This window comes from Brachyhypopomus gauderio, chromosome 11 (genome assembly GCF_052324685.1).
Source record: "Brachyhypopomus gauderio isolate BG-103 chromosome 11, BGAUD_0.2, whole genome shotgun sequence".
NCBI lineage: Eukaryota > Metazoa > Chordata > Actinopteri > Gymnotiformes > Hypopomidae > Brachyhypopomus > Brachyhypopomus gauderio.
Genome location: NC_135221.1, coordinates 7520271 through 7661206, shown reverse-complemented (window position 1 = coordinate 7661206; position 140936 = coordinate 7520271). Strand labels below are relative to the sequence as shown.

The 140936-nt window shown below is 44.6% G+C and overlaps 9 protein-coding genes across 26 annotated transcripts in view; 6 read left to right on the top strand and 3 right to left on the bottom strand.

The window, feature by feature from the left end:
* Nucleotides 1-3838, top strand: part of cplx3a (complexin 3a) — a 5454-nt gene extending 1616 nt beyond the window's left edge. Inside the window, exons 1-3 of the mRNA XM_077021582.1 lie at nt 1-1345; nt 2828-2915; nt 3067-3838. The exon at nt 1-1345 is cut by the window's left edge and continues 1616 nt beyond it. Of these exons, the coding sequence (XP_076877697.1) occupies nt 1188-1345; nt 2828-2915; nt 3067-3285 (465 nt within the window). The 5' untranslated portion in view covers nt 1-1187 and the 3' untranslated portion in view covers nt 3286-3838. The remainder of the gene's footprint in view (nt 1346-2827; nt 2916-3066) is intronic.
* Nucleotides 3839-4134: 296 nt separating this feature from the next.
* Nucleotides 4135-8828, top strand: mapda (N6-Methyl-AMP deaminase). The gene is made up of 9 exons (XM_077021581.1): nt 4135-4652; nt 5831-5958; nt 6204-6264; nt 6367-6454; nt 7261-7342; nt 7460-7667; nt 7774-7912; nt 8057-8157; nt 8282-8828. Exons 1-9 carry the CDS (start codon nt 4608-4610, stop codon nt 8486-8488), a joined length of 1059 nt encoding a protein of 352 aa, XP_076877696.1. The 5' UTR covers nt 4135-4607; the 3' UTR covers nt 8489-8828.
* Nucleotides 8829-15779: 6951 nt separating this feature from the next.
* LOC143526854 (carbohydrate sulfotransferase 8) lies at nt 15780-51896 on the top strand. Of its 5 annotated transcripts, none has more exons than XM_077021577.1 (5): nt 15780-15918; nt 24698-24897; nt 41657-41793; nt 46963-47003; nt 49589-51896. In XM_077021577.1, the coding sequence occupies exons 3-5, from the start codon at nt 41739-41741 to the stop codon at nt 50657-50659; spliced, it is 1167 nt and encodes a 388-aa protein (XP_076877692.1). In that variant the 5' UTR covers nt 15780-15918; nt 24698-24897; nt 41657-41738; the 3' UTR covers nt 50660-51896. The 5 variants fall into 5 exon arrangements, with proteins under 5 accessions (XP_076877692.1, XP_076877688.1, XP_076877689.1 ...); XM_077021574.1 differs by lacking the exon at nt 41657-41793 and adding an exon at nt 17514-17631 and having other exon boundaries at nt 15796-15918; nt 49589-51895; XM_077021575.1 differs by lacking the exons at nt 15780-15918; nt 41657-41793 and adding exons at nt 16839-16853; nt 17514-17631 and having other exon boundaries at nt 49589-51895.
* Nucleotides 51897-55914: 4018 nt separating this feature from the next.
* On the top strand, nt 55915-67056 carry kctd15a (potassium channel tetramerization domain containing 15a). Of its 2 annotated transcripts, none has more exons than XM_077021579.1 (5): nt 55915-56210; nt 57930-58105; nt 59450-59594; nt 62616-62921; nt 65140-67056. In XM_077021579.1, the coding sequence occupies exons 1-5, from the start codon at nt 56199-56201 to the stop codon at nt 65296-65298; spliced, it is 798 nt and encodes a 265-aa protein (XP_076877694.1). In that variant the 5' UTR covers nt 55915-56198; the 3' UTR covers nt 65299-67056. The 2 variants fall into 2 exon arrangements, with proteins under 2 accessions (XP_076877694.1, XP_076877695.1); XM_077021580.1 differs by lacking the exon at nt 55915-56210 and adding an exon at nt 56236-56528.
* A 316-nt stretch (nt 67057-67372) lies between these two features.
* Nucleotides 67373-95516, bottom strand: LOC143526852 (transcription initiation factor TFIID subunit 4). 5 transcript variants are annotated; one of them, XM_077021571.1, is made up of 15 exons: nt 94116-95512; nt 93714-93862; nt 93536-93625; nt 92985-93149; nt 92458-92580; nt 92056-92145; nt 91706-91885; nt 91535-91610; nt 91227-91341; nt 90320-90489; nt 88372-88502; nt 87221-87346; nt 86453-86509; nt 82485-82607; nt 67373-68987 (listed from the first exon to the last, which is right to left on the bottom strand). In XM_077021571.1, exons 1-15 carry the CDS (start codon nt 95347-95349, stop codon nt 68832-68834), a joined length of 2985 nt encoding a protein of 994 aa, XP_076877686.1. In that variant the 5' UTR covers nt 95350-95512; the 3' UTR covers nt 67373-68831. The 5 variants fall into 5 exon arrangements, with proteins under 5 accessions (XP_076877686.1, XP_076877687.1, XP_076877685.1 ...); XM_077021572.1 differs by having other exon boundaries at nt 91227-91338; nt 94116-95371; XM_077021570.1 differs by lacking the exon at nt 67373-68987 and adding an exon at nt 71996-72975 and having other exon boundaries at nt 92985-93146; nt 94116-95516.
* A 335-nt stretch (nt 95517-95851) lies between these two features.
* On the top strand, nt 95852-99190 carry dnajb9a (DnaJ heat shock protein family (Hsp40) member B9a). Of its 2 annotated transcripts, none has more exons than XM_077021565.1 (3): nt 95852-95931; nt 96529-96759; nt 96972-99190. In XM_077021565.1, the coding sequence occupies exons 2-3, from the start codon at nt 96543-96545 to the stop codon at nt 97400-97402; spliced, it is 648 nt and encodes a 215-aa protein (XP_076877680.1). In that variant the 5' UTR covers nt 95852-95931; nt 96529-96542; the 3' UTR covers nt 97403-99190. The 2 variants fall into 2 exon arrangements, with proteins under 2 accessions (XP_076877680.1, XP_076877682.1); XM_077021567.1 differs by having other exon boundaries at nt 95910-95994.
* A 191-nt stretch (nt 99191-99381) lies between these two features.
* On the top strand, nt 99382-109459 carry dnm1l (dynamin 1-like). Of its 4 annotated transcripts, XM_077021561.1 has the most exons (20): nt 99382-99614; nt 100401-100545; nt 101026-101061; nt 101710-101756; nt 102190-102261; nt 102356-102442; nt 102577-102739; nt 102868-102988; nt 103118-103249; nt 103366-103572; nt 103649-103769; nt 104068-104223; nt 104705-104794; nt 104892-104984; nt 105092-105145; nt 105388-105459; nt 106330-106488; nt 106740-106849; nt 108221-108380; nt 109081-109459. In XM_077021561.1, the coding sequence occupies exons 1-20, from the start codon at nt 99513-99515 to the stop codon at nt 109135-109137; spliced, it is 2184 nt and encodes a 727-aa protein (XP_076877676.1). In that variant the 5' UTR covers nt 99382-99512; the 3' UTR covers nt 109138-109459. The 4 variants fall into 4 exon arrangements, with proteins under 4 accessions (XP_076877676.1, XP_076877677.1, XP_076877678.1 ...); XM_077021562.1 differs by lacking the exon at nt 101026-101061 and having other exon boundaries at nt 99383-99614; XM_077021563.1 differs by lacking the exon at nt 105388-105459 and having other exon boundaries at nt 99383-99614.
* Nucleotides 109460-109753: 294 nt separating this feature from the next.
* tnnt2d (troponin T2d, cardiac) lies at nt 109754-113296 on the bottom strand. Its single transcript, XM_077022913.1, has 10 exons — nt 113264-113296; nt 112548-112621; nt 112382-112439; nt 112177-112293; nt 111932-112009; nt 111713-111826; nt 110865-110977; nt 110373-110463; nt 110163-110200; nt 109754-110041 (listed from the first exon to the last, which is right to left on the bottom strand). The coding sequence occupies exons 1-10, from the start codon at nt 113294-113296 to the stop codon at nt 109996-109998; spliced, it is 762 nt and encodes a 253-aa protein (XP_076879028.1). The 3' UTR covers nt 109754-109995.
* An 828-nt stretch (nt 113297-114124) lies between these two features.
* On the bottom strand, nt 114125-139959 carry cald1b (caldesmon 1b). Of its 5 annotated transcripts, XR_013133969.1 has the most exons (18): nt 139813-139959; nt 131925-132032; nt 127546-127671; nt 124946-125387; nt 124748-124792; nt 124055-124657; nt 123301-123342; nt 123117-123181; nt 122633-122891; nt 120827-120964; nt 120392-120435; nt 120193-120268; nt 119166-119309; nt 118796-118990; nt 117033-117101; nt 116888-116930; nt 116079-116112; nt 114125-115188 (listed from the first exon to the last, which is right to left on the bottom strand). XR_013133969.1 is itself a non-coding variant. In XM_077021556.1 (17 exons), exons 2-17 carry the CDS (start codon nt 131996-131998, stop codon nt 115175-115177), a joined length of 2370 nt encoding a protein of 789 aa, XP_076877671.1. In that variant the 5' UTR covers nt 131999-132032; nt 139813-139959; the 3' UTR covers nt 114125-115174. The 5 variants fall into 5 exon arrangements, 4 of the variants coding, with proteins under 4 accessions (XP_076877671.1, XP_076877672.1, XP_076877673.1 ...); XM_077021556.1 differs by lacking the exon at nt 116888-116930; XM_077021557.1 differs by lacking the exon at nt 116888-116930 and having other exon boundaries at nt 123117-123178.
* Between the last annotated feature and the right edge of the window lie 977 nt (nt 139960-140936).

Below are 140936 nucleotides of genomic sequence, written 5' to 3'. Positions count from 1 at the left end.
CTCAACTTCCCTGTGTATGATCCACGTTGGGAGTGGATCTAACGTTCATAATGGTCACCAGCTTCTGCCACTTCTCTGCTAATATTAGTCATTTTTATAATGGTTTTTATCTCCGGAGTGCCACGCAGGCTAAGACCATCCAGGTCTCTTAACAGCTGCGTCAAGGCAGAATACGTGCGAGTCTTGGCCTGTGCGTGGAAGGTGCGGATGGTGTTAAAGGGGCCGGCCTGCGTTACTCATCAGGTTCTCGCCTCCACAAGCCGGTCTGTGTCTGTTGTTAGCCATTAGCAAGCTCTCAACAAAACAAGCATGCCTGTTTTTTTTTGTTTGCATATTTATATTTTTTAAATAGTTGCAGTACAATTTGTGGTTCCTACAGGAAACATGAGAGGGTCTAAACTTTTTAAACATTTTATTTCAAGTAACTGAGCCTTTGTTGTAGCTGAGAATCTGTACGACACATGGCAAAAAAATACAGGTTACATCATTCTACACACTGCTGTGGCACTGTTATTCCAATGTGTTACCCAAGGCATCAATAAAACTAGCAGGTGAGCGTAATAACTTGTTACTCAGTTAAATAACTGAATAGACTGTACCGAAAATATATCAGTCGTTGGGTTATTTCTGTACAGGCCAGCAGCTTCAGAACCATGTGCATCTTCTGTAGGTTACTAGAACAAGGTTAGGCTTTTATTGAATTACTTGCAGTAACCATCGCCACCTGATGGTGCTGGGACAGCATTGCTTCTAATTGCACCAAGGTATAAGTAAATTACCGGAATTACCCGTTTTCCCATCTCGTTAACACAGGACAACATAAAAACACTATTGTAATTTTATCAGGTGTTCTTGTAAAGTATGTTTCATATTTAAAATTAAGTTCAAAATCGCGAAAACATTTTTTAAGGGAGGCGCAAAGTCAGTCACGAGGTGCGATGTGTAACTGAATAGCACATCTTAGTATCATATAAAGACGCAAACTGCAAACGATCAGCACATTCGCACTGAGCAGGAGCTGTCCGGAAGAACCTGGTGCTGAAAACCTAGTTCTCGGGATTCTAGTCAAAAGGAAGGACGCTTATTTGACCTAATTCGATTCTATTAGAGTACAGACCCAAAACTACATTTATTGAAGTTTTCCGAATTCTAAGTTTTGTGAAGATTTGCTTAACGTCAGAGGAGCGATGGCGTTCTTGGTGAAACAGATATTGGGCGATAAACTGAAGGACATCACTGGGGGTCTTGCAGAGGAAACACCTGAAGTTGAGAAGTCCGAAGCAGAAGCAAAGGGCATGACACAGGAAGAGTTTGTGCAATATCAACAACAGTTGGCGGAGGAAAAGTGAGTGAACTCGGCCCCTTATTTTATTTAAGTTTCTGTCTTGTGAAAATGTCGAAAACGCGCGGGAGACCTCAATATTTTGGCTGTGTGCTGAGATGACAGGTAGCCAGCCAAAACGCAAGGAACTTCAAATCCAATGTTATAATAATAGGGTGTAATAGGGTGTTACAGCTTAATAAAGAATGAAAAAGTTTGCATGGATCTTTCTAAGCTGATTTAACTTTGTGTTTTTAGGAAAATGTAGCATATCTGAGCGCCTTGGGAATTAATTACCATAGGATAACTAAATTCACAAGTTTATATATATTTTTTGTTTATCTTATTTTTTACCACCAACTCCAAATATTTGTGTATATATATATATATATATATATATATATATATATATATATATATATATATATATATATATATAGTAATAACAAATAATGTATTTGCAATTCACACAAAAAGATCCATGCAAACTGTTGCTTTATTTGTTTTCTTTTTTTTACATGAAGCCATTCACCACAGAAATAAATATTATTTTTACATTTCAACATACGTATTTATTCATTTTGCATATACATACAATCCTGAAGAAACAAATGTATGGCATCTATAAAGTCAATGTAGCCAATTAATTAGCTCGCTAGTGTTTCAGCTTGCTGGTTAAATGAGGTGAGGGTCGGGCAGGCCTCGCCAAACACGCGCGTCCACTGCGCCTTCCACTGTGGCTATGAGCCTCCAAACAAATTCATCCCCCTCGTACCGCCGATATCTCCTAAACAGAATGCGTCAGCTAATATTGGCTATCTAGCCAGTAAGCTAACAATTTCACAAGTAAATTAAGCATTTCCACGATTTTTCTACTACAAATTTATTTGAGATGTTTTTACATTGTCTATTAAGGATTTACTGATATTAGATCGTCCAAATCTGAGCGTGGTTGTTGGCGCTCTCAACCATAGCGGTGGTGTTGCACTGGCATATGAAGAGAACGAAACAAAATAGCCTAGTTTTAGTTTATCATTTAAGATGTACGTTCAATATTTTTAAAATAATGTACAGTAACAGGTTAGAGTTGTGTACCCTACACGTATACCATAAAATAAACAGATCTGTAAATAAAATAAATAAGTAAACCTTCTGCGGGTGGTATACAGTATAAAAATAGAGTCATATGTAATATAAGGAGGATTCTGGAAGTGTGGATTCATTTTCAGTTCACCTTACTTCCAATCAATACCACCGCCACATTGCCCTCTACGGCCATGTTGGGACCTGATTGAAGGCCATGACTTCTTTCCAGAAATACACAGACAGCTTTCTTTCCTTAACATACGATTCAAGTCGTGTTACATTTTATTGTTTTGCATTTGCTCCGGACTGGGAAAAAATGCTGGACACTAAAATTGCATTCGGTTGTTGAGATGGGTCACATTTACTTTGTGCCACATGAGGCATCCCAGCTGTTAATTACAACATGTCATTCTCACTCAGGATGGAGCGAGATGCCAACTTTGTTCAGAGGAAGGCGGAGAGAGCCACAGTTAGGACTCACCTCAGAGACAAGTACAGGCTCCCAAAGGTAGGTAGCATTACACAAGCTAGCCCAGACCACGCCAGATCACTAGAGTGACATGCTTAACGCGCCTACCTTTTGGCCTTACGTATATGTCATCGTTCTGTCCCTGCTGCTTTGTCCTTCATCCACCTGCATGGGTTTCTCCACGCACAAGAGTGTGGTAGATGAAACTCAGATTGGGATGGCAGGCAAGGATGTGGAGCTCCCCGAGGAACTGGCTAAGATGATCGCTGAGGATGAGGAGGAGAACCAGCTCTCCTTCTTGGGTCAGTTGACCAACATTCAAAATGTTGATATTGACCAGCTGAAAGACAAAGCCCAGACCACCCTTGAAGAGCTCAAACAGTCGACTGAAAAGTGTGATGTCATGTGAAATAGACCCATAAACACAAGCTTCAGGATGAGAGAACTGATCTAGGATCAGATGTGTCTTAGCTTTCATGATCGATAATTTGCTTAAACATAACAACAGATTCCGAAACAACACACTCCTTGCAAAGTACTTTAATCCTTTAGTCTCAGGGTTTGTGGTAATGACTTTAATGTAAAAGATGCTGTAATGTATTCAATACTGTGGCTCTCTCAAGATCAAATGTTTGCTAAGAGATAAAATGAGAAAAAAGGTTCTTAAACAGGGCCATTGTAATTTTGTTGTATCAGCTGACCAATTTCTAACAATCATAGATACACAGGCTAATTAATGATTAATGAATTAATCTTTTATTCACTTGTAATCTGTTATTTAGGATATAATTTGTAATTCAGTTTTTTAAAGAAATCTGTATTATAGCCTTATATCAGCCAGTAGGCTACCCTATGCAAACATGTTTTGGGAGTTAAAAATGTTTGTGATGTTTGTTTGTTTTTGTGTGTGTAAAATTAATTATATGTCTTTGTTGTTTTATAAATATTATCTGTTTAGGTATTTACCTGCTGAGTGCACCATTATGGACAAATAAATTAAGATGTGTAATACTTCCCCAAAATCTGAGTCATTTCGGAACACTTTGAATGCTGACTATTGTAGCTAGTAAACCGACTCTTGTTACATCTTACTGAAAATAAATCTTATTGAAAATAAATATATATCGCTAGTCGAGTTTAGCTGCGGAAAGTTAACAAGTGTTTTTCAGGATTTTCTTATCGTGAAAGAGAAACTAATAAATGTACTGTGCACTTCCTCCTCCTGACCGCTAGATGGCGGTCCGCGATCGGTTTGAATTCTGCTCTAGAAGTAGGAAGTGAGCTGTTATGGTGTGTAAGGTGCGAGATTACGTTCTGCTTCAGGATACTAGATTAAATTAGATTATTGCTTTTATCAATTTGTCTATATATAAGAGTGTACAATGCTTGTAGACTCAAAAACGTAATTTGATAAACACAAGGTCAAAGTAGTTGTATTTTTTTTTGGCTGATGTTTTTATGGAGTTGCTCCCGCACACTTTATTTCCATTTGTTAGAAATTGGCTTTTACCAAAATGCAGTGAGGCTTGTTTGTAACTGTATGAAGGTCTCCTGACTCTTAACTGTAGCAAATTAAGCAAAGAAGCCTATTTGTTAATAGAATAGCCTACTAGTGGTACTGGGCTTCACCATTTCTCACACAAACTCAAGGCAGAGGAGAGGTACTGGGTGGACTGAATGTGCGGGTGCCTCGGTGACACCAGGTAACATAAACACTAAACACACACAAGAATGGAGACTGAAGCTGATCTCTTCTACCGGCTGCTGCCTAAAGTGGTAAGTGACCTTAGTGAATTCAAGCAAGTTAGCTAAAGTTTGTTTCTTGAATTAAAGATGCAGCCTGGTTCTGTAATTTAAATATCAAGCTAGCCAGATACCTATCTGCCAATTAAGATGAAGTGGAAAAGTTCAGGTGTCCACATGGTCCTTTGGTAGGGAACTGGTCTTGTGACCGGAGGGTCGTGGGTTCGATTCCCAGACCTGAGGCCATGACCGAGGCGCACTTGAGCAAGGCACCTAACCCCAACTGCTCCCCGGGGGCCGGGCTAGGGCTGCCCACCGCTCTGGGCACGTATGCACCACAGCCCCCTAGTAATCACTAGTGTGTTTGTGTGTGTGTGTCCTAACTACTGTTGCGCTTTGATCCTTTTCCACCTTAGTGCAGCATGTTCGTTGATGCAAAAGGAAGATCACCAGTCTTGTCTTTAACTTTTTATTAAGAGCAAATAAAAATACAGTGCTCTGGAGAGAATACACAAAACCTACTTGTACACAAAAGCTACTCTACTCTGTAGCTTTGTGTGCCGGTCTCTGAAACAGACACTTTTCCACCTGTACTTTATAGTATGATCTGGGTATAAGCCCCCACCTTTGCTACTCTGCGATGGAATCTCCCTGTCTGAAAACTTGTCTGCGTATTCCTCTAAATAGACTAGCTGTCAGCCGCTCTACCCCCAGTGCACTTGATCTGACCTTTTACTGTTTTACACTTTGTTCTCTGCCTCCATCTTGCAGATGCTGACGACTTGTTTTCAAGTTAAAACATATTCTTTGAACTTGCACAGGTGTTAAAATTCTGTGGAACATCCTGTTTGTCTTTTGCAGAGAGCACACTAATATGCCGCTTAACTCTTGTAATGCCCCCTCCAAAATTATGAATATATTTTTCTAGCTTAATGCACCTTATACAGCATTATAATCTAACTTTAATATCAAGTTTATTGGTAAGCAAAATATATTGTTGCTAATGTTACTGCTAAGCAAAAACCCATTATCTCAACACTACACAGAAGGGTAAATGTGGAGGACAAATTTCAATTGCGGTGAAAAATCACAATTGACAAAAATGGCACATTTCACATTTTTTCCACTTCACACATCTGATTTATGAAGTGTGTAATGAATTGAAACAAAGATTTAACAACCTGGCTGATCATTATTATTTTGGCTTGCAGGAACTTCATGCACATCTCAATGGCTCCATCAGCAGTGCAACTATGGAGAAGCTCATTGCCAGAAAGCCGCATCTCAACATCGAACACAGTATGACGGCCATTAGAAGCGGACAGCGCACCCTGGATGAGTGCGTTCTTTCACAAACTTGTGGCAGCGAATACAAGCCCTACATTACTACTGCGGCTTAACTGTTATTTTAACAGTAAGGCTCCACAAAATTAATGTGTGGGGGGAAAATCCACAGATGTCATCGTGGATTGCAAAAGATATGACTCACTCCATCACTCTCAAAATGAGCAACTTTAATTCTGTTGTGTGAACAGTCAAATAATACAATAAATGAGAGAACCGTCGTTGGGCCTCTTTACACAGGTGCTTCCATCTTTTCAAAGTGATTCATCAGCTTGTTGACTCGGAGGAGGATATCCTAATGGTAATCGCTTTGCTTTGAAGTTCACAGCCTTTTCTAGGCTCCAGGCCGTAACACAACTGAACCCTGGTGAAAGATTTGGTGAGAGATCTTTTACTTCAACAGGTTGCTAAGGATGTTGTTCGGGAGTTTGCCGCAGATGGAGTGAAGTATCTTGAACTGCGCAGTACCCCCCGAGAAGAAGCAAAATCAGGTAGCTAGTGCATTGGTGCAATCCAGCATGTAGGGGAGGTACATGCTCTCTTCATTAATGACTTCATTATGCGAACGTCATGAGTTCATTTTCATATGTTGTTAAAGAGCTGGACAATATGGCCAAAAATGTGATCACGATAATTTTTTTGTATTTTGATCTATCTCAATAATTATTGTGATATTTTGTAACATTGTCACAGCTTTCAAAAACATCCTTCTAAAAAAGGCAGACTGAATACATACAATGAGTATGCAAATTACTCAAATCTACATCTGAAAGAAATGTAAATGTACATTTTGATAACCATGCCCAAATAATAAACACCTGACTAAAACTTTTCTGTTATCTTTGTCCTGAGTCACGAAACCACTACTGTGGCATAACATGTAGCCTAAATAATAATTTAAAGAAGTATAAATAGTAACATGATAAATTATTACCAAGATAAAAAAATAAAACTCAGTACAAAGATTTGAACTGTTACGCTTGGATGAATATCTTGCTTTGTTTTCTACTAGGTGTGATAGGGAGGCAGGTCAGTGAGAACCAAATATCTGTACATCCTCTTGTTCTAAAACACATTCTTTTGGAGAACCTTTCAGTTTTCATTTCTTTGGTACGGAGTAAAAGTCGCTATTCTGTTTAGAAGAAACGACACTTCTTGATGGCCGACTAGGGCAACTATTTAGCGGTTGACTTTTTCACTTTCTGTGCACTCGACCAGATGGAAGGTATTTTTTCAAATGTTAAAACAAAGCACTGATGTTATTTATAATGATTTAAAATGCTTTTATTTTGTCAAGGTCTGACTAAGTCAAGATATGTTGAAACTGTCATAGAAGCCATCCGTCAGTGTAAACAAGATGGAGTTGACATAGATGTCAGGTTAGTATATCACTCCAAAGCAGTCGAAATACTGTAGTACGTCATCTTAAATAAAACAAAAACACTATCTTAAATCAACAAGAATTGCGCTTATCAGGATTTTTTTTTCTCAAATAGATTTCTAGTGGCTGTGGACCGCAGAAATGGCCCTCAGGTAGCTATGGAGACGGTGAAGCTTGCTGAGGACTTCATGTTGTCCAGCGACGGTTTGGTGGTAGGGCTGGACCTCAGTGGTGACCCTACGATGGGCAATGGAAAGGATCTGTTCCCTGCTCTCCAGAGGGCCAGGAACAGTGGGCTTAAGTTGGCATTACATATGTCGGAGGTTTGGCCACAACACTACCCCACAATAATATTACTTACTGTATTTCCATTGTATTAGACATTCATAGAATACCTCACTGTTGTGGTATATGCCCGTGTTGTTACAGGTTCCTTCTCAGAAGGAGGAGTCTGAGATACTGCTGAACTTGCCTCCTGACAGAATTGGACATGGCACATTTTTGCACCCTGAAGTTGGAGGTTCGGATAGCCTTCAGGATAAAGTTTGCAAGCAAAATATTCCTATAGGTCAGTAATACCTATAGGAGGTCATGTTTGTTGCTGATGTTTTTCAAATTGCAGGTTTCATGACATTTAGACAGTGGCTTTAAGTAATCGTAGTGTTTCTGGACACTCAATGCACGCCTTTGCTTTACTCTTACACCTTCACAGAGATGTGCTTGACCTCTAATGTCAAGGGTCAGACCGTGCCTTCATACGATAAGCACCATTTTCAGTACTGGTACCAGCAGGGACACCCGTGTGTGCTTTGCGTAAGTCCGTGTTTTCTTTTTGTGAGGCGAACTGGTGCTGGCGAGTTTGAAATAAACAAGCCTTTCCAATTCCACCTTTCCAACTCCACCTTTCCAACTCCACCTTTCCAACTCCACCTTTCAGACGGACGACAAGGGGGTGTTCTGTTCTGACCTCTCTCAGGAGTACCAGCTGGCTGCCTCCACCTTTGGCCTGGGTCCGGGGGCTGTGTGGGACCTGTCCCAGCAGGCTGTGCGGTGCAGCTTCGCACCAGAGCCCCTGAAGCAGCAACTGGTGCGCAGGTGGGCGGAGCTCAAACCTGGTGTCCTGCAGCGACCTCCGCCCCAGTGAGAGTCCTTCCAGGCGAAAGGCTTAATCAAACAGGCAGAGTGACATACCTGTCCAGTGGACCTACGCTGACAGTACACAAGTTTTACCTCAAGAAAGTGTGCATCTTGTGCACTGACACACTGACTGAACTTTTTTATCGGGATTTATTTTGTCTGCCAAGACTCTTGTTCAGCATTTAGTCATTCACGCACTGAAATACAATTGAGCAGCATATTGAGATTATTAATGTGTGTACAAAACATGGTTTGATCTCATTGTCCTACGAATTAATTCACAACAAGAACAAAACAAAAGTCTTCTTAATAAATAAAGCCGTTCTTAGAGAGACTTGCTGTATATTCTGGTAATTGTGTTTTTGTCTCTAAAATGCAAATATAAGTTCTTCCACCAGGGGTCAGCAGTGGAACGAAAATAATTCTGCTTACATCTCCTGCACAATTTCTCCTTCAACACCCTTGGTGCTGTCTGAGTTTCTTGCTGTTTTGTGCAAATACACTCCGGACCAATTTCAGCCTGTTTGCTGTTGACTCTCAGCAGTCTGCATGCGGGCGAACGCAGCTGGAATGAATATCTACTGTCCATCCGCAACGCTCCACCTCCAGTAACCTCCAGACATTAGACAACAGACTGAGCGAGGCGTGTTGGGGGGTGTTGGATGCCACCACGAAGCGTCCAACACCCCCCACAGGCACTCCAGCACTCGGGCCTGACGTCTGAGGGCTGCTGTGAAGGATCATGGGTGGATCTCGGGGAAGTGGACGGACCAAACGGACCAGTTCACTGTCCCATAGGTCCGTCAAACACTTTTGGCTGAAGCTCATCAAAAAAGTCCACACGTATAATAGCACGGCTGTAATTGTGTTTCTGGAAGTGGGAACAGTTGGTGCTGGAGTGTGTTTGATGTTTCAGACAGCATCAGGCCCATCTCCTGTTGCCATTCAAACATATTGATTTTTTTTCCTTCTGTCTCTTCTTTAGCTAGAGGCAGAATAATCCCACAGGCTGCTCTAGTCACTGCAGCTCTGCCTGCTTGTTTGGAGATGCGGGCCCACCCTGCCATTCTCCTGCAGCAGTGCAGTCTGGGGACAACCTCTTAAAGAGCCAATCTCCTACGTTTTTACGTGTTGGGGTGGCACAGTACCAAAAGTTCTGGAATTATTTTGATTTTCAATTCTAGACTGTTCTTCCTTGCGAAATTTAGTTTGAACCGTTTCTGCTTCACTTCAGAGTTCTTCATAGCTCTCTGTATTTGAGGCATTTTGAATGATGGGCTTTGGGAAATGTCAGCAATTGTGCCAGTCGAGGTTCTTTTTTCTGTTGTTCCGTTAGCCCCTCCTCTTTTATTTTGCAAGATGATCCGAGAGGCATTTTATGGACATATAAGAGTATAAAGTATTTAGGCAAATAGGTAAAGGTACCCATAGACCAGGTTTATGATCATCCATATTTACATTTACATTTACGGCATTTAGCAGACGCTCTTATCCAGAGCGACTTACAAAAGTGTTTTGTCATTAAGGCACTGCAAGTTGTATGTGTAGAATATTTGACTGGCTCCTTATTATGACGAGGCATGTACCTCTTCACACAGTGTAACTCAGAAGATACTTGTTTATCCAGATCAGCCAAGCATCATTGTTAATGTGTTAGTGGAGATCAAATGGTTGCCAGATGAAAAGCTTTCAGGGGGATTCAGTCCTCTGTGTTTGGTGTATGTAAATCAGCTAAATACAGTCATGTGGCGTAAAGTAGTGAGAGGAGCAACATAGAAATCCAGACTTCTGTAGTAACTGTTGTAAGTCTGGTAATACTTTATCGTCCTCCATTGATGTAAGTCTGCGGTGCAAAAACACAATTCACTGATAGAGTGCACACAAGTGTAGACTTGTAAGTGAGTCTTACGCAGAGATGGGCATGTTCTTTTAAAGATGCTTAAATCTGGTTTCTCTGTGGATCACTCATACTGACAGATAAGGCTCACTATCCCTTAGGAATGTTTCTCTTGTCACAAAAGACACAAGATGTGCTGTGGAACATCTCAGCACACACCCCTGTTGGTGGTGATGGGTAAGAAACCAGCATTGACATTTATCATTCATGCAAGATCTGTAGAGTTTTATACATTGTGTCTGTTTAATAGCCAAGATATGATGCCAAACTTCTCATTAAAACACAATAGACAAGACTTGATTCCTCAGCTCAGGTAAAATGATCTTTCATTACAGTGTATACAAATGCAGCTTTATTGAACTTATTGAAGTACAAAGAATTTACCCTTGAGGTTTAGATTGAAATTGAAATCGAGGAACAAATGCCTCAAGCCCTGAATAAAACAAGGAAAACTCAACAGTGCATACAGCTACATAGACTAATGAAGCACAGTGTGTTAATACATAACTCAGTACAGTGTGTTTACTAATACACAACAATACAGTGTTAATACATAACTCAGTACAGTGTTACTAATACACAACAATACAGTGTTTGCTAATACATAACTCAGTACAGTGTGTTACTAATACACAACAATACAGTGTGTTGCTAATACATAACTCAGTACAGTGTTACTAATACACAACAATACAGTGTGTTGTTAATACATAACTCGGTACAGTATGTTTCTGCTATAAAGTAGCATCCTGAGGCCAGGCTTAGTCTTTTATCAATACCAATTCCAGGCTTGACCTACGCTTCAGGCTTGACCTGAGTGATGCTTTGTTTTGAAACAAAGTGTCTTCTGGAGAGCTGCTTGAGAATGTTTGGCTGCCCTTTGAGCTTATAGTCACTGTAGCATGTGATTGTTGCTGGAGTGCCAGTACTTGTGGGGGGGGGGTTGACTGTGTAAAGGCCCGAGGGGGATACTGGCTGCAGAGTTCTCCGCAGTAACAGATATCCTTTAATAAAGCGCCGTGAGACCGCTGCTCACCCTGAACCTGGTGTGCAGCATCCCAGCACTGGACATCGGACTCATACTGCTGGATCAGGACAAAGTAGTTTACTTCTGCACCATATTTAAAAGGACTTTGACATGACAGTCATGAAGGGGGAAGAAACTCCTTCATTAGCAGTAATGGCTGAAGCAATTTCAGGACGCCTAATGTATGTGTTAAGTCCTGTCACCGCTGGTCATGGGTGGGACGTGTATGGAGAAGATGGCACGTCCCGCAGAATGGCCTCGGGGTGTTCACTCACTCTCCGTGGCAACCGTCGGCCGCGGTCACATGCTGAGGCTCCCTCGCGGGACGTCCAGCATCAGCAGGACAAAAAGGGGAAATGGACAAGCGGATAGAGAACAGGGGAAAGCACGATGAGAAGCTATGAGTGATCCATGTCATAGTATACAGAAGACGACATTAATCTGAAAGATTGGAGCTCTGACAAACGCTCCTAATGCTCCACAGAACAGAGAATTTGCTGAACAATGCTGAACACAATCTTTATTCGTCCTGATTCAAATGCATCATGTCATGCACACTCTGGCTAAGTGCTGCAGGACTCCGGCTTGTAATGGTACACGCACGAGGCAGCCGTGATGCAGTCGTGTTGTGGATTGGTCTCTTTATTACCACGCGTGTTTGCAAATGCTTTTCGTTCAGTAGGCCTACTTCCTGTTAGCAACCTCTAATCTGGCTAGTGATGTGATGTCATCCTGACGTCTGGGCGCTGATGATGGGAGATGTCATCAGGGAGATGTCAATTGCACCACAGATTGGATGTGTCTATTTTGTTTCCACTTTTGTATACATTTCAATACATTACGTATATGATATACGTAATGCCACGTTCCTCACCCACCAGTACCCTGATGACCTCACCAACCTGTCTGCTTATCCAGGAGTCCTTTGTCCACCTCTGCGTTAGTGATGCAGGCACGCAAAAAGATCTCCAAATGAAGGCAAGGCATTTCAACAATGTCTTGCCACTTAGTAATATTTTGACTTGCTAATTGTTCACACTTAAGGGTATTTTTTTGCAAGCCTGTATTTAATTTTCCTGGAGTGTGTATTATTTTTTACTGTTCTGCATAAATTAAAATGTGACATTTTCTTTCAGGTGCTTTTGCCTTTGCAGCTCGAGTATTCCGCTGTGTTTCTTCTCTCATAAAAAAAAGTAAAATGTAAATAATTAAAATGTAAATAAATGTTGACTGTTGATGGCGTACAACGTTATACAGGTTTGGGATGATAAAACGCTATAAAAAAAATGAAAACACATTTGTCTGCTTTATTGTGTGTAGATAGTCTTGCAGCTGCAGATCAACAGAGGGCTTTGGGTGTTCCAGCAGGAGCGATATCAGCCTGATGCAGTCTTGTTACTACAGACCTTGAGGTGAGCCCTAAACCGGAATGGGTATAAACTGATGGACAGACTGACCTGCTGGCAGATAGTGTCTGCTTTCCCTCACAATACCGAGATTTTGACACCAACACCATCAATGACATTCTGGCTCATTTGACCCTAGAACTGGTGGAGTAAGGCCTGGTGTAGAAAGACGATTAGCCCTCTGCACTCGTGTGCTTGGAAGCAGGCTGTATTACACCATCCTGTTCTGCTGGTGGCGTGATGAAGAAGCGTTTGATGTAAATTATCTGTTAATTTAAATTAACTTGGTCTGAATTCATTTTAAATTTGTCTGTGTAGCAAAAGCCTTAAACCCGTGTATATCTGACTTGCCCGGTGTGGGCGTGCTGAAGCAACACCCACTGAAGACGCTCAACTGGGATCTTTTCCACGTTTTCAAGTGGGGATAAGTGATGAAATTTTTGCCTAAAAAGTGAAATCAAAATAAAATATAATTTAAATATCAAGCTTTTCATAACTCACTCAAATATATAGAATTATGTAATGTGTAACTCATCAGGCATCCCAAAAGCTCACTTCAAAAATGGGTAAGAAATCATCTTTGTACTTGGTTACAGGAAAGAAGTGACCGGTATTTGGTTGTATGCCAATATTATGTTTATGGAAGTGATCAATGACATAGGTTGATGTGAAGTGAAACGGATTCATTTTCTTCTTAATACCAAGGGCATTGATATTAAAATGTAATTTGAATTTACAATTTAACTCCATGCACATGGGTATCATTTTGGTGTACTGAGAGAATCCGATTATCTTGGCATACACTGTGGATATTTCTCAAGGCTTTAAAAAATCTTAAATGTTCTGGATGTTCTCTTCATTTGAGGTCACTGTTGATTATTGTGAAACTGACATACTGGTGTTGTGTTTTGATGTAGTTATGAGTGCCTGTGTTCCATCACCACGCTGCCACCCAGCTCTGCATCACCCTGCTGAGATTCACGCAGGTGTCATGTTACACTTGCTAGCACACCATGATGTAGCAGTTCTTGGAGCACTCTCTCTAGTGGTTAAAGTGATCGTGCATCTCAGAACTGCCATCACCAGCACACATACCAGGATGATGCTTAATAAGACTTTTATTAGTAAGACTAAATAAAGCTAGCTCAAAATAAACAACTAAAGATAAAAAAAAATAATTAAAGCCCCTACTCAGGGATGTAGCAAACAGTGGGGTGGGTGTTTCAACATGGTTCCACCCCCCCCCCCCCCCCCCCCCCCCCAACCTCCCACCTTGGACAGATTAAAACGATACTAAAATAAGCTACACATGCTATGACATCCCAGAACACTTTTTAAAAATGTCATACACCCCTGCCCTTACTGTTGGATGAAAGTCCCTTCCCTGAGATTTTAGCTGAGCATCAAAGGCTATAGCCCTGCTTCCCTGTTCTCCTTCTGGAGACCAAGGAACAGGATCAGCTGCCAGCAGAACATCTCTGCAGGATGTAGTGCCTGGCCTGCCCTTCCCGCTCTGAGCCATTTGCCTTTTGTAGTCCGGCATTGGGGAGGGGTCAGAGGTCAGTAAAGGTGTCAATACGAAGCTCATGCAGGGCGGATAGTCCCAGGGGGGTTGCCCCGGCTGGAGACAGGCGATATGCTGTGAGGGACACGCCCACTCCTGAGTGACGGCTGAGTGACAGCTGTCAGTCGGAGTGTTTTTGGAGCACCCCAGTGGCAGGCTCAGCTCAACACCAGGATACCCTTTGCACACAGACAGGTTTATGGATGTTCGTGCCAAGCATTTATTATTCTCAATTATTTTAAACTATATTCTGGAAGCAAAGGATGTTTATTAATCTTTAATTCCAAATTATGTTTAGTCAAAACCTAATATTAAAGTACTATTTGTTCTTGTTGTTATTTGTTATAGGATCAGGGTTTTTTAAAGGGGTGAGAAGTCCACAAAAGCCTCTGGGGCACAATGAACTAAATCTAAACTGCCTCGAGGCACTAGCTTTTGTCGGCGCTCCCTGGAGTGTGGTGCAGCCAGCCAGCAGAGGGCGCTGTTGTGTTGGCTGAAGGCTAAGGAGGGGCGCCCGATCGGTGCACGTCTGAGTAGAAGACTCATGGATGTAATTTGGGGGATTTTTCAAAAGTCCCCTCCAGTTTTTACGGTTAAAACCAAATATTTATATAGCGACGAATCCATGTCCCCCCACTTTTGAAATCAAAATTACGTCCATGAGAAGACTCATAGCCATCAGAGAAACCACATCTGACCCTGCGGGCCATACTGATATGATACTGATTGCAGGTGCGTGAAATGACTTTTTTTTTTATTTACACGTAACAAAGTGGGCCTCCTATGGGTTTGCTACAGTGATGGATGGATAATCTCTGATAGATGGCTTATCAAAAGACCGAAAGAGTTTTGCTCAAACACACTTATCGGTTTACTGTGTAGCTTTTCATTTTGTGATTTTTGATTTTGTTGTTTTTGATAGGTTTATCAAACATGCAGGCTTCTGAATAGACTGGTGTGCGGCAAACATTATGACAAAGTGCCAGTCTAAGCGTCTGTGGGTGAATGTTAACAGTCTGTGAGATTTAGGCAACCTAAGATCATTATTAATACTTGGCTAAACCATATAATGAAGATTTGATATCATGAGTAAATGTGATATATTCTGCTCAGACAAAACTAGCAAAACTACATGAGTCAAAAATCCAGCAGTGTGTGATTTAGACTTTTTAAATTTGACCTCAAATCGTTGGTTCTCTGGAGTCTCCATTCATGCATGACGGTGTTTAAAATGGCAGCACCCTTTTGTGATTTTTAGTTCAAATATTGCGAAATGTCAGTACTTCTTACACCCTAGAAGAGACGTTTGAAACAACTGATGAGGGCATGTCTGTATTCCACGTGACTGTCCTCATTAGCCAATACCTGAGTATAATATAACCAGAGAGAGAAAGCATGACTGTTCAGAGTTCAAGGAAGGAATGCTGGGAAATGTTTGTCAAATCAGTGTGCGTATGAGTGAAGAAGAAGAGAAATCATCTGTGTTTGAGGAAGAAGTACGAGGAAAAGAGAAATTGAATGGAAGTTTCCAATGCAAAAAGAGGTACGTTTACCTTTCATAGAGGTGCATTTCTTTAACCTCTGCAGAGGTAAAACCATTTATTAGAACATATGTTAAGTTAAAAGGAAATTAAACCAAAATGTCTGTCATGAATTCGAGTTACAGCGGTTCTAATTCTCTCAATGTGCAATGCGGATTACAGAGCTTAAAAAAGAGAAATTAATTTGGTTTATTAATCCAGGTCATATTCCTAAGTGGCGGGAACCTTTGGGTCAGTTACCATTCCTCACTAGCTGACATCCTTTTACAGCAGAGGTATGGGGGATTATGTAAACATGCAGGTCAGGTGTGCAGAACGTAAGTGATGTGTACCATTCAAGGGCCAGTGCTGTGCTCAGACATCTTATTGCAGTTCCAGAATCTCAGCCTTCTCAGAATTCTTGATATGAACGATTTGTTTGCCAGGTTTATAAGGTTGTACTGCATTTGTTAATCTAAATATGAAGATGAATGAATTCCAAGGGTACAGTAAATCTGAAAATAAAAGTGACCTTGCACAATTGATGACAATGGTGAAATAAGGAGAAAAGCATATAAAAAGAAACCTCATCAGAATCTCAATCCACCAGCCACCACTCTTCATTTAGAAGAGTGGAGCACTGGAGAGATAGCTCCGCACGGGGCCATGAATCACACAATCAATACCCTTGTCTGTTTCCGCCTCAACAGAAAACAGTTCCTTGTCTTTTGGACCCTTGTATGAAATTCTTCCGGGGGGGGGGGGGGGGGGGGGGGGGGGCTACTGACTACTGATGGGTAGTTATAAAGCTGGAAGAAACGTATTAAAAAGTTAATAGACAGAGCAGAAACAGGCGGTCGCTAATGAACCGTTTAAGCATGTTGGATATTGAGTCCTATTGTTTTGGATTTATTGATGTAAGAGTTTAGTGTTTGCAGAAGAGAGATGAATAAGACTGGTGGGTAATATAAAATATTGTGTCTTATTGACCTAAAAGTCAATGTGAGATGAGTAGACCACGTCGAATGCAACAGTGCTCAGGGATTTAGTTACTGGTGAATTTTACAAAACACAAGTATCGAAACCATGCTTTCTTGACTTTTCTTATTAGCAGTGAATACTTGTTTTAAATTACTGTTTGCTACCAGTTATACGTTGGGATTTGAAATCCATTTAGTTACAGTTTTTTTTTATTCCTCAGCTATGCTATTTTAAGTTTAAAGTATAGAACTTTGTAACCTATTGCCATACCCTGGGTATCACGGTCAGTTGTTTTTTAATCCCATATTAGGATCTATTAAAACTGTGAATAGTTATATTTAATTGAAAGAGGAGTGCAGTCCATTAGCAGTGAATGCAAACTTGGTTCTCAGGCGTTTCGGGCTATTATTGTAGCTGTTGCTTGGCAATATCAGCAGCATCCGTCCCGAGGGAGTGCCGGAATAGCACAAGGATGCGCGCGTCTCCAGCTTCAGCTCAGCCTCAGCATCACTACGCGGGGAACATGCCTCGGGATCGCCTCACGCCCAACGAATTAAAGTTGCCTCTGCGTACTTGTCGTCACTGACTGGATGAGTATTTATGCTCAGGTCCTGATTAGATGTTTTTTTTTTTTTAGCCATGCTTCAGTTTTGAATACGCGGAAGGTGCCGAGGTGCGTTGTGTGACTCGCTGAATGAATGGAAAGTGGGCAATCCAGGTGTGCCGACTTTGTCACTCTTATGAAGACAGTTAAGGTCAGTTTACGCTGTTTTTTTTTTAAATAAATGTCCTGTGTGTTTAGCAGGTTGGTTTGTTCCGTGGGGTGTGTTGTCATGTGTCCTTGCTTTCACTATGACTGGCTTACAGGGGACTCTGGTAATATAGATAGATAGCACTGAGTTTTGAATCAGACGAAACGATGCGAGTACAGTCGACATGCGGTCAGTTCGTTCATGCAGCCTTGTCCATATCTCGCTCCAGATGTTCGCAATATGATCGCGACCTTCTTACATTTTGCCTTGTCTGCAAGTTTTCGCATTGTGTCAGTAACTGGTTATCATGGCATACGGAAGCCAAGTGTCAGATGTGTGGGGCCATTATCAAACGAGGAACCAGGAAAAAGCTCAACGTCTTAATGTACTAAATCCTGGGAACACCTAATTCCGTCATGGGACCACTCTAGGATAACCTGTAACCTATAATAAAGTAGTAATGTGCGCCAAGGGCTGTTCTCTCTATTTAAACACATTGCAAAGCTTCACGTGTCTTAATGCACTAAAACAATTACGCACCAACACCAAACTATTCTCAAAAATTACTGGTCGTTCTCCACAACCAAATGCATGAACCTACAACCTGAGAATAAAGTAGAAATATTTACGTTGAGTGGATATTTTAGCAGATTAAGACACGTTAAGCGGTTTACAGTGTGCTGACAAGATTGTTAAGATTAAAATAGCGTGTAGTTGTGATCCAGCGCCAGGCGTTTCTGTCTGTAAATGTTCCTAGAAAACCTGGTTGCCAAGTTGACATATTATCACGTATAAATGTGGCCGAGGATTAATGTACATTGGTATAAAATTGTGTATTCAATAGCAACATGAGGCAGTAATGGGGACGAACAAAACTACGAAACGTGCTTGACTGGTTTTAGTGTCTGGGTGCGATGTCACCCTTGACTCTGATGGGCGGATCTTCATCCAACTTGTTCTTTGTAATAATAAGCACAAAAAACTGACCGCTAAGCCTGTTGCAGTATGAGATTTTTACTTCTTCTTTGCACCCGGGTTCAGGGATAAACATACATAGCTCATAAAGACCAGTACGGACAAGCAAAGCACATTACACAACGTTACTTTGCTCTGTTATCGGGACAGACAAAATACACATATCCTCACTCATCCCCGAGATCTTCTCTCAGATTCCTTTGAATTATTTCTCACCAGGCTATAAATAGGGCGGCGTACTCCCAGTACTTAATCTTTTGGAAATGGAGACAGTGTAAGCACCAGGCTTAGTGGACCAGAGCTCTGTGGCCAGACAATCAGCCACTCTGATTCTGTTGTATGCATCATCTAGTGTGACGTTGTGACCTGGGATCGATACAAGCACCCAAAGTGTTGTGAATAAAAAAAGCAGTTCATATACTGTGTAGTGATAGTTAAGTATTTTCTGTTCTGTACATTTGACTGTTTAAGCTCAAAGGCCAGTGTCATGATATGACATTTAACATTTTTTGGTGCTTATTACCATAATTCAACAATGTGACCAAGCAACATGGTGATCACTTTAATAATATTGTTTTATCATGTCACTGTCACACACTGTCTTGTTGGTTTGTAAATGCCAACAAGAAAAACAACTTAAATTCTTAGTGATGAGCACATATTTTGCTTTTGAAGAATAGGAAAGAGGAATTTTGTGCCTTCTGTACAGTATACCAGACTTTAACCCTGCAAATGGGTGCCAGGCTTGGTTAGTTTTATTACAAATTTCTAGATCAAACTGGTCAGTTCTGTTAGCTAGTTAGGTTACGGTTTTAATTTTGTACATTGTAGTGTCATTTTCCTGTCCTGCTTTAAGGGGCTATTCAACAGAAAACAACTACCAGTTCACTCCAGATTGATGACAAATAGGAATCTGGAAGCAGCGCAAGGAGCTGAGAAATGGACCAGTAGGCCTAAAACCAGACATGTGGCCACCAAGCTAAGACTCCTTTACAAAATACATGTTTCAAAGGTTTGGCTTACCTCCCAGGGACACTGGTTCAGAGGGACACTGCCCCACAGGGACACTGGTTCAGAGGGACACTGCACTACAGGAACACTGGCTCAGAGGGACACTGTCCCACAGGGACACTGGTTCAGAGGGACACTGCCCCACAGGGACACTGGTTCAGAGGGACACTGTCCCACAGGGACACTGGTTCAGAGGGACACTGGTTTCTAAATGATCAACAAAGACCCCCCCTTCCCAAATAAATAAATAAATAAATAAACGAACACATGACATGAAGCTCATGCCCTGTAGAAAAGTATAATAGATTTATTAGAAATTACTCTTAGCATATATATATATACTCGTAGCATAGCACTCCTCAGAGGCCGATGTCTGGCCTATCAAACACCGGAAATGGTATCTGTCTCCCTTTTAATGAGGAAAAGGGCACCTTTTAATTATTCATCTGGGATGTCAAACTATTCCTCAAAGGTGGTTATTCAGAGTGCAACCAGTGAATTATGAATGACCAGGAAGCGGCTGCCCCCAGCAGAGGCTCAGAGCGTTTGGCTGCTTGGTGCACCATCGCTGTGCGTACAAACACCCTTCTACCAGCTGACAGTTCCCATTTGGCTATTTCAATTGAAGGTGATTTCAATTTCTGCTGCCATAGCATCTGATGGCCTACTATAATTCTGAGGAAACAATGCTTGGAATCTCTAATGTGTTTTATTTTAGCTTTGTGCTACTGGATGGATGCTGGGTGTGGAGGTTGTGTGTCATGTTTGAAAACCATTGCGTGAAGAATGGGACCAAGACTGCAGCTCCTATATGTGAGGCTGAGTGTCGGTGACTTGGCAGTGGTGTGGGAGACTGTTTTTACTTTTTCATTGGTTGCTTGGGAATGTCGATATATGAATAAATATCAGGTGTGATGTCAGGGCTGTTGCATGCCTACTTTACCTGACTCTAAACAATGAGATAAATGTATGAGCACACAGGTCTCTCATCACATATACATCTGGTGAATATGATGGTGATTAAGTTACCATTAATCACATGAAAGAGGATGTTGTGTGAATCAGAGTTATGTAATTAATATGGGGTCATAATAGAGAGGTGAAATACAACTTAATATGTATTGGGTTTGTCATATGATTGGATGTTCTGCAGTAGTGGATATTAATAAAAGGATTAATGCTACACTAGTTGGTTGTGTATAAAATCTCCTGAAAACACCATACTGTTGTTTAGCCTTCACAGACAGTATTATTTAGTCTTTTATAGCAGAACTCAGACCTTCAAAACTGTACGAACACACACACATTCAGACTTCTTTAGAATATTGGGAACATACTCTCCCAAGAACCCACACAATATTCCGTAGTGTGTTTCTGACTCAGTCTTTCCGACTTCCTGTGAACCTGAATGTCAAGCACAGAGCTAGGCAGCCATGAGTGAAAGCAACTAGACATCTTCTCACTCTCTGCGATTAGTCAGGTCTGCGAGAATGAAGGGTTTGACATTCAATAGGCCACTAAGCATTGCACACTGCATGAAGCCCAGCTGATGTACAAGGGCTGAGCTGTACCAGGTGGGGGGGGGGGGGGGGGGGGGGGGGTGCGCAGGTGTGTGTGTGTGTGGGGGGGGATGCAGGTGGGGGAGGGGGCAGGCTAGGTTACGCGGTCAGTGGTAGGCTCTCTGGATCTGTTGCTTTAAAGCCTAACAGGTGCCTGAGAAGAAGCTGCTCACCCCTGCCCGGGCCGTTATTAGTGTGTGATTGATTTCCCCCAGGAGTGGGCAGACCTCACGTGTAGGGGAGGTCAACATATGGCACTAAGCCTGTTTCTCAGTGTACGTGTGTGAGTTTGTGAGTGAAAGAAAGATAGAGAGGTAATGCGGTGGCACATTAGTGTAGCCAGGTGTTGTGATGGAAGAGAATTGGCCTCATGTAAGTATGACACACATATCAAGTAGCAAAGCGATGGTCAGACTTTCTGGGGGTTTTTGTGCATGTGTGTGTGTTTGTAACCAGTTGGATCCTGTGACTGATGTAATTTTCACTTTCACAACATGATCCAGTTTAGAGCGCGATGAACAGGACCCTGTCAGCGCTGTTCTTGCTGTTTGTCTCGTATAGCATGCAGAGTGAGTAGAGGACCTCTTAGAGAACATTCTGTTCATTTTTACTTAACGGTTTATATTCTGTTCATTTTTGCTTAACGTTTTACATTCTGTTCATTTTTACTTGACGTTTAGGTCCCCTGAGAGCATCCTTGTAGAATGTTGCTTAGGTGTAATGTTGGTGGAGAGAAATATAAACATTAATTGTGCGCACACAGTCAAATCTATCAAAATGCAAACTCAAAAAATGTCTGCATTAAAGAACAGTGTTTGGAGGTAATAAATGGTTGTTGTGTTTTTATGTGAAAATGAGAACAGAAGGGACAGTTGAGACTTTGATTTGGGCCACAGGCTGATCAGATTCTTTCAAGAAGTCTCTAAGACACAATCATTGCAACTTAATGATAGTTTCTAATATAAGAAAAGATCATCTTCAACAATTTAGTGCAGTCTACACTAATTTACATTAATCAGAGGAATCCTTTAGAAATATTCTGTGTTAATGTACCTGCTTTAGATAACTCCATGTAAAATCTTTGCCACTGAGCCCACAATCTTTATTTCATAATTAAACCAAATTAAATCGATTTGTCTGAGTAAATAAGGTAAATTGAATTTATTCATAGAGTAATTAAGCACATGTGTAGCACGCAAACCTGTGATGTGGTTTCAGATTCGATCATTAAATTTCCACTGAGTGATCATCATAATTAGTTATGGCAGGGGCAGACGACAAGACCTGAGTTATGATCTCATTATCATTAATATGGGCCCTCTCTTTGACTGCATTCCAAAAGTGCTATCTATATATTATTAAAAAATATAGAATAGACCCATTCTCATTGCCATGGAAATCCCTGGTAGCGACACATATCTGGTAAAATCACCAGTATTGAAGTAATGGTAACACTATCATACTGCCTGTGGTTTAAACTGCCAAAGTGTTGAACAAACTCTTACAATAAGTCTTAAAATAGCTCCCGCAGTGTTCAATGAACCCTTCCATTGTTGAACTAACTCCGTGTTGAATTAAGGACAGTAGAGTTTGTTTCTAGGTAGACCTTTAAACACTGGGGACTTTGCTGTGTAGCATGAGGAGAAACAGAATGATTACATTCTTCATACGTTCTTTTGCCAATCACGCTTTAGGTCACCCCGTATGAATAAAAATCTCTGTCTCTCAGGATCTGACATGCTTGCACCATTTCTGTTAACCTCGATCTCAGCTCATCTAAATGCAGTGTCAGTAGTCCTGGTTAAATGTTGCAGGTTCTGACAATTGTTCCCCATTATTATTACCTTTAATGTAGTACTTTTAGTATGTGAACATACAGAGCTGAGGATGTCTGTCAGTCTACACCAACTGAGATTTAGAGCCCATCAGAAAATATATCTACCAGCTGGTAGTGGAGTCCAATCTGTGTCTACACAGGGCCAAGACCTGGGGGAGACCTCTGTCTCTACCTCTATTTCTACCACCCACATCCTCATTAGACAGAGTTGCCCCACTTCCCAAGAGAGCAGAAGATTCTAGATTACATCTACTGAGTTTTTTTGGGTGATGCTCCAGATACCTTTAAATCCCTGTATCTCACAGGTCAGGGATCAGGGTTGCTACCAGACCCAGAGTAATGAGGCTGGTGGTTGGATCCAAGGGAAAGCAATCAAGACCAGATAAAAGGATGGAAGAGTAGATGCAGGAGGAGCAGGTGCACTGTTTTTATTTTTTATTTTTTTACTTAGAGTTGTTGTTAAAGAAAGCGAACCTCATCACCTCTCCAGTGATTGCCTGCAAAAATGCGGCTGCACACACCAAGGAGACAATTTTGGTGTTTCCATCTGGTAAGACGACAGGACCAATGGCGTCCAGCTGGTGAAGCTTATGCTGGATGGTTCCAGTGGAATAGGTAACACTTAAATATAAGACTTGGATGAGATCATATTTAAGCGTTGAAAAAAAACATCAGATCAGGAAGTTTTTAGTTGTACTATATTTTGACATACTGATGTGAGGTATAGAAATGCAACCTAATTAAAAGAGGATTGTTGAAGGAACAGAAATGGTGTTGTGATTAGGAAATAATATACCACTAGCAGTGCTAATTTGCTAATTTCCCCATGTTTATAGGTACTAAGTACAGTATTTAGATTTAGATACAAATTGAACAAGCAGCACATTTTGGTCCATAATTCCATACATTTGTGTGGATGTGTCCATGTACGTTTGAAAAATAGCCGAGTACTCTCCAAATTCCCATATGATGCTGACATAACAGCCTGATTTATGTGTGTCCTTCAGGGCAGAAGGGTTTTTGTGGTACACGGGGTTTCTGTGGTGTCATCTCGGGCCCGGTCTCAGTCTAATCACGCAGGGGAACGTGTACGGTCGGAGCTGCATGTCCCAGTAGCAGCCAGCACTGTTCCCAAAGCGTCTTACTCACCGCCAACAGCAAACCGAACCCGCATCAAACTAACAGCTTCACTTACCTCTTTGTGTCTGTGTTTCTCTCTGATTCACTCCTGAGTAAAGAGAGCTTCCTGTCAGCAGGATATTAAATAGATAAACCAGAGAAAACATCTTATTATGTCTGTGGACATGTGCAAGGATGGTATTAAAGGAATAGTTTGGTTAAAAAACGTGTAAGTTAGTTGATCTTCATCTCACCAGAAATGATAGTCTTTATTGGTGCAGATTGAATCCTGCTGTTTGGTAGGAATAAGCTTTTTAAAAAAACCTTTCTAGCTGTTAGACCTGTAGTTAAGAAGCAAAAATCTAGACATTAAACATGCCTTGTCTAGTGAGCTGCATTTGGGATAAAACTGTGTAAATCTCTACAATGGGTCTTCCAGTTTCAGGGTAATTTACTAAAGCTAAAGTTTGCATGTTTCAGAACAGATTTCAGAACGCGTGTGTGTGTGTGTGTGTGTGTGTGTGTGTGTGTGTGTGTGTGTGTGTGTGTGTGTGTGTGTTCATTGCAGCCAGGGCTGTGCTCGGCTGGTCATGCTGTGGCAGGACTGTAAGGTGGTGGAGGCGGGCCGTGGAGGCCGGCGGTGTGTGCTCTCCTCCGTCAGGAGGCTGCCCTTCTCCTTCTGCTTCATCCTGCTGGTGGGCATGAGTGGTCTGCTGCTCCTCCCGCACCTGCAGGATCTCCCAGACACGCCCCAACAGCAGGTCCCAGGTCAGTCAAACTCTCAAACTACTATAATAACAAACTTCTTACTTGTTATTGTTATCCTACTAATTCACAAACTACTAGCAATTTATCATATGCATTTTCTTCTAGTCCTTCTAGTTTTAAAAATATTCCAGTCTGGCTTTCAGGCTCTTTATAGTGGTTTGGTTGGTTGGTTTCTTGGGAGCCAAACTGAACCTGTCTAGAATTTGTTCAATACTGTCAACCATTTTCATCTGTCACTACAATTGCCTGTGGGGTTCCTCAAGCATCTGTATTAGGGCCATGCCTGTTTTCACTTTATGTGCTCCATTTAGGCAATATTTGCATAGCAATGTCTTCATTATGCAGATGATCATTTCTTTGTATCCAGCTAAATTCATATGATTTGTCTCACTAAATGCCCTGAGTACATCCAGACCTGCGTGGCAAACAAAGTATAATTGAAGTAAAACTGGAAATCTGGTTAGGAACCTAGGAACATCGACAGGTGCATCAAACCAAAAGATTTAATGTACAATCAATCTGTTGTGAATCTGTCTTATAACAACTATTGTTAGAATTTTAAAGTTCCAAGACCTTGAATATGTAATTCACGTTTTTATAACATCTCTGTTAGATTGCTAGATTTCCTTGCATATGGGTGTAAACAAACGTTTATTGGCCCTATTACAGTTGGCAGAAAATGCCCTGGCTCATAACTGGCTCCAGAAAAGGGGATTTGGCGATATCAGCAATGGATTAACCTCACTTCACCCGCTCCCTGTCTGTACACGGTGCACTTTAGTCATTATATTTGTTTCTAAAGTCTCAAATGGGCTAGCTCCATCTTATTCTGCTGACCTGCTCTGTCCGAACCCTCATCCCTGCTATGGATCCTCAGTCTAGCTGCTGCTAACTGCTCTGCACTCCTGACTTGTGCTAAAGTGTGAGCGCTCGTTAGCCGTTTCTGGGCTGAGGATGTGAAGCAGCGTCTTACTGTACCTTTGGTCTGCGTTTCTCTATCACGGTTCTTAAGACTTCAAACATTCCTCATTACTTCAGCGGTGTGGTATTACAGATGAAGTGGGCGTGTGCTTGTTGTCATTTACTTCCTTCTATTCTTAAATGTCTACAGCACTTGTACCAGGTTCAGTAGTTTTTAAACTTGTGATCGTTCTTTCTTTAATCACAGGTCATATCAGTTCAAGTCATTTAGGATTCTTTCACCGATTTCCTGTTTTAAACATTTAACAGGGGGACTTTGGGGACTTTTAAACTGAATGGTAAAATAGGCTAGTTGTCACTTTTTTGCTACTACAATCAAAATGTTACATATTACTATAAATTCCTGCTTATTATCCAAATGTCTGCAAATGGAGAAACACACTGCATTCTGCTTTTTTGCAAAATTGTCTCTAGAAATTCAGTTGGGAAAAAACATCCATCACATAGTAGCTTAAAGGGCTAATAATGATATCTGTGAAAATGTTCGGTTTGACTGAGGAGCCATGATACAGCATGTCTAGTGGATTATAATGCACCTCGTCTTTCCTGCTGAGTCCTGTTTGGAATCAGATATGAGGAATCAGATATGAGGAATCAGATATGAGGTCTGTTTTCACCATTCCCATGTAGAGCAGACTAACTGAGAATAGAGCCTTATGGGAAAATTATATTCTACTGATGTAGAGATGCACAGGGGAGACATGTGGTTTGTTTTGTAAGAAATACATCTCTCTCTCTCTCTCTCTCTCTCTCTCTGTATCTCTCTCTGTATCTCTCTCTCTCTCTCTCTCTGTATCTCTCTCTCTCTCTGTATCTCTCTCTCTCTCTCTCTCTCTCTGTATCTCTCTCTCTCTCTGTATCTCTCTCTCTCTCTCTCTCACTCACTCTCTCTCTCTCTCTCACTCACTCTCTCTCTCTGTATCTCTCTCTCTCTCTCTCTCTCACTCACTCTCTCTCTCTCTCTCTCACTCTCTCTCTCTCTCTCTCTCTCTCTCTCTCTGTATCTCTCTCTCTCTCTGTATCTATCTCTCTCTCTCTCTCTCTCTCTCTCTGTATCTCTCTCTCACACATTCACACACATTGACTCTCATAATGTACCTCTATATTTAATTCTCTCTGCAAAATGTAGGTCAGTGTTAAACTCATGGATCATGCATAGAGAATAACCACTGTTTCCAAAAGGTTTAGTTTGTGTTATAAAACCTTGATGACTACAAACAATTGTTTCTATTTAGAAGAGGAGGTTGAGGCCATGTTTAGTTTCTGATTACCAGCTCAATCCTACAGAGCCTCCAGTGGAAACAAAATGATGACGAAACGATCATCTCAAGATTGCTGGATTTCACAAAATGGAGGGTTTTCTTTCTCACAGGAATTGATTTCATTATGTGCTGTATTAAGAAGCTTCACACCTGCTGCCTTCATTAAACCGATGAAACACTGCAGATGTAACAAGAGACGTAAATGTAGTACCTCTTACACTCTGCTCTGCACAGTAGTCTGAAACAGATACTTGAAAGGCCTTACAAAAAACACAGCTATTACAGTATCGCCTTACTCTTAAGAGTCTATAGTGAAAGTGGCTACAATTAATTAAATAATGATAGACATTGTCCAGACTGTAAGGAACTCCACCAGACAAGTGGTGAGCAAATCAAATAATTCACTATTGAACGTAGATGTGTGTAAACACTCAGAGGAACGAAACATGAGGAACAGTTCAATAGTGTGTGTGTGTGTTTAAAAGGGGACATCTTCCACAGTTTCATCTCATTGATCACTCTCTCAGTGCCTGTGAGAATCTAGCCTCATCATGTATGTTTACACACTGCTTGCTCCTCTGTGAAATATACATTATTCCACTCAGTATAACCACTATCGCAATATTGTTCATATCAGATGTACCAGACGATGCCTTAATGAATACAACAGACGTATGAGCAACATCTTTAAAACATAGAGCTTTTAAAGGCTGTGTTAATGTGGCCAGTGGAGGATGTTGAGAAGTGAACCATCTCGGTCTGAGTCTACATCATGCCTGTCTTGCTCTCATAATGACCTTTCCCTAATTCACCAAAGGAGTTGAGAGGAAGTTCTTAATCCGTCGAGCTCTTTCTGTCTGAGTGATGCGTTGAAGTTGTTCACTCTGACAGCGAACGGGGACGGCGGATCATGCATACAGATATGAAAACTCATGGGAGCTTCCTGCAGCGTTTCATTTAACGTATCCTGTTGCGTCCCGGTGTGTTTCATTCATCATTAATTTACCCCTTAAGTGAAAAACACACAGCACTGCTTCCAGCGTCTCCCAGATCTGCACTGGTAATCGGTTATTGTGCAGTTGCACAAATTACACAGTGGCAATTCTCCTGCTCATCTGTGTCGCATTTCCAATTTGGACCATCAGTAAATGAGTGAACAGCAAAGGCCTCTGGTGCCACACGCTTCCCCTTCTATGCAGGCCGTGATGAAACGTGCCCAAGAGGATATCAGGTCCGGCATTCGTTTGGCTAGACTGCCGTCAGATCCGAGATGTCAGAGCTGCTGAGCAACAATGTTAGTAAACAGCTAAGCATGAGCTCATATAATGTTTCACTTGAATTATTCATCCTTAGCATTATTTATCCAGGTGGTGTTCCCTTCTTAAAAATTCGCTACAATAAAATAAATCTAAACATACAGAATAGGAAAAAACAATCCCAGTAAAAACGCCAGAAGGCATGTTAGAATGGACTGGTAATATGTTCAGTCCTGAACTGTACGGAACTACAGGAAATGTACAGTGTTCTTGGATTTTGGTTTGATAGGCTGACTTGGTTGACTTTGCTGTTCAAAGTTTAGTTGAATATCTAAAAGGGGTTTTTCTAAGGGGAGCCTCCTGTTGATGTGATTTGCAGTGTGTGGCCGCTGAGCCTGCATGAGTGGCCGCGTCCTCTGTGATGTAGGTGAAGTCATTGTAGTTCAGGTTGGGATCAGGGTTTGTTCTGACACGTTGTTTGGATACAAGTCTTATTTAAATGTCTCAAAACTTAACCCAAATTCTCAAGACCTAGAAAAGTCAACCTAGTGCATCTTAAATGAATAAAGTACTATTGCAAAAACTGGAGGTTTGTAGTAATTTTCCAAATATCCACTGCATGTCTATAAGCAGGCACAGACATTCTACTCCACAGAGCTCAATAATTCACACAGAGTGAATGATTTATCAGTTAGCTGGATCACAGCGAAATACCACACCATTACAATCATATAATCAATCAGTATATAATAATATAATATTAACATATAATAATCAGTATTTGAACAATATGACTTGGTCTCAGCGAGAGTGCTGGTGCAGTTGTTAGGACGAGCTCTCAAGTTCTAAAGACCAGCCATCCAATTTAGTTGCTTTCAGGCTGCGTATTGTGGTGTAATGTCGGAAGTGAGCTGGGGGTCTACATTACCACGTTGTGCTGACCAGACCTCCCTTTTACTTTAATTGCTGTGGTACTAGTTTAATATGCTGCATTACACCCTATGTCAGGAATATGAAGGCCCAGAGGAGGGCGTGGTGCTGACACGGCCTTAAACGCTGAAGGAAGGTCTAGGCAGCGTGAGATTGCAGTATATTTGTGGATCTCGTAAAAAAGACAGATAGTAACAGCATTTTTTTTGACAATGATATGAATGCAAAATACATTTTGTCAATAATGTGAATAATTTCAGTGGTAGAAATAACAAACGCTAAAAATCTTTTAATATTTTTCTCTCCTGCTGTTATTGTTGGATTATATTATTGTTATTGCCAGAGAAACTGAAGATATGCCACTAATGTTCTGCCACTAATGGTCTATGCACCATTTTGCTTTACTCCCACAGGATATCAAAACGGCAGATTCCTTGAAACAACATGGAAAAGTTATGAATATTTCAGATTTAGAGCAGGGGTTGGACTGGTGAGAGCTTTGACTTAAAACTTTGTGGGAGGTCCAGGAAGGACAATTTGTTTTTCCTAAAGTAAGATGATTTCTAATTAAATATATTGTAATACCTATTTGTGAGATCTAGTTGGTATAATACTTATCTTAGACTTCGACTAAGTCTTTGATTTCCATGTATATTTGGCAAAAATTCTTACATTCTGCATTGCACAAACCACAGTGGTTTATACATCTGCATGTGGTATCACCTTAGTCATTAGTGAGATGTTAAATAAGATGCCTCTTATGAATAAGGTACCTCAAAATGAGTAACATATTGATACCATCACTGATAAATAAGTATCCTATTCCTATCTAAAAAGCCAGTTGATCTCTTCGGTTCATATCTCCAGACACAATGACACAGATTCTGGCCCACGGCTGAAGCAAACAGGTTTTATTTAGTGTACATTGACAGTCACTGAATTAAAGTGAAGTATGGATGGTGAGGCCTGCTGTATCACATCTGAGTCGGTCCGCATCCCCCCCCCCCCCCCCCCCCCTCCGATGTGCAAAGCTGCAGATTACATTTTTCCACCCCAAGGTTCCAGGCTCAGAGGGGAGGTGTGACATGCGTGAAAAACCTGCTCCGTTTGAGGCGTGGGTGCACTGACGCACCTCTGAATGTAGGAGCTCTTAGCAGAACTCACTGGGATTTTCAGACGAGGTCAGGCAGGCTACGCTGCAGAACCGTGAGCCTTTCGGGACCGGGCTGCACCTGGAAACCTGAATACCAAAGCATGGTACGTGCCACTAATGTTCTATGCAACATTTTGTGTTATTCCCACAGGATATCAATATTGCAGATGCCGTGGAACACAATCATAAAAGTTATGAATGTTTAAGCTTAGAGCAAGAGTTGGATCTGTGCTTGGGGGCTTTGCCTGCATAAACCGGAAACTTTGTGGGAAATACAAAAATGCTGTTCTGTCTTGTAACAATTCCTCCAAATTATTTGTGAGGTCATGTTCATGACCAGGAAGCGTTTGGATAGAATATAGATAAGAATGAACTAAAAGTCAAAAGAGCTGGTGAGGGTGAGTTAGTAATCTCTTTTACTTAATGAAGCTTATCATTACCTTGTATTCAGACATGGGGAGGTGATCTTGTGATCAGAGGGTCGTGGGTTTGATTCCCAGCTCAGCCGTGACTGAAGTGCCCTTGAGCAAGGCTCTTAAACCCAGCTGCTCCCCAGGCACCGGGCTAGGGCTGCTCACCGCTCTGGACATGTGTGCACCACAGCCCCCTAGTGTTCACTTGTGTGTGTGTGTGTGTGTGTGTGTGTGTGTGTGTGTGTGTGTCTTCTCACTGCATGGCTAGGTTAAATGCAGAGGACAAATGCTGATTGGATGAAAATCACAATTGGTAAATTAACTATTCATAATTAGCAGTGATTGTTTTGCTAGACTGAGTGATTCTTGGAAAAGTGAGAAGATCTGAGTTTCTGTGTGAAGTCCATGGAAGTGTGTGTCAAAGTCAAATTTATTTATACAACGCATGTTGTCACAAAACATCTTTACAGTCATATGTGTCTAGATGCCTAATGAATAAGTCAGAGGCGATAGTGGCAAGGAAAAACTCCCTATGATGGCAGGGATTAAGAAGAAACCTTGGGAGGACCGAGACTCAAAAGGGAACCCGTGTGCCATTTAGCCGGCCCACTAGCAGAAGTCCGTATTTATAGTTCTAATATAGTTCTATAGTTATAGTTATAGTTCTAATATAGTTCTATAGTTATAGTTATAGTTCTAATTCCAGGCTGAGTAGTCACAGTCCCTTCAAAGCAGATGGTGAGCCTCAGGTAGGAGTTGGCATCAATGCGTCCTCTTACGGCAACGGCACATCCATCCACGACATTAGCACATAAATGGCAAGCCAGACCATCTTCTAGGTGCATGTATGGAATTATCTTTGGTAGAAGCATGTAACTAAGATATAAAATACAGGTTGAGTATGTGAACATCAATTTGACCAACCATCAATTTAAGCAAACGTACATAGCTCACGTGCCAGTGATTAGTGACATAACTAAAGGGAGAGGCCTGGCGGTGACTACAGTCATGAGGGCTCACTGAGCCATTGCTTTCCACCCAAATCATTATCACAACTACAGTGATCACATGACATGCCTGGATGACAGCATCAACATCTCAGATTACCAGAAGATTCAATGACTGGGGGTCCCCAAGCTCCACACCTTCACATTTATATTAACTGAATGCTTGATTTAATTTAGGTGAGTCTTAAGTCTAGATTTAAAGATTGTAACTGTGTCAGAAGCTCGGATCGGAGCTGGAAGGCTTTTCCAAAACTGAGGGGCTTTAAAAGAGACAACTCTGCCCCTGACTGTAGTCTTGCTCATTTTTGGAACCAAGATTAATCCTGCATTTTGGGAGCACAGAAGGTGAGATAGGTTATAGCATGCAATGAGTTCACTCAGATATTGTTGAGCAATAACGCTTTATATGTCAACAGAAGAATTAAAAAATCAATTCGATATTTAACTGGAAGCCAGTTTAACACTGATAGAGTAGGACTAATATGATCGAATTTTTTAGCCCTAGTTAGGACTCTAGCTGCAGCATTCTGTACAAGTTGGAGTTTCTTAAGGGACTGTTTAGAGCATCCAATTAGAAGACCATTACAGTCCAATCTTGCACACACATGCTTAACTTGAAAGAGGATTTTGAAGGAAGAAAAAGATCAAGAAAAGCACAGTTCAGTTCTCAATTGGAGATGAAGTGTATTAAGCTCACAAGGGTGGGGAACGCTGTGATGTCAATCAGCTGTGGGTGAAGATGTTTGATGGCAAACTGGTCCAAGGTCACAGTAGCAGCAGGATTGACTCACCCTTCTCAACTTCAGCTAGACGTGGATAGGAAAGCCTACAGTTCAGTTGTGCATGATTCAAAAAGACCCAACTTACAATATAGGTACCAGTGTGCTGAATTATTTGAATTCTGTGTTTATAATGACTGTTCAAATGTCATATTAAGTAATGTGTTCGTCTTTCTGTAATACCTTGGTATAGTATTTGTTTGACATGTTTTTATAGACTAAATATAACTCTATTTAAATTCAGATATGGTTCAAAGAGAACGGGATTCCTATATAGTTAGAATTATGAGTCTGTGTGAATGTCTTTGAAGACATGACAGTACAAATATGTGCTGTCTACAAGTATGTAACTAGCTGACACTTATTCTGCTGAGTGAGTGTGATGTGTTAGAAAAACAAACACATCATTTACATGATTCTGAACTGAATGTTGGCTCTAAATTGACTTGTTTACAGCTATAATAAACCCCCTTATGCTCCTAGTAGAGGCAGTTTTGCCTAGTTGCTGGTTTGGTTTATTAGGTAGTGAAGTGTACGTGTGGATTTTCCGTAAAACCCCAGTGTGACTTCAAACCAGACAAGTGTTGCCGTTACATAAATTAACATGTATTTATTTATTTAATGGAACTAATGATCCAGTGAAATCTGATATTCTAGTGAAACCTGTTGAACTGAAATCGTATATGGCTGTTAAACCATAAATTAAGCTTAACTCCTTACACTGAAGGCCTGCTAATTGCTCCAGACCCTAATTTCTCACTCTTATTTTTCAGTCTTGTAAAGACATACCCTTCATATTTGTATTATTGAATGATTTACAGTACTTAGGAGATTAATTGCTATTTAGGATTCTAGACTAGTAAGCCTGTAGTAAGCCTGAAGTTTGAGAGGTTAATATTTTACAAGGCTGAAGGTATTTTCTTGGCTTCTGTTCTACCGTATAATTGCTGTCGTGTTTTGTGTGGGCCGGTGATGCGGACTCCTCTGTCTGTGGTGTGATGTGGGTGAATCTGCTGGTTTCATGACATTACTGAGGTGACGATGGTTTATGCTTCTCTGGCTTTCTCCGATGCTTGTGCAGTGGTGTTCTGGTGCTCTGGGCTACCCCCTGCCTGCCCAGGGCAAGACAGAGCAAAGGTTTCATACACCGCAGAGACTCTGACATAATCAGGCCAGGGCTGGTCTCCTTACACCACACAGTTATTTTAAGGTGTGAAAGGACAGAGTTTGCACTGCATGTGCAGAGACTTTGGCTTTCCGGTTTTTGCTTGTTTTTAACATTGGGAATTGCTGTTGTTATCTGAGGCCACATGCTCAAACGTAGACAACCATGTGCTCTATGAACACAGAATGCAATCTGTAGACATACAGTCTCATTTAGTAACATTGGTGGTGTGTGTGTGGTGGCTCATTCGGGAGAGATTTTAAAAGCACAGCTCAAGTTCTCAAACACAGCCTCAGTTTGATCTCCGATGATGCCACAGCCATCCATGGCCGGGAGATCAAAACCCCCTCTGCTCTCGGAGAGGGAGGTGTGGTATGCTTTCTCTCTCCTGTCAATTACAGTGACACTGTCCAATCATGGGTGTCTGTAAGCTCATGCATCAGAAGGGGGTGGATAGCAATGTCCTGTGAGCGTGTTACACTGCCCCCAACATTGCATGAGACACAGCTTACAAAAAAATGTGGCAATTGGCTGCATGTGACTCAGCAGAAGCATGTGACAGGCTTGGTCTCCCAGGTTAGCAGCTGTCAGGTGATAAGGTGGCAGGGGAATTACTTGACGGGTGGGAATTGGCTCTTCCCCCCCCCCCCCCCCCCACTGAAAAAACCCCAGTCTCATGCCCCTTAAGGCCCACTGTGCCCACTAAGCCCAGTATGTGTTGCAGTCGTCCATCAACGTATCAACGTTTTTATATGGTGTAGATGTAATCGTGCATTTATGATGTGGATAATTATTTGCTCAAGGCCGTGGGAGTGAGCAGAGAGGAGCATCTTGGGTGTGATGCACTAGTGTAAAGGGCTTCCTATAGCATTTTCAGGTAGCAACAGTGTCAAGCTGAAGTTACATGGAAATTAATGAAAACTCCACATTTAATATCGTATTTTACATTTTAATATTTTACATAAGGATCCGTCTCTTTCTGCCCAATGTAATTTACAGAGCTAGCCAATCAGCTGTGCTGACCTGTGAAGGCCAAGGCAGGGATAACTGCAAATCTGCGGTGTCAAAGAAGTGTTTGACATAAGAGTGTGGAAGAGTAGAGGCTGTAGGCGGGCTGTGATACTAGAGGAGGTGAGCCCTCTGAATGGAGACAGGTGGACGTAGGTCAAGGACTTCAGTGGCATTCATGAGAAAACCACTTGTTTGCTCTCAACCAGTCTGTGCCGTGTCACAGCCTATTCGATCTGATTCATCTCTAGCATTCAGAACACACCCCCTATACACACACACACACACCCACACACACACACACACATTCTCACACCATGCTTCTATGCACAATTCAGATGGCTCTATATGGTGTCAGCAGTACAGCACTGACTTTCTCAAACCCAGCCTCTTGGTAAATTACATTTTGAATGCCCTGATGTAGTGAGTTGGCCAGATGCACAAGGTTCTGACCCAGTATCAAACAGGTTTATAAAACGTCTTTTTAAACTCTAATGAACATATCACATGAATTACAAAAGATGTGGAAATGCAAAGATTAACTATATTCCAAACACATTTTACCAAAAGGATCATTTATCTGTCTTGCATTTCTTTTTATGCTTAACTGGATTAAATAAATGTAATGTAGTGGTATGCTTTTAATTGCAGTTGCATGTATGAATTCAAAGGTAGACTGTTTTCTTTACATTTCCTAAGATAAATAACTGAATGCTATAAGCTATATAATCAAGCTATAGTCATCCTTGTTCCTTTTAGCAGGACATCTTGTAAAGTGCTTCACTAATTTTTAATTGTACAAATATATTCATGTTCCTGGACCTTGCAGCCGCAGAATGAATCTTAATACCAATATCACATTTCATAGTCGTATTTATTTGTTTGGATATTTATTTATTTAGGAACTGATGTGGCTTTCTTTGGTAATTCAGTGACATTTCAGACCTTAATCACAGACAGAATATAACTTCCAATATTACTGCAGCATAAGTGCACACAGGGCAGACAAAATCAATAAAGTGCGTCTGTAATTGCCAACGCTGAGCTCAGTCTGTCTCTGTCTCAGACATTGCTTAATCTCTTTTAGGTGAAATCATTTCTGCGTATATCTACAACTATGTTAATACATCAATACAGCTATAGATAAGCTACTGAGTACCATTTGATGCTGACGACCTAATGTGTGTGAGTGTGTGTGCACAGTCCTGAGTTGTCCATCTTCCTGCGAAGAGTTTGTGAGCTGAAGCTGTTTACAGATTCCTTGCAGATGCTTGTGTGATATAAAGCAGTGAGCCATCACTGGGTAAAATTGATGAATGGGTGGCTGACCATAATGGCAATAGTATGAAATTGGATACTTGGCATTTCTAGATTTAATTTACTGTAGGGCCTCCATTGGAGGAACACTGCACCACAGTCTGTGTCCTCGTGACAAGCACCTAATTATTTGAACCCATCCAAGTGAAGACCTTCCCGAGACGAACAAGCGTGCGGTCCGCAGCCGGAGTGGGCCGGCTGGCTGGGGAGGATGGATCTCTCACGCCGATGCATTATACATACAGCAGTGGAGGAGATGCAGATGGTTCCTGGAACTGCCTCTGTGTGTGCGCTCACCTGCCTCATACTTTCTTCAGTCTCATTTCAAAGGGAGTTTCCTAGCATTGAAGTGTTTATGTTGGGGTTTTATCGCTCAGGGTCAGCTGAATTCATGATGGATGTCAGTTTTAACGGCTTGTATGCCAAAGAGTAGCATGCACAATTCAAATAAAGACATGGGACTGTTATAGAATATGTACGGAATATTACAACTGCCTTCTCTCTATTTCAGGATAGGCAATTACAGGATCCGCCTACTTAGCAATATTTCAATGTAATTGATTTAAGTTTAGTTTTATATAACATCAATGTCTTTTCCATTGCCTGATTTTACACATACCTCATGTTTACTTGGGAATTTCTTCTGGTGTTGCATTCTTTAGTAATTCAATGGCAAAAGGTGCCATACACATCTCAGATCTTAACACACATACACAGACTCTTAGATATGTCACAATAGATAGGAATTCATTTCTAATTCATATCATTTCGTAGCCCTAAAAGTTTCACAGTGCTTCCAATCAGCATATTATTGGAATCGTGCAATTCATAAATGTCCCTTATGCTGGAAAAAAACCAGAGCAGATGTTTTATGTGACTGCACTGTGAAGTGATGTTAGTAATGTCATGATGGGTACTTTGAGAAGTAGAACATTAGGGAGGCCATTAGTGTTGTGTTACGCACCAGCTTCTATTTCCTTTCACCGCTGAGCAGATGTGATGCTGCTGTTTGTCTGTCTGAGGTTTTTAACACGCATCAAGGAGAAAGGCGGACCAGAACCAGCCGTGCTCACGGGCACAGACATGTTCAGCTTCCACAGGCTTCTGTCAGCCTGCCCTGAGAAATCGATTCAATATAGGACCTGTCTGTGATGACATATCCACTTCCTCGCAAAAGAAATGTAGCAATTACCATGTCTTGAATGTTTTGCAAACTAGAATTAACTTGTTTGCTGAATGAGTCATTGAAATAAATGGCTTTGTATGATAGGATGAACTCTGGATGAAGTCTGTGTCACTGCTCACAGTATTAATAATAATACATTTTTTTATACAATATTAGCCCAGTCTAGCATCTCTGGGTTGGCAAGGTTAGGGTGACCATATTTTCATTTAGGAAAACCAGGACACCTTGGAGCCGGCCGGGGGGGGAGGGGGGTTGCGGCACATATACTGTGGCATGCACTCACTTAACATAGGCCCACGCAATCCTATTTACATGTTATTTACAGTTGGTTTATTAAAAATGTTTTTCAGTAAAAATCAACAACAAAAACTCCAATAACAAATTATGCTGATGTCATAGCAACCGAGTCATCCACCGTTAATTATGACAGCGAGAGCACATGACATCCTTGAATGGAAGCGCACAAGGTGTCGCTCGGGAGTGTTCCCGCTGGGACACAGCACTGCATGGATTACTGATACCGGTTCTGATCCGGCACTTCGGATTCAGCTCATGGAAGAGCACTATATGAATATTAGAAAGTTTAATTTAGTGTGGATGAGCACGAAAAATATCATAGCAAATCTATTCAGCATTGAGTTAGCCAGCCAAAGGTGGGCTTTGAGAACATCTTAATAGTAAAATTTCTTTTTTTCTTGAGAAGTGCGACATGCTTAGGAGGCTTACACTGCTTACACTAGTCTCCAGCTAGTCTCTAGTCTCCTGCTAGTCTCCAGGTTTTCTCCAGCTAGTCTCCTGCTAGTCTCCAGCTAGTCTCCAAGTAGTCACCAGTAGCTGACCTAACACATCTAAAATGACTTGCAGGTGAGTTTTGTTTTTCAGTTTTTCTTATAGTGAGACGGAATATTTAGCTCACAATAATGATCATTTTATTGAAAAGATATCCATGATTTCATCAAAAGACCTGACATTAAAGAAGGTGCTAGTAGTCTTGTTGGCAAAGTCTTGATCACAAACACAAACTGAAATTGCTTGGCGGGGGAAATTCCTCCTGCTTCCTATAGAAAGCAGAGATTCAATTTCACATCAATGTAGGAGAATTGTACCTCATTTGATTTCTCCTGCTCTTCTTGTGTTGTTGTTCTGACGTTCTTACACCAAACCTCCGTCCCTCTTTTGGGAGGACAGACACATGCTTTGTCTCAGTCAGCTTGCTAACTGTCCTACTCGCAGAGTGAGCTTTGGGTTCCTGTACAGCAGTGCAGCTCTCTGGCGAACATTTTGTTCACGTCTGGTTGTGAAATTGGATGAGGGTGGAGGTGGGGGTGGATTGAGTACTAGGAAATCAGGATGGAGCTGTTCTCCACCACCCTCATTCTACCTCCTGGAGCGTGGAGGTGAGTTCACGGCAGACGGTGTGAAAGACAAGCGAGACACCGGTGTTGTGGAGGGTTTAGTGTGTGTCAACAAAGATATTTCTCATTCTACATTATTGCTCAACGCTCGTTTGCGAGACCTAACTTTGGTTGAGCTCCACTTCCTGCACCCCCGTGTCAGCGTGTCTCGCGCCAGACAGCCCCCCCGAGCACGGTTCCTTTTTGGAAACTAGACGTGTCTGAGCTTGTGTGTGCGCAAGTGCATTCAGCGCATTCTCATCATTGGAATAAGACACTCTGCTTAGAAGCGATTTCAGGAACAGCGTGAGACACTGAGCACGAGGCATTTAATAGCAAATCCGACCTCAGCAACATGAATGCAGGTTTGGCCATGCAGCCAGACGCAGTTCTCTGTGAGGAGGGCCGTCAAGGTCAGCGCTGGTGTGTCGGCACGTGTTCTGTCATAAACACCATAAATGCCCAAATCCTTGCTCACAGGCATTTGTACAACATCTTTCGAGTGCTGACACAGAGCACCATTCCAGAATAATCCATTTTTATATCCATTTTAATAGGAATCTATGCAAAGCAAAGATCTCAGGATTCACCGAGCAGGATATCTCATCTTGGAAACTAGAGACAAGTGCATTGCTGGAGGTAGAGACTGGTGTCAGATTGATTAGTCAGGCCTGATATTAGCCAGTGCATGATGTGTTCCCTAAGGATCTATGAGCACTTGCAGGTGACCTTTTGCCTTAATGAAGCTCAGAATAAAATCAGAAGAGAATCTCCAAATGAATCCTTTACTATCAACTTCAAAATGTTAACGCACATGATACGATAATGGGTATTCACCTACAGGATGTTAACGCTAGATTTGCACATGGCATCAATGAACGAGATAAACAAGAATGAGCTATAAACTCTAGGCATCTTAAAGTAAGATTGCTACATGACTCTTTTCAATGTGCTAGCAATAAAAATTCTGGGGGGAAAAAATCAGAAATTCTTTCAGATCGACAATCTGTGTATGTAGCTTCCAACTCCATACTGCTAATGCTATCTACATCTGCATATATAATTGACTATGATGGGAAATATGATAGACTAATGCAGATTATGAAAATACAAAATAAAAGATTTAATTTTGTTAGGATTCTTTTTTGTGTGCGTGTCGCAGTTACAGGTGCAGTTGAACACTTTGCCAGGTAGGGGGCAGTGTGCCTTACGCCCTCTCCCTTCATGCTTCCCTGGACATCGAAACTATTGAGAGAGGTACAGTATGTTTTCACAGACTTCAAACCTCCCTGGCACTCGGTGCTTCAGTTCCTCTGAATCTTTCCATCTCAGCAAGCGTATGAAAAGTAGTCTCGGCTCTCTGTCGCATTGTCCCATGAGGCCAAGCAGCTGTCTGTGACTCAGCAGTGAATCATACCTCCAGCACTGTACCACATGCATAGGGCCTGTAGACAGGTGGGTACATTAAGCAGCCGACCAGAAGGGAAGTACTCGGACTTAATCCAAGTGTGCGTTCACACACACACACAAATATCTGTAAGTACTAACCCATATAATAGGGGAGAAACACCCAACACTGTTTAATTTCATCTGTATCTTCAGTTACATGCTTGCCGCTGCTTCTCCGTGTGATTCAGGGGTGTTTCTGATTTATTTCTTGCTGATCCACTGGGATTTAGGCTGAATGCTGGATTTTGGTCTTTTGTCTTCTGGTTTTCTAATTTATTTTTGATGTATTTTTGTTTTGTTATAAACTTGACCGGAGATGTTTCAAGGGAGGAACGTGGGGAAAGCAGCTATGAACCGTGATATGAACCCAGTAATGAATCCTGATGAATACTGGTCAGCCGAGCTTATCTCTCGTACCCCACCCATTTATTATGGCCTCCTCTTGCTTTTCGAGCATAAAGATCCATCGCCACTGAAGTAATTACATTTGCTCTTACACAAGGTTAGCGCACTGTGTGCCGCCTGCCATTTGAGCACCAACTGCCAGCATGTTAGTGAGTTCCTCTTTCAGAGGAAGGATGCAGAGGGGGGAGAGAGTGATGCACAGAGCTGCATGTTAATAAACATAATGAAGAGTTGTAGACTGTGTGGACCCCTGCAGGGGAGGTGTGTGTGTGTGTGTGTATCTGTGTGTGTGCGTGCGCAGGGGAGGTGTATGTGTGTGTATGTGTGGGTGGGTGTGTGTGTGTGTGTGTGTGTGTGCAGGGGAGGTGTGTGTGTGTGTGTGTGTGCAGGGGGGTTGTGTGTGTGTGTGTGTGCAGGGGAGGTGTGTGTGTGTATGTGTGTGTGTGCAGGGGAGGTGTATGTGTGTGTGTGTGTGTGTGTGCGTGTGCGCAGGGGGGCACAGTGATAGGGAAACACGTGCTCTCTTTCAGCACAGCAGCCTGTAACAGACGGTGGTGGCATCAGGGGGCCCTGCTGCAACACAATAGGAGTAAACATGAGAAGTGTCTCACACTGATTGACGAGACTCATGTCAAGCGAAGGCCCAGGCTGCCTGCCTCTTTCACTGTAGCGGGGAGCATCTTGGCCTTAAAAAAAAAGTATTTTGTTGTTGTTTTTATTTTTACGGAATAAATCAAGTTTGAGTCTGATCTGTCCATAGTCTGGTAGGAGGGTGACAGGATGGTTGGGCCAGCTCAGGATTTTAGGGGGAAGTGTCCTTGGTCAGCACATCACTAACAGCTGTATTCAATTAGCCCATCCAGCCACGTACATACCCATATACACATCTGACCACCTCTGCCTGATCCAGTCGGTCAAAATCTACCAGTCAATACTCCTTCCATCTCTTGTTTGCTCATTAATTCTATTTCTTTGTCTCAGTTCATTCCCACTTTCCCTCCATGCACTGCTGGCTGGGGTGTCTGGAGATGTTAACTATTCTTCTGTCTAGCAGGTATAAATATTGATGTGCAGAGAGGCAGTGTGGCTGTCAGAGGGTGTTCAAATAAAGACAGAGTGCAGGCGAAGGAACAGGGATGTTTGGAGTGCACATCCTCTATGCCCTTTGGAGTTTCAAAGCTGCCACACAGAGTAAGTGTTTCTCATCTCACAGGCTTGCCTAAAGAATCCCTTATCATAAATCTAAAGGTGCCAGAGGTTATAGTGTATTGGCATAGCAGCATCCCTAACACTGTGTGTGTATGTCAGCTATTTAGTCTCAGTTACACATAATAAAAAAATTAATAATCTTGTATTGGTGTAGCCAAGCCAACTTGAGTTTGGAGTTCATATGTGGTGTCTTGGTACGTGTGTGGCTTATCTGTAAGAAAATGGTGAGCAGTTCTCAGTTTTACATTCTGTACTAATACTCAGTAGGATTTCTGGATTATTTTCATTCAACTCTGCTGAAAAGAAATTACAGTTTAAGATAATGAAGATTTTGAGTACTTTCTACAGTCTCTTATTTTAGAGTAACTTGACACGCAGACTCAAATTCTCTCTCTATCTCTGTTTCTCTCTCTCCCTACCTCTCTCCCCACACACACATACAGTCCCCATACAGACACCACAGAAATGCATAGACTCAAGCAAGGCACGGCAGCAGGTGCTAAGATTAGGTGCAGTCCTCTTTCCACCACTCTGCAGCGCGGTGCATGTGAAACAGTCTACAAACGACACCATCTGCTCCCCTTTGGCAGTCCTGACACACAGCTATTCACTGACACAGTGTAAAACGTATCGATTTTGCATTTTGAGGTTCGTTTTCACCCCGTTTTTCATGCGCACGAGCTAGATTGTATTGCATCTAACCTCGGCACCCTGTGCCTCTTCCTGGTTTGGTTATGGTTTGACAGGGCGCGCGGATCCCAGCTCCACCACAGCACTCGTGTGACAGCCTTTTCACTGTGCTTTGGGTTTCATGAATATACCAATGCCTATGCCCCAGTTTGGCTCGCACACTCACTACCTGTCAACTCAGGTGTTGACAGATGACACGGGCTAAAATTAGCTGCACTGTTGTTTTAGGAGCCCATGGCTTGATGTGTGATACTTCTGTGTCCTCTACCACTCCTGCAAGGTGACTACCAACCATGGTTCAACACCAAGTCAGACAGTGTGATACTATTTACTATGTTAGGAGGAAATAACCTATTTTAAGACAACTATTTTAAGTATTGTAAAACAGCACTAGCTAACCTCGTGCTCATTTGCTTGAGGGCTTCTGTTAAAATTTAACTCATATTTTCCTCCAGGATGCTTGTGATGAATGACACGATCACATATGTATGCCATTTCCTTATTGGTTGTCCATCTCTTTTAGAGACAAAAATATGGGCACAAAATATATAGAAAATGTCAGATTTTATTCACTGCAGCTCATTCCTCTTCCTGGTCACTCAGGTCAACTTCTCATCAGAGCAGAAGCTTTTGCCGTATCTGTGATATATCGATTTCATGTTGAGAACAAGCGAGCGGTGATAAACAACACGCTGTTTTGATGGAGGAGAATATCCTGGGTGTATTCGGAGACGTAAAACCGCTAGACCTGTGTGAAAAAGCAGAATGTTGAATAACATCAGGACTCAGTCACTTTACCTAATCCACCTCATTATCACCTCGTCCTCAAAGGAGCATTTCGCTGAAAATTGCAAATGTGCCTCACTAGTTAGATGTTTATTTGTAGAATGCTAACTGCACCCCTCACTTTAGCATTCATAACACGATTATCATTTTAATGAAACTCCTGCATGAAAGCTTTATAACGATTCAGTTGCAGAGGATATTTTTCAGTGATGCATTATGATGAAGTGGAGATTATCTTCACTAGTTCATGGAGCTGTGAACTAAGCCGTTTTCCCAATATCCACAAACAATCCGGATCTTATACTGAAATTGCCGTGTTGTGTCAGATGAGAAAAAGATGGATTCATTTTGTGTATCTTCCTAAATCAGATCTCAGTATTCAATACTTTTGCAAAATGCATCACACTTATTTTACACTGACTAGTTTGAGGTTCTTAAAAAAAAAAAAACACTTTAACATGTGCAAGAACTAGATTTTATTATGTCAAAATTTACTAGGCAATAACTTTCCCTGTTGTGGTAGTAGTATGAAGCAGCATGGATCCGTCTTATCAAATCCGGCATATAAATCAGCAGAGTCAAATCAACAGTGACAGAAAGACAGGGAGGGTTTTCACAGTGCTTTGACACTGATGGAGAGACCTGTGCCCCACTCTGCCTTACACACCCTGTCCCTGATGTCTGTGTTGACAGATGAGGACACACTAAAATCGGGAGGCTGACAGTTCACAGCTACTGCAGCTGAACTGCTGTACCAGCTCCACTGATCGGCTCACTTAAAAGCTTTACTTGTTGTTAAACCGAGGCAAGGTCTCTCACAGGGGCACCCGTCCGTCTGCGGCTAGCTCGCATGGAAGGAGGAACAGGGCGTGGATTTGAAGTGATGGGCAGCGAGATGGGCCGGTCTTCTTCCATGCAGAAGCCCGCTGCACTGAAGCGCCTCCTTCCTGCTCCGAGTCGTTTACTCCGTGAGGGTAACACTCATTCCTGCTCCGAGTCGTTTACTCCGTGAGGGTAACACTCATTCCTGCTCTGAGTCGTTTACTCCGTGAGGGTAACACTCCTTCCTGCTCTGAGTCGTTTACTCTGTGATGGTAACACTCCTTTATGCTCCGAGTCGTTTACTCTGTGATGGTAACACTCCTTTATGCTCCGAGTCATTTACTCCGTGAGGGTAACACTCCTTCCTGCTCTGAGTCGTTTACTCTGTGAGGGTAACACTCCTTTCTGCTCCGAGTCATTTACTCTTCGAGTAAATGACTTTGTGAGAGTAACACTCCTTCCTGCTCTGAGTCGTTTACTCTGTGATGGTAACACTCCTTTCTGCTCCAAGTCATTTACTCTGTGAGGGTAACACTCCTTCCTGCTCTGAGTCATTTACTCTTCGAGGGTAACACTCCTTTGGTTCACCAGCCCTGAATTGTGCCCGGGCCTGGGTCATCTCTCCTCTTCCTCCCTCCTCTTCCTCTCTGTGGCCCGTACCCCTGCACCTTCTCCACGCGTCAGGCCGTGTTGTGCACGCCAGCTCGGTGTGGGGGGACATTAAGGAGTGTTGTTGAGGGGTGAGTGTACTCGTGTGTAAAATGCAGAAACCTTTTCTTCTCTTGCTCTCCCTTTCTCCTGCTAGGTCCCTGCCTCACACAATGCTTAACCATTAACAGTAATGATCTGAGGTGTAGACCGCAGTGGGACTTTCCTGACATTATACAGCAGACCCTACAGTCCTGCTGCATTATTTCACACACAACATTTACCCACTTTACTCTCTGTGGCCTTCTGTGGTCTCCTGTTGTGTACATTAACCCCGAGGTGACCTGTAGGCTGGGCCATTAGATAATAAAGTTAATAAACTGTAGCAGATAATAGCGAGATCATGACTGTATATTTCTTTTTTGAACAGGCAATGTTTCTCTTGTGTCTCCAATAAAGGCTGAAAATGCTTTATGAGAGTGAAATTTGAAAATCAATTTATTTGCCAATATAAATTCATTGTTGTAAAACCATGCTTAAATAGATACACAATTACATAGATCTTAAAGTCACACAAATGAACTTAACAGAATGTTTCAGGAGCAACAGAAGTACTGAGAAAAAAATGTCTGGAATTGTGTGTGCTAAAATCAAGCAGCAAAAGCGTAGAGGACTGGTGAGGAAATGTGAGGGGAAGACAAGAGGAACTTCCTGTTAAAAATCATGTCACACTCTCTTCTTTAGTCTGCCTTTAGTGTTCTGGACAGTGTACACCAGAATCCAGCACACAGGAACACCCAGGACTTGCATATCTAATCGATAACAGTCTCGATCCCTCTATAGGTCAGCGTCAGGACACAGAGAGAACTCCTCCAGACCATCTCGATCCCTCTATAGGTCAGCGTCAGGACACAGAGAGAACTCCTCTAGACCATCTCGATCTCTCTATAGGTCAGCGTCAGGACACAGAGAGAACTCCTCTAGACCATCTCGATCCCTCTATAGGTCAGCGTCAGGACACAGAGAGAACTCCTCTAGACCATCTCGATCTCTCTATAGGTCAGCGTCAGGACACAGAGAGAACTCCTCTAGACCATCTCGATCCCTCTATAGGTCAGCGTCAGGACACAGAGAGAACTCCTCTAGACCATCTCGATCCCTCTATAGGTCAGCGTCAGGACACAGAGAGAACTCCTCTAGACCATCTCGATCTCTCTATAGGTCAGCGTCAGGACACAGAGAGAACTCCTCTAGACCATCTCGATCCCTCTATAGGTCAGCGTCAGGACACAGAGAGAACTCCTCTAGACCATCTCGATCCCTCTATAGGTCAGCGTCAGGACACAGAGAGAACTCCTCTAGACCATCTCGATCCTTCTATAGGTCAGCGTCAGGACACAGAGAGAACTCCTCCAGACCATCTCGATCCCTCTATAGGTCAGCGTCAGGACACAGAGAGAACTCCTCTAGACCATCTCGATCTCTCTATAGGTCAGCGTCAGGACACAGAGAGAACTCCTCCAGACCATCTGCTCTAATCTCTGTGTACATTTACAAATGCCTATGTCTCTGGTACAGTCTCTGAGAGGCAGGCGGGTCTGTCATGACCAGCACTAATGAAGAACCGCTGGGTGGAAGACCCAGTGCTGTCAAACTGAGCACCATCCAGTTAGTACATCCTTAAGCACACTCGCAAATCTAGAAAGCCTCTGTCAGCATATGAAGAAAACTCAATGCTAAATTATACTTTTCCCACACACACTAATCACCTCTAACCAGAAGTTGCAGTGTTCTTTCAGAACGTGACTCCTGAGCCGCCCCTATTGTGAATGTGAATAAAGTGAAGTTCTTTGTTTTGCATACAGTAACCTTGGCGCTGAGGTGCTGGTGCTGGGTTGCCATCTGGAAGCCACAGAAAGCAGTGGCACAGAAACATTAGAGCTGCCCATGAAAGTGCCCCCTTCAACTCCACCCACCCCCACCCCCACCCCCACATCCACCTCCAACCCCTCTGCCCCTCCCAGCCTCCATGCCCTTCCCCATTGAGGACGACTCTATGAACATGGCCTCCTAGTGTTCTTTAAGTGTGGCTTTAGGAGACAAATCCATTCAGGTGTACTTATACAGTCCTTTGCTTCAGGCTGAAGGTTGAATGAAAGGGACTGGAACTAAATTAACGCATCACTCTTTCCCTTCATTCCATAGGTGGAAAACTCTTATACCCCATGGGGCAGCTGGTGAAAAAGGTAATCTTACATTCTCTGTGCTGCTGTAACGTCCCAGGTGCTTATGGCATCACTTCAGCTAAGGGCGCTTGGATACTCTTAAACGTACCAGTGGACCTGATGATTGTGCAATGGTGCCACAGTGTGGTGATCTTTAGAGACACATCACTTTAGTGAATTTTACAAATTTTGTAAACTTCCTTCACTGTGTATTTATTTAAAGCATTTTAAATCTTCTTTGAATAATATATAATTTTATATTTGTATGTATGTATTTATACATATAAATACAAAGTGAATGAACAAAAGAAAGTGAAAATACAAAGTGAATATTTGGTGTTGAAATAATAGTTTGATGACCCTTTCAATTCTAGGTACACTTACACAAAGTCCAATATGACTAACCAATTAAACCCAAACAGATGATGATAATTATAATTTTCTTCATATGTAAGTGGAAATGTAATTAACTGAAAAACAAACTGCTGTGTAGGAGGCCTAACACTGGGTGAGGAACAACTAAACAATGAAGGTGTTACATCCCAGCCCAGGCTGAGCTTGTGGAAGACCGTTTCATGTCACAGGTCATACACAATGGCAAAACTGAGCACAAAAACTAGGCACAAGGTAGTTATACTGCATCAGCGAGGTCTCTCACCAGGCGAGGTCTCTCCCAGGCGAGGTCTCTCACCAGATGAGGTCTCTCACCAGGCGAGGTCTCTCACCAGGCGAGGTCTCTCACCAGGCGAGGTCTCTCACCAGACGAGGTCTCTCACCAGGTGAGGGCTCTCACCAGACGAGGTTTCTCACGAGGCGAGGTCTCTCACGAGGCGAGGTCTCTCACGAGGCGAGGTCTCTCACCAGACGAGGTCTCTCACCAGACGAGGTCTCTCACCAAGCGAGGTCTCACCAGACGAGGTCTCTCACCAGACGAGGTCTCTCACCAGGCAAGGTCTCTCCCAGGCAAACATTCCAACGCAGCCTGGAGTTTCATTATGTGATCTACAGGCTCTTTTGAAGGAGCACAAATACATGGGCCTGTACATCGAGGACCATAGATGCAGTGGTGGGCCCAGGAAACTTGCAGCAGATGCAGCAGATGACGCAATATGTCTACTTCCCATCAAAACTGGTACATGTCCAGCAGAGCCTTCAGAACTGGCAGAAACCAGTAGGATCCAGTACACCCATCTACTGTTTGGAGAGGAAGAACTGTGGTAAAAAAAAAAAACAAAACATATGTGGATGTAGAAAAAGTCCAAATGACTCAATTATGCACGAAAACGTAGGAACTGGGATGCAGAAAAATGGCTTCAGGTGCTCCGGAGTGATGAGTCAACATGTGAAATATTTGACTGTAATAGAAGACAGTTTGTTCAAAGGGCCGGGAGCGCAATAATGAGTGTCTGCATGCACAGGGAAGCATGGTGAAGGTTTCTGGCAAGATTGTGGCTGCATTTCAGCTGACGGAGTTGGGGATTTGTTCAGGATTAATGGTGTTCTCAATGCTGAGAAATGCATTTGGAAAAAAGAAAAAACGTTTCCATCATGCAGCACCATCAGGGAGGTGGTTGATTGGCTCCAAATTTATTCCACAGCAGGACAATGAACCAAACTGTCTTCAGCATGAAGGAGACCTGGAAGTGATGATATGGTCTCAACATCAAGTCTGTCTGGAATTACATGGACAGAAGGATTTGAGAAAGCCTACATCCACTGAAGATCTGTGGTTAGTTCGTCAAGATGTTTGAAACAACCTCCCTGCAGAGTTCCTTCAAAAACCTTGTGCAAGTGTAGCTTGAAGAATTGATGCTGTTTTGAAGGCAAATGTGATCGCACCAAAAATGTGTTTGATTTAGATTTCTCTTTTGTTCATTCACTGTGCATTTTGTTTATTGACAAAAATAAACCACTAACACTTCTGTTTTTGAATGCATTCTTGCTTTGCAGTAGAGAGAGAGATGTAGAGACAGAGAGAGAGATTAAAAATTCCAGTGGAGTACACAAGGTTTTCAGAGTAACAGGATGTTTGTTCATCAGCTGAAGTACTTTGCTTGCACAGCTCATGAAGAAACTCAAACCTCCTGTTTCTCTGGAAACCTCGTGTACTTCACTGGGATTTATATATATTTTCACTGGGATTTTTAATATCTATATCGGTTTCTCTCCAGTGGGTCGAAAACATACATAGATGAAATTTTTTCAGAGCCCAGAAAAATGATGTGAAGCTTCTGATTGGCCAATTGTCATAATTAGGAGTGAAGTGGGAGTGGACTGTTACATATAGAGCCAGTGCATCTTTCTTGAAGCCCATAGAAGTGTTCAAACAGAGTTCTCGATGTCCAAATAAGGAGGTCCACAAGAAACAGTTCTGTCAGGAGGTTTAGGCAAAGACTTTGGCACAAAAGCTTGAAAGGAAGGCTACTCCAAGTGTTCAGTTACTAACAAAGTACACTTCTGACCCACTGAAAATCTGCAAATCTCTCTCTTAGCAATTATTTTGAGACAACATATCCTACATTCACAATACAGAATATGAAAAAGTGAAAAATAGTTTGAATGTCTTAAGCCTCAACCTTATCTGATCCTGAATTACATTTTTGTAGGAACGCTGCCGTCATTGTGCGGATGATGACACACAAGCATCTAGTCCAGCAGAGAGCAACATTCCCAACCATATCCACCCAGCCAAACGTTCCCTGTGGAACCCACCGTCTTCTGCAGTCAACCCCATAGACATCACCCCCCAGATCACCAAGAACCACCGCAAACTTCTGAAGAGCTCCTCGTCCCTTCAGCAGCTCGGCGGCGTTCTGGCTGGTGTCAGCCCGGACAATGCTGAACGTCTGACCCAGGTTCAGCGTTCCCGCCAGAGGCTTATGGAGGAGGTGTGTGCCAAGTACAGGAGCGGTGCGGGCACGCGACCGATAACCCGGCAGCAAGTGGCTCGCATCTTCGTGGAGGACGTGCACAAGCTGCTTTACTGCGAGGTGCCCAAGGCGGGTTGCTCCAACTGGAAGCGTGTGCTCATGGTGCTGCAGGGTCATGCCTCCTCTACGGGCGAACTAAGGCACGAGCAGGTGCACTACGGGAAACACCTGAAAAAACTGGACTCCTTCGACCGCAAGGGAATCGTGCGCCGCCTGGAGGCCTACACGAAGGTCCTCTTCGTCAGGGAGCCCTTCGAGAGGCTCGTGTCGGCCTTTCGAGACAAGTTCGAGAGCCCAAACTCATACTATCACCCAGTGTTTGGGAGGCCCATCATCTCCAGGTACCGAAGGAACCCGTCCCAGCAGGCTTTGCGCACCGGAGCAGGTGTGACTTTCAAGGAGTTCATCCAGTACCTGCTGGACGTTCACCGGCCCGTGGGCATGGACATCCACTGGGAGCCCGTGGCGCAACTTTGCAGCCCCTGCCTGACACACTATGACTTCATCGGCAAGTTTGAAACTATGGAAGAGGACGCCAATTTCCTCCTGAGACATATCGGAGCTCCCGCTAACTTAACTTTCCCCAGTATTAAAGACAGGAACCCAAACGCAGCAAGGACTTCCTCACAAATTACACGCGAGTATTTCATGCAGCTGAACTTAACAGAGAGGCAGAGGGCATATGACTTTTTCTTTATGGATTATCTAATGTTTAACTACTCTAAGCCATTCAAGGATTTGTACTGAAGATGATTGTGCTAAGGGATTTGTAAATGGAACTACTGAGATTGTTGTTTGGTCTACTGTAGGTCTACTGAGTTTTGTTTCAGTCAAAATTTTCATTATTCTGTAAAAATGAAAGAAATTTCTTCTTCTTATTATTATTATATAATTCATTATCATATTATTATTATTGCTATATTATTATTATATTATTTATCATATAGCTGTTATTATTATTCATGTCATCAATTATATTAATACATTCTGCTACAAGCAGGCTGGTTCTTGCAAAAGATTGACACGTTTTCAAAAATCACAAGCAGATGTACTCTTCAAAGAATAATAATGTGTACCAATTTTGAGTTATTTATGAATGAATTACATTGTTTACATTGTATTAATCTTATTTCATTATGTATATATGCCACTTTAATGTTGTGACAATGATCAGAGAAAATGGCAAATAGCCTGTGTAAGTTACACTGGAGGTTTGTAAACTCTACATTCATGGTAAATTTAAGAGTATGATTGTTGCTTTGGATATCATTGTTTGTAAATGATGAGTATACAGTATACTGTGGGTTTAACTGAGCTTGTGTGGTTGCCTTGTGTGGTATGTTGTCTTGTATGTCTGTCACAATACAATTTGTGGGTCAAAAATGGCTTGAACATGTTCTGTTCCAAGCATGGGTAAAGGACCAGAGCTGAGCAGTTACTTGTATCGTGTGAACACATAGAAATAGAACCATCAACTATTCTAATTCAGTAACATGAATGTATAATTTGCACACAATACAGCATTGTTTAAAACATGGAGGATCATGACTTCACAGTGTACAGTCATGCAGTGTAACACCCCTTAATACTTACTCACAATTGTTACGTTATCAGTTATTTTTGAGTTGTATCAGGGGAAGCACCAAATGAACACAATAACTCAAAGTAATAATGTTGTCTTAATTTTAAGATCAATATAGTGACATTTTTGTGCCATTAGCATTTTACTGTTAATGATAATATTGCATTTAGATAAGATTATTTCAATAATTTGGTACACGACTCTCCTTTGAATAAATAAATAGGTTTTTCAGCAGTGGAATGCAATAAGATAACCTGCGTTGATTTGACGTTTTACAGAAAGTGTTTGCATCAAAACTGACGTTGGTCCTTAATGTCCTGTATGTGTGTGCCCTCTATGTGTGTGTGCCCTGTATATGTGTGTGCCCTGTATGTGTGTGTGTGCCCTGTATATATGTGTGCCCTGTATGTGTGTGTGCCCTGTATGTGTGTGTGCCCTGTATATATGTGTGTCCTGTATGTGTGTGTGTCCCCTGTATGTGTGTGTGCCCTGTATGTGTGTGTGTGTGCCCTGTATGTGTGTGTGCCCTGTATGTGTGTGTGTGTGCCCTGTATGTATGTGTGCCCTGTATGTGTGTGTGTGCCCTGTATGTGTGTGTGTGCCCTGTATATATGTGTGTCCTGTATGTATGTGTGCCCTGTATGTGTGTGTGCCCTGTATGTGTGTGTGCCCTGTATATATGTGTGTCCTGTATTTGTGTGTGTGCCCTGTATTGTTGTGCCCTGTATGTGTGTGTGTCCCCTGTATATATGTGTGTCCTGTATGTATATACACATAATATGGGGAAAATGAAAAAGCTCTATGGGAAAAATTGTTTCGTTGTGTTGGAGACAGGAGCAATTCTCCCCAGCAGAAGAAGATACCCCCTCCCCTCTGTATGTATAAATATAAAAAGATACCCCCTCCCCTCTGTATGTATAAATATAAGATGATACCCCCTCCCCTCTGTATGTATAAATATAAGAAGATACCCCCTCCCCTCTGTATGTATAAATATAAAAAGATACCCCCTCCCCTCTGTATGTATAAATATAAGATGATACCCCCTCCCCTCTGTATGTATAAATATAAGAAGATACCCCCTCCCCTCTGTATGTATAAATATAAGAAGATACCCCCTCCCCTCTGTATGTATAAATATAAGAAGATACCCCCTCCCCTCTGTACGTATAAATATAAGAAGATACCCCCTCCCCTCTGTACGTATAAATATAAGAAGATACCCCCTCCCCTCTGTACGTATAAATACAAGAAGATACCCCCTCCCCTCTGTACGTATAAATATAAGAAGATACCCCCTCCCCTCTGTACGTATAAATATAAGAAGATACCCCCTCCCCTCTGTACGTATAAATATAAGAAGATACCCCCTCCCCTCTGTATGTATAAATATAAGAAGATACCCCCTCCCCTCTGTACGTATAAATATAAGATACCCCCTCCCCTCTGTACGTATAAATATAAGAAGATACCCCCTCCCCTCTGTATGTATAAATATAAGAAGATACCCCCTCCCCTCTGTACGTATAAATATAAGATACCCCCTCCCCTCTGTACGTATAAATATAAGATGATACCCCCTCCCCTCTGTATGTATAAATATAAGAAGATACCCCCTCCCCTCTGTATGTATAAATATAAGAAGATACCCCCTGCCCTCTGTATGTATAAATATAAGATACCCCCTCCCCTCTGTATGTATAAATATAAGAAGATACCCTCTCCCCTCTGTATGTATAAATATAAGAAGATACCCCCTCCCCTCTTTGTATGTGTAAATATAAGAAGATACCCCCTCCCCTATCTGTATGTGTGTATATATATAAGAAGATACCCCCTCCCCTCTCTGTACGTGTATATGTAAAAAGATGCCCTCCTCTCTCATTATATGTATATATATATGGAAATACCCCCCCCCCCTCTGTATATGTATTTATATGAAGATACAAAGATACATCACTACAGTAAGTGCCCCCTCTACTTGCCTTTTTGAGAGCCTCGGGTGCAGATACCTCAGATTGCACCACTCAAAGGGCAAATCAAATAAGCCGTTCTTCATCATGAAGGGTACAGAACAGATGCTACCACTACCGATCACCTGGCGGGGTGCACTGGCGAGTTAGTGTCTGCTCACTTCTAACATACAGCTAATTTCAATGGAATTTCAATTAAATCAGGTCTATGCAGCACAAACCATGTGACTTCTAAGCGTGTGTTAAACATCACAGCACATGTAGACAGCATGTTATCCCCTTGAGCCCCAGTCAGGAGTCATTGTAACTGACAGCGGAGTTTTTTAGCACTAGAAAAGCTAGTTTTCCAGCATTACAGCACGGCGTGCGCGGTGTTCCTCTAGTGCTCTCCGCAGGCGGAAGCGGAAGGTAGGTCCTCGGAGAGATGTGCAGTTCTGCTCTTGTCCGACAGATGGTGCTGTTCCTAAATGTTTAGAAGCTTGATTTTGTTAAAACATTCGCATTACCTGACTACATATGCTACAAGATTCGTATAATACGTACCTGAAAATACGTATAATGCAGGCATTTTAACCTATTTATGGTATAACTAATTAAGCATGACAATTTCTGTTCTTACGCAATATATTTTAAAAGTGGAGTCTCAAACTTTTCTGTATTCATAAAATATAATAATAATAATAATAATAATAATAATAATAATAATAATAATAATAATAATAATTGAACACCGATAAAATACAAAATAGGATTTCTTTGCATCCGGATTATCCAACCGTAACATAATTTCCAGATAGCTCATACCTCTATATAAGCACAGGTATGTTTGAAAATGTCAAGAAAGATTTTCCTTTACCTGCAACGTGTATTCTGCATCACGGGTGGATGATGGTGCTACCCAGATATAGGGTGTTACTGAGATGCACATCGTGCGGATAACCCGTTTCTCCATCTTTCTCACATCCCTCGTAAATGAAGGGAATTAAGTGCGCACGCTCGAGGCAACATTCTAAGCTATTTAAATCTTTAAATTTACATCTTCCTCGTGCGTCAAGTAATTGAAGTAACTCCGGGCTTGTTACTTTAATTTAACAAAAATATCTTGTCTTCCTGCTGCTTTGCTCTGACGAGGAAAACTAATTTCAGCCAAAGGCAAGAAAAAAGAAATCATTTGGTAATATAGTTTAGACCAAATAGTGGGGACATACGGCTGAATGCAAATAGCTACGTTGGGTTTGCTGTATTTGTCTAGTGAGAAATCACGTATGTGGCGACGAGCAGACCAGGTCGGAACCAGCAGGTCCAACTTCACAAACAAGCTTCCCACACGAACATTTCTGCCTGTAATTCACTGAGAATTTCTTATACAACTTTTTCACAAAGGCGTTTGTTGTAAATGTGTGTAAATACTGCGTGGTCACTGGTAGGCGCCAGACGGCAAGTTTCAGGAAATCTGTAGCCCGTATCGAGCAAAAAAAAAAAAAAACACACACACAACAAAAAAACTCAAAAGCAAAAGGGAAGTTCGCCGGGCGCTAATTCTGTCAGAATCACGTTCACCGTGTGTGAAATGTGGTGCTGTTCAACGCGCTGAATTCGTCCTGCTTCCCAAAGAAACGCCGTTAAGTTGGCGAATACATCTCGTGTGTTGTAGTTGAAATGGCGCGTTTGGGTGGAGGTGCCACACCACACACCTCACACCACACCACACCACACTGGCGCACCACACACCTCACACCTCACCACATCACACTGGTGAACCACACCACACCTCACTCCTCACACCACACTCCTCACCACACACCACACTGGCGCACCACACACCTCATCACACCACACCACACTGGTGAACCACACCACACACCACACCACACTGGTGAACCACACCACATTGGCACACCACACCACACATTGGCACACCACACTCCTCACCTCACACCACACTGGTGAACCACACACCACACCACACTGGTGAACCACACCACATTGGCGCACCACACCTCACCTCACACCACACCGGCGCACCACACACCACACTCCTCACCACACCACACACCACATTGGCGCACCGCACACCACACTCCTCACCACACCTCACCTCACACCACACTGGTGAACCACACCACACACCACACCTCATTCTGCGTTAATGCACATCACAATATCACAGATGTAGCCGCTGATATTGGACATAGCTTTGGTGAGAAATGTGGGCTTGGGTTTCAAATGTGCTCTTCTATCAAATAACTGTTAACGCGTTCAGATCTTTCTCAATCAATCCGTTTGAAATCTGAAAAACACTTTTTAAATACGTTTAGCAAACCAAACGCAGTTTTAATCAACACATTTCTCTTCAGCTCAGACGTTATCCATCAGGCAACAGCCAAACCGTTATTCACGCACACGGGCGTTTGCGCCAACACATCTATTTGTTCAGTGGAGGCGAAATGAAAATGAACTGAATCGGACCATAAATAAGGTCCCACATATGAAGACCAAGATCACGTTTTCCTCTGGTGAGGCAGGGCTGAGGTAATTGCAGCCTGATCCTTGGCCCGGGGCGCACGGAGCGCCTGCAGCAAGAATTCTTCTTCATGTGTCCTGTGTTATTCGGGGAGGAACACTGGCTCCACCGCACTCTCACGCTTTTACCAAAAGACCTAGAAACAGAACCGAGGCAAAGGCACGATCGATCTCATGTTTTAAAGAGGGCGAAGATACAGTTTCAGCTATGTCTTCCAAGGTAAGGACGCAGGCTTGGGTCCGTGTGTAGCTTTTGTGGAAAGTGTCTGACTGCGGTCTTACACCTCCGTGTTAAACGAGTTTTAAAGCCACAGCGACCTATACGGGCTGGTTCCGCTGTCTTATACTACAAGATTTAAGCGTCTCGTAAGGTTCGGACGTTTGGATTTTGTACGAAGGACGTATTAAGTTGAAATCTAGGAACGCCGAAGAATTGGACTAATTTTGCCAAAGTTATTTCTAAAGGATACGAACCCGTCCACAGTGCGCAATAGGTTCCTGCCCAGATTACGTTGGACAAGCTAAAATGTTTGAAACGGTATGGGAGATTTTTTGTTATACTCGAACATGTATTTTGTAAACAGGTTATGGTTTCATGTGCCATCACACCGGGTACGTAGTTAGAAAGGCGCTGGGGGACGGTGTGTTCAGACGCAGAGTGAATTTGATTTCATACGGAGAGAGTTGTAGTTCACACACTGAACTCCGCTTTTTAATGCACACGTTGAGTCGCTCTTTCATATGTACAGCCTATTGAAACACTCATTTAATTCGCCTTTTAAAACTGTAGAGGTTGCGTTTAGAATTAGTCCACCTCAATTGTGTTTTTGTTTACATATTACATGATTATTATAATGTATAATTAATATAGATTGCGTTTGTCAGACCGTTTATAGCCATATTCAGTAGTATTCAGTAAAACATCAGTGGACGATCTGACCAGTACAGATTTTAGTCATTTCATTCCGACACACTAACCTGCTTCAAATGCAACCAATTTCAGCTGACTACTTTAAGAACAAAAGTCTAAATTCTCTTTGTGTGTCTGAATGGGTCATGCACCGATGCTTTTAAGCTTTAACCCCAGAAGAAAAGAATGAATGTACTTTGCCTCAAGATTTCTGCCCCAAGTTAATGAGGCTAAGAGGGCTTGAAGCATCTGGTTAGCACGGGAAGGCCCGGCTTTTCTTCCTGTTAACGTGGTGTTACTGGGCAGCTGTGACAAACTTAGACGCAATGAAAGTGAGCTCTTGAAAATGACCTGACAGGTGTTTTTAAAGGAGCCACCATTATCTGCTCTCTGATGGACCAGTGAGGTGTTGACTTATGTTTCATACACTTTTATGCAGGTTACAAAATTGAATACCTAATAACAAAGATTATCTTTAGTATTATGGCCATCTTAACTTGTTTTCTTTACTAGCAACATCTCAGCTGTGAATGTTGATTTATCTCAGCAAACTCTCAAACTGATGAAGAGTTGGGGTGTTTTCAAACTTTTCAGGTCACACACTCATTCCCTTTAATTAGGAGTTTACACTCTCTGTATCTTCCCTGGAGGTACACACCTACAGTACGATTCATCTCTCACACAGACTCAAATTCTCTCTCTCTCTTTCTCTCTCTCTCTCTCTCTCTCTCTCTCTCTCATTAATCAGACTCATACTTTTCTCCCCTCTGGTTTACTGAAAAGGGGGAGCAAATTCTCTTCATTTAAAGTTGTGCCACTAATTCCTAAGTGAAGTGCTGAGCAGGGCAGCGGGGCAGATGTAAGAGTGATTTCCCCAGCAGCGGGGCAGATGTAAGAGTGATCTCCCCGGCTCTGTCAGGCCAGGAGCAATCCTTCAGCGCTCAGAAAACCCGCCCATGAAAACAGGCGGTGCTGCGAGCGGTGTTTGGTGCGCTGTTCTGAGGGTGTGTTCTGGGTGCTCGTCCGCAGGAGGGAAGAAGCATGTCTCGTCTCTCTCTGACTCGCTCGCCAGTGTCTCCTCTGGCCGCACAGGGGATTCCTCTCCCCGCTCAGCTGACCAAAGCCAATGCGCCGGTCCACATCGATGTGGGGGGACACATGTACACGAGCAGCCTAGCGACCCTCACCAAGTACCCAGACTCAAGGTAAGGCACCTTCCTACGGTGCACCTCTGTGCTGGGAGGTTAACATAAGTCAGTCTGATTATATAGCTCACCAGCTGAAGGCGTCTGAATTTTCAAACGCTATAGCTGTTTTCAGTCCATTGAAAGTTGAATGGGATTACCAAATGCCAGGCTGTATTCCAAGAGGGCATTGTAGTATAATTTTAGGTTTTGAAAAGTTAGATTTCTGAGCAATGATATACCGAGACCATATGTTTTTCCCTTCAGACATTAGAGAAAAATGTCTAAAGAGAAAAAGACATTAGTGTCCGAAACTTTCTACTGTGCAAAAGCTGACGTATGCTGTTTTATGTTTAATGTCAGTTCTACGATGTCTGATGTCTATTATGTTGCATTTGGTGATGTGATGTATCCAGGATGCTGTGCGCTATCTATAAATTATACTAGATCCGGACATCCTGAACTGCTTTCAGTATTGTGCAGATATCAGCAAGGTAGAGTGACATTGAACACTACCAATAAAATATCCGTCTCTACCAAGCCCCAATCTAATTCAGGATAATGACAAGGGTACCAAAACAACGGCCTCTCCTCTTGTGGTGTAGGGAAATTCCTACCTGCTGCGTCGCAACCTCAAATCCTCAGAGGTGACGCTGATAATTTGCTCCCCAAGAGGGCAGAGAGGAGAGGGGGCACCACCTGCTAGAGGGGAGGCCAGAGTGAGGGGGGGGTCTGCACACATCTGTGCACAGCAAGGCCTGCTCTGATTTAATAACGCAGATAGAGAGGAAAGAGAGGGAGGGAGAGAGGGAGGGAGCGAGCGAGAGGGGAGGGAGGGAGGGAGAGTAGGGGGAGGGGAAAAGCAGGCAGCATTTTAATTGCTTTCGGTGGAAAAAAAGAAAAAGAAACAGAGATGAAAAACTAAGATTGCCTGGAGCTATATGGTGAAATTCTAACTGGGGGAACTGCAAGACCATATGAGAAAAGAAGCACTGCGGGCATAAAGGGGGGAATTGGTTTTCTTATTAAGTGTTTTGCATCAGTTTCTAGAATGAGAGAAAGAGAGAGAAACATGAAATGAAATAGGAACATCTTTGCAATGACAAGATGTAAGTTGATTTAACACAAGCGCAGAAATAGCACAGGACACGATTCCTAATGTTTGACCTCATTTTTTAAACCAGGTTAAACAATAAAGCTTCGTTATACTCGCTGTCTTTGCTTTGGCTTGAACAGTGTTGACTACCATCATGCAACAGTATTTACGGATCTTTAATGGATCTGTGTGGTGACCAATATTTCCAATGCTGTGTAAAACCAACACGACGTTGGTTCCTGCTGTCTGACCTCTCTGACCTTTCCCAGGATCAGTCGTCTGTTCAACGGCACAGAACCAATAGTTCTGGACAGCCTGAAGCAGCACTACTTCATCGACAGAGATGGGGAGATCTTCCGCTACATCCTCAGTTACCTTCGAACCAGCAAACTGCTCCTTCCAGAAGACTTCACGGTACATTTCTGGACACTCACATACTAAGAACAAAACATGGCGTTTCTTCATTGCCCCGTTGTTTAGTAGTTTGAATGCTGTTTCTAACTTGATTGGAATGAAGGACTCTAAATTTGTCATGATGAAGAATCATAGCCCATTTAAGACAGTACAGACTGTACTGTTTCACCCTCTGTGAAATAGCTCAGCTGTTTGAGTGTGTCTGTGTCAGGGAGATCAATCCGGTTGCGTAATCGTCATCACAACCCCCTGGATTCATAATGTCTAGCGTTGGCTGCAAGATGTTTTTGGGGATGGCGTTGAGCAGTGTACAATCATAGACAGCAGCTCCAAGTCGAGAAAACACACAGAAAAATCAAATCATTACATCCCATTACCTTCAAGCCTTCACAGTTCAGACATCACTCTCTCTACACACCCTTCCCCAAGTGCAAGCTGGGAAAAATGCAAATAGCAGTGAGTTGATCATCATAGGTAGTCCCGTCCAACTGCTGCAAGGCTTCACACCGCCAGGCGCATGACTCTCTGACACACAGAATTCACAAGATCGATCTGCACACTCACACAACACTTCCAAAATGTCACCTGCTGACTTTGCCCGATGAAACGGTTTCTGAGGTGTTTATTTCCTTAGATACAGATGTGGAATCCTTCCAAAATCCTCAGTTTTCTCTGAAATAACTTGAAACTGACTAAAGTAATTAGCATCCATCACTGGTTGTTCCATATTTAATAAAAAATTAAGACTTTTCATTTGATGTTCGATTTAACAGAATATTTTAAATAATAAAAGACTTGAAAATGGCAAAAATGATGGGACCCATAACCTAAATGTTGTTGCACAGCGATCACTGTAAACAAGGAATTTCTGAAGCTCTCAGTGTAGCATGTGCCACTGTGGACAGCTAGTCGGGCTAGTCGGGCTCTCTCAGTCTCAGTCAGGTAACTTCTCCAGCTGTCTCAGGTGTGAAGGATGCTGTCTGCAGACTACGTATTTCAGCTCTTTATAAATGCTCGATAGAACACAGATCAGGGCTTGTAGAGAGAACACACAAAAGCCAAATGTTTTGTTCTATGCCGTCTGGGTGATTTTAGCTCTGTGTTTCGGGCTAGTATCCTGTTGGAGAAGCCACGACTTGTGACTGAAATAGAATGCCTTGATGGTTTTGAGATTTAAGGCAATCAGACACTGGTTTACATCAACATTTCAGACTGTTTGTCTTAGGAAGTTTGGGCAGGAAGTGTAATGACAGGCGTTTAGTCTACCATCTGTACTATCAGTCTCTTCAATCTAGGGTCAACTTTCGTCTTGCGGTCTTGTTGGCTACAGTCCCATGGACCTTAATAACATTTAATAACATTTAATAACATTTGCAACTGTAGTCACATGAGCATCAAGATGCTTGAATATGGTCTTAACCTTTAACATGTCATGTAAGAATTTTCTATGGGCTATAATTTCCTCAGAAAACTCTGCATTCTGTGGTCCAAGTGGACCACACGAATGGTGTGGTGGACACGATCATACCAAACAGCAGAGTGACAATTCTACATTTAAATAGGTTGAACAACAGCTGATTAAGATTAAAGAGATGTGTGTGTGTGTGTGTGTGTGTGTGTGTGTGTGGAAGACACACACACACATAACCTAGAATAGAACTTGCTCGTCAAGAATGAGCCTTCCAGCATCAAAGGTTTGCATTGTCTACCACACACTTCAATGAGAAGGTTTTCTCCGTAGCGACATTTACTGCTGGATTAGGTTTAAGGACATGCCTTGGAGAAGGTTCAACATACCTAAACCTTACGAGAGACCTGGGAAAGAATTCCACCGACATACTTATATTTCCCTCGGAATGAAGCTGAGCCTGCAGGCCCCGAAAATCTCAGCATGCACGCTGTCAGCATCAGCATGGGTTAAAGAGTGAGAGAGAGAGAGAGGGGGGGGGGGTGATGGAGGGCAAGAGACGAGACAGAGAGAACAGGAAAGAGAGAGAGGGAGAGGAAGACGGGAAAGGAGATGGAGGAGGGGGGGAGAGAAAGGGTGAGAGAGGAAGAGAAGCAGGCCGGGGTGAGGCCAGGGGTAAGCGAAAGCAGTTCCTTTTGCTGTGGTAATTATTAAAGTGTATAGAGTCAGAGATGCTGGCGCCATTGTTTGCTGTGGCGTAGCCTGCAGTGAAACGAGGCGTTTGTGCAGGGCGGAGGAGACGAGCTTTGTGGGGATGCAGGCAAGGGATCACCGTTACACATACACATTACAAAGCTTAATGACAATGAGAGCAAAAGAGACGAGAGACATTTTCTGACCTTTACACCCCGAGCTGAGATGTCTTCCACCGACAGCGCTGGGACAGCTACAGTATCTTCGAACATGTTTGTATTGTTCCGGCTCTTTTATTCGCCCATATTCATGTCAGGTCTTTTCTGTCTATTGTGAAGCGTGTGAGTTCTCGTCGGTGCTGTCAGTGCGAGGAACCGAGCTGCAGTGCCATCTGGTCTAGTGGGAGGTGAGAGGGCTGGGAGGCCGTGGGAGCTCCAGGGTGCTCGCAGCCCCAGGGGGACACGGGCAATCTGTGTTCCCAGAGCAGAGCGCCAGCGTCTGGGGAGAGTCCTGGCACTACAGCCACAGATTCTTGTCCTGGCTAAAGAGAGGTCAGATGGGTCTGAAAGGAATAGGTGGCAGTAAAGGAGTTCAGCTAGTGCTAAACTCCTAGTGCAAGGTCAGATTTAATACATGCAATACTGTAGGCCCACATACTGTTTTGAGTTTTAATTCTACGTCAGGCAAATTTCTTTCAGTTTTCAATCGTTTAAGTTGTATGAAACACATTATAGTGAACCGAATTTTCGCACCATCATGTATGACAGCGTAGATTCACCACTCACTGTTCCAGAGCGTTCACTGATGGGTCTTCTTCTCAAATCCGTCTCAAGTCCTCGCTGGCACCCATCCCACCATCTCCCGCCGTCTCCTCCCCCACCCCCCCCTGTTCTCACGCTCCTCCTGTGCCGTGTTCGCAGGAGTTCCAGCTGCTGTATGAGGAGGCGCGTTACTACCAGCTGAGCCCCATGGTGAAGGAGCTGGAGCGCTGGAAACAGGAGCGTGAGCTACGTAGAGGCTGCCAGCCCTGCGAGTGCCTGGTGGTGCGCGTCACGCCCGACCTGGGCGAGAGGATCGCCCTGAGCGGAGACAAGGCCCTCATCGAGGAGATCTTCCCCGAGACCGGCGACGTCATGTGCAACTCCGTCAACGCCGGCTGGAATCAGGACCCCACGCACGTCATCCGCTTCCCGCTCAACGGCTACTGTCGACTCAACTCCGTACAGGTGGGGTCACACATACTCTTGCATCACACAGTGGCCCGTTAGAGATGAGAACGTGTCAGTATAAGTTCAGTTTAGGCGATTGTGTCTGGTCCAGACCTGAAGTGGCACCGGGGTTCTTTTCTCAATATTTGTAACTCAAAGCACAGCGGGCTTGATGATCAGATCAGTTGGAGTTTTGGGGTTGGAGGAGGTGATCCACTGAGGCGTGGAGCGCTTGAACGGTGATCTCCACCTGTGCTTCACCTCTCCGTCACTGCCTCCCCAGCTCTAACCTGCTCGTTTTCAGCTCATTAGGAATTTGCTAATTGCCTACATGTCACCAGGCATCTTGGGAACCCGGGGGGGTGTGGGCGCTCTAGTGGGGTTGAAAGGTTCACTCCAGGACGCACGGCGATCACACTGACACGGTAACGCGAGTTAACGTTCAGGTGGTGGATTTCATGCTGAACGCAGAGGTGATGTGAGCGATCACACGTTTGGTTGAAAGCGTGAGACGCTGAAGGAGTTGGGTGGGATGAGTGCACCGAGATGTGAGCGGTGTGTGCTTTCTTACAGGAAGAGCTGGAGACGTGGTGGGCGGGGCCTGAGGGGGGCGGGGCCTGACTGGGGGTTGGGGGCGGAGGCTGCAAAGTTGCACTTCTGCCCCGTACCATCGCATCCGCTTACCTGTTTCTAATATGCTGTACGCCAGGCTTAATAGAGGGATACACTGCCCTGAAAATAAGTGGTGAAGTAGAGGGGAAAATTATATGCATAATTTATTTTTAACTCGTCTTCAAGACAAATCTCTTCTTTAAAAAAAAAAGTCCTCCAACATATCTGTGCCTCGAGCGTTTTAAACACACATACTACATTTTTAATACCTACTTTGGTTTCTTTAAACAACCTAAACTGGTTTATGCTACTTTCTACACTTACTTAATTGACTTACAGTATATGTAATGGGTGCATCTGCTAACAGTGCTGCCTTCCCCCTTTGGCTAATCTCGCTAGAGGTGCAGGGATTTTATTCCCGCCCTCGTCTGTCATACGAGAGGTAAACTCACCCAGTCGTGAGAAAAATGCAAAAATGTAGAGGGAGAGAGCATGAAAGATATAGGGAGGAGGAGGAGAGGGAGTGTGGTACAGAACTCGTACAAATATAGAGGTTGTGATGCAATTATCAGACCAATGAACCAAACCAACGTTTCTGAGCAATCAGTCCGAAATAAGAATGTGGTTCCTGCACTTCATCCTATTAAACAGGGACTTATGGGTAGCTCATCATTAAACTGTCTCCATTTTGCAGTGATGTTTTTTTCTCCTTGGTTTATGTTCTTTATTTTAACTGACACTCGTAAACGCCATGCTGTTGGTGCTAGGCCTGATCTGCCGTAGCACAGTCAACACATAATGAGAATTCATTTCCACTGTAATACAGCTTGCTGAAATTCTGCCAAAGGTTTTTTATGCAACATCCAGTGTGGGGATAAGGATGGACATTTTCTCAAGACCCTCTGATTCGAATGAATTATAATTTTTTTATTTATTTTTTTGGAGGGGAGGAGGGACTTTTATCTGGCTGTGTTGCCTTGGGGCCAAACTTTCATTTTCATGTGAAGCACACTTGAAAGAAGTGGAGAAGTAAGTGAATACTCAAGGCTGCAAAAAAAAAAAACCTACAACTACTCTGGCAGATAAAACGTGCAGACCGCGGCTGCGTGAGTGACGGACACAGAGCGGGTGTAGCGGGTGTAGCGCGCGCTGGCGGACGGTTCTGACAGCGTCAGATTACGCACGCGTTAGGGCTCGCAGGGAAAAGACGGCGTGCTTCAGTTTAGCTTGTTGGGGATGCTTCGTGTTTGACAAGCCCATCAAACTCCAGTAAACAGCTTTCAGGGGAAAGGTTGAACTCTCTCTCATCTTCTATGGGCTGTCTGAAGAGTAAATGAAAGGGTGAAAGATGAAATATAGATAAAAGTATTGTCAGGTTATTGTCAGGTTTTTAACGGTTTGGTTTGTTACTAGACAAAGCTATGGGAAAGAAGTTTAATCTGCTTATTGGGGTGTTTTTGCACGTTGCTGTACGGCTCTCGTGAATAACTGATATGCTCTTGTCATTGGTCATGGCTTTAGAATGGCAGGTGCAAAAATTCAGGGGTCATGGGAATCATGCTAACATTAGCTTTGCCGCTCGCGCGTGCTTGTCGCTAACACTCCTGTCCGCTGCCCTTGGCAGGTGCTAGAGAGACTGTTCCAGAAGGGCTTCGCCATGGTGGCTTCATGCGGGGGAGGCGTGGACTCGTCCCAGTTCAGCGAATACATCCTGAGCCGCGAGGACAGGCGCGCTCACACCCTTCACACGCCCATCCGGATAAAGCAGGAGCCGCTGGACTAGGGAACCCCACACCAGCCTGCAGCGCCTCTGCCGGGCCGGCCCAAAAGACCGGCGCTGGACAGAGAGGAACAGGCCCTCCGCCGGCTTGACGGACCTTACTCGAGCCTGTGAAGATGGAACTCTATCCAAACACGAGCGAGAAACCCTTTGACCTTATTGAGACATAAAACTCAGTTAAGGGACACCTGAAAAACAAAAGTCTCGGACGAAAACAAGTCGCATTCTGTATATTTTCGGTCTTCCACACGCCACTACACAGTATTCGGTCATCACCTCATTTAGCGGCTGTGTGTTTAACGCAGGAGTCGGTCCTGACTTCAGCATCCCTGTACCAGTTGGGAAACATAACGCTCCCATGATTGTCTCATTACATAAATGTGGCCAGCTGGCCTGCAGATGCCGTGATGGTATGTGAAGTGTGTGAGGGGTGAGCCCAACACAGACGTCACGCCAGGTCTGAGCCAGCGAGAGGAGGGCGCTGTGTTACTAAGTTACAGTGGCCGCTTTTCCGTTTCAGAAGAACCCGGAGGTGCACTGTGTGTAAAACGACAGCAGTCTATCATTTCAGCGAGGGGTCCTTCCCCCTTTCACTTCAAACTGTGTCAGCAATGATACTTTCTCCCAACAATGTGTAATTATATAGAAACTCATAAAAAACCCCCCCAGAAATCCGCAGATTTAAGACCATGGCCGTGTGCCAGTGAGACAGCGTGTGTCTGGAGATATACAGTCCCTTTGCATCTGGGATCTGTCACACAGAGCAGCGTTAAGCAGGGGAAGTGAGAGATGACCCTCTAAAGGACGCAGGGTGTGATGAGAGACCCACTTTTAGAGCACAGAGACTGGGAGTTGCTGGAGGTCCTGAACCTACTAGAGGAGGCTGGGGATTAGTGCTCCATGAGGTCCACGTCAGGGCTCAGGAGGAAGACACGGGTCAGATGGGAGCCAGCATCTTCCCTGCACACTGCCTGGAGTGGAGGTCACAATCCTTCAACTAGACCCCCCCCCCCCCCCCCCCCACACACACACATACTCACACACACACACAGGCCCAGTCTGAGGGAGGGAGCAAACTGTAGAGGGTAATTGAGTGGCTGGAATGGGAGCAGGTGATGCTTGATGTGTTCTACAAATGCACATATGATGTCAGTGCTTTTGTTACGCTCTCCTCTGCGTAGGCTCGTCACAGGGGCAAAGGTCATCGAGATGGCACCGTTCAGTACAGGAACAAGGCCCAAGTGGTGTCTCAGTACTATAAGCACAGAGGGATGGAGAACATGTTATTTTTCTTGCCGTCCAGTAAAGGTGAAGCTGTAGTCCTGATTACTGGCCTGGCCCTCAACATTAGTGGACCCCCTCTTGCAGAAACAGGATTTTGGAATTTCAAACAGGCCACTGTCAAGTTTAGGTTGCAGTTTTCTCAATTTATCACAAAAGAAATCATGAAAGCCATTTAATTTTGTTGAACGCTGAAAATAAGCCGTTTCACAGACCCACCTGGTTAATGATCAGGTGGGATCAGATAACTGAAGATCGGGACCACAAAGATACCACAGAAATAAAGATCTTAATTTAAATGCTGTTCTAATGGATGTTGTCAAAATGTTATTACAGTAAAGTGCAATTGTATATTATTTAAAAAATAATTTTGTTAACGCATAATTATTGTAGTATTGCAGGCATGCGTTCGCTATCCTTTTGTAATCGGTGTTGATAAGATGGACTTTTAATAAACTGTTGGATTTTTTCCTAATTTCATTCCCAGAAGACCCTGCTTTTTTACTTTCGTTCATTAGAATTAAGTCAGTTTGATCCGAGCCCAAACACAGAAGCTGAGATCTCCCCATGAGCATAAGGTCACGTAGGCAGGTGTGACGACAGCAGTGTTATCCATGAGAAGGGAAGAGCACAGCAGTGTGAAACAGCTCCTTCCCTTTATTGGGGGGCAGGGATAAATCAAATCAAATATATTTGTATAGCACTTTTCACAACACATGTTGTCACAAAGCACTTTACAGGATTTACAAGGTTAACAATACTATAGGATATATGGATAGACAAAGGAAAAAGTCAAATGTAGTAAGGACTTTTATTCTTTTACAAAATAGTACAAATTTCATAGAGATGAACACTTTCAAACCAATCAAACATTTTAAAACTGTTAAATTTACCAAAAAATATAGTTTATAATAGATATATGGACTTTGTAGACAATACAACATACAAATAATCAAAGACCCACTGACCCACTAACCAGCAACACTCGTCTGAGCTCTGATGTGCAGAAACATCCAATAAACCATCAAAGGCCAAAGGAGGCTGTGGCCCGATTCTGCAGGATGAAAAGTTTCCGGATTATGTTGTTCTTGCCAGAAAAAAAATGAATTCTAATCTAATCAAAAGTCCAAGAAACCCACTGAAATACAACTGTCTTGTCCGGCTGAAGTCAACCCAAAAATGCACTTTCACAATTTTCAGTTGTTTTTGAACTACTCCAAATTTTTCAAAAAGGTCTTATTACCGATGTGTTCTATTTTATTTATAAAATTTATTTTTTTTTTTTTTGGATTTTTAAAATTCCAGTGCAAGACATTAAACTTTGAAAATCTCAAATCTTCATAATCTAATCTGCTGTGGTCTGACCTGCCTACTGTTCACCAATGACAAACGCTGTCAGATGAACCATTCTCCTCCTCCTCATGGATAACATTATGGTAGCCTCATCGTTATAGCTGGCTACATGCCATTTTCCTACACCATATTTCTTCACAGCATATTTACTTTACACAGCCACCCCCAAACACACACACACACACACACACACACACACGTAGTGTGAGAAAATACTGTCGATGAATTTAAAACGGCACCCCATTGGATGAAGGACAGCAAAGCAGAGCACCTTCATTTTGCATAATCTCAAAGAAACATGATCAGTCTAAAACTACACAAACCATCATCTTTTAGAGGTATCAAAGTCATAAGTTATTAAAATATTTAATAATTTGTTAGCCTGCCTAAAAAAACAAAACAAAAAACAAAAAGACACACACACACACATTTACACTTCCAGTGTCCATATTGCAAATGAGGCGAGTTACAAATGCAGAATTACCTTTAAACATAAAACCAAACATGATCCGAATATAAAACAAAAACGAGCCTTCTCCTCCATGGCGCTTCCTTTACCACATACCCATACTGCAAAAAAAAAGGGAAAGCAGAGGAAACAGAGCCGTGTGTTACCCACAGTCCTCTCCTCCTCCGTGGCTTTACCATCACTCGCTTCCTGAAGCTGCAGCGTGTGAAAGCGTAACGGCCCTCTCTACTGTTACGGTACAGCGAGGGTCTCTGAGGACGTGTCCCAGCATGCCTGAAGGCACGGAGTAAGATGCAGGAGGGGTGTGGCAAGCAGGCGGGGTGGGCGGGGCCTCTCCGAGACGATGGCCAAAGCCCCTTCTGGGACGCGCTCGCGCCCCCTACGGGCTGGAAGTGGAGCTGCGGCGGGCGCGGTGATGGGCGAGGGGCGGGTCCTACTTCAGCAGGGCCTTGTAGAGGAGCATGGAGCGGGCCGTGGCGCGCTCCTGCTCCAGGCAGAAGATCAAGTCCCTGAGGGTGACCCGCGTGATCCTCCGGGCCGGCCGCAGGGACGAGGAGCCGCCCTGCGGGACCGTGGAGCTCCCGGACGCCTGTGGGAGAACGCACACAGGACACATCAACACTCCACGCTCACCTCCTGATGAAGACGCAGACGCTGTAGCCCTGCTGTTTCCACTAGCCGGACCCTTTATAGAACCACCTGTCTGGTACATCTTGTATCTGCACCACCTGTGTGTGTGTGTGTGTGTGTGTGTGGCACTCTAGCCTTTCTTCAGCAGTAAATGTTCTGAGCACAGGGCCGCTTTGCTGTGACACTTTTAAAACGCACGTGTAAAGAGATGAGCTGCGGTCCGCAAGTGTGCACACATCCATTTCAAATTTGCAACAGATCTCCAGCGAATTAAACCAGTCTAGACTTCTCCGTTACAGCGATGGCTCGATTTCAGGTGTTTACTTATTTTTATTCTCAACGTGATGATCAACGTTTGATGCGTTTGGTGACTAGACACTTCCTCCGACGGCTTCGAGTCCTTTTAGCCGGAGAGGAGGCAGCAGCCGGCATGTCTAGAGCGGCTTTAGCCTGCAGCTCTGTAGCCACACCTGTACATGAAAGAGCGGGGCGTCTGCCCGGGGCAGCGGGGACACGCCCTCCCCCGAGCCAGCGGCTGCTCGTGGCAGCACAAAAGCCGACGCCCACTCCTGTGCGAACAACACCAAAAACTGGCCAAGAGCAGCGACCGGGAAGCACCGAATCTGCGGGCCTACGCACGAGGGTATCAATCAGCGCCTAATAGCGGGAGCACGGGGTGTTGCTGGGAGTGACGGTGCGACGGTGTGTGTGTGTGTGTGTGTGTGGGGGGGGGGGTCCTCACATCCCTTTGTAATGCTGTTCAGGTGAGGAGGGGCGAGAGACACACACATGTATCGTGTTTTCACAGGGGTCTCTGGCACGACATCAGACAAGAGCTTTTGGGCTTGGGGGCCCACAGTAGTTGCTCAGTAATATGTATATATGTGTGAGAGAGGAGAGGGAGTGGGAGAGAAGGAGAGGGAGAGGGAAAGAGGGAGAGAGAGAGAGGGAGGGATGGAGAGAGGGAGAGAGAGAGAGAGAGAGAAAGCGCACAAGATGCCAGACAGCCTCTGGACACAAAACACACACCACACCCTACAGGAACACCCTACAGCGATGAGGGCTTTAACACACACCCAAGCACTTCCAAACTCTCATGAATGCTAAGCTGACACAATTCAAATTGTCTGATGTGTTTATTCGGGCAAGTTAGTGCGTGGTCCTAGAAGCCCGGCTGCACTGCAAAATGAACCTATTATGTGAGGACAGGTAAGAATCATATAATAGGGTAGATTTAAACACGATGGGTGGGAAAACTTTGACTGGATGTCTGGCCCAGTGTCTTCACACACCCTTCTCATGAACGAACCAGGATCTTCCATACTGCTGAAAAGTTCTCGTTGGGTTATACAACCTCCCTGAAAGTGCTGAAATGCTCTACGGCAAAGCGGTGACGTAAGCCTTCTGGTCAGAACACTCAGGGCCTCTGGCTGGAATCATTTGCATCTGAAAAAAATTCTAAAACATCCCTTTCTAACTATTAAACATTTACTAACAGTTGTTTTTTTCTTCCGTTTCAATCTGCACCGAGGAATAACAGATACTACTAATTACAAAAAACAAGCAAGTTAATAAAAACTAATTATACGCAGGACAACAGGGATGTGGACACCATGGTTATGATGATCTTCAGAAGCTGGTGTTTCACTAGCACACCAGACCTGGAATGGTGGGAGATGGTGCTCCACAGTGAACGTGTGTGGGTGAAGCTGCCAGCAGCGTTCTGCCACTCTCCTGCTTCTGCACTTGAGAACGGGCTTGTTAAGCTCGCATAAATGTGAAAAGATATGGATGAATATATTACTGATGTGAGCATTTTAACGCCTCAGGCACTGACTGAAACTGAAGAGAAGTCTCTCAGCCCCCCATATTTTACCACATTAACTATGGAGCACAACGTGTTGAGTAGTACTGCTAACTACCTTTCAACTAGAGCATATGTCTGGAGTGTGTGTGTGTGTTTCCTGATGTAGATATGCATTTACACAACAATGGAAGAAAAATTGGTCTTGGTGCAGGTTCCATTTCAAATAATGTCCCTTTCATCCGGCGTGCTTGTTCTAAAACGCATTTCAAAATGTTTCACGCAGGCTACACAAGAGCACGGCTCCACTCCACGCCACCGCACCTTATTACTGCAAATCACTGGGAGCCCTGGCCTGCAAAGGTTAGGGAGAGCCCATGGGTGTGTGTGTGTGTGTGTGTGTGTGGAAATGACTCCTTTTGCCTGTGCGTACATGGCCCGTTTCTGCAGACCCACAGCCCTGGGGCACCGGTGCCCTTTAACCCTTTCCTGCTCTACACTGGCAGCTACGTGCCGATCTAAGACCGGAACGCCTCGCAGCCGCGATCCCGATCCAAAGTGCGACACGGCTTTGCCAAAGAAGAAGAAAAAAAGAATACAATTCTAAAGCTGCCTGCGTTTCTCCATGGAAAGAAAAAGGGAGGGACCCTGACGACACTGTCCTCGTAGCCCCACCCCCCCGTTCTGTCCTCGTAGCCCCTCCCCCCCGTTCTGTCCTCGTAGCCCCACCCCCCCGTTCTGTCCTCGTAGCCCCACCCCCCCGTTCTGTCCTCGTAGCCCCTCCCCCCCGTTCTGTCCTCGTAGCCCCACCCCCCCGTTCTGTCCTCGTAGCCCCACCCCCCCGTTCTGTCCTCGTAGTCCCTCCCCCCCGTTCTGTCCTCGTAGCCCCTCCCCCCCGTTCTGTCCTCGTAGCCCCACCCCCCCGTTCTGTCCTCGTAGCCCCTCCCCCCCGTTCTGTCCTCGTAGCCCCACCCCCCCGTTCTGTCCTCGTAGCCCCACCCCCCCGTTCTGTCCTCGTAGCCCCTCCCCCCGTTCTGTCCTCGTAGCCCCACCCCCCCGTTCTGTCCTCGTAGCCCCACCCCCCCGTTCTGTCCTCGTAGCCCCACCCCCCCGTTCTGTCCTCGTAGCCCCACCCCCCCCGTTCTGTCCTCGTAGCCCCTCCCCCCAGCTCAGACGCGCAGTCCGGGATCACGGGTTTGGCCTGTTGAGCTAACCAATGGATCCCGTCCACAAACTAGTTGACACAGGGACTAATTAAAGTGTCTGGCTGGAGGCTAGAGGATTTTCTAATTAGTGCAGTATTGACAAAGCTGCAGTTCCTTGTCCCGCAGTCAGAGCCAAGAGGGGTGCGGGCGTGACGAGACGAACGCCGGCCGCCGTCCTCGCCCGACCAACTCACGCGCTCCACTCACACATGCCAACGGGCCACAGGAAGAAAGCGGGCACCGATGCTTACCCAGCATGCCAAGCGCACCACGAATGACACGCGGTAGTGCAAAATACGTTCACCACAGCCGAAAGCACCAAGTGCACTGGGTGTGGCACCTGGTCAGAGCACACGTTCACCACCAGGGCCAAGAGGCAGCCTGCTAGTGTAGATGTTAGAACAAACATCTCCTAGAGCGTGAGGAGAGAGAGAACCTGTCCTGACTGGTTTTGGCCCAGGGATGGGACCTGAACCCGTGTGTGTACTCAGGTACCTAATGGATCTGCATCTATGAGCAGGCTTGGTATGCCACAGTTTATAATTACAGAATATGAATGAACATGATTGGTGGAGAATGGTTACTGTTGGCTCTTTTACTTCGGTGTGAAGTACACATCACCCAGAGGAGCACGCTGCCATCTTGGCATCCCTCGTGTTACCGCTTAAATGAATGTTATACAGCACTGTTCCCAGAACAGGACGCTTTAGAATTAACACACAGCTTCTACAGCCAATCTGCACTCATTGTTTCAGCATATGGCCCAAAACAGCTTCATGTTGAACATTTTCGCTTGACACACAGGCCCTGCCTGAGCTACCAGAGCCGTCAGAGCGGGCTGGTCTGGGCCCGGCGAGCCTGGCGATGCTCACGGGTTTGTGCCCAGCACACGGAGCGGTCCAAGTGTCTGGGGAGGGGTCGTCTTCTCTCCGGCTCTCCTACAGAGGGTCAGTCAGACAAGAGTAACTAAGCTCAGTTGACCCATGCAGGACTTTTAACACTTTTAAAAACCCAGGAAAAAAGTTTGAGATTTTTTATTTTAAAAGCATTCTTTATTTTAAAGCATTGCCATCCGGCTACCGCACGGACTCAGAGGAAAAATCTTGGATCTGCTTCGACAACTTTGCTATTCTGTTTGAGTTGGTAAATAGTCAAACCCTTCACTGCACCTTTATAAAAAAAAAAAAAAAAAAAAAAAAAAACACACGCACATACACACACCCACCCATCCCTCGCGCGCACACACACACACACACACACACACACACACACGGCTGAGCTGCTAGAGGCGGGGCCTTGAGGGCACCTCATGCTCCAGCTCCATCTGCCTGCAACACAAACAGCTCTCCCACACAGGCTTCACACTGAAACACTGTGTGTGTGTGTGTGTGTGTGTATTGCACATGGCTGCCGGCTACACACTCAGCTTCGGGGCCACACTATACAAACACAAGAAGAAAGACAAAGATGGCGGCGCACAAAAGCTTTCACTGACAGACACTCGCAGTTTAGCATCAAAGAGAAGATTCACCAACATTCACCATCAGTCTGGTGGGTGAACGTTGTGTAGAATCAGTCGGCCATTTTAATGCTCCCAGAGAAACGTGTTTGAGAATCGAATTCCAGAAATGAAAGGCCAAAAGCCCAGGAGTCTTAGATTTTTGTTGATTAGTTTAAAATAAGTAGTTCAAAAAGATTATACAGGTTAATAGGCAACAAATGTCCTTCAAGACATAGCTGGCCAATAGCAAAGTCACTCATTGATGACTTCTAAATCCCACTGAAGGACAAAACCACATTAAAACCTGGTGTGCGCCAACAGCAGTGAAACAGCCTTCAGTTCTAACGTATGCTGAAATATAGCCAAATGCCCCCTGGCATAGTTACACACACACACACACACACACACACACACACACACACACACACACACACACACACACACACACACACACACACACACACACACACACACACACACACACACACACACGCACGCACGCACACACCCCTGAGGGTCATGGGGGTAATATCAGATGGATTATTTACCCAACTGCTCATAGATTTCAGATAGTGGAAACACAAGGTTCACCAGAACACAAAGCATCCAAAGGCCCTCTTTAACTTCTCGACAACATGGTAGTCTGCCCATTCTTCATTTACCTACAAACAGAGGCGGGAGCCCCGAGGCACCGTGTCCACAAACAGCAGGATAAAGGACTCGGTTTCGTTTGGTCTGGAGAAGTGTACACATTTCAGATCAAGGCAGGGCGAGGGCAAAACACGGAACGCAGGCGAGCCGCTCCGATTCACCAGAACCGCGACTCACTCCCGCCACTCCAACGGATGAGTGCGATGAGCGGCGCGGCTAGAACTGAAGGGCAGAGGAGCGAGGGAATGACGGAAAGAGAGGAGAAAAAAGATGAAGAGAGAGCAAGAGTTTGAGAATGCGAAATGGGGAGGAAAGGAGCGAAGAAGTGGAGTGTGACTCGGATTTAATATTTTATAATTGCCCAGGGGACATTTCACAGATCAATGTGTGACTGTACCCAAGCCTGAACCACAGAGACCGCAAACGAGTGAAACAGACCAAAGGAGAAACAGTGGGAGGAGAAAGAGAGCGAGAGAGTGAGAGTGATAAAGGTGTAATGACAGAGAGAACGAAAACGCAAAATCAGGAACAAAAAAAGAATGAAAGAGCAAGAGGGAACAAAGGGCAAAAGGGAACAAATGAAAAGAATCTGCTGTGGAGTTTCTCGATACCCTTGGTCTACTTAAGCAGAGTGTGTGTGGTGCCGTGTGAAATAAACCCTCCACTGGCTGCCGGGCCCGCAGGCCATGCTGCAGGCACACATTACCTCTCTTAATGGGCTTCTATTTCAGCTGCAGAAAGGAAGCCAATAACCTCTCAACACTAATGGATTAGTCTACATGTACACAAGGTCTGTAGCTAATATTACTCTCTCTATAGTTTTTCCCAGCAGATCTGTGCCTGGAACACAGGACGATGATTATATACAAGTTTCATGGTTAAGGTCCTGCTTGGGTTCTGTCAAAGATTGATTAACTACTTGAAATAAATAAATAAATAAATAAACACACACACACACACACACACACACACACACACACACACACACACAATTAAACAAGATTCCACGTGAGTAACTGCAGTGAACTGCATATATTTAAAATCGTAGTGAAATTCACTGTTTCCAGAGAAAGAGGACGTTTTGGACAGAGGTCCTTCATAAGCTTCAGCAAAGCGTTTTGCTTGCACAGCTGATGAAGGACCTCTGTCCAAAATGTCCTATTTCTCTGGAAACCATGTATTTCACAAAAAATATAAAATAAAAATCACACACACACACACACACTTTATGGCCATAAAGAAATGGTTACTTGAGCAGAAAAGAAATGGATTGTTCTGAGCAGATATGAATTTATCCATTGTGTCTCACTTTTAACAAAAAATTTAGACTTAAGACTTAAAACTTTAACCTGGAATCATGTTTTTTTTTTTTTTTGGCAATTAAGTGTAATGAACAACACAGTAGGGCTGAACGATTTTGGAAAATAATCTAATTGCAATTTTTTATCTATAAATTGCGATTGCGATTTAAAATCGCGATTTTTTCCCATTGTTCCACTTCAGGCCTGTGGTTGGCGCCAGAGCGAACTACTAACTTTTTAGTCTAACTGTGCGTTCACACCGAAAGCGATAAAATCGCTCTCCGTCGCTGAGTCGCCAGCATCGCGTCGCGTGGGGGCGTGTCCAACATCACGCCTGCATGCAGCACGTGACAGATATGCAAATCATGTTTTTAAAGCAGGACGCAGTATTTATTTTAATCTATTGATTACAGGACACACGATTATAAAGGAGTGCGTGTATAAAACATAGTGTGTGTATAAAACACATATAGTATATAAACCTAAAATGTTTATGTATTTTTTTTTTACTTTTTACCCCAGACCCGAAGATCAAACAGGAATTAAAAAAATCATAACCAATAGGGTATACGCTAATTTATTGCAGATGTTTTTTAACAAATGAACAGTATTCCCTGTGACTACCCGATCCGTACACCCTGCCCGATCCGTACCGAGCATGCGCGAGAAAATGTGCGCATGCGCGTTGCGATTGGCCCAGGCACGTATCGGGCAGATATTTTGCGCATGCGTTAACACTTTACGACAATACTGTAGTGAACGGAGTGTGTGATCGTACGAGAAGCATTGTAATAAAAAATTAAGGATTTCAGATTTTATGGTGAGTTAAAGGAGTATATCTCCCACGGTTTATTCAAATCGACTTGTGATAAAAATATGCGACGTAAAATTCGTCGTGTATTTGAAAACTTTATAGTTGAAGGTAAGTTAAATTCAAACCATGTGCCTAAGTTAACAGTCTGTCCTGTCGTGGAATATAAAGTTCTTATAAATATATTTATAAATAACAATGGTGGAACGTTTTCTTTTTATGTTTAGATAACCGAATGTTTTACATCGGACCAAACAAAAATTATATGCGTTTGGTTATGTTGACTGAAGAGGAAAAGAGGTCTGCTCTGATCGAGTGTCATAATAACCCTGGCACCGGTGTTACCATCATGGTGTACGAGGCACTAGAGACAGGGTTATTGCCGGTTACTTTTGGCCTACCTTTTGTTTGGTCCGATGTAAAATATTCGGTTATCTAAACATAAAAAGAAAACGTTCCACCATAGTTATTAACTTTACATTCCACGACAGGACCGACTGTTAACACATGGTTTGAATTTAACTTACCTTTAACTATAAAGTTTTCAGATACACGACGAATTTCACGTCGCATATTTTTATCACAAGTCGGTTTGAATAGCTCCTTTATACTCCTTTAACTCGCCATAAAATCTGAAATCCTTCATTATTTTATTACAACACTTCCTGCACCCCAAACCAACGTTCTCCCCAATGTAACCAATGTATAAATCTATATTATATTATAATGTATGTGTATGTATGTATTAATCCGCAGTTACAATTATAATAAATATAATTTATTATTATTTCTATTATTATTTAATTGTTATTACTACTATTATTTTTAACTGTTTACAAAAGTGTCGTAAAATGTAACGGTAGTGTCGTAAAGTGTTAACGCATGCGCAAATATCTGCCCGATACGTGCCTGGGCCAATCGCAACGCGCATGCGCACATTTTCTCGCGCATGCTCGGTACGGATCGGGCAGGGTGTACGGATCGGGTAGTCACATTCCCTCCAAAAATAAACATCGTAAAGTGCGGGACATCCAGAGACATCCACTATTAATCTCTCCTCCATTTTGCAATCGGAACAAATAATCAGTAGGAACTAAAGTCAGAGGTGCGGTTTCGGAGGAGGGTGCAAACATACTTTCTGATTGGTAGTCGCCGCCGCGCGTCACTGCTCATTTGCATAAAGTTGAGCCAAGCTCTACTTGTTCGCGTCGCTCGAGTCGCTCACTTTGCGTCGCGCCGCTGGGTGTCGCTCACTCTCATTGAAAATGAATGACTTCCGGTCGCCGTGTCGCTCTCGTCGCTTTCGGTGTGAACGCACAGTAAGACGCTCAATGCGTGAAAGTTGGCAACCCTGCAGGTATAGCAACTTGGCTAAAATATGTGCGTGAGGGCATTTGGTAGCGCATATCCAGTGTGTTTAACAAAGCCATGAAGCCGGGCTTGTTCACTACATTAACGGACATCATGTCTTTCACTATGAACTCCGTTACTGCCCGAGTTATTTCAGCGTGCCGCTTCAAATTACATCCATAAGGAGTTACACTTTCAAACGGTTCGGTCAGTGAACCCTGTCTGCTGGACCGCGGTCAAGCTATCCGCGCTTTCGCGATTCATCCGCGCTTTAAATCTTATTGCGCCTATATGCGAGATTTTACGGTATTTCGCTGCTCACCGCATACTAAAGCTGTATAAGCGCAGAGAAACACTTTTGCGTATTTGAAGATGCAGCACTGGTCGTTGGCATTTTAGCCTTACAAATATCATACGAGGCTTTGTGGTAGTTTTTTTAATGCTGAAGAAGGTTTGTAGTGTTATCTCGCGTCGTAGCAACAGTAGCAAGGCACGTTTTGCAGGGTACCTGACGTTGAGCAGCATCTTTTTAAAAGCCAAAGTAATTTCACACAACTGATGTGCTGCCCGTCTTTGGTATTAGACTTTCAGTTGTGTCAGCTTCCGTCGAGCCTGAAGCCATTGTGCAACAAGTTAAAGTGCGCTGTGTTAACTTCACTTCTCCACCTCTGCCTCCTGCTCGGGTTTGCTCCGTTCGTCCTCGGCTCGGCTCGCTCCCAAGTCACGTGACCAGTTTAAATCGCAGCCTGTGCGATTAGACAATCGCGTTTTAAAAAATCGCGAAATTATCGCAAATGCAATTAATCGTTCAGCCCTACAACACAGTTAATTAATTTCACTGCTGGCCACCTCAGCAGTGCTGACAGCCTGATTCTTCTGAATGTGCTTTAACTGATGTGGGTAAAAACTGAGCCAAGTAAAACTACATCCTGGAGGATGACTGAGCCACAATATATTAGAGGCAAAAGTCCAAGAAGCCAAATCGGACTACAAGCGATTAGTGGCAAAAGTGCGTTGGTGCTACATTATTCTTATTCTTATGTTAGTACATTATTCTCTGAGGGAAGCCAACTAGCTGTGTTCCGTCACGTGAAGTTTTACAACGCGTCAACAGTCGGAACAAAAGGCAAATGCCACGTTGAAATCCTATACGTACACCACCGGAGTAACGCAGTCCACACCCTGGCAGGGCAACGAGTACCAGTTTTAGCGGGAAACTGCTATGGAGACGTTTTTTAAGGGAAAATGACATTAGAGCAACAGCGAGGAAGGCTAGCCTCCTCCTCCTCACTGCGTCCTGGGCGGGCCCGGGGCCATCTTTGGCATTCCACTCAGCCATGCAAACTGAGAACATGCTCATTATGATCCGGCTTATCGTGTCAAAACACACACCGATAACCCTGCAGATTACAAACATGGTGATAATGTGCCGATTACACACACACAGATAAACCACAGATTACTCCACACAGGGCACATTGAAATAACACACTCAGACAACATATGGTTCTTTCCATCAGCTTCCAGATCAGTTATATGGTATACGGAAGCATCTGTGAGATGTTATTACACATTAATTGCTCGCCCTACCCAAACTGCACAAAGCTAACATTAGCTCCACACACTCGATGGCTGGAGCCAACATTAGCTGAACCAGAGCCTGAACATGGTTACAGAGCTGGACGGTGGGGTGAGACAGGTGATGTTAGGCATGTTTGCATGCATATATCTCTAGAAGTCTTCTCCGTTCATAATTCACCAAATTAACACCCTACAGGTTGGATGTTGCTTTGTTGCTTTCAAGTTAGCCACATGCTAACAGTCTACACCTGCAAAGCTTGAAGTGTCCAGTGAGGCACTAACACGGTGGTGGTTAAGACAGTGAAAGGCAGAGGCAGGTGGAGAACAGCAGGACTTCCACATTGGCTCATACGTTAGCCCAAAACCTCTTCTTCCACAGTCTCGTGGCCTTCGACTGCTCCGACGGTCTCCATACTGCCCAGGCCAGGGAAAAAACCACACAAGTCAAAGCAGCGGAAGAGTGCTCGGTCTAGCACGCAACTGTGGGGCTGAAACCAGAGCAGACAGACACAGCGACGTCAGCGGCCGGTACCGTTTAGAGCGCGGCCCAGCGGTGGGAAGTGGTTCGGCTCTGGCGCGGCTCATTACCGGCGCTCCATTTCAGCCGCCTTTGGTATTCCGCTCCTGTCCCTTCCCCCGCCCCGGCTCCCCCGCCCCGGGCTCATCTGGCAGAAGGGGAGGTTTTAATTGTGGCTATAGAACTCGGCGCGGTTCTGTGCCTGGGAGCGAGCCCCCGCTTCAGTGGGTGAGAGAGCTTGCTTTAGTGATATTGGGTGCAGTCCATCCCTGCAGGCTGCTTTTAATGGCTCCTCTCCCCCTCTCTTTCATAGCCGGCCTCAGATAGTTTTCCATGTGATGCCTTGTTAATTCTGCTGCAGGGAAGGACAAGCGTATCTCTCTCACTCTCCACGTCTCTCCCTCTCTCATTTCTTCGTTCGCTCTTAAACCTCTTTTCTCCCCCCCCCCCCCCCAACCTGTCTTGATTATCCTTGCTGACTAGATCAACGTTATGAGGCAAAACGCAGGATGCAAGCCCTTCGTACGCGCACACAAACAACAAACGGAAAATGTATACCAAGAGTCTATTACTCCATAGTTATTAAAGATGAATGTATACCAAGAGTCTATTACTCCATAGTTATTAAAGATGAACGTAGGGGAAGGATTTGAGCACCGAACATGTTGAGCCAATTCTCCCCGCTTCTTTTGTGTTTATTTTTGTCATTGCCTGTTCTTCTCTTCCACGGGTCTGCTTTCTCCTGCCTGCTCAATCTGTCCTCGCCATAGTACTGCCCCCTCAGGCCTCCAGAGTGGAAAGGACATGTTAATATGCGGCTGACGGCTCGACTCTGACCCCCTGTGCACAGTCATGCTCCAGGCTCAGTCTGGTATGCAGGCCCACGGGCGTGCGGCAGCCTTTATTAAAGTTGGGCCTACAACTCGCCCCTGAGTAACGCCCTCATCACCTGCTCTGTGACTAATCCACCCCGAGGCTCTCCCGCAGGCCCTGCCTACAGCGCAAATGGCTCGTCAAGTCTGAGATAGCAGCTCCAATCCTGACTGGCAATCAGATAGAAACTGCCCAGAGGGCTTGGGGCCTAAACAAAGGACACAGCAAAAAAGAAAAAAAGGGAAAAAAAGAGAGAAAAAAAATACCACCTTCTCCTAAACACAGACCCAACAAACAATGTAAGGGGATTTCATCTCATTGTCTGAACTATCGCTCTCCATGTTTCTTCACTTCCAGTCTTACTATGACACAACGGACAACACTTTCACTGCACTGAAGGGGAGATTGTGTTTTGTTTTTTTTCTCCTTCTTCCTGTCAGGAAGCTAGGGTTAAAAAAAAAGAGGAGTCTTCACAGTGTAGCTCTGCTGCCTGGCAGGCTGGTTCGTGCTCCAGGCCTCGCTGGCCCTCGGGCGCATTACTGCGGAGATGAAATATCTGACTGGCCTCTTCAGAGCAGGGCCCAGCCACAGCCCCCGAGGGCAGTACTGACCTCTTTAGAAAAGTCACATTCACTTTGCTCCACAGGGATAGGAGGGGGGGGTTCAAAGGGGGGGGGGGGTGTGGAGGGGGCTGCCCAAGGCGCTATAGCGGCGGATGTGAAAGGCTAAAATGTGGGGAGGCGAAAATGAAGAGAAATCTCGCCTCACTGGCCTCTCTACACTTTTCTTTGTGACATTCTGGAAGTCTGGGTGAGACAAGCCATTAAAATAGACCGGTACTGATGGTACAGTCCTGTACAATTGTATTTCCTCTTTCTTTTGCCCATTTTTTTGAAAGGCATTTTTGAACAATCTTGTGAACAGATGAAGATTAAGCTTGGTGAAAGAGGTCAGTGTGCAGCCAGGGAGCAGAAGTAATGCTTTTATTTGGTGCCTTACGCCCTTTATTCTGGGGGAAGTTCAGAGCCGAGCACAGCAGCAGATCACAGCAGGGCAGGCAGCGTAGAGATCTAAGCCATGTGGCAGGTCGTTCGAGTGCAGTCTCTGTTCTCCATGGTGGTATTACTTAAGCACAGAACATTGCGAAGACTTCCTGGTATTTACTGGGAAAATCCTTTAGAGTTCTCCTTTACCACTTTATTGCAACACTGAAGCCACGAAGGTTAGATGTATGTGAACATAGGTGTACTACTTTTTTGAGTGGAATAACTTTACGTTTTTTGCTTTAAATGTAGTAATTTGCAAACACAGCTTTGCACGTTGCATAGGGGAAAAGCTGAAAGATAAAGAAATAATCTTTCCAAGATGGCATCAACGCAAACACACTTCATAGTACCTCTTGAGAACACACACACACACACACACACACACGGTTTCAAAACAGCACTGAATACATATATCAATGCAATTTATGGATGAAACATCACAAGAGTTTAATCTACTTAAGCCGATAAAACGATGACAGACGTCCTTTTGAGACCTTTGCACAGTTCCTCATATTCTTTTGGGATCAATGCAGTGTGTCTTTCTTTCTTCCTATCTGTCTGTTGTCTTTAATTTGACTAGAATGTGCCTCAGTAACATTAATACACGTTTCCTGAAATTAGATTTGTTTTGTGTTTTAATGTGTGCACATGCGTTCAGTGTAACAAAATGTCAATCAATCGTTGATCATGAATTCAGTTATAACAGGGCCACTGTGTACAAAAGATTTGTACAGATGAAAATCTAAACTGTGCCTATGCCGGGCGCCACGGAGATGGCGAGCGCGTGTGTGGGAAGCAGGAAGCAGGTGTCCCTACCTCTCCCGCAGACGCGGGCGGGCCGGGAGAGTCCAGCTTGCGTTTCTTGCGTGGGCCGATGGCGGCGAGGGCCGTCAGGTTGGCGTCTCGCTGCCTCATCTGAGCGAGCTCCTGCTGCTGCATCTGAACATCGCAAAAACAGAACAATGAGCCAAGATCTCTGCGAGAACATTGGAGAACACACAGGATTCAAAACATGGAGGTGAATTAAATGGTGGTTAATATGAGGTCAGTGTGGAGTTATAACCCTGAGTAACAAAACCATACCAGCCACTTCGAACATGACTTAAGCCCGCAATTGTAAACTGCAACAACAGAAAAAAAAAACCCCAGTCCTAACATTACCTGGTAAACTGCAAACAGTTTAACAAACCAGCCACAGTTTCAATCTGTTCACAGAACTCAAGAGTATCTTGGTACTTAATTCAATTTCTTTCCAGAAGGGAAAAAGTGGGAGGGAGAGGGAGGGAGCTAAACGGGGGGGTGTTTCAAAAGCACAGCCCGCAGGTAAAGCCGTCCAGCCCTAGCAGGCAAACACGGAGCCAGTCATGCCAGGAGGGGAGGGGCCCTGCGCATCCTCCGCACCCCAGCTCGCAGTGAGTGCCGCTGGGCACGGAGAATGCAGAGAGACCCCCCCCCCCCCTCCCCTCCCCCGGACTCTCATGAAACACAGCAGAAGCGCGCGAGTGCGCTTGTGTGTGTACTTTAGCAGATGCAGCATGCATAGGTTTGTTTCACACCACGATAGCTAAAAGGTAACCAAATTAAGGATCCATCTAGAAATGGCTCACACACACTAGGAGAAAAGCACTAAATTTGATATCTAAAAAGAATAATTCACACTATTTGGACTTGACAAAACAAATAAAATTATGTAAAATAATTTAATAAATTTTCTTCTTTTAGCTTAAGACCACACATTTGTCATAATTTGTCTTGTTTCCTCATCTTTATCCGCTCCAAAACTGCTATAATAAAGTGGAGTGACAGAGTTAATTGACAAAAAGCTAATTCAAGGCAACGTTTACATGCTAATTGAGTTAAGGTTATGCTAATCCAAACAGAAGCCCATTGCATGCACACGCATGTTTGCCCTGGAGAAACCAGACAACGCACACACGCGCACACACACTGAGCATGTAAGATGTGTGACGTGTTGTCAGCATGGTGGCTGAACTTTGAGCCAGGTCTGACAGACATGGTGAGGATCAGCAGAGGTGTGGGGGATGGATGGTGGTGGAGGTGGTGTTGGTGGAGGTGGTGGATGAGGGCAGCGAGGACACCGCCCGAGGTGGCGGGAAGTGAAGAGTCTCGCCACACAGACGCAAACTGTGACTCTATTAGCACTAAACAGAAGGTTCTGGAAGCAGAGAGACTTCAGTGTCGGCACGGAGCTGCTCGGCGCCCGCAGCAACAGCGGTGTGTTGCTTTCATGTTCATTTATTTGATGAGGAGTGAAAGAAGAACCTAGTTACACCATCTGTAATCCAGCACGCTACACCCCCCTTAATGACCAACCTCCATCACGCCGTCTAGTTCCTGCTTCACCCACTCCGTGTTTGCATATTACAGCATTCCTTAATTTTTCATTAGTACAACTGGCATTCGGTGGAATATTCAGGAGTTTGGGGTTTTTTTCCCCTTTCTCAAGTTTAAAATAATTTTCATTATAAAACAAGAGAGAGTGAAAAAAGAGAGAAGAGAGATGGACAGAGACTGAAAGGTAGAGAAAGAAAAGAGAGAGAGAGAGAGAATGAGAGAGAGGAGGAGAGAAATGCTTGTAATCTGCAGTCATTTCCAAAAGGTCAGTGGTGGGGAGAGATGCCGGCAGCGTTGTGCTCTGCCTCCTTATTGATCCTTATCTGCTGTCTAGCCCTGCACAATGACTGGCCCCGCAGCCAGAGCTTAATAAACACGCAGGAGAGCACCCAACACAGCACTTCAATTAGGGCAGCTGATTGAAGTCAAGGACACGAAAACTAAGAGCTACATTTCCGATGGCGATGATGAGCAGCGTCCCGAGATTGCTGGATAATGCTGCAGTGATATTAGCATGGGGAGTGATGGCTGCGGGGCCGCAGTTCCCCCCTCTGCCTCTAGGGGGCGTGTGGCGTCCGTCACCTTCTGATCATCAAGGTGACTGTTGAGCGAGCTCACGCTACACAAAGGTAACGCAAAACAAACACAACTATATGATTGTGACCGAGCCGCAGACAGGCGGCAACACAACATAACAGCTGTATCACCCATTCAGAGTCGGGCTGTGACTACCGGTCTACAGAACATCGCGTTCGTTTCTTTCTGAAGGAGGCGTACGGCGACGCGTGCTAACGAGGGTGAGCGCGAGCCCCCCTTATGGACACCGGCTAGGATGAGACGCAAAGCGCACGCGTAGCGTGTGGGCGGGGATGCGCGTGTGGGCGGGGTCTAGCCTTGAAGGCACGCCTCTCCAAAGCCCAGAGACCAGCGCCGTGCTTCAGGCCAAAACAAAAGACTGCTTCAGCATTCACTTCATTCCCTCATTACTGTAGTTACATTCTGATCAGGAATCGGTGGGGGAAAAACTCAACTAAACTAAAAATTAAAGTGGAAGTGCAAAGAGGCCTCAACAGTCTCTTCTGTGTCTTCATCTTCAAAATGGCCTTGGGGGAGGGAGAGGAGACACAGCACGGAAATACACAGCATCCGTGATGGACAGACGCTCTGGCAAAATATGACAAGCTCCCCCCGCACTGAAGACTTATGGGAAAAGTGGTCAGGGGAGTTCAACCCAGTCGGTCAATTTCAGGGACTAAATTAACTGCAGTTAGGAGGAAGATGTCTTGAGGAAGCCGGAAGTCTCAAAACACACACACACACACACACACACACACACAATACTCCTCCTGCCACAGGCTTCATGTAGCACAGGTTTAGCATATGCACACAAACATTTATGTTCAATATATATTTTTTAAAAAGCTCTAAAGTAAAAAATATATAGCAAAGCAAAAAAGCAGATAAAATTTGATAATTGTCTGCTATTTCTGCTTAAATTATGGGATGTTTTCATTTTGAACCACAACTTGATCCTTATCTTTGCCATGATATCCCACAATGCAATGGTGTTTTGATGTGTAACTCGTAGTTCGTACAGTTCTGCAAGTTTAGCCACTTTAGCACCTGCCTCTTGAGCTCATCACAGACACCCATTGGTCAGTTGTGTTAGGTTTCCAGAACCAGAGTTATGCTGGGGTTAAACTAGACAAATTCGGACCGACCGAGACGCAATTTAGCTGTAGCCGACAACTTTCCAGCGACGGCCCAAGTGCCCAGCGTGGAGAAGGAGAGCCCTTCAGTGTGACAGGAGTGACACCCTGACGAAAAGTCTAGCATGTCAGACTTTTTTGTACTCCTTGACTAGTTTAACATCTCCTACGACATGTTCCTTGACATTGATCAACAGGATGACAGAGTTCTCTCTGGAGCACGTACATAAACACGGTGAAGCTATGTTTATGCTAATGATGTGTTAACACCTTCATTGCCTCAAGTTCTCTTTGAACGAGAGAACTGTCCTTTCTGTGACTCCCAGGAACAGGGACACGTTTTTCCCCCCCTTCTTTTTGTAATATAAAAGGACAGCATTACACATATCGCTTTTGTAGCCATGACTGACAACGTCTTGACCTTCCTCCCCGATGACCTTTGAACTCACGTAAATGAACGATGATTGGTTCAGCAGTTAGAACGTAGAATTATAAGGTCACGGTTTGCAGATACAGAGCACCAAATGCTACACCACATTGACCCACGCCCTGACACACGCCCTGACACACGCCCTGACACACGCCCTGACACACGCCCTGACACACGCCCTGACACACGCCCTGACACACGCCCTGACACACGCCCTGACACACACCCTGACACACACCCTGACACACACCCTGACACACACCCTGACACACACCCTGACACACACCCACCTCCTTGGCCTTCTGTTTCAGCCGAGCCTGCTCTGGGTCTTCTTGCCTGGACCGACTCTGAACAGAGGGGAAAAACAACAAAATGAAGAGGAATTCACAGCACAGGTTTATTAATTGGAATTCAAAACCTCATGATTTCCAAATGAAAATTCTTAAAAATACCAATTCTGAAAACGTCAAACAATGCAAATTTGCATAACTGTATCTAAACCAGAGACTTCAGCATAGGGACCATGCTACACTTAGTTAGGAGAGGCGATCTAAAATTTGCAAAAAGGTTTACTGAAGGTTTACAGTCAGTCTGCAAGTGCTTGCTGTGCATATAAATAGGCTAACTGGACTCTCCAACAGTGTTGGAGGTGAGGCAAGACGTAACACCACAAGGGCAATTATCTCCTGGCTGAGAGCTTAATTACTGCTTGATTAGAATGAGGATGCAACACAGAATCTAATGAGCAGGACGTCACCATTCTCCTCAACGTCACCGTCGTCTTCATCATCACCACGGCTGCTGCACATTAAATGGACTAATTACCCATGCTTTCATATGGAGAGCTTTTCTCCTGTGGGCGATTGCACCACACCCCCCGCCTTAGTTCCAGGGGTGGAAGAGATGCATGCTGGGAAATGCAATGCTGGCCATTTGCTCATGGTTGAGAGAGACACGCTCTCTCAAAAGGTGAGAGGTCACCTGTGCACGAGTGCTAAAAGGTGAGAGGTCACCTGTGTACGAGTGCTAAAAGGTGAGAGGTCACCTGTCCAGCCCACCTTGGCTGCTCTCAGCAGGATCTCCCGCTCCTCCTCGTCCTTACGCTGCTTCTCCAGCTTCTCCAGCTGCTCGAAGAACTTCAGCTGGGTCCTCACATCCGATGTCTGCTCGCGCGCCTCTTCCTCCTGGGGCGGGAAAACACGCAGCGGTGAGCTCACCACCACCCCCATCACCACCACCACCACCCCCACCCCCATCACCACCACCACCACAGACGTAGATACGTGATCACGCGCACCCACACACCCCTTACGCATCTCATCACCGGTTTCTGCTCCGCTAAGCGTTCGCCGGTTCCTCTTCCTACGTGACGGAACTAGAGTTACTAGGTCAGTCAGAGTTAATGGCCTAATTGTTAAGTTTCGTCAAACTTCTGCGAGGCACCTCCCCACATTCTCCCTGACAAAGCTCTGCTCCTGCTTCCCGACGCACGAGAACACACACACACACACACACACACACACACACACACTTCTGAGGCTGCAGCCCATTAGCAGCAGTGACAGCGCTCCTCTTCTCCTCTCATCTGTCACTCCTGCACTCTTTTTTTTCTGCGGCGAGGTTGTGTTGTCGCTGGCGGGACGACGTCTCCCAGCGCCGAGGTGCTGCGTGGCTCGTCCCGCTTACTGCTGGCGTCGCCCGCAACACAGGAGGACCCGAAAAAACACGCAGGGCGCTTTTTCCAAATCACAGGAACATTAATGACTACCACATCTCTGAACTTTCCTTACCATGAACTACTAAACTAGCGACTAGCGCACAACAAGCTGAAGCTAACAGTCACACACACAGTCACACACACTCTCACACACCCCCTGAGGGAAGACTTTGCTTCCCACACAATCAACAATAAAAGTGCAGGCCTAATTTAAATGGTGTGCCCCGTGTTTCTGTAGTGAGCAGTCTAGCTCCCAAACGCTGCTTCAGGTGGGTTCAGAACTCAACACACTAAACGAGATGGAGGTTATCAGTCAACCGCAGTAGTGACATCACCCACCAGTCAGAGTCGAACACACACGAGAGGCCTAATTACCGCTTTGATGTTCTAGAGAAAACATAAATCCTTTTTCCGCACGCACAGGTGGGGGGGGGGGGGGGGAGTCTGGCGCCCCCCTCTGGTGGGATGACCGGGGCGGTTCGGGACTCTTACCCTGCAGGCATCCACGCGGTGCAGGGCCAGGGTGGAGGCGTTTTCCAGCATGGTGCGGAGCCGGACCTCGGTGGCGTGAGACACCAGGCCCACCACGTCCCCCGCCACCTCGCTCACCCCCAGCTTCCGGGCTGCAGAGACAGACGGGAGAGAAGACGTGTGAGGAATGATAAAAGACTCTTTATTGTGTTGTCCTAATGCCTCACACACACTAGGAACCACTGTCTCCACTATTTACACACCACCCCTGCTGAACATCTAAACACGTTACCGCTTCTCTGTTCTGTTCACACACACACACACACACCAGCAGGTGGTGCCATACAGTCTCTTCCTTTCCTCCTCTCTATCCATTCACACTGAAGCCATCAAACAAACAGACGCATGCGCACGTACACACACACACACCTCCCCCAGAGGAAGATTTACATTTTTAACACACTCCACCCGCTGGCGACAGCGTAGCAACCACAGCCAGGCTGCATGTAATGGCACATAACCCCCGGCACTCATTGCTATGCACGGTATACTAAATCAAACGCAAAGGAAAGAGAGAATGTGCTTAAATATAATAATGGAAGGAGTGTGTAGGACCCCAGGAGCAGTTCCCTTCCATCTGACCTCATACCTGCTCCCCCTAATCTTATCTGTCCAAACAAACACCCCATCACGCTCCCATGGAGTTTACACGGGTGGACACCTTCACGTCCAGAGATCGTAGAGGTCAGTAGTTGTTACTTTAGGATTTTTAGATCTGATTTTAGGATTTTACTAACATGGGGGGGGGGGGGGGGGGGGGGTCCTTCTAAATCAGGAGTGGGAACGTTTGTGGGCAGACGGCCCGTCGTGTGGTCCAGGGACCTGCTGGCTTTGTTATACCAGACCCACAGGGTGTATTAATCACAGTCACAGCTTGTTGGTCATGTGCTTATTTCTTAATAAACCATAAAACTGAATATGGTTATGCAGGTTACTCTTATTTGATATTCCGCTGTGACCGATACAGTACATTAAAATAATCCCACCGATTTCCACATACATTTCCTCTGATAATGGTGTTATTGAAAATGAGATTATGTTATTAGAAAATGAGATTATGGGATCTTTCACTGCAGAGAATCTCTTCGCATTAGAATAATCCTCCATCAGAATAATCCTCCATCAGACCAGCTTCAGTCTTTCCAGTGCCATTTTCACTGACATGCGTCGAACGTGTGTATGCAAATCCAGTTCTCACAAGACGACAGGGCGCATCTAGACCCCACTCCATCATGGCGACGTACACATCTGCCCATATCTCCACCGCCTGAGCAAGCACACAGGTAACAAATGAGTGAGCGCGCTGTGTGCATGCATACGTGTTCCGCCCACATGTGTCACGGCTGTTCGTATGTGCAACCCCCCCCCCGATGCATTTCTCCTCTACGTCTCAGGTGTCTCGTCAGGCTCGGCGAGCGCATGCATCGTGCGTGCGGGAGCGACCTTGTCGGGATGGGAGCCCGGGGGCTCTCGTAGTGCGCGCACGACAGGCTGACAGAAAGGCATCAGAGGGAGGGCCATAAAGTATTCATACGCTGCCCGAGGATGGCCGAGTCTCACTACCCGCCCTCATTAGGCTGGGGGAGTGAGCGAGGGGGGGGAGGGGGGAGTGCACTTGAAGTGGAGTGGACTTCGAGAGAGGCTAAACAGAGGGGAGTGGGACGCGCTCGGTGCCACGGGTCTTCGCGGGCCACCGACGAACATCGCGGGTCCGTACAGGAGGACGTGTGTGTGTGTGTGGTCGAGGTGTGAGGGTCCCTAGTGTGGAGAACACACACCCGCGGACAGACCTCGCAGCGGTTTAGTGTGACGGCAGCCTAGCGCAGGCCGGAAAGTGGTACCGCCAGACGCGGGCCACAGTGGCTCGGGACCCAAACGCAGGCTGGGCCGGCGGGCGCCGTTCCTGTACCTGTCTCCAGGATGCGCCTGTGGAGCAGGACGCTGGGCAGGAAGGCCTCGTCTTTGCAGGACCGGATGTGTGTGCCCACCAGCTCGGAGCCCGTGGCCAGAATACGAGCGTTCTCCTCGTTCAGGTTCACGCCCGCCATCGACGCCACGTCATTGATGTCGTCATCGTCCCTGTGCGCAGCGAGAGAAGAAGGTGCTTTTGAGACAGGCTGCAGGATCGTGTGTAGTCACACCTTCCTAACAAATAGCGCTATTGTAAGATCACATATAGGGGGAAATGATCTATGTATCAACTAAGTTACAGGACAAATGTCAAAGAGCAGAAAACCCATTATTACCCATATTAATGATTGAGATCATGATCTAAGAATGCCATCTATGCCGCTGGGTTTCTTTCTGTTTGTATTTGTTTCCTAACTTTCAGGCAATCGCTGTCCTGATGGAAAACACACCAAGAGAAATGCTGCCCCCTAATGGCTCAAGGGAGCAATTCAGCATCTTGACAAATCACTTCATGTGATAAATATGTTCACACTTTTGTGACACTTTTGGCTGTAAAACTGGGTCTTTCAATGAGAAAATGATAGAAATCTGGATCATCATTAAGGCAGACAATTAAAATGAGTATACTACCTTCTGCACACAGGAGATACACGTTTTTTTTCTTCTAAGAATGTCTGCTGCACAGAGATGTATAGTCCATGACTTCTGACACACTTTAATGACCCAATAATTATTTGAGAACAAGGCCTATGACGTCTTGCCTGACATTTAAAACCCTCATGGGATAAATCCATATGATATGTTTTTACATGTTTATACAAGAGAAAAGAACAAACCTCTGTTCCCTTTTAAAGCATTAAAACCAAAAATCCTACATCATAATGTTGGCATCACCGGTTTCATACCTGAAAGTCCCACCTCCTGGGTCATTCACTTTCTGTTTCAGACTGGATGAGCCCTGCATGGTAACGCCCACCGCGGTCCTCAACGGCACCGCTGTTCCTCGGACCACAGAACCTGCTTCACAACAGAGTGGACTGCTTTCACAAACAGGGAAACTTTCACTTCAAGAATGAAACATTGCCTATCTTCAGAACACGTTCATGAATTAGATATTTCTTGGAGACACCAGCTAGATGCTGAATGTCCACAAAACTGTATCAGAACTATTAAGGGTGGATTACTGCTTCGTTTCAGAGTCAAGATAACGCACCCTGATGCCGGATCGTCTGTGTGACCAACATGGGCATTCGGGCCGGACCGGCCTGTGTCACCGACCTTTTAATGGCCTTTGGGAGACAAAACAGAGGATGGGGAGAGTGTGATGCATTTTATGACCATATGAATAATGATGCAACTGAGAAAATGCAGGTGTGACACGTACATGGGTGGCCGCGTGATCCTGGGTGATGGTGGCCCGGACAGTGGGAGTGGAGAGGGCGCGGGGAGGCGGAGCCTTAATGGTGCTCCCAGTGAGGGGTGTGGAGGGGGCGGGGCCTGGGGTCAGCGGGATCAGAGACTGCTGCGAGTTCAGCAGGGTCAGCCGCAAAGCAGGCAGGCTTTTCTGTATACCACACACACACACACACACACACACACACACACAGTCAGTCAATAAGTCTCACACGGACACGCACGTGTGCACACAAACACAATTCAGACAAGAGACATAAACAAATCCTCCAGTGTGTCTGAAGAGCCACATGTGTGGAGGGACAGGAGGACAGAGGACACCTTCAGAAAGGGGACGAGGTACGGCTGAGGAGACGACTTCAGCTCAGTCTGCAGACGACTGGTGAATTCCTCCGGCTCAATTTTGGCATCCTGTTCAAAAAATAAAGAGAGCCGAGACCAGTGAATGGATGCACTGCAGTAAAGAGTCTCTGCGGAAGATGCTTCACTTAATCAAAATTGATTCAGTATAAGAACAGCGTTTCAAGAAGGAACACTTCAAAGAAAATCCTATCTGAATCCAATATGAAAACAATGAATTGTATCTGGAGTAACTTTTCCAAGTCATATAAGCAATACAGGATAAACAAACAGAGCCCCGTTTATCAGAGCGCTATGATGGCTTTGCTAGTGTGGCTGCTGTGTGACCACAGATGACCCCAATGAGGGACAACAATGTCTCACCAGCAGGTCCTGCACAAGTGCCTTCACGTTGCGGGACGTATCTGGAGATGGGGAATTATGGGATGCCAATTTGATCAATGTCGCTAGGAAGTTCTTGCACTTCTTTACATTCTCTTGCATTTCCTGAAAGGAGAAAAAAATATCACAAAAACTTACTAACAAAATATCGCTGAGAGTTCTTCAGAAATCTAAATCTTGCTGTCAGACGTGTTGACTGAAGAGGCAAAGGAGTAAGACAACTGTGTCAAGAGTCCTGGGCTTGATCTAAGCTCAAAGCTTCTGCTGTCTATTCACAATATGCTGAAGTTTAATACTACTACTAGTCTTATGAGTTTGGTTGGATGAGTCAGACTAAAAGCCCCAGATGGGTCTGAGATGAGGGGCAGTATGGAACAGTACTAATAATAATAATACTATAATAGTATTTAATACTAATGTTAGTCATGTCATAGTAATGTTTGGCGGTTCAGAACGGGGGGGCTCTGGTGTCACGGTCCAGGGCCGAGCAGCAGAGGTGCGTGGGCTACCTGGGAGAAGCCGCTGGCTCCGCTCACGGTGGCGCTGGTCGTGGGGAGCGAGGTGGAGGCCTTCAGAAGCGTCTGCGGAGGAGCCTGAAGACGAGCGCCTGCCGTGATCACCGTGGCGCCAGCCGAGGGCTGCTGAGCAGAGCTCACCGTCACCACCGGGGTCTTCTGACAGAAGAAGAAGAAAGGGTTAGGAAAACCAGCGTGATCCACAGCTCCAACCATGGTTCAGTCTCAGCATCCACACCACAACAAAAAATATATATATATAAAAAAATAAGCCAATCAGACAAACTGTCGAAGTACTATATTTCTAGACAAATATAATGATGCGTTATTTAATTAATTATGTAATATGAAAAGTTTAAGGTGTGAATTTGGTCACCCTGATAGTTAAATTCACAATTATGAGCTTGAGTCCTAGTTAAAGGGGAGGCAAAATGGACAGGGTGTTCAGTATACCTGTAGGGCAGGGCTGAATGTACCTTCAGGGAAGGCCTAAGTATACCTGTAGGGCAGGGCTGAGAATACCTGCGGGGCTGGGTTTACTGTACCTGTAGGGCAGGGCTGGCCACGCCTGCTGCCTGCACTACCTTAACCTGGGCGGGGGAAATGGGCCGGATGGGCTGGGATGTTACAGGTGACTGAAAAGTAAGAGATTGACACAGAATTAAATCCATAATCCAGAGCTGCCCAGGTCAGCAATACTTACCACACGCTGTTTCCACATACCTGAGCCACAGGAGTGGTGACCCTGAATGTGGGTGTGGCGGGTCTGGGTGACAGGGTGGCCTTGTTCTGATTCTGAGCTTTGGCCTGGGCCAGAACCTGCTGGGGAACCAGCACCAATTGGCCTGCCTCAGTACGAACCAGCACCATGCCTAGAACACAGGGTTTAGCAGAGCATCAGCAAATACACAGCAAGAAAGGACCACTTGCTTAGCTTGTCTCTCGAATCACTTGATGCTTGAACAACAAGAGAAACCATAGTTGTCCAATTACTGCTTAGATTCAAATGCTTAGGTAGATTTCAAAGCTTACTGGTTCTTCTGAATGATTCACAAAATTTTAAAAGCTCCTTCAAACTCTCATATGGAAAAAAGCAATAAAAGTGTGTGGTTTCAGTACACTTACCCTGTGGAATGGTGAATCCCGGTGGTAACTGAATAGTGGTCTGCTGAGGTCTGACCGTAAGCTGAGGCGTGACGGGCCTGGGAGACGCCGGCACCCCGTGGCCTTGGGCCACTCCTGCAGCAGCCGCCACCGTAGACGGAGCGCCAGGTCTCAGCAGGGTCGTGGCCTGCCCCACCACACCTGGTTCTGACTTCACTAAAACTGTGGGGCTGCTGGAGACCGGAAGAGAAGCACCTACTGCGTTTGACTGCACACCACCTGCAGGTGCAATAACTGCTGCAGCTGGAGACGGATGCAAGCCTACCGGGTGACCAGGGACCTGGTTTGGGACAATGGTCTTAATCTGGGTTTGTGGGTTACACTTCACTAAACTAGCGTTTGTATTTGAAAACACCACAGTGGAGGCTGTGGATGGACCTGCACTAACGCCCTGCCCGGCTGCAACTTCAGGGTCACTTCCGTTGGGCACGTTTGAGCGCTGCAGCACAACAGCAGGGCTCGTCTGACCACTTGACAGATTTGCTGCTTTAGGCAATACATGATTCGGCTGAGAAGAAACGAAAGTACCATTTGTGCCATTGGGGACGGACATGGTGCCGTTATCGCCCCCTAAACCGGAGCCAGTGACACCACCGTTCACACTGCTGGCCTCGGCTTGAAATCCGGCAACAGCGGGAGAGTTAACGGTCACTGTCCCGCCGTGTCCCGTCCCACTGGACAGTGCCGTGGGCGAACCGGTCCGTGTAGCTGACGGTGTGTGGTGTGTGTTGGGGAGAGTATCTGTAGGCAGTGATGATGATGATGATGATGATGATGATGGTGGTGCTAACGTTACAACTGCTGCGTCACGTGAACAGTTCGGAGAAGTTGCGCGTCCCGGTCCAGGCTTTGGTACCGACGCTGCGTTTGCGGTCACCACAGAGCCAGGCGTGCTCACAGAGGACGGGGTCCGCTCGGGCGCGTCTCCTGGGCCGCCCGTCTCCCGCTTTCGCTCCACTTTGTGGAGTCCCGACCGTCGCTGGTCCAATGTGGTTCCCACTTGAGCGGGTAATAATTTCCCCAAGTTGTGATTTACAGTTTCTGACGACCCGGGCCTCCTGACTTCGCTTTGTGAAGCTGTTAACTTATTTTGACCGCCGAGTTGCGATTCTAACGAACCCACGAGATCGCTGACTGCTTTTTCGTCCACTTCGGAGTACAGCATATCTTCCAGTGGATCAGGGACACCCGCCATCTTTGGAAGACACTCGCGAATTGTGTTGTGCGCATGCGTTGTTTTGCAGCGGATGCATTGTGGGAAATACTATGACATCATATTGAGTGTTCGAGTAGGTCGACTGTGGCTCGTCGCTTCAAGACCGTTAGCGTATTTCACCAGAGTGTATCCCGAAATCAGGGACGACTATGAAGATGTAACTCTCATTATTATAACTCTCATAATTATTTCAGTGAGATCTTACGTATAAATTCATGTAGTTTTAACGTCGACACGCATATTATATTTATTTCTGCTGGCCAGAAGACTCGACAAATTAGGATACACTTCACTTATATAGCTAGCAAGCTTACTATATATATATATATTTACAAAGAATTGACCTCTCGTCATGGAAAAAAAAATGCTCACATCAATTTCAAAACATTACATTTGTGCAGATCTGTCCTGAGGAACACACGCATGAACGCCCCCCAAGCGCCGCTCACGTGAATGTCACGTGGTACGTGGGAGCCAATAGAATTGCGAGTCGTGGTGTTGCTGCTCGGACGCGGCCCGTTAGTTGTGCTCCGCGAGTCCTCGCCGTCCGCACTGCTACGGGTACGTGACTCTACTCATCCGTTAGGAAGCGTTTTATCTGCGCGTTTTCGTTCCCTTGGCTAGGTACCTTTATTGTTTTACGATTCGCGTTTCTTTATCGGACTATTTTATTTCTCGTCAGACTAACATAGCCAGTTGCTAAGTTAGCTTGTTAGCTAACTGCTTGTAAAGCGCGTGAAGAGCCGAACCAGGCGCGCGCGTTACACTTGCGTTTGAGTTTGAGTTTTAAAAAGGTTTAATGTGGCATAGCCAAGTCAAGAAGATAGTAAACTAATAGATCTATTGTTATAAATATACTGTTATGACTATGTAATCAGCTAGGTGGCTAAGTATAAAACTCTTATGCGTCTTATTCCACAAAAACTGTCCAAGGTTCTGAGATAAATCGATGTGCTACAGGTTTAAAATGCAACAGAATGAAATGTTGTATACCACGACATGCCACAGTCTGAACCAGGTTAAGCGTTTAAGTCGTGCTTGATGTGTTGAACCAGGGTATGCTGTCATAGTATAACCGTTTTATTAAGCCGTCTGTCATCTGCATTCTGTAAGCTCTTGTAAGTTGATTTCCATGTATGTCTGTATCTTGTACAACAGGCACCAGCAGCAGCATGGCCACAGCTCAGTCCACGTTAATGTTTGCTATATCCGTCTTGATGATAACGGAGCTGATACTGGCCAAAAAGGACTACTATGATATTTTAGGCATACCCAAAGATGCCACTGAGCGGCAGATTAAGAAGGCTTTTCACAAGCTGGCTGTGAAGTATCATCCAGATAAGAACAAGAGCCCTGATGCAGAGGCAAGATTCCGGGAAACCGCGGAGGGTGAGTGCTTAGCTACTGATTGACCACACACATGTAATTGGTAATGCAAATATAATAAAACATACACCATGCTACAGTGGAGTAAAGCTGATGAGTGATGCTCCAATATCAGAGATTTGAGGCTCGAGGTTAATAGCTAGACACGTTCTTTACAGCTTCTTGTTCATTATGGTAAAACAACCTAAATGCTGTTTTCTTTCTACATTTTTCAGCATACGAAGTACTGTCGGACGAGAAAAGGAGGCGAGAGTATGACCAGTTAGGGCGGAATGCGTTCCCCAGCGATGGCATGAGAGGAGGAGGCCAGTACTTCCACCAGTACTTTGATTTTAACTTCGACGACATGTTCAAAGACTTTGACATCTACAGCCAAAACAGGCATGCCCGGCCCAAGAGGCACTTTGAGGACCATTTTAGGGCTCACCAACAGGCACACAACCGCCACAAGAGGCACTTCCAAGGAGCCTTTGGTCCTGGGATTTTTGACGAGCTCCCTGATGACATGGAGAGGATGTTTACATTTGACAGAAACAACAAGCGGGCCGAGAGCCGGTTTCACGGCACGGCCAAGCAGCACTGCAGAACTGTGACTCAGAGAAGGGGGAATATGGTGACCACCTACACGGACTGCACATCTTCCTGAGCTCCAGAGTGGACCACCAGATGATAGTCATTCTATGGCTTTGCTCTGTTCGTCTCTTGCTTACGCTGATTTGTTCTGTTGATTTTATGAATGTACTGCTGTGGTGGGTGACGTTTGATGTTGTGTTTGAGTGACTGGGAGCGCTATTAAGCATTTTCTGTTAATATGGTGACAGACAGGTGACATTACATTATGCTGAGTTTGCTGCACACTGATTTAGGAAAAAGGTGATTAGTAAGATGCATACTTGGTTTTAATTGCTAAAAATGTTCAAAGTCTGTAAATGGCTAATGGTATGGTTATAAACCATTCTGTTGCTTATACAGCTATTATTAATCAGCTCACCACTTTGTTAGAATAAAAGGAAAATGAATGTGGGCAGTTATTTAGAATTGGATTACGAACCAGCAGTTCGTAGCTCGAAATAGGATTTTTATGTGAGCTGTATCATTTAAGCCAGAACACACCATCCAATAGGGGTGTTCTCTATTTCTCATATATTGAATGGTCTTGACTTATAGCTTAAGTTATCTGGCTAAGTGGAAAATCCTTTGTGACCTCTTTATACTTCCAGGCTAAAAGGTTCTTGTATCAGTCCCTGTTTAAGCATGGTTATATGATAAAAAAAAACAAGTGGCATCATTCATAATCATTTGTTGTCAAGTTCTGTGGAACAGTACATGTTAACACATGGTAAATATTATTCTGCTGTGGAGATTTATAGTTTGCAGTTTACTGGAAGATTTAACACTTTTTATTTCAAGATTCTTGAATTTTAGAGGTGCCTTTTTCCATTGTTCTGAAGTGTATTCAGATTCATTGTAGATTGTAGAATTACTGTTAAAAGTACAGTAAAAAATGTTCTGTGATGTGTTCATCTTGCTCCAGGGTTGAGAGTGATATATTTAGCTTTGTAAATCACGTCTTAAGTTGCCCAGTGTGGGATTGGATTTGTTTTAACAAACACAAGTTTTTTGTTGTCCCCCCCCCCCCCCCCCCCCCCACTAGTTTGGTCACAATATCACAGTTTTTGCAGTTTTGACATTTACCAATTTGTAACAAATGGAAACTCTAGTGCAATATTAACAATGCAATTAGGATGGAACCGCTATTGCACAAGTTTTAAATGTAAAACAAGGATATTTTAAAGCTACATTTATTAAATTGGCTATTTAAATTTATTAAATTGGCTATTTAAATTTATACTCTACTCAGTTTATTTTATACATTGATTCAACTTGCCAAAACTAAAAATGACGAATGGAGAATATTTTCGAAGCAAAAAATGATGTAAATGATGTAGTGGTGTAATTTTCACTTGAAGTTGTGTTACACCTTGATCCATTCTGAACAATGTGAACACCAATAGCCCGAGGCAGTTTGACCCCCAATACTGCAGCGTCACCTTAAGTATGTGTCTGAGGACATGGGTGTCACTTCTAAAAACAGAATTCCCTAAGATGCATGGAACACTTAAATGCTATTGTTTTAATACTTAAATGTATTGTTATGTAAAAATGTGTCTGCTTCTCTCATGTTGATGTGACAAATCATTTTTTTTTACCTCATTTTTCACTTTGAGAAATTTTGTTCTTGTGCAATATTTAATGCCAGCTGTTCTGTTAATACCACTGTTACTCGCTGGCCTGTCAATGATGAACTGACTATAAGACTACCCATTGTGCACTTGCCTTATTTATATCCTATGGATAAAGTTTAAACCTGAATAACTACATTTAAACCCAAATGTGTGTACTTGGCTGGAATAAATGATGGACAAAATGCAAACCTTGAATTATATATATATTTTTATCTGATTCTATAAAGAAAGCTGTCTTATATGCAGTGGTAGCACAAAAAATAGCTAGCTAGAGTAACTATTACAGCTCGTTAGGTTGTTTCTAGAAGATTCAGAGTGGTGGGCCAGCGCTTTCTGTCTATGAACTTCAAATCCCACAATGCCATTCGAGAAACTTGTGCGCAGTTGTCTGATGGCCCGAGTTGTTAATGGTGGCTCCGTGAGGGGACATTGGATGACTTTGTCCCGTGTGCTGCGGGGCGCTTGACCAAGGAGTCCATTCATTTTGACAGGCACCGAGTGCCAAAAACTATGGAGGCTCTTATTCCAGTCATTAACAAGCTTCAGGATGTGTTTAATACGGTGGGGGCAGATATAATTCAGCTGCCGCAGATCGCGGTGGTGGGAACGCAGGTAATGCGGACGTTTTCACTTTGGCTAATGCTAATGCTAACAGGCTAACCGGCAGCCGCTGTACAAACGACGCCGCTCTCGCCTACTAGTGCACCGCACACGGAGCTAATGAGCTAGCTAGCACCCCCACGCAGCCAGTGTCCTCTGAGTAATGATAATCTAGGCTAACGTTAGCTAGAGAGCTAGCCGCGTACTGAGCGGTTACACCGAGGTTATCTAACTCGACCTGCCGGTACCAACCAGAGGTTTGAGGCGCTCGTATACGGTACATAACCCACATACGTGTGTCGGCTAGCACTGATAAACCAGGCAGTACAACAACCTCAGGGCCCGTTTACCTTCATAATGGACCCGGTGTGTGTTGTGTAGTTACCCGCTCCTGCTGTCAGTGAAGAGGCCTTAGTGCTACAACCACACAGAGTATAGAGACTAGTCAGGTACCTCAGAGGTGCATGGGGTATCTACATCAAATGAATGATTCCTTGTGTTGAAAGAAACCAAAAAATAAATAAATGCAGGTCCAAGAAGGCTAGATGTATTTCTCCAAAGCTACTATTTCAAAAAGAAGCAGGAGATTTTCATGTTTAGATTGTATTTTTGTGTAGGCATCAAAAGACATTTACAAGAAGACAAGGACAGTGAAGTGTCGTTAAGCTGTCTTAAATGGCAGGTGGACACTTCTAAGGATTTGAGTGGGTTAATGAACAGATAGCGGCCTCCTTCAAAAGAAGCAGAGGTGCTTTGTTGTATTTATTGCTAACCTCGTAACGATTTTCTCCTTCACAGAGTAGTGGGAAGAGCTCTGTGCTGGAGAGCCTGGTGGGAAGGGACCTGCTGCCCCGTGGGACGGGTGTCGTCACGCGCAGACCTCTAATCCTGCAGCTGGTGCACGTGGACCATGAAGACCGCCGGAAGACCAGTGATGAGAATGGTATCCGCGCACCATAACCCCCACTCTTAGCACCCTCTCCGCCAGGCGTGGGTGTTTCTGCGTGCTCGGGCATGGGCTAAATCGTCTCCCACTTTGGCCCCTCATTGGTTAACACGGTCACAGGTTGAGCCTTGTGAACAGTAACCCGTCACAGCCAGTGGGCCACACCACTGTGTGACGCCACGCCTGTGTCCTTTAGTCGCGAACGCTGCACATTAACAGTTCCTGAAATGCCCCTCTGCTTTTCTGCAGCAATGTCATGAGCAAATGGAGTGTCTTCTGTAATGTGTACGACCCCAAAAAAAACAATAACTTTGATTTGGGAACCGTAGCCAGTTGGGTTACTGTTTTTCTCTCACTCATGCTGGTCCCAGGGGAATCAAACAGGATGCTCAACAAGTCTTGTGCTTCAGTGCCTGCATGGGAAAACCATGGTCCCAGGCTAACTCTGTTTCCTCTGTCGTCTTTCTTTAACCGCAGACCCCAATGCCTGGAAAAATGGACGCCTTTACAAAGGTCTCCTTTCCCTTGTCTTTACACTTCAAGTTCTGTTGAGCAGCTTCCAAATGACTTTTGCTATTTTTGTTATGTTGCGTTTGTTTGCTTAGCTGCTAGCTTTGCTCAGCATAATGGTTTGCTTATTCCCAGCAGATCTAGTCAGGGATCACTGTGTCACACAGGACAAATCAAGTGGTGATGATTCCTGTATGATGATTCTTATCATTGTGCTATTGGCTCATTTCTAACTAGAGGCAACATGCCCGAGTAGGAAAGGAAAGTATGTGTTGAAAAAGCTTATGATGGATAAAGTGCTTGGATTACCCATAATGCACTGTGCTTGGATTTGTTCCTTTTTTATATAATTTGCAGAGCTGATGCTTGTTTTTGATACTTTATGGATTCACAATATGTAGTATCACAGAATAAAGATACTGGTTCACAATCACAGTCTTGGAATAGTGTTTGTGGGGTTTTCTTAATGTATTAATGAAAAGCTTGCTATTTGGATTCAGTTTTAAACTAGGCTAGTTTAATTAGGAGGACACTAAGTTCAAGACTGGGACTGAGATCCACCCCTCTGGAGATCCAGTGTTGGATGACCCTGCCTGTGCTGTGCGTTCAGTGTGGGTGTAACGTTGCTAACGGTTCACTGTGTTCATCCAGGTGTGGAGAGTGAAGAATGGGGCAAATTCTTACACACCAAAAACAAGGTATGATTCTACATCTCCTCAAACATGCTTATAGTTTACAAAGTAGTTCTGAACTGCTCCAGAGTTTATTATTTGACACAAGTGTTTGTTAACAAACCAGATCAGATATTTAAGATCATATTTGCTTGAGACATTCTTGATACTACACTGTGAACACATCTTCAATCAAGATTGGGCAGTTGACCGAGTTCTGAGCAGTTGCACACTTCACGAAGCATTCCTTTTTCTATTTAGTTTGTTGAGACTTTCTGTGGGTCAGATCATTAGCTGGTCCTTTATAATAAGAGGCTGCAGGCTTCTCAGTGTCTCGTGGGAGTCCCGCAGAGCTGTGTGCAGCATTACAGGGTTAGCACAGCGTCTTGGATCATGCCTGTGTTCCACTTGTGTCCATGTGTATCATGTCTTCATGACTGCAAAACTCTTCTTGTTTAAGCTCTTCACAGATTTTGATGAAATCAGACAAGAAATTGAAGCTGAAACAGATAGAATTTCTGGCAACAATAAGGTATAGGTGACATTCCAGAAAAGAACTATTAAACGTATGCACACTCTCTGTGGTACGTGTCTACTACATCTTCCTGCTGTGATATTTCCCCCAGGGCATTAGTGATGAGCCCATCCACCTGAAGGTCTTCTCCCCCCACGTAGTTAATCTCACTCTGGTGGATCTGCCTGGCATCACAAAGGTGATTCTTTCATTAATTGTCAGATCTGATTACCCATAACCTCTAATGTTTTTTTTATTACTTTGTAAAAATGACTGTAGTTATGGCTGTAATAGTCACTGTGGTGTGTAGACCAAGTGTGTGTTTCTATGCAGGTCCCTGTTGGTGACCAGCCCAAAGACATTGAGATTCAGATTCGCGAGCTCATCCTGAAGTACATCAGCAATCCTAACTGCATCATCTTGGCAGTCACAGCTGCCAACACAGACATGGCCACCTCAGAGGCCCTCAAAGTTTCCCGTGAAGTCGACCCTGATGGTCAGTCTCTCTCAATGCCTCTACCTCACTCTCTCCCTCACACTGCCTCACACTCCCTCACTCTCTCACTCTCCCTCACTCGTTTTGAGTGTCTAGTTGTTCTACACTCTGCGCTTTGTGGTCCTCAGGCCGAAGGACGCTGGCCGTGGTGACCAAGCTGGACCTAATGGACGCTGGCACGGACGCGATGGACGTCCTCATGGGCAGAGTCATTCCTGTCAAACTGGGCCTCATAGGAGTGGTCAACAGGTGAACAAATAACAAACACAACCTTCTGGAATACATGATTAGGGGTGGTTACGGTCTATTGCTTTAGGAGCCTTTAGATAACAGACTTGGTCTGATTTTTTTTCATTGAAATCTTTGTTATTAATCCAGGAGCCAGCTGGATATCAACACCAAGAAATCAGTGGCTGATGCTATCCGTGATGAGCACGGCTTCCTCCAGAAGAAGTATCCCTCCTTAGCCAACAGAAACGGAACCAAATACCTGGCCAGAACATTGAATAGGTCTTTTTTTAAATCCTAAATAATAATAATAGTAATTGTCTGATTCATCTCCCCGTACCCCCGAGCCAGTTCTGATTTGCGCGTTTCCCCCCCCCCGGCCGTTTTCCACACTGCAGGCTACTGATGCACCACATCCGGGACTGTCTGCCCGAGCTGAAGACCCGCATCAATGTGCTGGCGGCCCAGTACCAGTCTCTGCTCAGCAGCTACGGCGAGCCGGTGGAGGACAAGAGCGCCACCCTGCTGCAGCTCATCACCAAGTTCGCCGCCGAATACTGCAACACCATCGAGGGAACAGCCAAGCACATTGAGACCGCCGAGCTGTCAGTACCCTGTTAGTGCTCTCCTGACCAGAAGATGCTGTGATCCCAGAAGATTAACCCTCTGCTCATATTCTAGGTGTGGTGGAGCCCGCATTTGCTACATTTTCCACGAGACCTTCGGTAGGACATTGGAGTCGGTCGACCCTCTTGGTGGGCTAACGACCATAGATGTGCTCACAGCAATCAGAAACGCTACGGTGAGCTGACGTATTAAAGAACTAAATATAGTGGCTCCTGTAGCTGTTGTACCAGCGTTGAACTCTGGGACACCTGGCTAATGTGCTCTCTGTGTTATTGATCTGCTTCGGGTAAACTGCCACTGTATAAAACAGAATCTGTCTGGTGTGTCATATGAAGTACTTTGCTGCGGGAACTGTTTTGCTAATGTGTTCTGTGTTGAAGAGACTGCTGGATGTTTGTATGGTGGGGACAGCTGGGTAATGTAGTTTGTGTGTGTGTGTGTGTGTGTGTGTGTGTGTGTGTGTCCGTGTCCAGGGTCCACGGCCTGCTCTGTTTGTGCCGGAGGTGTCGTTTGAGCTGCTGGTGAAGAGGCAGGTGAAGCGTCTGGAGGAGCCCAGCCTGCGTTGTGTGGAGCTGGTGCACGAGGAGATGCAGAGAATTATCCAGCACTGCAGCAACTACAGCACGCAGGTGTGTGCTCCGCTCACACACACACACACACACACACACACACACACACACACACACACACCGCGGCAAGGTCCATGGTCCTGCAGGGTATACAGTTATTGTGCATTTTGGTAATTTTTTAACTTGATAGAAATTCAGAGCTAGAGAAAACCAAAACCATCCTCCTTGTAAAACTTTCATCCCTTTTTATTAAACAAATGGTCAAACGTTGTAAGAAGGCTTAATTCTATGTATAAACAAATCTTCAAACCCGATCATAGTATGTTCTAAACAGTAGGGGGCGATCTGACCTCTTTCCTGCTCTGTACACTGGAGTATTGGCGTCAGCATGTGCACATGCCATAGTTCAGCTTCAGAGATGTGTGGTGTATGATTTAATCTTCCACCCCGTCAGGTGAAACTGGTCAGCCACCTGCTTTTGTTTTAGCTGTTTGATGTCTCTGACCACACCCTTCTGACTTCTGACTTGCATTGTGTGCAGGAGTTACTGAGGTTTCCAAAGCTCCACGATGCCATAGTAGAAGTGGTGACCTCTCTCCTGAGGAAGAGACTTCCCATCACAAACGAGATGGTAGGTGTGGTCATTCAGCCGCAGTGGCCAGTTGCCTCTCTAGACCGTAGACATTCTTAAAGGAGAAACCTCTAGCAGAGAAGTTTTTCTGTTACAGGTTCACAATCTGGTGGCTATTGAGTTGGCGTACATCAACACCAAACACCCGGACTTTGCTGATGCATGTGGACTAATGAACAACAATATCGAGGTTGGATCAGTTATTCTCTACTGTATTTTGACAGTTTTGGCGATCGCGTTTCTATGAAACATTAATTGACAGCAGAGAGTGAAGCGTCGTTGGTGTGTTGTGTGCAGGAGCAGAGACGTAACAGACTGAGAGAGGTTCCTTCAGCTGTGCACCGCGATAAGGTAGCGTGCTGCTTCAGAAGTCCTCCACACACTAAACCACTAACGTATCTCTCTCTCTCTCTCCCACCCTGTGTCGTCCGTGTGAAAGATGCCATTTGTGGTTAAGTTTTTTCTCCTCAATGCAAAGGCGTCTAATGTGAAATTGTGGGTAACGGCTGAGGGCCCAAAGTGAGTGTGGTTAGCAGACGACGGTGCTGGCAGACAGCAGACGGCCCTGTCTTGCTCTGCCTCTCTCCCTGTAGACCCTGAAGGGGCCCGCTACACAGTCTCTGTCCCCCAGCGAGCCGCCCCTGGCTGAGGCCGATGCCCCCAAGGTGTGTGGCACACACTAGATCTCATCTGAAGTGTGGGCATGGCATGGCACAGGCTAACCCCGCCCCTCCCTTCTCCTGCCCCACCCCTCCCCCCCTCCTGCCCCGCCCCCGTCACCCACGTGTCTCTGACCCGGCCCCACTGCATGGCTACTGGTTCCTCGGCCAAGCGGAGCTCGTGAAAGTTCTGTTCCGCTTCGGCCATTTCCTGCAAAGACACATTTCAGACCATCTGGTTTTGTTTTGTCGGCAGATAAAGAAAATATTTGACCAGTGTTAATTTTGAGCATGCTGAATATTTGCGCTGGAAATGTGTTTGTTGCGCTGTCTGATAAAATCGTCACCACGGAGCCACTAGGAGGTAACGCTGTTTCCTTCGCTTTAGGTTAATCGTTTTTAATATGATGACCGAAGAGGCAACAATTCACATTCCCCACACATGCTGCTTCAGACCATTGACTGCACATGAATCATACGATAGTTCTGTAATCAAACTTACAATAGTTCCTCATGCTGCTTCCAAGATCCACCTTTGTGCTGGAAGGGATGTGGATCCTGTGTGTTCCCCCTCTTGTGCTCTTTGCTAGTACCGCTCGTGCCGTGAGCTCTCAGGAACTGCCCAGTGCAGAGTTATTGTGAACGCATGCGTCTGCTCTCTGCACTGGGACTGGGGTTTTCTGAGTGAACCAGTTAATTGTGGACCGTGTGGAAATCTGAATTGGTGTTCATTGGTTCAACTCGGACCCTAAATGAGCTACTCACTAACACTAGTTTGTGTATTCCACACTCATGAGGCCTTTGCACTGATGAAGCTCTTTGAGACTGATCTGACTCGTTGTGCGTGTGTCTGCGCGTGCCTCCGTGTGCCTCCAGGGGCAGGCGGGCACTCAGGGCGAGCAGGAGGCGGGCACAGGGACCTGGAGGGGCATGTTGAAGAGAGGGGAGGAGGGCCAGCCAGAGGACAAGCTGAAGCAGCAGGGGGCGCTGCCCGCCAGCCCTCAGAAAGGCCACGCCATCAACCTGCTGGACGTGGTGAGGACACGCACACCACCACAGCCTGACACGCTGCACTCAACCGCTCGTTCTGGAGAATTTAGTGCAGCGTTTATTAGGAACTGTCTTAGCCTAAATGCCCTCAGGAAATCAAGCGCGCGTGTGTGTGTGTGTGTGTGTGTGTGTGTGTGTGTGTGTGTGTGTGTGTGTGTGTGTGTGTGTGTCGGCTGCTGTCAGACCTGCTCGCGGCGCTAATTAACAGTGTTTTTTCTTGGCCCTGTCTCTGCCAGCCCGTCCCGGTTGCCAGGAAACTGTCAGCCCGTGAGCAGAGGGACTGTGAGGTCATCGAGAGGCTGATCAAGTCCTACTTCCTCATCGTGCGCAAGAACATTCAGGACAGGTGAGAACTGGACACGCCCACATGCTGGACACGCCCACATGCTCTTCAGCACGCTGGCTCTCTACACCTCTCCCTCTCTCTCTCTCTTATCCCCCTCTCTCTTTGCCTTATTCTCTTTCTCTCTCCCCCTCCATTATTCTCTCTCTCTCTCCCCCTCCATTATTCTCTCTCTCTCTCCCCCTCCATTATTCTCTCTCTCTCTCCCCCTCCCTTATTCTCTCTCTCTCTCTCTCCCCCCCTCCCTTATTCTCTCTCTCTCTCCCCCTCCCTTATTCTCTCTCTCTCTCCCCCTCCCTTATTCTCTCTCTCTCTCCCCCTCCCTTATTCTCTCTCTCTCTCCCCCTCCCTTATTCTCTCTCTCTCTCTCTCTCCCCCCCTCCCTTATTCTCTCTCTCTCTCTCTCCCTCTCTTATTCTCTCTCTCTCCCCCTCCCTTATTTTCTCTCTCCCTTATTCTCTCTCTCTCCCCCTCCCTTATTCTCTCTCTCTCTCCCCCTCCCTTATTCTCTCTCTCTCCCCCTCCCTTATTCTCTCTCTCTCCCCCTCCCTTATTCTCTCTCTCCCCCTCCCTTATTCTCTCTCTCCCCCTCCCTTATTCTCTCTCTCTCTCTCCCCCCCTCCCTTATTCTCTCTCTCTCTCCCCCTCCCTTATTCTCTCTCTCTCTCCCCCTCCCTTATTCTCTCTCTCCCCCTCCCTTATTCTCTCTCTCCCCCTCCCTTATTCTCTCTCTCTCCCTTATTCTCTCCCCCTCCCTTATTCTTTCTCTCTCCCTTATTCTCTCTCTCTCTCTCTCTCCCCCTCCCTTATTCTCTCTCTCTCCCTTATTCTCTCTCTCTCTCCCCCTCCCTTATTCTCTCTCTCCCCCTCCCTTATTCTCTCTCTCCCCCTCCCTTATTCTCTCTCTCCCCCTCCCTTATTCTCTCTCTCCCCCTCCCTTATTCTCTCTCTTTCTCCCTCCCTTATTCTCTCTCTCTCCCCCTCACTTATTCTCTCTCTCCCCCTCACTTATTCTCTCTCTCCCCCTCACTTATTCTCTCTCTCCCCCTCCCTTATTCTCTCTCTCTCCCCCTCCCTTATTCTCTCTCTCTCCCCCTCCCTTATTCTCTCTCTCTCCCCCTCCCTTATTCTCTCTCTCTCTCCCCCTCCCTTATTCTCTCTCTCTCTCCCCCTCCCTTATTCTCTCTCTCTCCCCCTCCCTTATTCTCTCTCTCTCTCTCTCCCCCTCCCTTATTCTCTCTCTCTCTCTCCCCCTCCCTTATTCTCTCTCTCTCTCCCCCTCCCTTATTCTCTCTCTCTCTCCCCCTCCCTTATTCTCTCTCTTCCCCTCCCTTATTCTCTCTCTCCCCCTCCCTTATTCTCTCTCTCTCCCAGCGTCCCCAAGGCTGTGATGCACTTCCTGGTCAACCACGTGAAGGACAGTCTACAGAGTGAGCTGGTGGGGCAGCTGTATAAATCAGGCCTGCTGGACGACCTGCTCACTGAGTCGGAGGACATGGCCCAGCGCCGCAAAGAGGCGGCCGACATGCTGCAGGCAGGGGCCCCCACACCGCCTCACACCACCACCACCACACACCGCCTCACACCACCACCACCACACACCGCCTCACACCACCACCACCACACACCGCCTCACACCACCACCACCACACACCGCCTCACACCACCACCACCACACACCGCCTCACACCACCGCCACACACCGCCACCACCTCACACCACCACACACCGCCTCACACCACCGCCTCACACCACCACCTCACACCGCCTCACACCACCACCACACACCACCACCACCTCACACCGCCTCACACCACCACCACACACACCGCCTCACACCGCCACCACACAGCGCTTCACACCACCACCACACACCGCTTCACACCACCACCACCACACACCGCCTCACACCACCACCACCTCACACCGCCTCACACCACCACACACCACCACCTCACACCGCCTCACACACCACCACCTCACACCGCCTCACACCACCACCACCTCACACCGCCTCACACATAGTGAAAATGTGCTGCTGGACCTGTAACAAGGGAGTGAAAAGATAGTTTCACATTGTCCAGCCCCAAATACAGATGTGCTAATGCTACAGTTATAAACATGTTACTGCAGGTATATTAAATTGAATGGGCATTAATAAGAACAAGAATGAGATTCTGATGATGCGGGCAGGTCTTGGCTAACTGACACACTCCCTTCCTCTCTGTCCACAGGCCTTGCAGAAGGCCAGTCAGGTCATTGCGGAGATCCGGGAGACGCACCTGTGGTGAGACTCCTCTCTGCTGCCCAGTCTCTACCCCCCCTGTCTGCCATCCTGCCTCCCGGACCGCGCGGACAGCCAACTTGAAAATGCACTGGTGTTAGTTTTGTGTGTGTGGATAATAGTTTTATGTCACATGCCATGGACTCTCATTGAAGTACACTGAGGACACCACGTGTTGTGTGACACACAACTGTCCTCTCCTATGTTGTCTTTCTCCATCTTAGGTGTGTAAACAACCATGTAAGCCTCTTTGTCCTACGAAAGCAACATGTCCCTGATACAGCTTCAATAAAAAAAGAGTAATGTAAAATTAAATAATGAAAAGAACATTGGTTTGTGTGTTCGTTTCATGAAAAATAATAATAATTATAATAATGCCACACGAATTTCGTGCTTGGTTTCACATGGTTAAGTGTGTGTGTGTGTGTGTGTGTGTGTGTGTGTGTGTGTGTGCATATGAATATAGAAAACAATAGTGAGGAAGAGATTGTGTATGTACACTTCCTTTGTGTTAATAATACTGTACATCCTTTGGGCTTAATCTTAGGACCTTTCATTTTGTCAGAACACTAAACGTTTTTGAGGTTCTTCATCTGTACTGAAAGAAAAAATGCCACATGGTAGAGGTTTTTAAAAAATATTTTATGATTAACCACTCAGGACCAGCGTAGGACATCGAGGGCCACTGTGAGGTAAACCTGATAAGAAAATAACTGCCAAACAAAACATATACAGCGAGAAAAACTTGTTCTGCACAGACAGTTGAATCATTTTTAATGGCGGCTGCCAAAGCACAAAAGACTGAACGTTGCACAAAAGGATGACCTCCCCGTTCCTGGGCGGAGTCTGCTGGTGCTGCGGGTTCTTAGCGCACCCTCCCGCCCACTTTGCCCTTGCCACGCCCCTTCGCACTGCGGAGAACAGAGAGAGGCATGTGACTTGTGGGACAGGACACGGGTGCAGCCTTCATGGTGAATATATATGTCGTATAAACCTCTTAAATCCACAGGAGTTTTAGCGCACAATTCTTACCTCTGATGTTCCTGGACCCGAACAAGGAGTTGGGTGATCTGAACAAAACAGAACCAGAAGCAGGTCAAAAAACAGCTGATATTAAAATTATTAAAGTGATGACACATTAAAACAGGACTGATCAGGTTGCGTCAGGTTCTTAATGAGACTACCAGGTTCGGCTGGTTTGTGTGTGTGTGTGTGTGTGTGTGTATGAAGACGCCGTCTTACATCATACTTCTGTCGTTTCAGTTTCTCGCTCAGGTCAAACTTCTCTGCCTCTAGTTGCATCATCCATTGCCAAAGCTCCATTGCTTTTTCCCTGCACACACACACACACAGAGGGAGAGCTCATTTCCCATAACTGCTGTCTGGAAAAAAGCCACATTTTTTTTCAGAAACATATCTAATAGATCTGGGTCTGTTTTTGGTGCACGCAGCAGTACAGCTAGTTCCTCATTTTCCATGACTAGTGTTGGTCATTGTTAGGAACACTTGGACTTAACATTTCATTGCAGTTCCTTATGAGTAATACAGGGGACAGCTACTTCATGTCAAGGATGAGGGAACCTGGACCCAGTTTACTCCTGAAGGGAAACTTTTACCACAGAGTAACAGGCACCCTTCTGCGGTGTTTCCTATGGGCGTTCGTCTCAGTGTGAGGAGTGTGTGAGGAGTGCCACGGTAGGCTGAGGGTGTTTGTGGATGTTTGAGGCCACATACTTGAGTTTGTCGTCGCTGAGGTGATCGATGTTCAGAGGCTTACGACGATCAGCCAGAATCTTCTTCTTCTTCTCTCTTTCCGTCTGCTTCTTTGCCCCTCTGCGGCCATCGCTCTGAAAGTCACAGAACGAGTGTGTCCGGGTCAGTCCACACCCACCACTGCCGTAGCTTCATCATATACGGGTTACAATTACACACTGTAGCACATCTTTTGCCTTGTTAGACACCCTCTGACATATTAATCATTCGGTCGGCTCCTGATCACTGGACCACTGGATATGGCGGCGGTGAACCACCTTCTGCTCTGTGTCTTCATCTTGCTCCATTCTCTCTTCCTTAACTCTGACGTAAGAGGGACACACACTGCAACTACGCAGCCCGCAGCTGGAATTTGTACTATTGCTAATGAAAATTGTATAAAACATCAGGTTGGCTGCAGAATCTGACTGCACATCTGTAAGGTATTTCTGATCTAAATGGTTGTTAGAGTGAGTAGTGAGTGTATGAGGAGGGCGTGGCGGTTGTCATGGTGTCACTCACAAACAACCTCCTCATCTCCTCCATGTTTGTTTATAGACCTCAGTGTTCTTCATCCAGCTGCAGTGAGGGTGCAGTCCAGAATCCCATAACACGTTCTGCTTTTATATTCTCTTTTCTAGCCTTAGAATATATATCTGTCTTCAATAGAAATGCAAACAAATGCACTTTGCTTTTGGGCAGCACTTTTCAAGACAACTTTTGAACTTTTAATTCACAGGAATGTATTTTAAAGAAGTTGAACATTATAGATGATTAGGCATTTTCCAAAACAACTCGTGAAACAGCGTCACTCCTCAGAGTGCACTCACCCTTTGCTGAAGGCCCCCGTACTGCTGGGTCATGTTGGTGAGAGCCTTCTTCTTCTTGGCATCTTCATCCTGCTTCTTCCTCTGTTCCTCTTGCTCCTTCCTCTCCTTCTCCTCCTGCAGACACATCTAGGTTCGTGAGCTCTTGGCAGAGCTGGGTCCTTATAAAGGCCCTGCACCTCCGTGTGTTGGAGCTGACTGCTGTTTGTTAGGGTCACTCACGGCTAGTCTCGCCTGTCGCTCCTTCTCTTTCTCCGCACGGATCCTCTGCTGCTCGGCTCTCTCCGCACGACGTTTCTCCTGAAAACATGCACGTAGCGTCCACCTTCAAACTCTGATTGTGCTTCGACAGGTGCGTTCAATTTCATCCTGGAAGGACCCTTGGCATTGACAGCAACGTCAAACCTGACCGTCCAACCTGAATCTTCACTGTAGGGTGCAGGGTTACGCGTCCGGTACACACTCACAATCCTGGTGACCAGGGCGATGAGTTCCTCTTCCTCCTTCTTCCTCTGGATGAAGTGCGCCTCTATGAGGGACTGCAGCTCGCCCAGGTCCTTCTCCTGACGCTTGCGATAGATGTCCTGATTCACACAGACGCCAGCATGGGCTTTTAGAAGAGCCAGCAGCACGTAAGTGCAGCAAGCAATGTGTGAAAATACAGACGCTTACATCAAAATCTACTTTCTCTCCGTCTGGAATTTTTGGTGCCTGAATATTTGACAGAAACCTATAGATTCAAAAACAAAAACAAAAATAGAGTTAAAAATGTTCATCTGCTTTACCTTGTAAGATGTTGTGATTAAGGAAAAAAGATTATTTAGACAAATAACTTTACTTGGGTTTGGATTTTGAATCATCCACTGTATTTGGAGAGAAAGATATAAATATATATGAATTCAAACAATTAAACTTATGAGGAAATCAATCAACTTTTCATTCAGATTTGTTAAAATAATAACAATAAGCCTTATTTAAACAGCACATTTACACGATCACAGAATGCTTTATGGAAGGATGGATTAGAAATAAAATACAGTGAAATTATGCAAAAGGAGTGCATCATGTGCCCAAAATGTTGACTGTTAATGTCTGTTTACTGTTAATAACTGTTAAAGTATGTTTACTGATAATGACTATTTACTGTTAATGTCTGTTGATTGTTAGTGTCTATTGACCATTAATGTGTGTTGACTGGTAATGACTGAATGTTAATATCTGTTTACTGTTGTCTGTTGACTGTAAATGTTTGTCTACTGTCTAAAACCTTCATTAGTGTAGAATTAATTAGCATTCACCCCACTTGTTTGTGAGGAATCTTACCTTCCTCCCTGTTTAAAAACAAACAGCAACACAGAATTATTATGCATGTTATAACTGCAGACTGTAGTTCAGACATTATAAACATGCTTGAAAAGCTATTAAACATCACTATTTGTTCCTAGAGCTTACAAATAAACCCATGTCATATTTATCTTTAAGCAGTCACAATTATTCTTATATAACATGTTTTATATAACACATTTCTCATATAACATGGTTTACTCACTGAACCTCGTCCTCCATAACCTCCTCAGTGTCAGCCATGTCTATTAGCAATTATTCCTAAATACAATGCAGCGTATGAGACACTTAGATATAAATAAACCAACTGCGACATTACATATTATTCATACATATTATAATCACTAAAAAGTATTAAAACGGCAAATTCCTCATTCTAGCATATTTAGTAATGCTAGAGGATACATTGTGCTAAAACTTTCTTTCACATTGTATCTCTCAGTATGCATTCTGCAGTATAAGTTCATACAGACACACATACAACAACAGGGAGTGAAATTCAAGTCAAAATTAAATCCTGCTTTAACTAAGCAACATCCGCAAAGGGTCTGATCAAAACTGTATATTTAAACATCAAACTGAGCAGATGTTGAGTTCCCTCATTCACAAATCATAATGTACAATTATCGTATCACAAATAAAAGGGCAATTGATGTGGAGTGGAATTCATCATACCTAAATCCCAGAGGAGGAGTTGTTCTCTGCTGCAGTGCAGTGTTGAAACAGGTGGACTCAAGTTGTCAAGGTTATCAGAGTGGAGCACCATGTGACCAGGGGACTTTTTCATTGGTGTGTGTTTAAGGCCTTGGTCTATTGTTAGTCTGTTCAAGACCCCCAAACAAATGAAATTCTAAAACCAAACATTGTTTGTTCATACTCAAACTTGACTCTCACCCCTTTGAAACCCGATATGTTGGGATGGTTCGGATGCAAGAGGCTTGAGCTAAGAGGTTCTAAAGTTTAGATCTCCAAGGAAACTGGCTGAAAGTGATGCGAGAAGACCCACATATTGAACTCAAACATAAGAACAGCATACGAAAGCAAACACAAGGACATAAGAAAGCAAGACCATTTTCATGAGAATCTTCAAATCCATTTTTATTGTTACACAACAGGTTAGATAATTCCGTCAGTATGCAACAGTCAAGGCTGTTGCAAAAAATGATTGTACTTCAATATTGAGAAGCTTGTTCTATAAGGTTGGAATTATGCTGTAATACCACTCATGTTTTCCAGATCTTAACTTGCCATACATGTGAATATTATATCTGCAGTTGTGTAAAAATGAACTTCTTATTGCTTGCAATATCGCAATCTTGTGAGAGACTGACTTTTAAGTGCCTTCTATGCAAGTGCCATTTAGTAAAGCAAGAAAATAAAATCTTGTGGAGACCTTATAAGAATAATTCAACTGTTAAAAGAGGCTTTTACGTTAATACTGCATTAGATAAAGGACACTGGGAAAGCTGTGCTCTGATGCACTGTGCTAACATACTGCATGACTTCAAAACACAAAACAGTGGCAAAATTGTACCTGCATTTCATATGCTTGTCATAACCTGTGATATGATGTCACTCTAGACAGGTCTGATCAAGACATGGTAATAAAACAGGCAACATACTGAGTGCTCTGCAGATTATATAGTGCTTTGCAAACTGGTGATTAGAACTGATAATCCAGATGTGTCGAAATACAAGAAACACAAGATCCAACCCTACAGTTTTCATAAGAATCAAAGAAACATGTTCAGGGGAATGAATTCGTAAACCAGGAGTGATCATAACCTGGGTGTCAGTTTGGTCAGTGGGCAGTACTTAACATGGAAATAACAACAATACATCTACAGCTCTGTTCAAGTTACGTTTGCCATCTTCTTCAACAGAGTCGTACAGTTAGATGGACACAAAACACCTCCAGGAGGTATGATTTTATGACTGCACACTTGAAAAGGAAAAGAAAAATGCATTAATATGTAAGTGTACTTATCTATGAGTTTCTGATAACTGATTCCAACTACTATGCATCTATTTTTATACATAACTGGAGAACATTGTAGTATAAAAAAATCGTGCCAGTATGCAGCAATGCCGTCTTCGTTCGTAAGCGGCAGGCCATAGTGTTTACTTCCTTGTTCCTGTAGGGCAACAAAAGAAGAAAAGCTTTCAGTTCTGATCCAAACTTAACACCACACAGGAAGGAAAAAGGGGCCTTTCGCCACCTGTTCCCCTGAATCTTTCATACCATGTTAGCTTGAGACAAAGTCCAAGGTCTCACATAGTGACACCAGTGTGACGTTCACATGCCTTTTACATTAGCAATGGTTCGACATGTCATTCTTCTGAGACGTTTCAGCTGTTAGGCTGTGCGGGACAATACCGGGGAATTTTAGCACGGCTACAACCGCACAGGGAGATGCCAAGCTCCCATTCTGGTATTCAGATGTTTCAGTAGTCGTAGAAGGAGATAGTCGTTACATTTGTTACAACGAGCAGCATATCTCATTCTTGGTCTAAAACAGCTTGACTGGTCAGTCCAGCGCCGTTCACGACTGGAGAACAGCTGTGATGGGGAATGCAGCGTGCCGTCAGAGGCGGAGTTGAGGCTCCGAGGAACGCTCGACAGGGACACGCACTCCAGGAAGGGGAGCAAGGACGTGCCCGTAAATAGAGAGCAGGGAGGTGTTCGCACCCAGGGGTCTAGGGAGGCCCTGGCAGGGCACGTAAGCAGCAGGGAGCGTGCACTGTCACCCCGCTGCCAGTGGGAGGCGCTACTGCACGCTTGGGCCTTCCGCCCTTGGTGAGCATACTGCTGCCTGACTACACCTGCTCCTGGGTCCCTGATCTCACTGTAGGAGTCTCCACAGCCTCTGTTCAACTCTGCAGGTCAGTGTTGGACATGGTACCATTCATTACATATGTGACAGCACCGTCCCAAGTGGGTGCTTTAAAACGCATATGGTTGAGTAGCGCACATATGCACACAACACATTTATTAAAAGAACTACATGGGAGATTCATTACTCACCATTTGTGACTGATCTGGTCTTGGCTGCAAACACCTTCAGCAAATACAAGACCAGAGAGTGTTTTAAATGTCTTGAAAGTCATGAGACAATTAACGTTTAGCTTCACATCGCTTAGTTACAACGCTGGCATGCAAGACACACACTACCTCAAGAAACAGTCTGATGGCCATAATGTTATCATTGAAAATCACCACCAAGCATCGCAAAACAAACTACACATGACATACTAGCTGACAGCCTTGTGAAAAAGTATGCAAGTGCCTGAACGTGTGTGTGTGTGTGTGTGTGTGTGTGTGTGTGTGTGTGTGTGTGTGTGTGTGTGTGTTATTTGTAATAAGTAATAAGAGTTGCAGCAGTGATCCAGTGTTTGCAGCCACCAAATGGTTTGTGTGATCCAATCAGCAGAACCCAGCGTATTTAAGACTGCCCCCACAAATGGTCCATCTAGCATACAGAACCCACAGAAGAACTCACTTTCCCAAGTAATAATATATTCCCACCATGTAAAACCCCCGCCATATGCAAATAATGACATTTTAAGGCCATTTTTGCAAAGCCATTTTAGAATGTTGGGCAAAACAATATTATTATAGCCTACCATGAATACTGGTTTAAAACATTATAAAAACAAATAGTTTTGTACACTTTGGATTAAATCAAATTACACTTTGACAACTTCTGAGAATTTTTGGTTGTATCACTTCTGTGTTCATTATCTGCAAAGCATGTTTATACCCATGCAGCGCTTGGCCGCTCTCTCATTCTGCAGCGTGAAGAGTGAGCACACACACACTCCTGCAGTACTTACAGCCGCCACCCTGCTGATCCCAGGCCTGCTGTCAGCGCTTTTGCTAAGTGTATCAAATGGGACTGTGGTTAAAACAGCGAACAGGAACCAGGGGCTGCCTGTGAGACCCAGGGCCAGAGACCCAGGGCCGGAGACCCAGGCTTACCTTGGCCGGGGTGGATCCCTTGGTCTCCCACATGCTGCGCGTTTTCGATACGTCCGCCGGTTTGGGGTCCTGCCGACAGCACACAGCGTGTCACACACCTGGTCCAGCTTTGGGGAGTGCAGAGGAGCGACACACACACAGCAAAAGCGCCAGCCAAGCCAGAGCTGAGAAGACGTCAGTCAGCCATCAGAAAATTAGAAGCGGAAAAGTCTCCGAGGTGAAGAAAAGGGGTGTTAGTAAGAACACTGCTTATAAGAGACAGAATGAGTGTGGCCACAATTCTTTCAAATTACATTCAAAGTTAGGATTGGAATATACCCGAATTTGTGATTACAAATAATATGTGAGCGATTTGTGTAGGCTACTAACCGATCTTAAAGATGGTCTTATTGGAGGTAAACGCTAAAACAAATGAGAAAACGACACCTTCACGTTCATTTTCAAGGTAAAGTTCAATACACCACGTAGCCAATAGATGACGCTCCTGCATCACGAAGCCCTCCGTTTCTGTAGGTTAAAAGGTGAACGAGCTAGGCTGAGGTTTGAGTGTATGGTATATCAAACTGTACAAACACTGCTGGATTAGTATTAGCTCGTCCCTGCAGATCCTGAGAGAAATAAAATAAACGATCTCGAGAGAGAGATCCTGTGGCAGAGTTCCTGTGGAATTCAGATAAATGTGAAGATATCATGCATAATAGTATTTTTCTTTCTGGTGTTTCTTTACCTCAGAGAATAAAGACAAGCTTAGGGCACACCAAACCCCACTCCATTTTATAAAAACAGAGGTATTAAAAAATAAATGAATCCCTAGAGAAAATCGGTATTACATTTATGTATATGTTTCATTCAGTGAATCTGGACCATATGTGTCTGTCCAGACTGAATCTCCACAGCGACTGTCCTCCTGCGGTTATTCATACAATGGAGTCCATGTGTCGCCTAGATCTGTTCTTTCTTGCCTCAGACTAAAGTGTATGAGTGCCGTTCATTTCTCAGGGTGCGCGCATTACACCACGCGGGCGTCTTTGGGGCTCGTCTTGGAACTTGTAAAAGAGTTGCTTAAAATAAACGTGGCCAAGTGCGAAGTACAGAATGGGAGAGAGAGGAGAGGATAGGAGGAGCACGGCGGAGAAATGCTGGACTTGTGCCACAGAGCCCCCACCGCCTGACCTTTCACTGACCTTTCACTGGTTTCCACATGCACAGCCATTTGTCCTCGCTGAGTTACACTGTGCAGTGTGGGACCACTGTGTTTCTAGGCCTGATGGGAACATGTGGCTACATATTTAAGGTCTTAGAAAACAGTTCCCCATTATTGATGACCTTATGTATGAGGATTAAGGCACTCCACATGTCCAGCAGGTGGTGATATGTGTGTTTACTGATTGGCAAGCAGTTCTCCATACTGCAGTCCAGTGTGCATGTTACTTATGTATGGTGCTAATCGCTCATTGTCAGTCAAGAAGAAAAACTATCTCAACTCAAGTACAACATCTTGCTTGTTGTGAACTGCCCCCATAATTCACCCAGCAGAAGCACACCCTCACACACAGCATTCATTTCTCACACACCAGAAATTCAATTTCTCCCCCTGTAAATTTATGTATGCTCTACATCACATGGAGAGAATCAAATCATTTTCCAGCTCTGGAAGAGAACAGCAGTGCTGAGCGCTGTCATTAATCACAAGAGGACCGGTTCAGCACGGCCTGCGTGGACAACCGGGCCTGACGGATCTGCGGAGCAGCTGAGGAACTCACAGGTTTGCCTCCTGCAGGTTTCCCTGCTGGGGCCTTCGTCTCCAGGGGCTTCGTCTCAGGGGTCTTCATCTCAGGGGGCTTCGTCTCAGGGGGCTTCGTCTCAGGAGTCTTTGCCTCCTTTGTCTTTGTCTCTGGAGTCTTGGTCTTCCAGCTGTTGACGCGACCTGCCACACCGACGTTCATTCCAGCCGTGTCCTGTGCAGGAGGGGACACTGGTGTTATCGACACTAAAGGACGTTGTGGATGGTGGCTTTTCAGATTAAACAGTGTGTCTTTTTGGCCAGGGGCTGGCTCTAGATTGGCTGTAGACTGGCTCTGGACTGGTTCTAGACTGGCTCTGGACTGATCCTGAATTGGCCCTGTCCTGCACCTTGGGGGCAGCAGCGGGGGTAGCAGGGCTGGGGGCGGCAGGGCTCTGCACGTTCCCCTTCTCCCACATGCTCTTAATGTTGCGAACACCCTCCACTGCAGGCAGGTCCTTCACCGGAGACTTGGGAGACTTCACGTCCTTAGTCTGGACAACAAGCACAGAGCTGATTCACAGCATATATATCAGCATATATATATATATATATATATATATATATATATATATATATATATATATATATATATATATATATATATAAGCATATATATATATATATATATATATATATATATATATATATATATATATATATATATATAAGCATATTGTGTTAGAAATTCTGAAACCCTTAAATGGTGAGCACAATAAAAGTCAGAAGCAGTTGGGTTAAATAATAAAGTACAATGATTTATTTTAACAAAGCATGGATTAACCCCTGAGATCTCCGTTACAAACACGCCAGGTGTCTGTCACAGAGAGAGCTCAGAGACCCTTCTCCAAGAGATCCCTGTTACAAACGCACAAGGCGTCTGCAAGAGAGAGCTAATTCCCCATTCCGAACTCTCATCTTTTATATGTTTAATCATCAACACACACGGTGTCCACGATGTGATCAACCAAATGTGATTGGACAATACAGGAAATAATTAACGTTGATTTGACAGATGCATATGACGCATGTCCCCTCCACGCTCAGCATCCTCGTGATGTAACGACAGACTGAGTGTCGCCGTAGTCCCTTCCAAGTAGAGATTAGGTGTCTCCAGCGAGGTCAGTTTAGGAACACCAGAGGAACATCAGATTAGGCCTCAGCCGAGGCCAGAGAACACACGCACACACACATCTGAGGCCTACTGAAGTCACGAGAATGGCTTCAGTGCCCTGATCAACACACGTATATGTAAAAGATCTCTACCACCTATATCTAATGTGTTTAATGTATACTAAGAAAGCCTGACATAAATGGAAATCACCAAATTTCCACCACAATATATATAACAGTATATTGTATTTCATTTGCATTTACCTGAACTGCTGAGGTGTACTGCTCTAGCCGATTGCCTATCTTACACACCAATGGAGTGTGTGGGGCCTTCACAGTCCTAAAAAAAATTGGATAGTAATTTATTCAGCCAATTTGAGTACACTATGCTAGTAAGACAAACAAGCAAAAGTGCAATAAGCTACTAAGGCAAAGGATAATGCTAAAAAATATAGAAACTTACGTTTTTTGAGCTGACCTGCTCAAAAATTCAGCCTTCTCCCCAATCTGTGGAAGGCAACAAGAAATACATATACATAAATACATATACATAAATACATATACAAAATTACATATACAGATACATATACAAATCCAGAATCTCAACAGGACGTTTAATGTAAGTTTTAACGAAAGCCATGCTTGGATCATGTAGCAGGTTTTTCACAGTCCACAAAGCAACAGGTAGAAGCCGCTGTAGTACATTGTAGTACAGTGTAGTATGCTGTAGTACGCTGTAGTACAGTGTAGAACTTGTGGTACACCCACTACCCTCACTTCTTGATTGATATTTCTGACATTTTTCCAATTACTGATAATGTCATTGAGATCTAGTTATAATGCAGAATCTCCAAATTTAACAGCGCTGCCATTTTGATGAGGTCAGAGGTCAGCTGACCTTGGTGGATCCTCCCTTTTGGGACATGCATTTGAACGCCGCCTTGCTCTCCTCACTGGATTCCTCCTTCTGACGTTTCTTCTCGGCTGCCTCTGCCCTCCTCCGCTCTATCTCCTCCTTCATCTTCTGTCTCTCTTGCTACAGAAAGGCGAGTGTTTCAAATTGTGTGCAGGTTCATTTCAAGTGTGCAGCTGTAAATCCACAACTTTGCATATTAGCTGATGATCAGATAACATGCTTTGTGCTATATGCTTTCATGGCATGAAGGTTTATTGAGTATTATGGGCCAGTTATACAATTTCTACTCGTCACCTTTGGCTGAAGTGATCTAGAGCGTATACCTCCTCTTTGGCTGAAGTGATCTAGAGCGTATACCTCCTCTTTGGCAGGAGCTATCTAGAGCAGGGGTGCCCACAGTTTTCAGCTTGCGAGCTACTTATAAGATGACCAAGTCAGAAAGATCTACCGGGGGTGGCGGCGAACGTAATTTGTTGAGCGGGGGGGGGGGGGGGGGGGGGGGGGGGTTGGCGAACGTAATATGTTTCCGCGGGGGGGGGGGGGGGGGGGGGGGGGGTGGCAAACGTAATTTGTTGAGTGGATTGCAGATTGGCTACCGTGAATGTCAATCAAAATACAACCGTCAGTGCAGATGTGCGATTCATCTACTACTATTTTATGTGACGCGATCTACGCACATTCCTTCGCGATCGACCGACACTTCCTTCGCGATCGACCGGTCGATCGCGATCGACGTAATGAGCACCCCTGATCTAGAGTGTATACCTCCTCTTTGACTGAAGCTATCTAAAGTGTATACCTCCTCTTTGGCTGAAGCTGTCTAGAGTGTATACCTCCTCTTTGACTGAAGCTGTCTAGAGTGTATACCTCCTCTTTGACTGAAGCTATCTAGAGTGTATACCTCCTCTTTGGCTGAAGCTGTCTAGAGTGTATACCTCCTCTTTGACTGAAGCTGTCTAGAGTGTATACCTCCTCTTTGACTGAAGCTATCTAGAGCAGGGGTGCCCACAGTTTTCAGCTTGCGAGCTACTTATAAGATGACCAAGTCAGAAAGATCTACCGGGGTGGCGGCGAACGTAATTTGTTGAGCGGGGGGGGTTGGGTGGCGAACGTAATTTGTTGAGTGGATTGCAGATTGGCTACCGTGAATGTCAATCAAAATACAACCGTCAGTGCAGATGTGCGATTCATCTACTACTATTTTATGTGACGCGATCTACGCACATTCCTTCGCGATCGACCGACACTTCCTTCGCGATCGACCGGTCGATCGCGATCGACGTAATGAGCACCCCTGGTCTAGAGTGTATACCTCCTCTTTGGCTGAAGCTGTCTAGAGTGTATACCTCCTCTTTGACTGAAGCTGTCTAGAGTGTATATCTCCTCTTTGACTGAAGCTATCTAGAGTGTATACCTCCTCTTTGGCTGGAGCTGTCTAGAGTGTATACCTCCTCTTTGACTGAAGCTGTCTAGAGTGTATACCTCCTCTTTGGCTGAAGCTATCTAGAGTGTATACCTCCTCTTTGACTGAAGCTATCTAGAGTGTATACCTCCTCTTTGACTGAAGCTGTCTAGAGTGTATACCTCCTCTTTGACTGAAGCTGTCTAGAGTGTATACCTCCTCTTTGACTGAAGCTGTCTAGAGTGTATACCTCCTCTTTGACTGAAGCTGTCTAGAGTGTATACCTCCTCTTTGGCTGAAGCTGTCTAGAGTGTATACCTCCTCTTTAGCTGGAGCTGTCTAGAGTGTATACCTCCTCTTTGACTGAAGCTGTCTAGAGTGTATACCTCCTCTTTGGCCTTCTTATCAGCCAGCTGCTGTTTCTTCTGCTTCTCCTCTTCTTCCAGGATCTTCTTCCTCTCCTCCCTCTTCTTCTTCAGCTCCTGCAGTTCGGCCTCAGCGCTCTGCTGTTTCTGCTTCATCTTCTCCAGCACCTCAGTCTCACTCTGGTTCCTCAGCTTCTTCAACTCCACCAGCTTCTGTTCAGCCTCCTGCTTCACCAAGGGGTCCTGCTTCTGCACCTCAGGAGAGCGAAGCCCAATACGACTACAAGCACACACACACACGCACGCACGCACGCACGCACACACACACACACACACACACACACGCTTAAAATGCTTTCAGAATAATTTTATGTAGCTAGGCAGTGGTTCTCAATAAAGTTATTGATGTTGACAACTTCACAATCTCCTTAAACCATGTCAGCTAGTGTTGTGTAGTCTCAGTCTATCTCTGCGGATCAAACACATCTTTCCTGGATGCTCATACCCAACTGGCTTCTCAGGTTTCTGGACCTTAGCAGACGTATCATCTTTAGCAGATGAGTCTTTCTGCTTCCATCATGAAAAAAAACAGAAAAATATTCTTTCAGTTATTCAAGCATGACTAGCAACAATTTATTGAAATAGTCACAATGAAAGTGGTGCAGTGATTCAAATCAGCAACAACTCACTTTATCACGTAAAAAGGAGAGTTTGGGCTTCTCTTCCACCACCTAGGAAGTAAAAAACAGAACATGAATTAGGCTGGCATATCTCAATATTTAAACAATATCAAAAAGTCCAGTCTTCAAGTTCAGGTTTAGTCATTCCTCCATGTACTTAGTACACATTGGATTAAGGTTATTTCTTCTGGTCCATTGTGCAACATGACAAGTGTACAGCACCACCAATAGCAGAGAAGTATTCCAATTCCAATCAGGAAAAAGAGGTGTGGCCTTAGGTCCCTCAATTAACCACTATTTCACCAATTGAATACTCGTGTTGCATGTGTGTTTTAATGGATGGGTTGTTAACTAAATGTGTTAATAAAGAGCATAAAGACTAGTCTGTAAACTAAGATCCATTCCTGACTGGAATTGGTTCATTCAGATAGATTAGCCATTGTGGTAAAAGCATGCATAGAAAGACACAGCATAACAGATAGAGTACGCTGTATTTTGCAGCAACCCCAAACCCTGTGGCAGTAGAGCCACTGATGAAAAACGCACAGCAAACAAATAACACTGCCACAGTCCCATAGCATCAATCCATTCTTAATGGGAACCCACTATGAACACAGCATACATAAAGTGAACAAGGTGACTGCAAGTCTGTGATACTGCACTGTGAACACAAAAGGCTTGAAGATCATGAAAAGTGTGCAACAGATGGAGTGGCCAAAGGTGTGAACTGCAGAGTCTGAAACTCAAGCTTTGAGAGGAATACCTCCTTAGGTTTAACTTTTTCCTCAATTTTTGCTTTGGGGTGTTTTTCTACTTCCTTCTTTGAAACTGTTTTCTCTTCAACCTTCTTTAAAACTACTGGTTTCTCTTCAATCTCCTTCTTCAAAATCACTGGTTTGTCTTCAGTCGTCTCTGGTAGTGCTGCCTTCTCCCGCACTTCATGTTTCACAGGAGGTTTCTTCTCAGTTTTGTTTTCTGGGAGTTTAAATGTAACCTCCACCTCCCTCTTTGCCCTGTCAGGTTTTTCTTCAGCTTTCTGCTCTGGTATATGAGATTTCTCATCATCTTTTTTCAGTTGCTCCACCACCTTCCTCTCCACTAAAGGTTCACTTTGAACTGGTATCTTTGAACCAGTAACTGTATCATCTGGTTTGTTTGATTGTTCCTTCACCTCTTCCTCCAAAGGCTTCTCTTCTTTAGATCTACCAGATCCTTCCTTAAAGGCTGCCTCTACTGTTTGCTCCTCTTTCACAGATTCAGCCTGCCTCTCTTCATCTTTAAGCTCTTTCCTTTCTAAATCTGCACTTTCTAGACCTGCCTCTGATTTCTCCTCAACCACTTTGTTTGCTTGGTCTTCAATCTGTTCCTACAAAATATAACAAATCATTTACACAGCCAGTTTACACACCACAGATTCCACCCAGAAACCCATAAATGACCATCTGCACTGCCATACCTCACTGCCTGATACTGTTTCTTTGTTTTGTTCCTCAATGGGCTCCTGTTAAAAATGATAACATAAATCTGCAAAATTATACACTTTAAACAGATCAAAAAACTGTTCAAATCATATTCATTGTTTATGTCAAAATGGCTGGTATTGAACATTCTTTTAAAAGCTTGTGAAATAGCTTGAAACCTGTGAGACGCTGACCTGTTCTGTGTGGTAGGATGTCTGGGGCTTTTCTTCCTCCTCCTCCTCCTCCTCCTCCTCCTTCTTCTTCTCCACAATGTCCTCTGGAGCTGTTGTCAACTCAGGCTCTGCCTTTACCAGCACAGCTTCCTCCGTCACTGTGACCGTCACCTGCACCTCCTCCTCTGCTTTCTGCTCACCTTTTCCTTCCTCTTTCTCTCTCCAGGAGTTGACCTCTGGCTCCTCCTCCCTGAGATGGTTCGGTCTGTCCTCGCTGCTGGCTGTAACGACGGTGTTGTCCCCGTCGGTGATGGTGGGATCAAACTCCTTCTGTCTCTCCATGGCCTCCTTCATCCTCCTCTGCCTACGCTCCTCGCGCTTCGCCAGACGCTCCAAGAGAGCTCGGTCGTCGTCATTAGTCGCTGGGGTGCTGACCAGTGCTGAGAACCCCGTGTCCGTCACACTAAAGAAAATAGCAATAACTGTTATCATATATATGTTCCTAGTGCCAATCATGGGTGAAAAATGTGGTTGCATGATGCATGTCAGTCTGCCAAGCTGTATGTGTTAGTGTAGAGGTCTATGAGGAGGTATGTGTTAGTGTAGAGGTCTATGAGGAGGAGGTATGTGTTAGTGTAGAGGTCTATGAGGAGGTATGTGTTAGTGTAGAGGTCTATGAGGAGGAGGTATGTGTTAGTGTAGAGGTCTATGAGGAGGTATGTGTTAGTGTAGAGGTCTTTGAGGCTGTATGTTTTAGTATAGAGGTCTATGAGGCTGCATGTGTTAGTGTAGAGGTCTATGAGGCTGTATGTGTTAGTGTAGAGGTCTATGAGGCTGCATGTGTTAGTGTAGAGGTCTATGAGGCTGCATGTGTTAGTGTAGAGGTCTATGAGGCTGTATGTGTTAGTGTAGAGGTCTATGAGGCTGCATGTGTTAGTGTAGAGGTCTATGAGGCTGCATGTGTTAGTGTAGAGGTCTATGAGGCTGTATGTGTTAGTGTAGAGGTCTATGAGGCTGCATGTGTTAGTGTAGAGGTCTATGAGGCTGTATGTGTTAGTGTAGAGGTCTATGAGGCTGCATGTGTTAGTGTAGAGGTCTATGAGGCTGCATGTGTTAGTGTAGAGATCTATGAGTCTGTATGTGTTAGTGTAGAGGTCTATGAGGCTGCATGTGTTAGTGTAGAGATCTATGAGGCTGCATGTGTTAGTGTAGAGGTCTATGAGTCTGTATCAGTGGCGATTGCTCTAAGACTGCAAGGGAAGCTCAGCTTCCCCTAAAATGTCAAAAAATAAGTGATTAAACATATACTGTTGTGTGTACGTCATTGACTAAATATGCGCTACAACGCGCTCAACTTTTGTTCAGAATCAGCTTCTTATCACTGGTAACGATGCGGCTTTCCTCTCACTCAGTCCCGCAGCTTCACAGCGCTTTAAACGGTGTGGACGCTGAGCGTCTACAGAGTTCAATAGCGAAGCAAAGAGTGCAGCGAAACGAGACGAGTCATTGGATAAATGCTGGGCTTTGTCCCGCCCATCGGACGCTCAGTGTCTCTGGGGGTCTATGGGGCAGTGGGCTGGCCTCGGCTGGCCCGGACGCTCAGCTTCTGCATGATGATTGGATGATCTGTCTGAGGCTGAATCCCTTTTTGATTGACAGCGAAATGAGCGAATCAGCGATCTTTTGGTGTAAACCTCCGCGGGAGCATTTAATTTAAATTTTAATTTTAATTCTGTTTTGTGTTGAACCGGAGATTATCCTAATTCTCTTAGCTGCATTTTCTTCGTTAATAACGACTAGCGACAAATCGAGCCTCTATTTCTGGTGGTTTTTGTTGTAGCTGCTTGTGTTTGTAGACTGACTTCTATCACTCAAGCCCAAATTGAGCTTCCCCTCCTTGAAAGACCAGCATCCGCCACTGGTCTGTATGTGTTAGTGTAGAGGTCTTTAAGGCTGTATGTGTTAGTGTAGAGGTCTATGAGTCTGTATATGTTAGTGTAGAGGTCTTTAAGGCTGTATGTGTTAGTGTAGAGGTCTATGAGTCTGTATGTGTTAGTGTAGAGGTCTATTAGTCTGTATGTGTTAGTGTAGTGGTCTATGAGTCTGTATGTGTTAGTGTAGAGGTCTATGAGGCTGTATGTGTTAGTGTAGAGGTCTATGAGTCTGTATGTGTTAGTGTAGTGATCTATGAGGCCGTATGTGTTAGTGTAGAGGTCTATGAGTCTGTATGTGTTAGTGTAGTGGTCTATGAGTCCGTATGTGTTAGTGTAGAGGTCTATGAGGCTGTGTTAGTGTAGAGGTCTATGAGGCTGTGTTAGTGTAGTGGTCTATGAGTCCGTATGTGTTAGTGTAGAGGTCTATGAGGCTGTGTTAGTGTAGAGGTCTATGAGGCTGTGTTAGTGTAGAGGTCTATGAGGCCGTATGTGTTAGTGTAGAGGTCTATGAGGCTGTGTTAGTGTAGAGGTCTATGAGGCTGTGTTAGTGTAGAGGTCTATGAGGCCGTATGTGTTAGTGTAGAGGTCTATGAGGCTGCATGTGTTAGTGTAGAGGTCTATGAGGCCGTATGTGTTAGTGTAGAGGTCTATGAGGCTGTGTTAGTGTAGAGGTCTATGAGGCTCCACCTGTCACTGCTGTTCAGTTCTGTGGTGGTGTTAATCTCCTCATTCTCCATGTTGCGCAGTCGCTCCTGGCGGGCTTTCCTTCTTCGCTCTCGAGCAGCTTCTTCATCATCATCAAAGTAGCTCATTCTGGTCAGGGAGAAGACCACACACCCATGACTGACATCAATATCAATTGATTAGATCTTTGGGATGAACCAAGGAGCATCTTGGCTGGGATGTAAGAATCACAAACTTTACACCTCCCCAGACCATACATGGTCCTGAAAAACATTAGCGCACGCATGTGTGTCTGTGTGTGTCCATGTCATTTGAGGAGGAGAGTAAATGTAAACAACATGTACATAAAACATTCAGCTGCCCAGAGAGACAGACTCAGCATAAATTCCTTTTAGGGCATTTTAGATTTGTGTAGTACTCATGTTTGACTGGTAGGACATTAGTCTCAAATACATTACCAAAGAACCTATATATGGTACCCACAGAATATATCTAAGCACTAGAGGCATTAGGTGTAATTCATAGTAAAGTTGTCATGCTACACAACTCCAGAGACTACGACTTCTGCTGCCCACACGGTGTTGACCTCTGGATCATACGACAACTTTCAATCTCGCCCTGAAAGTAGAACCATAAAACTAGATGTCTGCAAGTGTCTGTGTTTTGTCATGTTCTCCACCTTAGTATTAAAGACACCCATGGCATAGGCCACACCACATAGCAATCAGCTGAATTTGTAATTTTAATTAGTTTGACACTTAATATTCACTTTATGTGGACTCAAATACATTTTTGTGTTTCAGGTATGTTTAAGGACATCTGAGCTGGGCCGTCATAGTCATAGTCATAGTTTTTTCCCACTATCTCTGAGGTCTAGCGGTCCAAACCTTCCCTCTCCACTGCTGAGCGGCTCTGGCCTGGCTTCAGTTTGCCATGGCACGCCAGTGTTTATCAGGCACAGGCTGCATTTGAAATGATCTGGACGGCTGTCCCTCCCCCTCTTCTTCAGGATTCCCCCCTGCTGATGATTTACAGATGTTGCGGATGGTGGAATGATCCAAAACAGGGACAACAAATCCATTTATACATTCCGGTATAGAAAAACAAGAAGGAATGATGGGAAAAGGAAATCTAGCACCATCTTATCCACCCTGCGATTTCAAATCTGGAGTGGTAACCTAAAAAATGAAAACATTCATTCTGAAGAGCCCTTTCCAGTACAGCCAGACTGTACATCCTGCCTTGCCAGTCAAATAACCGATATGAAAGCTGAACCGGGTGGGGAAAGGAAGCTCTTTAGTGGATTCATTCCCTTGTCTGAAGCGCCATGGCTGAGTATTAGGGCCTAATAACCACTGTCAAAACCTTTCAGTATGTGTGGCATTTCCTTCAATTGCAGCATACACCTCATCACTGCTAGAAATGCTGTTGACCACTTAAATGATTTAAGAACCTATAAAGAGAAAAAAAATGTCTTTCTTCAGATAAACTGTGTATATGGGCCTGAGAGGTGAGACGTTTGGGTGAGACGGTTAGTTGAGACGTTTGGGTGAGACGGTTAGTTGAGACGTTTGGGTGAGACGGTTAGTTGAGACGTTTGGGTGAGACGGTTAGTTGAGACGTTTGGGTGAGACGGTTAGTTGAGACGTTTGGGTGAGACGGTTAGTTGAGACGTTTGGGTGAGACGGTTAGTTGTTTGCTTCCCTCCAAAGATCATGAATTCTTTGCCGCCATTGGTGGATCTGCCTTTTCTTTTTTGTGAACAAATTGTGACTATGGAAGCAAATTCAACTACAGTAATAAAACCCTCTATTTGTTAAAAGCAGCGTGTCCTTAAATGATCCCGCACTAAAGTCCGTCTCCCAGAGATTAAAGTCACTTCAAAGGTTGTTCAAGACTTTCCTTTTCCTTTTCCTATTTTCTGTTTTTATGTTTTTCCCTTCCACTATAAACACATATGTGGTATAAATGCATTGAGGCTTCTTTCTAATTGTTACATTTGTGGCTCATCTATAGCAATAAACTCTCCCTCAACACAATCCAAACACATGGACACACCATGATTTCTCAGACAGGCATCCAGTATAGCATATATAGTATTGTATATAGAATATATAGCATATATAGTAGCCTATATAACACATATAGTATAGCATATAGCATATATAGTAGAGCTGTATTACATATTGTATAGTATTTACAGCAAGGGGAACACACTCCAGACCCCTGTCTCTGCTGTCCCCTTAATGAGAAGACATGAGAAATGTCCATCTTCCCTGTGTATCCCCACCTCTGTACAGGGAGGAAAAAGCTCAGCCAATCAGATGCCAGATGTGAGGTTATTACCAAGAAAGGCGTGGCTGCGGTGCCGTCATGGTCACTACAGAGTCTGATGAGTTCTGTGAAAGGTTGTTTAGCACAAAGGACTCTGGCTTCCCAGATCTCCTTCAGCACAGAACATTAGAGGAGTGATCAGTACCATGTCACATCAGTCACCGTTCAACACTGACCCGCTTGTCTTTAATGACACAATTTGTATGATTCGATCCACGTTATTACAACATCTCAGTCCACACATATCTTGCTTTGTTTATTTGCTTTTTCTCCTACATATTGGAACTGCTTCTCTCTATAAGGATGATTAGGATTTAGTCATTCAGCCAAGTGTTTGTAAATGATCTGCATTGTTAGAGCTGAGCTGGACGATTTGGACTGTTCAATGATTTGCTCAGACACACATGCTCTCCAGACCATCCCAGTGTCACAGCAAACATCTCGCTGCTTGAGTTTGACACTCAACTCGTTCGACATTTCAAGAAGCTCTTTGAGTGTGGCCTGGGGTTACACTGGCAGAGAGTGCAGGTGTGTACACTGCTCACACCTATCTACCCCCCCCACATGCACACGGATGCCTGACGATATTGCCAACATTTTCCTGTTACAGTAACAGTTGTTACATAATTGGGTTCTTGACTATTCTTACAGAAATAACAATGAAGAGGACGTACGCTGACATATTCTCTAACTTGGCTAAATGTTTGTTATTCATAACTTACATCCATGTCACACTGTGTGTACACTGAATCAAGATCTTTCCACATAGAATTTTGCCTGATTACAGGACAAATAACACATCATATACGCCTAAAACACATGAAATCCACAAATTAGCTATATTGGAACACAAAAGAATGGAATGAATAGAATTCCATTGCGTAAAATACATGTAGTAACTACAACAGGAATTGTTCTATCTCCTCCAGGGGCAGATACACATCCCAAATAAAACACACAGCACAGTGTATCTGTCATCCTCCACTGTACACAACTGCCTGCCTGACCTTATAAGGCCTTCTGGATTGTGGGAGTTGTAGGAGTATCAAGCAACCCGGGATGGGTGAGAGAACCCTGGTCATCCTGCCTTTTGGAAAGAAGTCAACCATCTTACCCTCTGGTCTTCCCCACTCATTAGTGGAACAATCGGGATGTTTTTTATACCTCAGGAAAAGAAAGACCATGCCTGAATGTATAGGGCTGGTCTGTGATCGAGACTTATCAGATAATGTGAAATCTGTAAATATGGACTAGAAAAAAGAAAATGTTTCCAGTGTCTCTGGTGATAAACTGAAGACTCGTCTACCAGCCGCTGATTCCCATTGAATGGTTGTGTAAAAACAGACAGGCCTGATCTGCTTTTAATGAGACTGGAGTAAATATGGACTCTCTATCTTATGGTGATGCATAGCAGTCCATAAACACACTATTTAACACTCGTGCTGTGTTTCCAGATCATTCTGTCCTTTGCTGAACTCAAAAGGATAAAGTTTACAATGAACCAAAACAGTAAAAATATCTATTTATAAAATACAGGATGTCATGTAAAATGTATGAACTAAACCAGGATATATATCAATATATCATTCCTCCACAGAGTTGTTGTCAATTTTATGCCTGTGGTTAAAAACTGTAACAGTTTGTTTGTATTATAATGCTGTAAGTACTCCCTAAGGAAGATTTACAGATGCTTGGACCTTTATAAGGAATAGAGGACCAAGCTGAGAGACAGCTGTTTGGATTGGGGAATTACAGGGCCTTCCAAGTTGGCCTGAACGTTTTAACCAAGTTAGATAGAGAGAGATGAGAGAGATGAGAGAGAGAGAGAGAGAGAGAGAGAGAGAGAGATCTAATATCATATCACTACCTTTTAAAATAATAGAAAATTTTACTTTGCTCAGAAATCCTATATGAACATTACATGACACCTGAAATAATAAAACTGGTAGCAGTAATATTCTGTCACAGATTTGCTCCGTGGGCGTAATCTCAGTCCAGAGCACATTAAAGAGAGTGAGAGTTTGTCAGTAAGAAGTGGTGTGATTTACTTCTCTGTTTCTTTCTGCATCTCTTCTCTCTTTTGTCTCCGGAGCTCCCTGCGACGTTCCAGGTCCTCGTCCATGGTGTCTCACGTGGAAGATCCTTTTGGGTCTTTACTGAGAGACAGAAAGACCAGAGTGTCGGTTATGCCTGACTACAGTGAACATGTGATCCACTACCCAACACCACAGAACATCTTTCCCTCTGTTTTATGTCTGTTCAGCACCGCAACATCCCACCTTACTTCGTCCCTTCCACAACTACTAGAACAGGCAAACAGTCCTGTCCCTCCACACCCTGCCTGTCCCTCCACACCCTGCCTGCCTCCTCCACACCCTGCCTGTCTCCTCCACACCCTGACTGCCTCCTCCACACCCTGCCTGTCTCCTCCACACCCTGCCTGCTTCCTCCACACCCTGCCTGTCCCTCCACACCCTGCCTGCCTCCTCCACACCCTGCCTGCCTCCTCCACACCTTGCCTGTCCCTCCACACCCTGCCTGTCCCTCCACACCCTGCCTGTCTCCTCCACACCCTGCCTGTCCCTCCGCACCCTGCCTGTCCCTCCACACCCTGCCTGTCTCCTCCACACCCTGCCTGTCCCTCCACACCCTGCCTGTCTCCTCCACACCCTGCCTGTCCCTCCACACCCTGCCTGTCTCCTCCACACCCTGCCTGTCTCCTCCACACCCTGCCTGTCCCTCCACACCCTGCCTGTCTCCTCCACACCCTGCCTGTCCCTCCACACCCTGCCTGTCTCCTCCACACCCTGCCTGCCTCCTCCACACCCTGCCTGTCCCTCCACACCCTGCCTGTCTCCTCCACACCCTGCCTGTCCCTCCACACCCTGTCTGCCTCCTCCACACCCTGCCTCCCTCACTCTCTGTCATCTTCTCCCTCCTCTGTTTTTAGCTTATCTGCACACCACTACCAGCTTCATGGATTCTCTCTCTCCATCACTCTCTATCTCTCTCTTGTAAGCAGCAGCATCTGACTCGGCCCGTCCTGATAAAACATCTCTCAGAATGGAGAAGGCTGTTTTTATACATCTCCCTGTACACAGATCATAAGCCCCACTCTGTGAGTACCACATCAGTGCACGCTTCCTCTGTTCTGTTGTAGTGCATTAGATCGTTATCAAGCCCCCCCTGAAGCAGCACGCTGGAGTGGGGAAACCGAGTGGCGCGTCAGTGGCGGGACCCCCCCCACCCCATGGCCTTCTGCCTCGCTGTGTGCCTGAGGTGTGTTATAAGGACACCATGGTCTACCAGGGATGGACAAACACAAAGCACATGGTTCCTGGGGTCTAGAAACGCAATATCTGACTTCTCTCCGGCAGTGGATCCTATGAAAGGAGCCCACAAAGATCGAATAAAAAATAAACCAACCCTGTGTGTATATGCATTTGTGTTTACAGCTTGAGTTTCCTGCACATTTTTTATGTTGCTAGGGCCTGGGATGAGCTGGGATACTTCAGTTAAACAATAGACTGGTTTGATTACATTCCCTGAAATAATGGATGTAGACGCAAAACCAATGTGAGGCAAAACCAAATCCAGATTGTTCTTCTTACTAGGGGCTTTTGTTCTCATTGCTCTGAACACTGATGACTGCAGAACCTCTGTGAGCGGATCGAAGCTCTAACATGGTCAGAAGAGTACCAGTGACCCAGCTGACCAAAGAACAGTTCACCCCCTTAGTCCTAACAAGAACACAGCTAAAAATGAATAAATCCTTACATCATTACAAATCTTTCATGGACAGGAAGCCAGGGGCCTCCCACACAGACACAAAGGCCTTCTAGCACGGGGGCAACAGGGTAACGCTGCTGACTCAGAGGTAGTAGAGCCTGGACGCAATCGCGAGTTATTACTCGGTTTATTATAAAAGACACTAAGACAAATCACAAGTAGGCAGTCATTAAAAACAGATAAAGAGGTACTTACACAGACTACAGACACTTCAATGGATGGTGACCAGGACATATCAAATACACAGAGATATAGACAAATCAACACAACAAAGGCCAACATGCATAACTTACAAGTCAAAAGGTAACAGGACAAAAACAAACAAAGACAAGGTACGACAGACTGGTAACTATACGTCAAGACACAAATGATACAACTAGAAACACTTAAAACTGAGACTAGAAACAACCGACCAGGACTGCAAACCAGTGACCAGCAAACTTGAACTAAAAACATAGAGGAAGAAATGGGGAGTGAGGTTAGGTACAGGTGAGGTACAGGTGAGGTACAGGTGAGGTACAGGTGAATAACACTATTGAGGAGTAGAGGAACAAGGCTGGGGCGGGAAGCACACAAAAAGGAAACCAGGGAACAAAATCAAAACAAAAGGTGTTGCAAGGGGGGACCACAGTGACGAGGAGAGGGTGACCATGACAAACCGACACCCTAACAATTATCTGCATTTCCTCCAGAGAGCTGCTCACTCAAAGATCCTGTGGGAGGGTCAACTGTGTGCATATTCCATTTCTCTTACACATAGATGAGCTCAGGGCCACACCAAGGGAAGGCCATCTTCATGTGTTTGGTGGATACTGTCATGACAATGAGCTTAATGCCGTTTTTATTTACCACTGATCATCAGACAATGATCTTCAAATACATCATGGAAAAAAGAGAATGCATTGTGAATACAATGTTAAATCAGTGCAGGACGACCTGAACTCTAAAACCCCAGCTCATTGCTATCTGCACCTGGCTCAGGTGATGTGAAGCAAAGGCCACCATTACGAGCGCCAATGCTGGGGGCTCAAATCCGCAGATCTGATCTACAGAGGCTTCATGTACCTGAGAGCTGGTCCACTCTCTGGTGCCACCCAGGTGAAGTAAGGGCCCGGCCTGCTCTGATGGCCGAGGTGTGATCTTTATATATATATATAGGTGTGATATAGGTGTGAAGGAATTGAGTCTTTCCCCAACCCTGCCTCTTCATCTGACCTTTTTGCTCTCCCTAATGCTCTAAAGAAAGAAGAGATCTGTCTTATTTGTGCCGGACATGTTATAAATTTCCCAGGCTCTCTGCCGTCCTGTCCAGCCTTCCTACCACAAGGTGGGATCACGCACACAAATCATTTCCACATGACACAGACTGAGGACACATTTTAATTTACACATCTGCAATTGATTACAGTTCCTGGGCACGCCGCCCTTGCCAAGCTTCTCCCTCTTGTGGTCTTGAAATTTCAAAAATGCTGGAGTCAGAATTCCACTCCTTCCGTGACCGACACCCAGCGCAGTGAAACTTCCCGCTCTTGACCAGAGGCCATAGAGAAAGGAACTCCAGAAACAAAGGACAAATGTAGAATTTCGGAACTCAAATAATCCTATTTACAGAATTATCCATGATAATTCTGTCCCATTGTGGTGTAAAGTGGGGGGGGGGGGGGGGGGTCTGCGGTGTTCGAGAAGCTGTGTAGGGAGACATTTCAAAGCAGGGACAGGCAGAGTGGTACAGTGAAGATCCTGCAAGCCCAGTAATGACATGCCTTGTGGCTCTGCTGTAAAGCTTTATGATACTGAGACCAGCGCACAGGGCCAGGACACACGCCGTGGTGAGGCTGTGTGCCCGAGATGAAACCTACACGTGCTTTAGCTGAGATGCAAAAACCAGCTGCGCCAGTTTAATCCACTGACACACTACCTGCTCCCAGTTTGATTTACACAGTGACAAACCTGCAGTTGCCTTGCATGGGAAGATTCATCACATTAACAAAACATTATTCACATACTTAAAAGCGGATGAGAGGAACCATCAAAGGGAAACGTAACCCTGCCCACACTGACGGTGGTGAGGAGGTCTGGGTCCAGGGTGTGGAGCAGGTTGCCTGATGAATATGTTTCTCATCAGCTCACTTCAATGTGCCCATTCATTATGGAGGATCTGCAAACGCCACACGGGCTGAACGGCAAAGGCACTGCATTCCTAGACGATGCTGCATATTTCAAAAAGCGGATCTGAGGAGACCAGCCTCACTGAGACAGAGAGCGCTGAGAACGTTCTTCTCCCACATGAACACGTCCCCCCGTGCACCGGACTGGCTGTCTTAACAAAAAACTTTATATGAATTTCAGCCGTTTGCTGCTGCTGATGTATTTGCCACACTGGGAGAAGAACAAAGCAGGAAAGGTTTTCGTTCACCTCTTTACGGCTTCAGTCTTGGTTAAAGTTTCTTTCATTTCTAATAAATGCAGTCAGATATGGAATCCGTTGCATGTATATTTTTGTCACATGCAATTTTGCGCACCTTGAATTCCACCGCTGGAATCCACACAGCCACGTACATCCACCCAGCCCATGTCCCTCTGTTTAATCAGCTTCCTCTTTTCACAACACATTTGGAAGATCATTCGACAGCATGACCAAAGGCAGAATGTGAAACCATGTCTTTTTAAACCTTCTGCAACACCTGTTTCATTTGGAACCCCCATCGGAGACACACATAATCAATGTCCATGGGCCTAATTTATGAGGAAGCCCTTGTGTCACAAGACATTAAGATACAGTAGCGGGGAGGGCATATGGGAGGGTGATGGTGCTGTATACTGGTGTGGGCCCCATAACCAAACATGGTAAAAGAAGCTGATGAGGTTAAGCCGATGAGGTTAAGCTCACTAAATAAGTCCTGCATCCTTCAGCAGGTCATCTATATTACGCTGACCCCTCTGAGATGCGTCAGACAACTCCGCAATTGTGTTTCCAATATGACTGCAGCCTGTGAACTGTGATACCTTTATCAGACACCCGCTAACATGCTGAAAGTTTATCTTGCGACATATGTAATAAAACAATACAACTGTTCTGTCTTGAGGGACTTCCTCCTCTCCTTATATAGACACAGCTAGTGCATGCAGCAACCAAACGGTTGTGTAGCTGTGAGTTTGCTGCAGTGCTTGGTTTACACTGTATATTTTTAGCCACGTAGTAGTGTCACAGACGTAGCCAGTCCCCACTCAGTGTTTTATGCACGAGCCAGTTTTCCAGTGACTCCCTAGGAGTGACTGTAAATGCATTCTAGCTGTTAATGTCATCGTGCTATGAAGTGTGTAGTTATGGAAAGCACATGAACAGATCGCAGTCAGCTTGGCAATGAATAAATACAGTAGGCACCTGGATACGATTACATGCAGAGGACTGCTCGCAAATTTTTAAAAAGGTCAGACACAAATTGTTTGCAGCAGAGGTCTGTCCCTGATAAACCTCACATGCTTCAATGTCATGTTCTCATTTGAATACAGAAGCTTCACTGGAAATAAGATGAGGCCTGTTTCATGTGAGCCCAGGGGCAGCAATGAAGCTGAACCTTGCAGTAAATGAATCCATAATAGCCATCTTACATGCAGCACAAACACGCCAGTGCACATGCACACATACACTCACTGTTCCATGCACGCACAAGGTTCGCCATGTCCTCTTTACGTTAGAGGAGGTGCACCTGTGTGGCTGAAGAACTGATCTGTCTGTGGGCTCACTAATGAGCCCGCATCCATCTATGATGGGCCTCACACTGAAGTCCACAGCTCTGAAGACTGGACCAAGGCCGAGGACGGCACTGAAATGTCATGACTTAATTCGTCTGAAAACACACGCGCCAACGTGACAGGACGAATGACTTCAAGGCCGGTTGGATTTGTGAATCTCCTTTATCGTTGCTTTCATGGGTTTATTGAAAGGCAGTACAGTCTTTACAGTATATTGGCACAAAGTTTCAAGCCATTTATATGCACATCCACCATTTAGAAATGCACAGAAATCATACAACGTTCGAAAGTAAAGGTGTAGGAAAATAAGTGTACATCCTGTATAAATGTACTTCCTGTATCCGCCTGTATTTATATTAGACTACTGAGCAGAGCAGGAGTATGAAATGCTAAATTCCAATGTCTTTTCTCATGATGTAATATCAGATCTAAACTTGTATAGCATATGTCCAGTAGATAAATCTACAGCTCTAACATCTGCCTACACCATCAAGCTGTGTCCTCCCAATGGGCTCCTTAAAAGTCAGGATGCAAGTGCGACCATGTCTGAGCTGATGACCATTGGTTACTTCAAAATATATGAGGTGTTGATCTTTGGTGTTCATATACGCTCCCTCAATCATGCGTGGAAAAAAAACATCATGAAAAAGTTTGTTCTTATAGCTATACCGTCATCTCTGTCAGTACCTCAGCCTTTGAGTCACATGGCTATGCTTCTGATTGTGATGGAGTCTGCTGTCCATGAACATGCCATACCAAAAAAGTTGTCCTTGGCAGTGTGGAAACTGTCCCCTCAGTAAATCAAGCCTGCACATCAAGAATCTGGAATTTCCACATATTTCCCATCGTTATGCCATATACACACAATCTTGATGATTAGATTTTTTTTTACCTGATCCACTCTAACGTCATTGTGCATTTTTGTCGTTTTGAAAGAAAATCATGTTCTCTATTTTGAAACACCCAAAAAGGCCACGAAAACGTTACCACCACTTGGAATGTCAACAGTTCCCCCATTTTAGGACCATTCATTCTAATGCAACAGATTATGGGTTACATGATGCTACTGCAAGTAACCTTAAAGGAGTGAAGCACATTCCTTGTCTCTAGGCAGACAAGGCATCGATCAGACAGATGCTTATGGACTCTTGAAGAGCAGGTCTCCAGTTTGTGGTTTACCATCTAAGGCGAAGGACCTGACTTGGCAATGGTCTTCTCCAGCTCAGAAGCTTTTCCACTGCAAGAAGCCTGGTTAATGTATGATAAACAATATGCTAGAATGGAATAGTTTCAAGGACTAAACCTCAAAGAGGATTCCAGCATGCTTTTGGTCCATATTGTCTGTGTGACTCAGAAAACATCTGCAGATGTCTCAGCATGTATTTGATGGACCTTCCCAAAGAAACACTGGTATAGGCTTTCTTGGGCCTCATGGTTGAGGAATGCTAAATGTGCCCAGCTATTCTTCATGGCTGGTTAGGCTGCTATGCTCTGCTCTACTGTAGCACTGTCCACAATTCCAGCTCCAGTGGATTGAAACATCACTCATTATTTCAGATGGTGGCAAAAAATGCACTCTGCTTATTTACTTAGTCTCTGACTGTTTAGTTCTTCCCTCAGTACACTTGACATAAACAAAAAAGACACAAGTTGTAATTTTTACTAACCATAACAGGAAAGACTATTGGAGAAAAATACAATAAAAGTGTGTAGAGTACAATGCACTTACAGTTAATTTTTTCTAAAGCACATTTGCTCATACAAAATATTGTGGTACTACCACAATTTGTGACTGGGTCAGGTATGCTGGCGAAAAACGTTGAGTTTTACAAGAAACATTCTCCTCTGCCGACTTTCTGATAGTGTCACTTTACAACTAAAACACACACGCACACACACACACACACACACACACACACACACACATATATATATATATATATATATATATATATATATATATATATATATATATATATATATATACAACACTATCTAAAACAACACTTTTTGAACTAAAGAAATAGTAAGTACAAAAATGCAAAGTCAGTAGGACCCTAACAAAAAAACAAACAAACAAATACACACACAAAAAACAACGTACTGGTTGCAATTATTCAGATAGACTTTTATGAACAATGCAACTTAGTCAACGGTAAAGTCAAATCACAGAGGTTTCACAAATAGTGAGCTTAGTTATTGATTTGATGTTAACAGATGTTATAGCAAACATGCTTACTTACTTATTGCAATAATTGTCTGAAGTTCTATTTAATTATAACCTCACACATAGTGTTTTATATAAATATGCATTATATCCTGCAATTATTTAACAATAAAACCACTGAATTACTATGTTACTATGTTAGAGAAAAAACGCAGAGCACGTACCTGAGCGATCAGGTGGCGGGTGTAGCCGTGAGGTGTATCACCTGCCCACTCAAGGAGAGATTAAGAGTTTTGCCGCTTTGTTACCGCTCGCCGCATAAATCGAGCGATCGATGCTCCGCCTCTGGTAGATTTATCCGTCTGATTGCTCGATGCCATTGGCAGACTGTTCTTGCATTTTTGTTTTTTTTTTACCTTCGATAAATCAAGGGAGCGAGTGGATGAAAACGTACATGCAGGCTACGCGTTGTTCCGTTTGGACGAGTTTTAACAGTGTTTTAGCAGAACGATACCATTACCTACATAGTTAATATAAAGTCATGAGAAATTGTGCATTTCTTTTAGTCAAAAACAATCTTCCTAGTTAGTTTAAAACGTTTTGGTTATCAGCCAAACTGTTTGAATTTCCCCAGTCGGGACATATAGCGAGTGCCAATTCTGGGAAGAGATGCACCATAACGCTGTGGAGCATCATTAGCTACATGTAAAAGGATGAGTGAGGACAGGGAGGTGTTTGTGCCATACTGGTGTTTAAAGGATGAGTGAGGACAGGGAGGTGTTTGTGCCATACTGGTGTTTAAAGGATGAGTGAGGACAGGAAGGTGTTTGTGCCATACTGGTGTTTGTGCCATACTGTTGTTTAAAGGATGAGTGAGGACAGGAAGGTGTTTGTGCCATACTGGTGGTTAAAGAGACGTGTTCGTGCCATACTGGTGTTTAAAGGGAGGGGTTTGTGCCACTGGTGTTTAAAGGATGAGCGAGGACAGGTGTTTGTGCCATACTGGTGGTTACTGTAGTGAATAGCCATGGTGCCCATGATAACATTTATTAAGCTTTATGAAGTAAATAGTAAACACTGCTGTTCTGAACATCGCTCGATATGTTTGAATGCAAAATTCGTAGGCAAAAAGTTAGTTGCTGGTAATCCATAAATCAACCCATAAGTGGTCAGCCAAATGTTACAGGTATAGTCAAATAACCTCGCATTAATCTGGTAGAGCACGTTCTAACTAGTCAACTGGGGTAGTCAGAGCTACTGAATCATTTTGTAGGCTACATAATACAATTGCCCATACCTGCAAGACCAGTTGTAGCTCATCACATACTATAGTAGCAGTAGACTCAAC

Excerpts from the sequence above, each read along its gene's own strand:
- LOC143526852 (XM_077021568.1), bottom strand. The coding sequence starts at position 95,349 with ATGGCGGGTGTCCCTGATCCACTGGAAGATATGCTGTACTCCGAAGTG. Across the intron at positions 86,510-87,220 it reads TCCTGCTGAGAGCAGCCAAG|AGTCGGTCCAGGCAAGAAGA; the intron begins GTGGGCTGGACA and ends CCCTCTGTTCAG. Across the intron at positions 72,976-82,484 it reads CGCCCGCGTCTGCGGGAGAG|GAGAGCCGGAGAGAAGACGA; the intron begins GTAGGGACACCT and ends GACCCTCTGTAG.
- kctd15a (XM_077021579.1), top strand. Across the intron at positions 58,106-59,449 it reads ACCAAGTACCCAGACTCAAG|GATCAGTCGTCTGTTCAACG; the intron begins GTAAGGCACCTT and ends GACCTTTCCCAG. Across the intron at positions 59,595-62,615 it reads TCCTTCCAGAAGACTTCACG|GAGTTCCAGCTGCTGTATGA; the intron begins GTACATTTCTGG and ends CCGTGTTCGCAG.
- LOC143526854 (XM_077021573.1), top strand. The coding sequence starts at position 15,797 with ATGCTGGGAAATGTTTGTCAAATCAGTGTGCGTATGAGTGAAGAAGAA. Across the intron at positions 15,919-24,697 it reads AGTTTCCAATGCAAAAAGAG|CCAGGGCTGTGCTCGGCTGG; the intron begins GTACGTTTACCT and ends TGTTCATTGCAG. Across the intron at positions 47,004-49,588 it reads TGGGGCAGCTGGTGAAAAAG|GAACGCTGCCGTCATTGTGC; the intron begins GTAATCTTACAT and ends ACATTTTTGTAG.
- dnajb9a (XM_077021565.1), top strand. The coding sequence starts at position 96,543 with ATGGCCACAGCTCAGTCCACGTTAATGTTTGCTATATCCGTCTTGATG. Across the intron at positions 96,760-96,971 it reads ATTCCGGGAAACCGCGGAGG|CATACGAAGTACTGTCGGAC; the intron begins GTGAGTGCTTAG and ends TACATTTTTCAG.
- cald1b (XM_077021556.1), bottom strand. The coding sequence starts at position 131,998 with ATGGACGAGGACCTGGAACGTCGCAGGGAGCTCCGGAGACAAAAGAGA. Across the intron at positions 122,892-123,116 it reads AAACCTGAGAAGCCAGTTGG|TCGTATTGGGCTTCGCTCTC; the intron begins GTATGAGCATCC and ends GTGTGCTTGTAG. Across the intron at positions 119,310-120,192 it reads AGTACACCTCAGCAGTTCAG|ACTAAGGACGTGAAGTCTCC; the intron begins GTAAATGCAAAT and ends CTTGTTGTCCAG.
- dnm1l (XM_077021561.1), top strand. The coding sequence starts at position 99,513 with ATGGAGGCTCTTATTCCAGTCATTAACAAGCTTCAGGATGTGTTTAAT. Across the intron at positions 104,795-104,891 it reads TTCCCATCACAAACGAGATG|GTTCACAATCTGGTGGCTAT; the intron begins GTAGGTGTGGTC and ends TTTCTGTTACAG. Across the intron at positions 105,146-105,387 it reads CAGCTGTGCACCGCGATAAG|ACCCTGAAGGGGCCCGCTAC; the intron begins GTAGCGTGCTGC and ends CTCTCCCTGTAG.
- tnnt2d (XM_077022913.1), bottom strand. The coding sequence starts at position 113,296 with ATGGCTGACACTGAGGAGGTTATGGAGGACGAG. Across the intron at positions 110,201-110,372 it reads TGAAACGACAGAAGTATGAT|ATCACCCAACTCCTTGTTCG; the intron begins GTAAGACGGCGT and ends TGTTTTGTTCAG. Across the intron at positions 110,042-110,162 it reads CGGGTCCAGGAACATCAGAG|TGCGAAGGGGCGTGGCAAGG; the intron begins GTAAGAATTGTG and ends TGTTCTCCGCAG.
- mapda (XM_077021581.1), top strand. The coding sequence starts at position 4,608 with ATGGAGACTGAAGCTGATCTCTTCTACCGGCTGCTGCCTAAAGTG. Across the intron at positions 4,653-5,830 it reads ACCGGCTGCTGCCTAAAGTG|GAACTTCATGCACATCTCAA; the intron begins GTAAGTGACCTT and ends TTTGGCTTGCAG. Across the intron at positions 7,668-7,773 it reads TGGCATTACATATGTCGGAG|GTTCCTTCTCAGAAGGAGGA; the intron begins GTTTGGCCACAA and ends GTGTTGTTACAG.